The sequence below is a fragment of the Ooceraea biroi genome, chromosome 8 (genome assembly GCF_003672135.1).
Source record: "Ooceraea biroi isolate clonal line C1 chromosome 8, Obir_v5.4, whole genome shotgun sequence".
Lineage (NCBI taxonomy): Eukaryota > Metazoa > Arthropoda > Insecta > Hymenoptera > Formicidae > Ooceraea > Ooceraea biroi.
The window spans coordinates 8,186,390-8,312,733 of record NC_039513.1 but is presented as its reverse complement, the minus strand read 5'-3'; the positions used below and the strand labels follow the sequence as shown (position 1 = coordinate 8,312,733).

Here is a 126,344-nt window from a genome sequence, read left to right as displayed (position 1 = left end):
CAGGTTCATCACGCTTGCTCCACCATCTTTTTCGTTTGACGTTGTTGTAGACGATCGATTTTTCGTCGCCTGTTATCATACGTTTCAAAAATCGATCATTTTCCTCACGTTTCAAAAGAGAATCGCAGATGTCAATACGCTTAGTGAGATGAATTTCTTTCAGCTCATGTGGTACCGAAATATCGAGCTTACTAATGTATCCAAGTCGTTTTAAATGGTTTTCAACACTCGATTTCGATATGTTAAGATTCTCAGCAATCTCTCGTGTCGTTAAACGCCGATTCGAATCGATCAGTGCCTTTATTTTGTCATCATCAATTTCGATTGGCCTTCCTGAGCGTGGTGCATCTTTCACATAAAAATCTCCAGATCGAAATTTAGTAAACCAATTTTGACACTGCCGCAGTTTAAAGCATCTTCGCCATATACATCAGATAACTTTTTATGAGCTTGCACAGCGTTTTTCCCTTTTCGGAAGTAATAAAACAAAATATGACGAAAATGTTCTTTTTGATTTTCCATTTTGAAATCGACGGCAAACAAACAATTGTTAACGAAATCGTGTACTTTCTTTTTCTAAAACAAGCTTGAACTGTGAGTTGTTAACCTACATAATGAATTTGCGGTTTAGAATGAAGTTAGTTACGTCTCAAGACATGTATGTCCATCTATTGGAAAAAAACGCAATTACTTTTTGGCCAACTCAATAGTTTATTTGGGTGGGATATACTAGGGCTAGTGTCTTATTGTTTAGTTAATTCGAATCTAGTTTAATTCGAACGTTGGATTTTTCATCTCTTGGAAAAGACTCGGAAAAACCGGCACAATCAATTTATCGAGGGAATCGATCGGCAGCCGAATTATGAGCACGATGTTTGCCCATGCAATTAACGGTGGCGCGTTACGCATCCTCCGGGACCAATTACCGCTCCGGTAATTTAAGATTTCACGTCGAATTCGACCGTGACCAGTAACAGCGTGACCTTCGATACACCTTTGGCGACCTGCAAACTGGAATGCGCGGGATCGCAAGCCGCTGGATTTCTCACCGATCTATGTTCGCCGCGATGTATCCGACTCGATGTCGTCCCCTAATTACAAAGACGCGCGTAACAGTTAATACCGTGATTATTACAGGTATCGAGGTATGACTCGACGCCGGCTATAAATGACCTGACTGGCTGTATGTATGTTGTTCGCCATATGCGCCCGCCGCGCATATGGCGTGCCACTTTTCGCGGGCCTCTCGAAGATGGACCGCTACGCGGCGAATTGCGTAACAATGATCCGCCGTTACGAATGAAAAACGCGGGCCTGCTCATCGGTACCGCGCTTTTCGTAACTGTAATCCGAGCGGAAGTGTGTCGCGCACACTGACCTCTATTCGTCGCGATCATCGCGAGAGAAGACTCGCGGACGCCGGCCTGCTTCGCGCGAGTTCTGGTTGAAAAATATCGAGGATACTGGCGAGGGTCGAACTACTCGATATTCTCACAAATACGATATACATACAAAATCTCACCTTGTACGCAACAAAAAGTTTAAAATGCTTTTTATAAAAATCAAAACTAAATATGAAATCAATAGTTAACTAGCCAAGTACCTCGAAGCAATTCAGTTTGAGTATTTTATCCAAATGTTTTCCATGCATACTCTCTTATCACATGACGACATTGAAGTACTTGGTGTGCCCGTGTCTCTGTGTAATCTGATTGAAAACTTTTAAATTATTTCATATTGCATATCAATTGACATGACCACTGCGGTACTTGGCTAGTTAACTATTGATTTCATATTTAGTTTTGATTTTTATAAAAAGCATTTTAAACTTTTTGTTGCGTACAAAGTGAGATTTTGTATGTACTTGGCGTACTTTTTTTTACCTTTATAAGGTTTTCGTACTGATCTCATTGCTTTTTGTAATTATCTTTTAACAAAAATGTAGTAGTATTATTGATGTATTTTTATCTTATACTATCTTACCGGTTTGGATTAATGCTGCAATACTGTATCCGATACATAATGTACTAAGGCCCAATTTCTTCACCTCTCGATAACTTTATCCAAAAGATATCTCGTAGAATCAGTTTTCTTCACCTTTGTAACCCGACAGAATATGGTAATTTATAATAACATTCTAGACACTTTGTGTCAAAAGTGAGTAGTATGAAGAATAGCTATCCGTTAAATACGTAATCAGAGGTTTCAATGAAGAAATAAATTTTTAGTTATCTGGAAGATAGCTATTGAGAGGTATGAAGAAACCGGGCATAAGTGGAGAATGATAAAGGAAGAGAGATATCAGTCTGTTAGTTATCTCTGAAAGAGTTTTTTATTTTCTATGGATATTGCGGGTACAAGTGTTGTATACCGATACTTTTGTTTTGTTCGCTACCACGTCGCTTGAATGAACTTATTGGATTGGATATTGTCGTGCAACGTCGTCGTCGTCGACGTGGTGCAACGTCGTCCCCGTCGCCGTCCGGCGCCGTCCTCTGAAAAGCTGGCGCCTCTGAAACGCCGGCGCCTCTGCTGCGCCGCGCGTCTGAAACGCTGGCGCAGCTACGCTGGCGCCTCTGAAATGCTGGCGCCTCTGAAACACTGGCGCAGCTACGCTGGCGCCTCTGAAACGCTAGCGCCTCTGAAACGCTGGCGCAGCTACACTGGTGCCTCTGAACCACTGGCGCAGCTACACTGGCGCCTCTGAAACGCTGGCGCAGCTACACTGGCGCCTCTGAAACACTGGCGCAGCTACGCTGGCGCCTCCGAAACGCAGGCGCAGCTACACTGGCGCCTCTGAAACGCTGGCGCAGCTACGCTGGCGCCTCCGAAACGCAGGCGCAGCTACGCTGACGCCTCTGAAACGCTGGCGCAGCTACGCTGGCGCCTCTGAAACGCTAGCGCCTCTGAAACGCTGGCGCAGCTACACTGGCGCCTCTGAAACGCTGGCGCAGCTACGCTGGCGCCTCCGAAACGCAGGCGCAGCTACACTGGCGCCTCTGAAACGCAGGCGCAGCTACACTGACGCCTCTGAAACGCTGGCGCAGCTACGCTGGCGCCTCTGAAACGCTAGCGCCTCTGAAACGCTGGCGCAGCTACACTGGCGCCTCTGAAACGCTGGCGCAGCTACGCTGGCGCCTCCGAAACGCAGGCGCAGCTACACTGGCGCCTCCGAAACGCAGGCGCAGCTACACTGGCGCCTCTGAAACGCTGGCGCAGCTACGCTGGCGCCTCCGAAACGCAGGCGCAGCTACGCTGACGCCTCTGAAACGCTGGCGCAGCTACGCTGGCGCCTCTGAAACGCTAGCGCCTCTGAAACGCTGGCGCAGCTACACTGGCGCCTCTGAAACGCTGGCGCAGCTACGCTGGCGCCTCCGAAACGCAGGCGCAGCTACACTGGCGCCTCTGAAACGCTGGCGCAGCTACACTGGCGCCTCTGAAACACTGGCGCAGCTACACTGGCGCCTCTAAAACGCTAGCGCCTCCGAAACGCAGGCGCCTCTGCTGTGCCGGCGCCTCTGAAACGCTGGCGCCTCTGCTGCGCCGGCGTCTCTTACGCCGTCGCCGTCCGGCGACGTGAACCTATCGTACGTATGTGTACGCGCCTTTAGGGACAAACTCGCTTTGCTTGTGTGCGTGCGAGCGTACGTACGTGAGTCTGAACCTGAATCTGGAGAAGAATGAAACGTCACAAGTGTTGCATACGATTACGGTATCTGAGGATGGAGTGCACCAATTTTTTTCGAAGTGGTCGCAATCGAAAGCTTGCATCCACATTATGTTATAAAAGTATCGTTAGATTTTTCAGTACGTCTTTAGTTCCTGAAATATTGTAATCAAAAGTTTATTTGACATGAATTTAACGTAAAATTCCGGATAAGCTACTTGGTAGCGCGCGACGTCTATGCAGTGGCTCTCATTGCTCGGAACCTTGCTCTTTATGTACTTGGCGTCGCGACGCTACCGCGTCGCTTGATTTATTGTTTTGTAAACTTACAGCTTCGGTACAACGTATTGTACGGGTACAGGACTACTTCCGTAACTCGCGCATTCGGATCTCCTACCACTCGCGCGTCTTCCGTCCCGCCGAAATTACGCCATAACGCCCTCTGGCGCGACGGCTAGTTACCACACTTGTTTCATCTATACGCGCTCGAATCCTCGGCAAACTCGTCGTGAAAGATACGTCGCCGAGATAAGCGAGAAGTTCCGGTACGTGGCTGGTGCACTTCCTCGATTATGTGAGAGATATTTGGTCCCTCGCTTTGCCGAGACAAGATATCGTTGGGAACTCGAGCGATAAAGGTTTTCCAGTTCACTTTATCTTCATCTATCTTCTCCTTTTCTTGAAATATCTGTGTGTTTACTATATTTGGACATTTCTTTCAATTTATCGCAGCGATTACTTTGAGATTCAAAGTGTCAACCGGGATCAGGACAGTTCGTGCGAGTGCGAGTTCCTGGACGAGCCTTTTCGCTTCGTTAGTAAGTACTATATTATACTTTCGCATGCCCAGCCGGCGGCGCGTCCAGGCATCCGATAATTAGCCCGGAACGCGGGAATATTAATGTCTGTGTTTAGAGAGGAGAAACGCCGTGCGCGAGTGTCATTGTCTTCGTAATTGTCTTTCCGCCGCGGAATGATTATTGGCTCGAGAAACGCTGATTACAGCGACGAGGTACCGAGCACCTCATTGTCTTCCGCGCGCCATTAATATCTTTTCGCTCTGCGCCGTGCCCGGGTCAGAGGTCGGGAGGGAGTATCCGTCGTGGACTTCTCGTAGACCCATGGCTCTCGAATTTCATCGAGCGATATCGCGATCGCAGAACTCCGTCTTCCATATCTCCGGGGCGCGCCTTGCGGCCGCCGCGTGACGTCGCTCTCTCCCGGACGCGACGCTGCGCGAATGCACGATCGATCGCGATTTTTACACGCGAGTCTGCCGCGCTGTCGCCAACTTTCTGCGGCCCGGCGACGGCAAGAGGAAGCGATTTTACGCAGAGGATTGTCGTCGCGCACGTGACACGTGACGCGGAATGACAAGTCTTCCTCGTCTTTCTTAAGACGACGCTAATTATTCCCATCGGAATCGCGCTTGGTTCACGCGTCCGTCGCGCTTCGTTAAGTAACGACGATTTAATTCGCCGCGCGGGGTCGATATTCCTCGGCGGGTCGTCGCAGGGCCTCTCGCTACCACGGACACGGTACACGGAAGCATATCGTACATCGCTGCAGGACGGATGACCTTCGGAAGGTCAGCGCCTTTGCTCCCCACTGTCGGTGGATACCACGGTGTACGTGTACACGACCGCGCACATACCTATCCTACGCCTCCTCATAAGGCGCGCGCGACGGAGATGGAAGCTAATTGGAATCCTCAGCGACTAAATATAAGATGGCAGATCGGCGTAATGACATGGAAAAGCGGCGGTTAAACGATTCGAGCCTTTCTTCCGCGTGCGCGCGTCGTTATTAAATGACCGGCGTATGCCAATCGTTAGTCGTCGTCGTCGTCGTCGCGTGGACTGACTCTCACGCGATCGATTAACGACCGGACGAAACCGATCGACCAGTCGATCGTCTTCATCGTTATAACTGTTCGCGACGTCGAATTAATTCGCGAATTAACGGCACGTTGTTTCGCCCGCAGCGTGATAGCGCGCCGCTGTCCCACGGGATCTTTGCGTAAACGCTCGTGACTCGCCGATCGCGGGATCGAAACGACGACCGGCGAGAGATATCTAGTCGCTCTTTCGGCTCCGAGTGCCCGCTTAATTAAAATCAGTAGCGGTAATCATCGCACTGAATTGCCTTCACGTCGTCGTTTGTTATTCCCAGCTGACTATTACGCTCTCGCGAACTTGGATCGCACTCGGCTGCTCTACGTGCGGAAGAGATTGCACAACGAACTCGCTGCGTCTCCTCGCCGACAGATATGGCAGTAGGAATTGATGTCGCTTTTGTAATTGAGGGAATAGTGGAGAACTTGCGTAACGCGTAACTCGCGTTAATAGTGGAAGAAGGGATGTAAAGTCTCTTCCCCTTTGATTGCGCATGATATTTCTTCTTTATACGTTTCTTTCAACGATTCGTTCCGAGATGCTATGATTAAAGACGATAAAGAAGCGCCGTGCGTTGTGCGTCACGCAATCAATGTGACATCGCGCGACGCGTGCGATCATTAAAGTCTCTCCGATACACGTATCGGGCGTCTAATAATTAAATACAGTACGGTCGATGTTCGAGCTGTCCCGCTCTCTCCTCCTTTGCTCTTCTTTCTTCTGCACGGGAGAAGAATCGGCGTGCCTCAGGGACTCATTGATCATCCCATAAATAACCATGAAGATCCTAAAGGACGGCTCTTAATGAAAATGTCAGGGTGCGGGCAAAAACCGTATATATCTGCAAGCGGAATTATTCGATACTCTTGCACCCCGGTCCCCGTTGAGAGGGTGCATGATCTTTTCGGTAAATCTACCGATTAACGTCCTATGTTGGCAATGACATATGTTGTCAAGATCATAGGAGGTGGATATTTTACCATCTTTTCTTGCCGACTGTCGATTTTTCTTGTTTTTCCGTGATTTGCGTCAGAGATACTCGGTTCGCTTTAAGGGGGGAGCCTGCTTTAGAACGTTGAAAATAAGGTATAATTTTACGAATTTGTTTGCAGAAACTATACAGCGGATCATTATAAAACTTTGATGCATTTATTAGTACATGTTTAAAGATAAAAAAAATTATTTTTTGATTTGAATATATCGCCTGTAGAGGTCGTCCCGGAGGCATCTTAGTGCAGCCGGCATTGCAAATTTGTGAGCATTCTCCTGCCTCCAAATTTCGTCTAAACTGAAAAATTGAAATATTTTCTCGTTATTTATGAATTCCCATCGTCGATGAACCTTTAATATTCATAAAAACATTAAGTTAAACAATTATTTTTGCATGAAAAAGTTCAACAACTTTGCCTAAAAATCGTACTTTTGTGTTCTAAGCTCCACCATTTTGGCACTTTTCAACTTTTTTCTTCTCTCTTTGGTTCATCGACGATGGCAATTCATAAATAACGAGAAGATATTTCAATTTTTCAGTTTAGACGAAATTTGGAGGCAGGAGAATGCTCACCAATTTGCAATGCCGGCGACGCGGCTGCACTAAGATTTCTCCAGGACGACCTCTACAAGCGATATATTCAAATAAAAAAATAATTTTTTTTATCTTTAAACATGTACTAATAAATGCATCAAAGTTTTATAATGATCCGCTGTATAGTTTCTCCAAAAACAATTCGTAAAATATACCTTATTTTCAGTGTTCTAAAGCAGGCTCCCCCCTTAATCGCGCAAGAATGTAACAAGTGCATTTCTTTGCTTTCCACATAAATTTTCAGTGCGCGTTCTAAAACTTGTACCTCGCATTAAAGATTGACATTTCGATTTGGAGATTGAGATTTACCCAATTAAAACATTTGTAATCGGTCGAATCCCGATCTTCAGATGATTGTAGTCGCAATCTGCTGATCTTTAGCGAGCTGGCAAAAATTTCGTGCAACGAGGATCGCATCTCCCATCGTTATTCGTCGTTCGAAATTCTCTTGCATCTCTTCTGTCCCGCGTTCTTTCAACCTGGCAGTGTCTGCAAAAGCGTTACGAGTCGTCGGTCGACCGCGATGTTGATTCTTTCGCCGCGAAGATTGTGGCAATTTCGCCTTTCTGCCTGCACAAGTCGCGTTTTGTCGCGGCTACATAAAGAGCGTTCCCGGAATCGTCGTAACGAAAGGGACCGCCGTTGAAAATGCCAAGATTGCGCGAAAGGATTATACAAGCGCTGTGCCAACAGCGTAAACAGCGCATATTTCATCCTTCTACATAAAAAAAAGAAAAAAGAGAAAGAAAAAACAGAGAGCGAGAGAGAGAGAGAGAAATGGTCTTATCTCGAAACTGGGAAGACACGAATCTGCAGCCCGTGCACCGGAAAGCGAAGTGTTGCAGATTCTATAAAGCGCTTGATAGCTCGCGCATTCCGCATTATACGAGCGCGAGTAATTGAAACGCGTGCGCTGGAGCGATCACACTCGGTACACCGGCGTACATACACTGGCCTCTCCGGTATATATTCATGAGCCCATCGCAGGTAGATGTAATTGTCCGTCTGCCATTTAAGGGTCCCTTGTCACGGCGGGTCGTGGTAACCCACAGAAATTAACGCGTTCCGGGGAATAAACGTCGGGGGACAGATTTATGCCGGCCTTCGGTGTACTTTTACGGCGGCCGTGCCACCGCGCCGTAGGTAAAACACTCCAGCAAACACGTGAATCACGCGTGCACGCGTCTCGGCGTGATTACGCGAGAGGCAGCTCTTACTCCAGAGTTTCCTCTGACAAATGCGATACGTACAGTCAGTTCCACAAGAGCGTGTCGATCGTATCTTTTGAAAAAAAGAAAATTGTTCAAAATTAAACTTATGACCTTGAAATATAATCATTGCACTACAATGCATTTACTTAGTATGTTGTCCAGTCTCCATCATTGTCGAGTATGGCCTGGCACCGTTTGGGCATACTTGCGACGAGATTTTCCGCCATTGTCTCGGGTAGAGACCTCCATATTTGTCGGATGTGACGTGACAACTGTTTCAGATTGAAGACTCGCTTTTCCCTGAGCTTGACCTTCATAGCTCCCCACACGTTTTCGATGGGATTAGCGTCAGGCGATTAAAAAGGCCAATCCAGTGTCGTAATGCCATTTGCACGTTTCCACTCCGTGCACGCACGGCTTCGATGTTTTGGGTCGTTATCCTCTTGAAGCACCCACAAGCTGTTATCTGGACCAAACCATCTTTGAGCAGACTTCAATAAACCTTTTTCATATATTTTCTTCATTTTTTGTGCATTAAGATTGTCCGTAAACAGGTACAAAACTCCAAATCCTTGTTTACAGAAGCAACCCCAGACATGCACCTTTACCGGGTGCTTCACTGTGCGCTGAATAACGGGAACTGCACGAGTAGACCACACATGCCTTCTTATACCCCAGGCCCAAAAAGAGGATTCATCGGTGAAGATGACGTTGGAGAAATCACGGTCGAGATTAGCCCTCGCCCACAACAAACGTTTTTCAACATGTTTCTCGCTCACAAACGGATTTAATTGTGTGCACCGCCACCCATAATTGGCATCGCGTAATCGACGTCGAATAGTATTCAGGCTCACTTCTATACCCTTTTTCGATAAAAGTAACTTGGCTTTTCGTAGAGAACACCCAGGATTCTTCGCAAAGATTTTTAAAATCGCTTTGTCGTTCTTTTCTGACGTTGAGCGACGCGTGCCACGTTCCGGCAGGTCGTCAAAATTTTTCATGTCCTTATATCTTCTCACCCATTTCTTAACGAATGATACTGACTTGCCCATGTAGCGGCTGGCCGCTACGAACGACATTTTGGGTCCTTTTGGATGGCTACAGAGGAACACCGCTTCGAAGCGGCTAGCGTACGCTGCACCCATTGCCGTTAATGTCACTTTGCACAGAGACAACAAACCACGCTACTGTTTTAACCTCAAAGCATTGAAGCCAAGTGTTCAGGGAATCGGAGAAGCCGAATGTTAGACAGATGCACCATCTAGTGACAAAATTAGGAACGACACGCTCTTGTGGAACTGACTGTATATTATATTAATTTCTCCGCACAGATACGAGCGATCCGTGATAACGGGGATTACGCGACACGCCGAGCGCGTGCCGAGTGAGAGAAACGGCTGCAGTCAAACGGCTCGCTTTCGCGGCGCGTCAACGGTAGAGCTTCTCGTTTCCGGCGTTTCATTTCAAAGTTTCTGCTGCATCGAATAGACATCGGAAAGGAAATGCGAGGTCTTCGATCGGCCATCTCTCGTAGTTGCACTTTAACGGCACAGCCACGCAGAAAGAAGCGCTCGGCGGCGCGCGTTAATCGATCCAACACTCGCTAAGCAAGGATTCTTGTACTCTTGTGTTGTAACTTGCAGTTGCAATATGCATTATATATAACCGCCATCGTGTTGTTACGCACAATGCTACTCGACACGTATCTAAACTCAGCTGCGATCCGCTCCCGATGAGAAATTGGGATAGGAGTATTCTCTCGCGAAATTCAGCTCGACGCTTTAATTGTTTCCTGCTCGAAGCTGCGCGCGGCGCGATGGTGAGACAGATTGAGAGGGTGTAATGCCCGACTGATCCCTGACGCGAGATATCGTTCGCGCGATTAATTGCGAGGCACGCGTAAAGAGACTCGAGACTCGTCGCGCTTCAGACGCGCCGTCACTCGAATGTGCTATCACGTCCGGTTTTCTCGGCAAGACGCTATTACGTAAATCGGTGTCATCGTTTCGGGTGTACGTGTGTAAGTACTCGCGACGCTGTACATTTCGGTCCCGTGACGACACGCAAGGTATTCGCTTATTTTGTCCGCGGAGATTGTCGCCTCGGGTTTCGCAGCTCGAGAATACTGCCGCAACGATAATAATGTAAGGTCGCAAGGGTTAATCCGCGAGGCGGCCGCATTTCGCTGCACCATAAAAAAAACCCCTCGTAAAACTCCCCTCTCGAATGGGGGCCATTCCGGGAGGACAAGTGATTTCGCAACGTGTGGTACCAGCGACAAGCGCGGGAGCGATTTCCCTTTCGTTCACGCGTTCGGCGCGCGTGGGCGCACGTGCCACAACGCGTGCCTCTGTTTCGCTCACGTGTCAGCGATTCGACGAGCGAGGCGACACATGAAAACTGCACCTCGAGCTTATCGATCCATCACTATGTGTCTCGCTGTAAATCGCTTTAAACTCTCTATCACTGGAACTGGAGAACTTAAAACTATTACAAAAATTTGTTTCTTTTTCCGAGGAGTTCTGTGCTATGTATACTGTTATTTGGCATATTGCCTAGAGTTCTCGATGATTTTAAATTCGTTAAATCAATAAATGAAAAAGTTCTAGTCTAAAAATTTGTTTCTTTTTCCGAGGAGTTCTGTGCTACGTATATTGTTATTTGGCATATTGCCTAGAGTTCTCGATGATTTAAAATTCGTTAAATCAATAAATGAAAAAGTTCTAGTCCAAAAAGTTTTTTCTTTTTCCGAGGAGTTCTGTGCTATGTATATTGTTATTTGGCATATTGCCTAGAGTTCTCGATGATTTAAAATTCGTTAAATCAATAAATGAAAAAGTTCTAGCCAAAAATTTGTTTCTTTTTCCGAGGAGTTCTGTGCTATTTATATTGTTATTTGGCATATTGCCTAGAGTTCTCGATGATGTAAAATTCGTTAAATCAATAAATGAAAAAGTTGTCTAAAAATTTGTTTCTTTTTCCGAGGAGTTCTGTGCTATTTATATTGTTATTTGGCATATTGCCTAGAGTTCTCGATGATTTTAAATTCGTTAAATCAATAAATGAAAAAGTTATAGTCCAAAAATTTGTTTCTTTTTCCGAGGAGTTCTGTGCTACGTATATTGTTATTTGGCATATTGCCTAGAGTTCTCGATGATTTTAAATTCGTTAAATCAATAAATGAAAAAGTTATAGTCCAAAAATTTGTTTCTTTTTCCGAGGAGTTCTGTGCTACGTATATTGTTATTTGGCATATTGCCTAGAGTTCTCGATGATTTAAAATTCGTTAAATCAATAAATGAAAAAGTTATAGTCCAAAAATTTGTTTCTTTTTCCGAGGAGTTCTGTGCTATTTATATTGTTATTTGGCATATTGCCTAGAGTTCTCGATGATTTAAAATTCGTTAAATCAATAAATGAAAAAGTTATAGTCCAAAAATTTGTTTCTTTTTCCGAGGAGTTCTGTGCTATTTATATTGTTATTTGGCATATTGACTAGAGTTCTCGATGATGTAAAATTCGTTAAATCAATAAATGAAAAAGTTGTCTAAAAATTTGTTTCTTTTTCCGAGGAGTTCTGTGCTATTTATATTGTTATTTGGCATATTGCCTAGAGTTCTCGATGATGTAAAATTCGTTAAATCAATAAATGAAAAAGTTGTCTAAAAATTTGTTTCTTTTTCCGAGGAGTTCTGTGCTATTTATATTGTTATTTGGCATATTGACTAGAGTTCTCGATGATGTAAAATTCGTTAAATCAATAAATGAAAAAGTTGTCTAAAAATTTGTTTCTTTTTCCGAGGAGTTCTGTGCTATTTATATTGTTATTTGGCATATTGCCTAGAGTTCTCGATGATGTAAAATTCGTTAAATCAATAAATGAAAAAGTTGTCTAAAAATTTGTTTCTTTTTCCGAGGAGTTCTGTGCTATTTATATTGTTATTTGGCATATTGACTAGAGTTCTCGATGATGTAAAATTCGTTAAATCAATAAATGAAAAAGTTGTCTAAAAATTTGTTTCTTTTTCCGAGGAGTTCTGTGCTATTTATATTGTTATTTGGCATATTGCCTAGAGTTCTCGATGATGTAAAATTCGTTAAATCAATAAATGAAAAAGTTGTCTAAAAATTTGTTTCTTTTTCCGAGGAGTTCTGTGCTATTTATATTGTTATTTGGCATATTGCCTAGAGTTCTCGATGATTTTAAATTCGTTAAATCAATAAATGAAAAAGTTATAGTCCAAAAATTTGTTTCTTTTTCCGAGGAGTTCTGTGCTATTTATATTGTTATTTGGCATATTGACTAGAGTTCTCGATGATGTAAAATTCGTTAAATCAATAAATGAAAAAGTTGTCTAAAAATTTGTTTCTTTTTCCGAGGAGTTCTGTGCTATTTATATTGTTATTTGGCATATTGCCTAGAGTTCTCGATGATTTAAAATTCGTTAAATCAATAAATGAAAAAGTTCTAGCTAAAAATTTGTTTCTTTTTCCGAGGAATTCTGTGTTATTTATATTGTTATTTGACATATTGCCTAGAGTTCTCGATGATTTAAAATTCGTTAAAACAATAAATTATTCTGACAATTTAATCAAAATCCCCCCCCTACCTCCCGTAAAACGACAATTGTCTCAATCAATCTAAGAATAGTTAATATTAATGATTTATAATAGGCCACTGCTTATTGTTTCCACTGCGGTTTTCCGGATGGTTGTTTATAATGTGATAACGCAAATGTTTCTTGCGAGAATGCCACGCTTGGCCTGGCCATCTATCGGTCGCTTGGTAAATCGGAAAAAAGGAATATTCGACATGTCAAATAATGATTGGATCTGGCATGCCGAATCCGGTATACCGGTCAAAAATCGTATTCGGGCCTTATTTGGCATACGCTAGATCAGGCATGCCAGACCAAATTTCTACCCGGGTATGAAAGGTAATAATCTCGCGCCTCTTCAATCCCGATCCGGTTTTTAATCCTCTATCGCTCGCTCATTGTCAGTCGCACGCGTGAGTTCACGCTTCGCCAAAGACGCTTGCGGAAAGTCAGTTTCGCGATCCGCTGCGCGTCGGGCGCGGTACGGCAACGTCATCGCGCGCGAAAACAGAGCGTAACGCGAGCGAGCGGCGCGCGTACAGTTACTCGGCGCTTTTTTGACGTAATAGCCAGGCTGCCGTCCAGCTTCCTCCACTTTGGATGCTTTACGACAGGCGGGATACGGCCTGCTCCTCAGGACCTAAACTGGGTCACGCCGATCGTCAAGAGCAACGCCGCAGCGTTAATATTGTATAATTCGTGGCGCGTTTCCTGGACGATAAAAGTTACGCGCACGTGTGCGCGCAGCGCGCTTAACATTACTTCAGCATTGTTCCCGATTCTTTCGCGCGCAGATAATTCGAGACACGACGCCTTTTATGAGAATATGTGCATACATGTATCGCGGTACAAGCAAGGAATGCCTCTAAATACCGGTTGCGAGTGGGCTGCACATTGGGTCCATTGCCACTTTGCAGGACGCGGGACTTATTACGCAATCCGGTTAACCGCTCGCTCGTGTCGCAAGTCTGACTCACGCGGGGGTTGTTTATTTTTTGTCGATTTTTTTCGAGGTTGAAAAACAACCTCGTCGAATTATTCTCATTCTATGAGTGATCAAGACCGACTCCTTCACGTTGAGATTATCAAGTCGGAGCAATTTCGCGAGCGTGTAAGTTTTACGACGCTTTGGCACGATCTTACGTAATGCGGTATACCGTAAACGATACACGGTTACTTTACCTTTACGGTTCCACGAGTCTTTTACGAATGCAAGAATACATTAATGCCTACGCCGTTAACGCGTCACGTTGTTATTCCATCAGGAAACAGTATCCGATGTCCGTCGCGAAGTCAATCAAATCAAGCGTAATCAGCTTTCCATCGCGTAAAGAGGAAAGTGAAATCGCGGACGGGGGCGGCCGGGGGAACAAAGAGAGAAGGAGGCATGAAAGTCCGCTGCTAATCGCAGCGAGAAGTTAATATCGCGGTTGATAAGGATCGCGCAGGCTTCGAATCGCCGGCGTATTTGTCATTGTGCCGATCTGGCGATCGCAATGGCCATTGACGCCTTCACGATAGAGCGACCGGTCGGTGTTCCGCGTGCCCGGCGTGTCTGGTGACCAGGGTACCGTGCAATCGCATCTGATCGACGGAATATATCTGCGACCGGGTTGCATGGCATGCTCGATGCCGGTTTTACGTACTGCCGAGCGCACGCGCGTGTGCATTAAATTATGCGTATCCGTGTCAAACGCGTCGTTACGGAATTACTTATAAACCGTTAAAAACAGCGGGCATGCTCGCCGCCATTCGGCGATTCTCTTAATCCGCTCGGCGCGGCGTAAGAACCAGCGAGGATGGCGGATGAGGAGTATTGATGATTCAGCGGCACGATCTTCCCGTTTTTCTCTTTCTCTTCCCTTTTCCTCCTGCCATCTATTTCTGACCGGAAATCTTGCGAGAAAATTATGTTATATCTTTCTTGGAGAATTTAAGGGGGGAGCCTGCTTTAGAACGCTGAAAATAAGGTATATTTTACGAATTGTTTTCGGAGAAACTATACAGCGGATCATTATAAAACTTTGATGCATTTATTAGTACATGTTTAAAGATAAAAATAATTATTTTTTGATTTGAATATATCGCTTGTAGAGGTCGTCCTGGAGAAATCTTAGTGCAGCCGCGTCGCCGGCATTGCAAATTGGTGAGCATTCTCCTGCCTCCAAATTTCGTCTAAACTGAAAAATTGAAATATCTTCTCGTTATTTATGAATTGCCATCGTCGATGAACCAAAGAGAGAAGAAAAAAGTTGAAAAGTGTCAAAATGGTGGAGCTTAGAACACAAAAGCACGATTTTTAGGCAAAGGTTTTGAACTTTTTCATGCAAAAATAATTGTTTAGCTTAATGTTTTTATGAATATTAAAGGTTCATCGACGATGGGAATTCATAAATAACAAGAAAATATTTCAATTTTTCAGTTTGGATGAAATTTGGAGGCAGGAGAATGCTCGCCAATTTACAATGCCGGCTGCACTAAGATGCCTCCAGGACGACCTCTACAGGCGATATATTCAAATCAAAAAATAATTTTTTATATCTTTAAACATGTACTAATAAATGCATCAAAGTTTTATAATGATCCGCTGTATAGTTTCTGCAAACAAATTCGTAAAATTATACCTTATTTTCAACGTTCTAAAGCAGGCTCCCCCCTTAACGAGCGTGGTGCGACTCTTTGATGCTCGACACTTTGCTGAACACGAATCCCTGAAAAGAGTTGGCGTGATCTTACGAGAAATATTTTGCAAATCACCCTACGACACTTCTCATCGCCCGACAAATGACAGAAATAATCTCGGAGAAGGGCGAAGTACCAGGCCTGCTAAGACTCGCTTCCTGGTGCACCCGCGAGGAGGAGTAAGGAGGGCGAGGGGATACTTTGGGTCTCGACGGACTCATTAGCACCTCGTATCACGCACCGCGTCTACGCCGGCGAAACGATTTGCCAGATACGTTGCGTAATTGTTATAATAAACGGTCCTGATTATCATAGAGAAGCGCGCAACACAGACGGGGCGTGAAAGAAACGGTAATTACGCGCTGCCGCAATACTGCCGCGTTACTGCCGGGACCAGAGAGTGCACATCCGGATACGACTCGCACGCGCACGCGAGAGTCGCTTATTCGACCGATAATTTATTTCGCTCGCTTGCGATTAAATTCGTCTCTAATAAATGTTACATCACGTTGAGAAATTCCGTTGTTGCCCGTGAATTATTCAGCCGATCGTGTTGTAAGGGTCGGACCAGCAAGGCGCGTAATTTTCCTATCGGCCAAATGGAAATTTCATGATGTAATGTAATCATTCTTCATCGCCATGCCGCATTTCTTGATGAATCGTGTAATCGACGCGCAGGATAATATAAAAATTGCTAACCTCGCGAGCAATGCGTTGCAATACATGCAAAACGCACGAAACGTGTTTATGCAAGAGTACGCATTCGCGCTCGAGAAACGCGTACCGAGTCGGTCCGCATTATTGATTTGTTTCCGCTTTTAACGGTACGTATCGTTACGTGGACGGTACGAGGCGCGAGGAATAATATCGCAATTATGAAATTTTATAATTGCAAGCCTGCGGATTTCGTTCCCATTGCGCAAACCTGCAAACTCTCCCCTTTTCGAAAGCGAGAATATCGAATACGGTCTGCCCGAAGCTAGAAACGAGTCCGCAAATAAAATCGCTTGATGAATCCGAGGAAACTCGTTTCCATGTAAAGAAACGTGAAAATCTGTGACGCATTGTCCGTTTCACTTGCATTGTGCGAGTCGAGTCGTTGTTGAAGTACACGTTGCCCGATTGTCGGATGCGTTTCAGCCGTGTTAAACGCTCGTGCGACTCCTTGTGCATAACGATGCCGGGGGTTTACTAACTCAGAGTCGATAGCGGGTCCATTTCACGGCTACAGGCGAGGATGCCGAAGTCGGCAATTAGTAATAGGTTTACGTTGCCCGCCGACAAAGTGGCGGAGCCTCGATTTTAATTATCCGGCTTAAGCACACTCGTTAGCTCCGCTCAATTATAGGAAGGAGAAACGAGGAAGCGGAATAAAGTTAACGCCGATCGCTCGGATCCGCATTGCTGGGCATCCAGCTGCCGGCTGGCCATCGGATTTCATTTATTTATCGCCTCTGCGTAATGACAGGCCGATGTTCCGAGTCATAACACCACCGCTACTAATATCTGCTACTACCGCTCTGCAAAGTTTGCGCTCGAATTGCGTTGCGCGGCCCGGCAAACGAGAGCCGTTACGGAGTTGTAAATTACGTTTTTCACGGCGGATTGAGTTATATCGAGTAGTAGGTAATTGACTGGCACGACGACGGTAATTGATCGTCGCTCGCGCGGAGAGGATCGACGAATCGATCGGTTATCCGACGCGCCTCGCGTCTATCTATCTTCCCGGTGCGCGTCGCAGAAAATTACGGCTGTCGTGAAGCAGGTCCGCTTAGCACGACTCCCAAACGAAAAAGTCGAAAGCCGTCGAGAGGCTTCGGCGCGAAACTGAAAATTGCCGCGTGGGCGGCGCTGACATATAACGAGGACAATGTGCAACGGGCGAGTACACGTAACCGGCTTCGATGCGAGCGCGACGCTTTCGCTCGATCCGGGCTCGCCGGACTCCGCTCGCTCCGAGATGCTTCGCGAGTTCTGCCCGGGATGGAGACGCACGAAACGCGGCCGGTGTTCCGCGAGTTCTGTCACGCGAGGCTCCCATCCGTGATCCGGTTTAAGGCCGCGTTAAGGAATCCAGGTGACGCGAGAGAGTGCTCGCGTATGCGAGCCGCGGCCCGCGAGGCCGCGCGCCGTTTTCGCTCGTTTAACGGCAACAATCGCGCGTTCTCACTTTCGATAAACCGCTCGGACATAAATAACGACCGCCCGGTGCCCGGTACGTACGTACGGGGCCCCGTGAAAAAAGGCTCTCGTGCATGCGTCGCCGCGCGCAAGGACGTGGCTCGCCTTATGCCACGTGCACACGCCGCCTCGTACGCGTACGAGGGACTCCTGCTTGGACTTGGCTTACAACTCGCCGGTGAGCGGATACGTTTCGCACTCGTCGACATAAATCGCGAGATACACGATTGATAGAGAGCGCGCAGATATTATTGGCGTGGTTAAGAAACCAACGGAAAAAGAGATGTATGCTCGCTGCAGCCTTCGCAGCGTAAATGTACCGCGAGTATTACCGTGCGAAGCACGGCCGCTCATGATTGACACGATTCGCATTAGTAGCGCGACGCCCGAATACCGTGGAAGCGGAAATCACCGAATCGAGCGAGAAAACTCGTCTTCATCGGCGATTCATGCACTCGATGCACCTCGCTTCGAGCAGGTAATTTTTCTCCCTGCAAATCTGCTTCGACCGCAAACTTTTCGCGCGACCTCGTTCGCATCAGTGTCGCATGTTATAATAGCTCAACCGAAGCCGGGACTGCGGCTCTCGAGAGAGCCGCGAAAGCCACACGTCAAACGGTAATCACGGCGCATTCCCGGAGACCGAGTTTTCAAGGATACCTGTGTATCCCCGGTGCAACAAGTGCGGAAATTTGCATTTATGAGATACTTCTGCGTCGCACGACTGCTCGCGACAACGTCTCCATTATCGACGCGCGCGCGTCGCGTGATTCCGCAGGCAAGGGAGCAAGTCCGAGCGAGCGGAAAAATCGTTCCTCCGGCGCCGGTCAGGAAAAATGCGAAACGACCATCGGGGCCGGGAGACTCGCGCGATTTTTATCCTCGCTCTCGTCTCGCGAAAGATCCTGCGACTGCGTTGAGGATCTGTTTACTCTATTCGGTTGTAACACGCTCGTACTCGGCGACGGGGTGGAACGGTCCCCATTTGTCCCCGAGTGAGTTCATTACGACCGGCATCGGCCGGGAGTTGATCGAGCAAGCGACGGTATATGAGAAATCGATTATTCAGATTAGCGTCGCGAGATAGGTCCGTTATGCCGCCGTTAAATCTTAATTACATCCAACATGTATCTTTCCCTCTCTCTCTCTCTATCTTTTCTTCTCTTTCTCTCTCCGTGTTCCCATCCCGTGTTCGCCGGAACAACGCAGTTCGCTACCACTACGCTCGCCTGCGTCTCGATGCCGTGCCTAGAATGTCTCCATTATTATCGAGCTCAGCAACGCCTCGTCGCAGATGGCACGTCCACGCCGATGGCCTCTCGATCGCGAGTGAGACGCAGGAACAAGCTCCAGTCGCGAACGGACTGTCGTACGGATGAAAAAGAGAAAAAAGGAAAGAAAAATTCCGGTCTCGCAAACTTGGCAGAAAGCTCGTGCGAACTGGATCTCGATCCGCTATCGAATTGATCTGAAAAGAAGACGTCGTCGATCCCGGAGCTGCAGAATCCGAGTCGCAATCGCGTCGCGACTCATCTCATATTCGCTCGGCCGGAGGGACGTACGAAACGAAAGGCACGGCGAGAGATCGAGAAAGAGAGACAAACAGAGGGAGAAACAGATAGAGCAACTAGAAAGAGAGAGAGAGAAAGGCGGAAAAAGCAAACTGTCGAGAGGGAAGGGACAGGCCGAAGAGGCGCGAATGCAAATTGATCGCGCCGTGATTGGCTCTATTCATGCGGTCGACGTTTGCGGTCCTCTCTGATCCATTGATCGATGCATCGTGGGTTTGTCCGTCCAATATCTGACCGAGGTCGATCCGTCTTTCCTCCTGCGATGTGCGCGCGTCCTTGCCGGCACGCACGTACGCACCTCACGTACATACACGCACACACGCATGCCAATGTATAATACGTGCGGTTACTCTTGAGAAAGAGAGAGAGAGAAAGAGAGAATACAGCACTCTTTGGTCGATGCATCGCGAGGTATCGCGTATTGCAGGCCGTGTGCCGTACTGCCGTACTCGGGTGAGGCTCTTAAATCTGCTACAACGAGACCTAAATCAATCACCGTAATTAACGCGCGCTTTATACCGCTAGAGCGCGGATTAGAGTGTTCTTGTTGCATATAAGGCGGGATACAGCCGTTCGCACTTGCTTGCCCTGTCGGTCGGCGTCGTGCTTCACTATCGTTCGCTGATTTAGCCGTCAAAAATTCGAGAGACGAAGCCCCGTCAATTGGAATGCGCGGTTCGTTCGCGCGAGCGTCGCGAACGCTGCTCGTTTTCGCTTGATTCTCTTTCCGCGTGAAATGCATCTCGCGAAAAGTAACAGTCGCTTGCATCATTTGTTATTTTTCGCTTTTATCTTATACCGATGCCTGCCTATCGCATGATTACACAGGAAACGCGTAAAACTTGAAGCCACTTCAAGTGCCCAAGGCAACGCATAACTGCTACATAAATGACAAATCCCATTGCATGGCAAAAAACATTCACGACTTTTATTCGATGATAAGCTTAACACGCATCGAGATCGATAAGAAATCCGCGATCACGTTTTCTCGACCGCCACGAGTGTCTAAAATTTCCAGCATACCCGGCGCAGGCTGTCGATTAACCCGGCGATCTAAAATTGATACAGACGCGTCGAGTAATCGGTTGCGCTCCGATAATCCTGGGGCTCGGCGATAAACCGGCGGCTATCGCAAAAATCCCAATTTCGATCAGTTCGACCGATCAGCGAGGCAAGAGCAGGAGATAGCGCGGGAGGGAGGAAGCACTCGGCACTCGGCTCGCGGTTTAAATCACTTTTGATTTCGGAACGACCGGGCCGCTCATAAAGCCGGTTCTCTCGCGTACGATTCGGAGGGCAATTAACGGCACCGGTTTACGCCATACACAACCCTCCGACGAGGGGGGATTCAATCGCAATCGCGCCGCGATGCGCACCGCGCGACTGCGCTCTCGTGCGCTGTAACGTTTAAATCGCTTACGCCGGCGAACCATACGTGTAACTAATGGGGTACTGAGCACGCGCGCGGTCGGGAGAAGTAATCAAATTTTATGTTCGTAAAACGCCGAGGGTGAGGAACGGGGGTGAGGGAAGCGGAGGGATCGACGCCCGGCGATGCGTCGCGCGCCGCCGTAATTATCTCGAAAATTGGCGCGATGCGAACGCTAATGCCGAAAGACCGTAATGAGACCGTCATTCCGCCACACTTTCGCCTCCTCGAAGCGGATGATTATCCGCGCGCGCTACCCTCGCGCATCTGCGCCGCGCGGATAATCATCATTACGCGATCGGGGGAGGGTTTTATCCATCGCGCTCGTCCTTGCCGCGAATCCCCAAGTTCTTTGTGAATTCGCAATTAAATCGCGCTGCTTGCACGCTCGATCGTCATTATACGTGTTCAAGGTGGCGCGAGCCATTATTGCGCGCTTCGAGTTCCACATCCCTGCAGCGATTCAGTTGCCTCGCCCTCGCGCGGAACGGTATTCTCAAGCGGAGAGAAAACGCTAATACTCCGCTGATACTCTCGTTCTTCACACGCGCCGCGAGAGGGAAGGGGAAAGAGAAGGAAAAGAAAGAAAGATTGCGCTGATTTTTCGTGCGTTTACATGCGGCGGCGGTCTGTTGCCCTTCGGGATAACTGTAATCCCTATTCTATTCTCCGCGCGCATGAACCGTAACGACGGTTGACAAGCTTATCAAATTGCACGCCTATTTGAGATTCTCATTACACGCGTTACAATGGATGACGCGGTGATATCTATCATTATCCACACACGCGGGTCGGGTCGAGGAGAGGAGGGGAGAAGACAGGCCGGAGCTTTCACTGAGAGAAGTGCATGCGCGCGAAAAGTCGACGCGGGGATCATGAGATCGTCGATGATGCGACGAAGTCAATTTGACGGATCGACATGAATAGCCGTTTATGAAGCGACACTTGTACTCGCGGACGAATCGATCGACAAAAGATCCTCTCCGTGCGTTTCGTAATTTACGTTCCTCGTGTTAATGCGACTCCAAGTTGGAGAACGTCTCGTAGACTCGTGCGCGTGTCTCGTAGCTTTTGCGCTTTGCGCTAATAATGTAACTCTGATTCAGAATGCGACTTCGTAATTTGCTGGCTCCGTGCCAAAACGGTCAGCTGAAAAACACGGCATCCTCCGTCACCGAGCGAGCGTTTAACGCGCTCAGCGTCTCGCATCGTACGAGCGATTAACGCGGCTCCGCGCGCAGATCGCGCCGATATCGCGCGCGCTCTCGCACGGATATCTGCATTTTGATACGCTGATTCTATCAAACGCAGCAGCGCTGCGAGACTCGGAGTCTCATTAATTCCGCCGAGCCCCGGTCGTAGGCACTTAAATAGTCGGAAAGCAGCGACCACGGTCGGCAGCTTCGGTTGTTTATCCACCGACCGGCTATTTCTGCCGAGATATTCCCAAGCGTCCTGCCTGGCTGACTCCGCGAAAGGGTCGTACGGGAAAACTTATCATCGCGTGCCCCGACACGAGCTGCACCTCCTTCCGACTCGCATCACGGCATGCTGTATTCGCGCGAGATCATCAGGCACACTCCGGGACACGGTAGAGTATCGTTAAAAGAATTTGATTAAAACGTATCTATTTGCAAACTTTTTTTACTCAGGAACATGCACGCGTACGTGCTGTAGAATTTACTTCATTCGCTCGCGAAAGCGAGCGATTCCTGCTCCTCGTGTTCTTTCTTTCTCTCCCTCTTTTCTTTTTGGTTCCTTGACACTGGAGAATTTCTCACCCTCGTCGAGATCCGCGATCCGCAAATAGACTTCCCCAGTGCTCTCGCGCACTGCAGTGTTCACGTGCAGGGATACCGCGCGTGTGACAGGACCCGCTCGGTGCGTACGGCACCGCGTGATTTGTCCGCTCGCGCGGACTTAAACGGCGCACCGCTGCTCCCAGCACAACAAGTGGTCTAGCCAGTCGAGCAAATTGCCCACACTTATTCCCTGGCTACGTACGTAAGCGAGCAGCAGCCAGGACGTCTTCATCCCCGACATCTACTGCAGCGGACCGCGCAGCTCGCGCGAGCGCCGGACTGTCCCGTTGCACAGCCGGCCGTGATTTTTCCGGCCTCACGCACGATCGGTTCCATCGATAATTATCGAGATGCCGCTTCTATACTCGTAACGTATCCCCTTCGTCCCCGACGCGAATCGTCCCATCGCGTGAATCCGCGTGACCCCTCGCAGGACGCTGACCCGCGCGGGCTAAGCGGCGGGCGTTGCTACGAAGGACCATGACGGCCAACGATGAATCGTAAGTTGTATAAAACTCCCCAATTGTTTCGCTTATCGTTAAAAAAACTCATCGGAAAACAGTCGCGGTTGCAACGCGGCGCAGCTCGGCGTTGTTTCCGCGCGGTGAGAAATTAGCGTTCGCAGAGCGAGCCGGCTCCTCTTCGCCTGCGCGCGAATGCATCTGGGTCGTCTTCACGGATGACGCGTGCAGCTAGTCCCACGGGTCCCGGTCTTGGCGATTTATCTGCCCGTGATCCTGTTATCCCTGGAGCGGGAGGGACAAGAAGACTCCTTGGAAAATATCGCGATCGACGCGATAAAGTGGCACCTTCCGCGGTTACAATGCCGCTGTTTCGCTTGCCTTTCAGCGCGGAGCCGGCCGCGCGCGCGTGTAACGGTGTCGCGCGGATTTGCGTGCGAAATCGCGACGGGGATTAATGGATCGTTCCATCTTGCTGGAATTAGATAATAGCTGGAGGCCGAGAGCCAAAAAGACTGCACATCGATAAATTATCCAAGTCGTGCACAGATCACGGCCTACTATACGCGGATAATCGTTCCCGCTTCAGCGTCCTGCTGCACTGCACGCGCGCGCGTTTTTCTCCTCGCTCGTAATTAGTTAAATTTGTGTGACATTTTAATCTTGGATTTTACGGTAATATCAGGCGAGATACGAAATAACTATAGATATATTTACGCGTTAAGTACCGCGCGTCCGCCGCGCGGAATTGATGCTCTCCTCCTGGTCGCGAGCGCGGGCATTAATGGTGTCTTTGTGCCAGACCAGCGAAGTTTAAGACATTTCAGATGAGAGTTATCGTTATTAGACAGTCGTACAGGGGAGTCCGCCGAGCAATAGACACAAACAACGCGAAAGAAGTTATCCGGCCTGTCGAGCTTATTTTTCCCAGCTGCGCAAACAGTAGTTATTTCCGTCGATCCTCACGAAGCTCGTCGGAGTTCTTACGTGCTACTCTTACCGGCATTTACCGCGATGCGCACCAAGCTGAAATAGCCGCGTTATTTTTCACTTTGGCGTCGAACGGGTCTCAACGGCGCGGCGTTCGTTTTTGCGGCGTTCGCCGCACGTGAGAACGATTTCCCTCCCGTATCGCCTTCCCGGCTTTCGGTCGTGGCTTTCGTCGGGGAACGTGGTCGTCGCCAGGCCAGGGAATATCATCCGTGCCCCTAGAAACGAGTCCCCGACATTCCACGCAATCAGTCCGGTGTATACCTGTTTCTGATTCCGCTGTAACACGCGGATAAATCCCGCTTGTCCGTTGGGATTAGCCGGGCTTGGGCTGGACTCGCGAGCGCGGACGACCATGGATGTAAGAATTACCGGATGGAGTGTATGTCCGCGGGGGTGAAGCCAGAGGGGCAGAGAGGGTATGAACAACCAAGATGGCGATGACGGTTAATATCACGGTATGTTTGTATATTTGTACGCAATCCGGCATGTTGTAGGTTTACTTTTCACTACTACAATTTAGAATCCTCCACGCGATGTCTTAAATCACGATAGGACGTGAAAATAGATGTATTATGTGCTATATATATATAAGTAGACACACTTCAGGAGGATATTCCTTGGCTTATTTTAAGAAGAAAAGGTCATATAAACATATGTCCTAAACTGCTTTGTTTTCCAAAAAAGTACATCACTGTTTTCGTTCACTTTTCGGATAGCGTGCTTTTGCAGTACGAGTCAACAGCGGTGGGAATGGAGTGGGGATGGTGGCTAATTTCTCGAGAAACGCTATCGCAAATTTCCATAATAACCATCTTTGGTGTGATGAAAACCCACATGCAATATTAGAATCTCACTTTCAGGTTCAATTTGCATTTAATGTATGGGTGGGAATTATTGGTGATTTTTTGATTGGTCCTGTCTTTCTTCCCTTGAGACTTAACGGTGCTTCGTATCTACATTTTCTTGAAGATGAGCTACCTTTGGAAGATATTCCACTCATGCTCAGAAATAGAATGTGGTTTATGCATGATGGCGCTCCACCCCACTTTAGCTTAGCAGTTCGTCAATTTTTGAACAGGAAGTTTGCCAATCGATGGATCGGTCGAGGTACTCAAAGACCAAACCATTTATGGCCTGCAAGATCCCCAGACTTAAATCCAGTAGATTTTTTTCTATGGAGACAGCTTAAATCTTTAGTTTACGCTACACCTATTCAAAATGAAGAAGATCTCAGAAATCGCATAATAGATGGATGTGAAAGAATACGTAACACTCCAGGTATTTTTGAGCGTGTATGTCAATCAATGGAAAGGAGAGTTGAGGCGTGTATCATGGCTGCAGGTGGACATTTTCAGCAGTTACTGTGATGTTATTATTTTTCTTTTTAGTTACTATTTTCTTTTTCGTTATAATTTTTCTTTTTGGTTACTATTGTTTTTCATTTGTTTCATTTGCAATAACACAAACTGTTCTATAATAAACGAAAAGTGAACGAAAACAGTGATGTACTTTTTTTTGGAAAACAAAGCAGTTTAGGACATATGTTTATATAACCTTTTCTTCTTAAAATAAGCCAAGGAATATCCTCCTGAAGTGTGTCTACTTACTTAGGAAACACCCTGTATGTATATATATATATATATATATATATATATATATGTGAACAACCAAGATGGCCACAATAGCGATTTCCCCTCACTCTTCAGGATTCATTCCCCTCTTCTACAACAGTACTTTACACTCCATCCAGTAATTCTTACATCCATGCGGACGACTGTACGCCAGTGTTGCCAGCAATAGCACTCTTAACAGCACGCGGTATTACGTGGTGGGATGGAGTGGAGATGGTTTCGCGACGATCATCCTGTAAGAGTGCCATTTCTGGCAACCCTGCTGTACGCTCAAACTGTACGATTGATCCGACACTTCGATCGCGAACCCCTTGGCTGCCTTTCCGCCGTAAAATTGCGATCGCGATGGAGCGGGACCCCGTGGAAACGACGGAAACGACGAGCTTCGTCGTGGCGATGTCGCGCGACGTTCATAACTGTCAGCTTGATGGGGAGCCCCACCTGAACGGGAGTCTCAAATCGCGCGTACCTCAAGTGATCTAATCCTCATAGTTCCTGGAAGCGATTCGCCGTGCAACGGTATCGAGGGAAATTAATCGTGCGTCTTCTTTCCGCACCGGAGCGGATTACGCATCGCGAATAAATAACTGTCGCGTTCGCCGTGCGTAAAAACACCATAGGATTTCCGAGCGTCGATCATTATGTCTTCATCGTACAAAAGCGTATAGACGTCGGACCTTCGGATGATTATCCGCGTTGAAGAGAGACCGGAAGGAGGAGAGTATCATGAGATATCCGACGCGCTGCCTCGCTCTAGGTAAGATCGATTGAAAACAATGTTTATGGCCGCGATACGAAATGATTTTCAAACGCCTCGGCCACGATACCTCCTCGGCGTGCATGGTGGTGGCTCGATATCACCGGCGGTAATTCGCACGTGCAGCCAAGCATATCAATGCGCAATTCCCTTGGAGGCTGCGGCGGGTTCCGACGCGCGTGTCGCTCTTTTCCATGGCAGCGCAGATAGCGCGCTTTGATTGTTGTAATTGCCCACGACCAGTGAACAATTAATCTCGATTCGGACGGCGCGCATATGGCTGCACGTGCGACCAAGCCACGCAGAGATCGCGCGATTCTCTCATTCGATAGGCACGCCACGGGAAAAAGGTTCGGTCGAGGCGTTGCGAGTAATCGCGCCGGAACGTTTCTCGCGTCAGCCGCAGTGACAGCGAATTTATCTATCCTAATAGTCAGGAGTAGTTTAAAAATGTTAAATGCTACGCATTAGAACACGATAATGATCTGCAAAAAGACCTGTATGTAACAAGATCGCTCCCGATTTACGGAGAGAGTCGTTACGAAAATAGCAAATGAATAGACACACCCACAGAAAAGATTTCTGGACTTAATGCTATTACTCTTTAATCTATCATAAAATAAGATCGCTATAGCGACAATCATATTTATTATTGAAAAGAAGCATATTTTAATCTTGAATAGAAAATTCGAAAATCTAGATTCAAATAATCTTGGTGCTATCTCATTAATTTTCTCAGAAGGATTTAGATAAAAATTTCTAGCAAGTTCAAAATATTCTTGATTTCAGAATATTGTCAGATCTAAAAGACATCTTATTCTATTCTTCTAAGAGAATTTGTAGAATCTGCACAAAACGGCCAATATTTATGTGTTGCAATCGAAAATCGGGAAAGTGTTTCTGTGTTTCTGTTATTTACAATGAATAAGTGCAATACTCTACAAGAAATATTAGAAGATATGGAAATGTCTTATCTCGAATCTTATTTCTCAAGTAAGTATATTGTATATACTCACTTACATTTCCATATCTTTTAATATTTCTTGTAGAGTATTGCACTTATTCATTGTAAATAACAGAAACACTTTCCCGATTTTCGATTGCAACACATAAATATTGGCCGTTTTATCGGAATAAAGGACGCAGAAGCGCCGAGTCGACGAGCGACTGTGAGAAAATGATGCGTCGACATCGACAAAGCCTACTATAAAGTGGCGCTAATATCAAATTATTCTACATACAAGAATATATAAGCATAAATTTGTATATGTTACTCTTGTCTCAAGACAGTAAGACAATGTTATTTAATTCGAGAGAGAAGAATAGAAATTACTGATTTAAATTAAAAATTGTTTTATTTTCATATTTTTTATACTTGTAATACGATTAAATTAGTCAAGAATATTTTTTGTCTTGTTATCAGAAATCCTTTCTGAGGGTGCACATTCCGAGAAGAAAAGACGGACCTTATCTTCTAAACACAGTCGCCGTATTCTCCGGCGAGCATTTCGATTCCGCACGTGCACGAGGAAGGTGCATGATGCCGCCAGGGAAGTACACTCAATCCGCGATTAAGGCGGCCGATGAGTCGCAAATCCCGCCGTTAGTCGGCCGTCGTGCAACGTCTTTTGGCTTTCGCGAGGCGCGAGAGCTCTCGGCCGAGTGACCGTGAGCGATCTCGCGATCGCGCGAATGGAATTTCAATCTACGCGAAAATGGAACACTGTGGTTCCATGGCGTAAAGGTCACCAACCGGCGGAGTGCACGAGCGGTCGAGTGGCTTGATGATGCTCCGGGTCGTAGCAGTCGGAGCGGTCGTTACCCAGGCTAAGTGGCCTGTCGTTACCATGACCGGGGTAAGTGCTCCATATTCCGCGTGCAGCCTTCTCTCCGGACAACGAGATAATACAACGAGGATACGCAGAGTCTACGGCATGCCACTTACCTTGGAGTCTGCCCACATTCCGTCCTGTTGTCACATCCTGCTTTCGGCAATCGAGAGTTAGCTGTTAAGTCTCGCGCGACGAGAGCGAGAAATTTTCATTGTCGTGCTGGCTGAATGAAACTTCTTCAGCAGCCTGAAATTTAATTAAATCATCGAGACGCGATGCGCGTGTTGATCCGGTGAAACATGATGTGGAAGTATCACGAAATTGTTATTATTTATTGTTTAAGAAGAATCCAAGTCACTCGTGGAAATTGAAATGTCTAATTAATCCGACTGGCGAGAAATCCCGGCGAGAGTGGCAAAGTCATGCTGCGACTTTGCGTCTCGGTGAGAAACTCGAGTTTTCCTCTTCCTCTCGGCGTGGGGACTTCTCGTTAGGACGAGTTATCCGGAATTGCTCAGAGAAAACGTCGTGTCGCCGTGTCACGCTGTCGTCGTTCCGTCGCAGCGATGACGATGACGGATGCGAGACGGATACGTCTCGTCCGACGTCGTCGAGCGTTGCGTGAACCCGCGCGAGAGCGGCGCACGCGGAAGCGCGCGCCCGCAACAATGGACCGTTGAAAAAGAATAGTCGTTTCGTAAGAGTCGTTTGGCCCGTGTGCTTCGGCGTCAGCGGAAGGATTCAGTAAGTCACTCAGTCAGTAGTCGGCTATTCAGGCGTGGGATTGGATCCAACGAGAGGTGCGGCGAGAGAAAGAGACCGAGGGAGAGCTCTAATGAGAGTTCTCGTTACGCAAGCCGAGCGGCGCGGCTCGTCGGAAGAACAGCGGGCTTATCCTTACGGTTCCGAGGCGGCGGATCGCGTCCTCGTCAATAGCACGCTTCGACCTCGCCGCGAGTCCTTGCGGAGGCGTGACGACATTCGCTCGCGAGTGACACATCTTTCCTTTTTTGCGAGCACGACCATCCGAGGGAGGAGCCGGTGCTACCACGCATAATCGCTGCCCACTCTCTCGTTAATTTGAGAAAAAGCCGAACCCGTCCACGCCTCGAGGATTAGTCCGTGCCCGCCGAAAGGTACGTCGCAAGCGGCTTCGTCGCGCAGCCGTCACGCTCGTTACCGGTTCGTTATCGGCGTCGTCGTCAGACGATCCCGAATATTACGGTCGTCAGTCGCACGAAAGTGGCAACAGTTGTCGCGCGTTGACGAAAAATCCCGCGCGCCGATAAGAGAGAGAGACACAACTCGCTCGCAGCTGCTTGCAGTTCGGGCGGATTGAAGTCTCGCCTCGCGCATCAGCCGCGCGCGATATATAATTCTTCCTCTTGTAAAATTAGTCCCTACAATAAATTTATCTGGGCGAGTAATTTTTCCTTTTTGGCGAATCGTTCATCGGGGATATCTCCACCCCGGATCGCCGTGCTATAAATACTCTTCTGCGGTAACGAGCGCGGATAACTCGACATTGTGCGGGATAAAAATCATACCAGTCCACTTGCACGATAACTGACCGGCGTCGAGGAGATACGCAAGATACGCCGAGAAATTCTTTAACGACAAAGTTCTTCTTCGTTCCTTCGAGGAAGGGACGGGGGAGAGGGGGGGGGGCCGGGGAGAGACTGGTCGCCCCAGTCTCGCCCCGGCCTCTCCAATAATTAATCGACGCGAGTATTGGTCTTGCGGATATAATTAGTGCCCGGTCTTCACTAGGTCTCGGAACTGTCTCGGGCTCTTCATTTAAATTCTTTCGCGGAGTTTCGTATTTAATCGACCGAAAGGAAGCACGTCCGTGGCTCGTTTTTGGTGCCCGTATCGCGATATCTAAACTGTTTTCATCATCCGGCGCGCGAGCGCACACGATCTTAATTATCCGACTGTATCGCGGTAAATTCTGCCTCGCGTTTCAGCGAGGAGGCAACGAAGTTTTAAATAATAACCAATTAATTGAGTTCGCAGGGAGTTCTTTCAAGAGAGAGAGAGAGAGAGAGAGAGGAGACTGGTCTCGCGCGCGCGTATGTGCACATGTACGTACTTGGACAATGATCGAGATGATATCATCGCGGGTTTCTCATTTAATCAACTCCAAACCCGGCTTTCCATGTCATCTTGATACGCTTTGCCTTAAAGCAGCGGCGACCCTCTAGTTACCCGTATCGCGTAACGAGAATTTCGTCCCAATGCGAATATATGGCGAGGCCAGTGCGGCTCGCGGGTCAAGGGGCAGCACGTTTCTCTCATTATGTTCTCCACCTCCTCGAGAAGTCCTAACTGTACAGTGCACACACTCACCCCGCCCAAGGAGCCGCCATCACCACCACCACCATCACCGCCGCCACCGCCGTACATGGAACGCAGGAACGTGGTCGATTATTTCGCCGAGTCCTCGGCGAGGGAGCGTGCGAGAAGGTCGAACTGCGCGCGATGCGCGCTAAGGGTCTCTTCGCGAATCGGTCATCGTAATTTACGACGACGGAAGCGGCCGGCCGGAGTCACCTCGGCCACTAAATCCCAGCGGTTCTTTTTTTTCTAACATAAATTACGATTTTTGCGAGATGGATGAGAGGATCAAACGTTTAAACTGTACGCACACTTATCAGTGATGGGATTTTATTGGGAATCGATGCGCGTCTCTCTCTCTCTCTCTCTCTCTCTCTCTCAGCCTCTGACAATTTTCAATATTTGGACAATTTCCATAATTGTAGAAAATTTAATTTACATTTTAGTGGAAAGAAAAATCATGAATGTTGCAGTTTTACATGGAACTCACGCTGGACATTACTCTCTGTATCGGCACTCGCGTGATGGCTCGTTATCTCACCGCGCGTAGAAGCGGCGTGTCGGTTTCGACATTGCGTTTCCTCGCGGAGCAAATTCGCCGGAACGAAATGGAAATTTGCAATTGCCGGTCGTGTGATGGTGGTGAGGCGGGTCGATGTACATGGTCACTTCCGAAAGAAACTCGGAATCGCCTAGCCGCGAGTTCCGCGATCGGCCGCACTCTCACGTATGTGCGAAGGAGAGAAAGAGAGAGAGAGAGAGAGAGAGAGAGAGACGCGCACGAGAGACGTTAAAGACCGGAGGGTCGTCCTCTTCCTCTCCTCACCCTCCGGCGATGATCCACGAACGCGGGATGCATGTCAGATAAGTACGTAACCCCGAGGTGCTTTCTTAGAACGTAGGGCTTATTAATCGGCGATAATGCACGGCAAGGTTGCCATGCGATAGCGCCGGAGTCACGCCATCACGGAGAGAGAAACGCCGTTTGCCGCTCGCCGTTCGCCATCTAATATACGACGTCTACTTTTCTGATATACGGCCACGATGCTGCGATGATAGAAAGTATTTCGTTATTTTTTTCGCGGCGGGGGACGAGCTAAGTAACGAGTATGGGCGCGATCGTTGCGTGGGCCGCGCGAGTTCCCCTTCAATCGGCGGCTTGTGGTCTCCTGCTCCTCAGGAAAATCGGAGAACCGCTCATTTAAGGGGGGAGCCTGCTTTAGAACGTTGAAAATAAGGTGTAATTTTACGAATTTTTTTGGAGAAACTATACAGCGGATCATTATAAAACTTTGATGCATTTATTAGTACATGTTTAAAGATAAAAAATATTATTTTTTTATTTGAATATATCGCCTGTAGAGGTCGTCCTGGAGGCATCTTAGTGCAGCCGGCATTGTAAATTGGTGAGCATTCTCCTGCCTCCAAATTTCATCCAAACTGAAAAATTGAAATATTTTCTCGTTATTTATGAATTCCCATCGTCGATGAACCTTTAATATTCATAAAAACATTAAGTTAAACAATTATTTTTGCATGAAAAAGTTCAACAACTTTGCCTAAAAATCGTACTTTTGTGTTCTAAGCTCCACCATTTTGGCACTTTTCAACTTTTTTCTTCTCTCTTTGGTTCATCGACGATGGGAATTCATAAATAACGAGAAGATATTTCAATTTTTCAGTTTAGACGAAATTTGGAGGCAGGAGAATGCTCACCAATTTGCAACGCCGGCGACGCGGCTGCACTAAGATTTCTCCAGGACGACCTCTACAAGCGATATATTCAAATCAAAAAATAATTATTTTTATCTTTAAACATGTACTAATAAATGCATCAAAGTTTTATAATGATCCGCTGTATAGTTTCTCCAAAACTAATTCGTAAAATATACCTTATTTTCAGCGTTCTAAAGCAGGCTCCCCCCTTAACAGAGAAAGAGAGAGAGAGAGGGATGCGTCTTTTTTTAATAAAATCACACCGGTTAATCGCGTTCTGACGAGACTTTGATTTATTATCCTCCGAATTAAGTCATAAAACGGAGCACGGCGGACGATCGACAGGCTGACGCTTGCGTAACGCGATATTGCCGCGTAATCGTCCGGCCCGATCGTTTACGCTGATCTTATCGATATTTATAGATGGAAATTACGATACGCACATATACACATGCGCGTGTATACGGGGACGAGAAAAAGTGCGGTCTGCGGAAGCAGCGACGCTTTAATTGGCGCGTACCGGCGCTGCCCACATACTTGATCATGATAATGACATTCGCGCGAGACCGCGGTTTGCGGAACTGGTCCGGCCCGCGAGATCCCGTTTACGAAAACTAATCTCAATTAAGTCCGAGACCGATAATGAGATCCAGCAGCAAGGGAGGCGGCACGAGGTACACGACCAGCATCGCACAGCAAGCGACTTATCCACTTTCACATTCCGCTGAGCGCGAAACGATTTGCCTCCGGTGCTTTATTAACGGGCTTTAATTGCGGGTGCAACAACCCGCCGTATTCGGCGGCGATCAATTAATCTCGCGGCGACGGGCGTCGATGCTCGCGCTCGTGATTGATCTATAATTAACTCACCGAACGAGATCGAGATTTGAAACGGTTTGTCGCGGTTTCTTGCTCTCGTTCGTTCGTCTCTTCCGACGAGTGAGATCGCGAGATTAGCATCGCCTCGTTCTTTTAGAGAAGAAAAGCATTTCCACGCTGGCGAAATCTCTTCGGCGCGTATCGCGGATGTAGATACGAGCTGCAACTCGGAGTGTATCTAATTAAGGCGGTAGCGAGAAGTGGACGCAGCTTTCTCTTCCAAAATTCTTTTTCTAAACTTATTAGAGAGATGCAATCTGCACATGAACAGTTTACTCATGTTACGATAATTTCCACGGTTTGAGCAGGCGTTGGAAGAAGCATCGCGGACTTCTGCGTTCTCCAGCGAGATCGTCAGAGGTCCACCGACGAAGTTCGCCGCTGGTCCGGCGGTCAAGAACCTCTCGAGGAAAGAAAATATCGGCGAGTGCAAAAGGAAGAGATCTCCTCTTCCTCCTGCTGCTCCCCCTCGAGGGTCATGCGCACGGTGTCGTTCCCCGGCAAAGAGACGTTAAAGGCACACTCACACGAGCCAGGTCGCGGCGGACCTTGTCGGCGTGACCCGTCTCCCCTGTCTCCCTCTTTCTCTCTCGTTCTTGGAGATTTTATTTATTAAGCGGATTAATTACCGCGATCAATTATACGGCGGGACGCGCGTGCCCTTCCTCGTGCGCGCAAGGACGCGGAGATTCGCGGGATATTCGAGATTCCCGGGGCTCACGACGCCTCCGGAATAGCAGTTACTCACAGGTAGCGGGTCCGCGGGAAGATTAAAGGCTTATTACGACCGCGACGGACGATTAATGAGTCGGCTACTATGGCTTTACGCGGCGCGAGAGCGCGCGCGCAGCCTGCCGCGACTCCATGCAAATAAATTCGTCGGCTTCTGATTACAACAAAAACCGTGCGCCGCGGGCGTGTCCGCTATTTATCGCCGCTCGTTCAAATCCCCGGCCGAGGCGTTCTAATCGCGTCGTAAAGTCGAGGCAGTGTTCGATTTTCTAACGAGCACACCGCCCGACGTCGTTAATAAGGAGCGCGTTATTGTTACGATCGATATTATAATAAATCTGCGGCTAGACCGATTCGATCGTTTCCTCGTCGGGCCCTCGGGCTGATGGCATGAAATTGATTCGATCTCGCTCCGTATTAACAATGGCGAAATGGAAAAGCGTGTCTGGAGCGAACGTGGAGAGTTTCGAGATTGTGAAAGATATACTTTCAGATACGTTGAACGTCATGGATCTTTCGAATACCCTCAGATATATTTTAATTCAGCTGTCCGCTTCCGATGCGTTTCACCTTTTCACGGTTAAAACAAGATTAAAACGCTACTTGAGAGCTACCGGGGAGAGGTACTTTGTTTCCTCAGAGGATTCTCGAGTTCTCCATTTGCAAGTAACAAGCATGCGAAGTCGGGAAACGAATTCCTCGAACGGCGGCGCAATGACGCAAGCGGGAAGGCGCGAAATTTGCGTGCAGTTGCGCCATTAGATAATTTTACGTAATTTGCGCGATCCTCGGAGAATCCTCGCGGGCGCAGGAGGAAGAGAGGAGGACGCCATGTCTCGAGAGATTCACCCGGCCTTTTAAACGAAAGCGAGACTGGCGCGTCCGCGCGAAGCCGCCGCGCGGCGTGAATTCGCGCCTTATAATCGCCGCCTCACCCGCCGCGCTGTGACCTTGATGTAACCTTCCTTTGAATCGAATGACCCCGACAACCTTGCCGGGGTCCCGCGAGGGCGAGCGAGCGTCCTTTGACCGCGGTGGAAGCCACGCGATGGACGACGAGTCCGTAACGTCGTCGGATGAGCATTAAAGCCGCGGGTTTAATAAGCGGTTTTGGTCTTTCGGTTGATGCGCGATACGCGCGTTGATTGCCAGTTGTAATTAGCGTAATTGGCGTCAGCCGATCGGCGATCGACGACGGCACGTTTTACGGCGAAACGTCTTGAAAACCATCGGCTTCCACGGTCTTGATCGAGGTCGTTGGGCAATCGAGAAACATCAAACATCGTCAATTTTCTCTCCTCTCTCTCTCTTATTTCCTGTCTTTCATTTTCATCTACTTCGTTCCGTAATTTCAGTTATTAAATGTGTTGACGACTCCGACTGATTTTTCAAGCAGTATTTCTCCCTTTCCGATACTGGGGTAGAACTTAAGAAAAGAATCAACGCGGGAAATGCAGCCTTTTATTCGGTCCGTAAATTACTTGGGTCGCGGTTATTATCTAGGCGTTTAAAACTTAGAATATATCGAACCATTATTCTCCCGGTAGCTTTGTACGGAAGTGAATCGTGGGCACTTACTTTACAAGGTGAAAAGAAATTTAGGGTTTTCGAGAATAAGGTATTACGGAAAATTTTCGGGGCGAAACGCGATGAGGAAACGGGGGAATGGCGGAGACTACACAACGTCGAGCTGCATAAACTTTATGATAGTCTGGATATAATTAATGTAATTAAATCACGCAGATTAAGGTGGGCGGGTCATGTCGCGCGTATGGGAAAGGATAGAACCGCGTATAAAATTATGACGGGTAGACCAAATGGCAAGAGACCGTTAGGTGGACCAAGACGTAGATGGGTAGACAATATTCAGTCAGATCTCAATGATATAGGCGCCGAGAGTGGGGATTGGGAGGCAGTAGCTCAGGACAGGGATCGATGGCGAACTTTGGTAATTGCAGCTATGAACTTTCGAGTTTTGAATGCCAGCTAATAATAATAATAATTTTTCCCTTTCTTTCGAATAAATCACCAGCAAAAATTGCGTCAGATGAAACCTATAGCTGTAGAATTCTCTCGCTTCGCGCTGCCAGCACGAAGGCGTGCGCGCACGCATAACTAAATTGGATCACTTTCGCCATGCCTCGCGAGAGGATTTAACGCTCTTCAGGATCGCAGCTTTCCATTTTTCCGAGAAAATGGGGTTGTTTAGGTAAAAGGAGCCATCTCGCCGTGGAGCGCATTAGAATCACGCGAGGCTGGTACCGCCCGAGGCTGCGCCGAGCGCAGCGGAAGCGGCGATACCATTAGTCGCACCTGGGAATGAATTGCGCGCTGCACAGAAATGTGAAAACACTTGGTTCACGTGTGTGCCTGTGTGTGTAGATGCGACACGCACGTAGCCGCGTTAACGTGCGGCGCCACGCACTTTCAGCGCGAGAGACCGGCGGATGTTGAAACATCCTCGAAAGTACTCGTCGCTGTCAGCACTCCGGGCACTCCGTGCGGACTCGAAGGGGCTTGTGAGTGAGACTTACCCTGTGGTAAATTAAGAAATTACGCAAATTCGTGAACAATGTGACCGGGATGGCGATATGAGTTTCACACTACTCGGCTTCTCATTAATGTGGTGCGCAATATCGCGCTGTCGTATTGCGGCAACAGCGTTTATTATTCGCACATTCGTTAACGACGTAAACCCATGATTATATCCCGCGATAGCTTATCGATCCCGCTGCGTGGGCGTGACACGAAAGCGAGTCTCGTGATAAATTTTAATTAATAAATTAATTAATCGCGCATCATGCGTGCATCACTATTCCCCGTTTTTAACGAGGATCTCTCGCTACGGATCCGCGCGCAATCTCGCCGATCGTATATAAAACAAACTGTGAAAGCGAGATTGATAAGAAGCGTTAATTAGATGATTAACTACCACGACGCCAGTACGCTCGTCCACAAATTTACGGTGTATTATAGCTGAATAAAAATAAAACGTCACACAAAAGTCACGGATCATCAGCTGTACCAAGGTGGCCCTGCGTCTCTTCGTCGCAACCCGCACGAATTCAACTCTCCAAGTCCGACAGAAATCTCCGATTATTTCTCTAAATCTGCAATCCAGAAACAACGTGTGAGCGCCGATGACGTAAGATTGTTCTTAATGAGCGTGAGGAACATCGCGCAGCATTCTCCGCCAACCTGCCAAACCAATAACTTCAAAAATATCCCACGAACAGTCGCATTACATTTGTCACATCCGGCAAGGCTACATCCTTCGCGCTTATCATCCCGGTGGACGGCCACGCTCGCAGTTATCGTTCCATGGTGGGACTGTCCGAGGAACCTCCAAGCATCCTTCGAGAGGGACGATCTCGGCGAGAGATCCTGCATCAGGCTGGACCGGCCCCTCGTGAGAAAGGAATCATCGCTACAAAGACATCCGTTATGGTCGCGCACACCACGCCCGGTCGGAGCCGAGGCCGACGAGTGTGCCGCACGCTATTTCGCTGGGCTGGTACGCGCGCGTACCAGCCCGTGGAACACGCTTCTACATCTGGGAGGCGAGCGAGCGAGCGAGCATATGTCCTCTTTCACGCTAGCGGCTTTTGACGGTCGTAGAAAACACGCTGACCCCGGCGCACTCGCGGACCGCCTCTTCAGGGTTGAATTACGCGCAGCGCGGTCGTAACGAGCGGCGTGTGAACACCGCTCGGCGCGATCGCGTATGAATTTTAAAACGACGCCGCGCGACGTTTCCCGCGACAGGCAGTTTAATTATTGCGAAGCCGCGGACCGGCTGTCCTACTTGGACGGCGCCGCGAGGCCGTCGATGGAAAACGTGGTCGACCCAGCGACCGGCCATTCCCATTCTGTCAGACAATCCTCACGATGTAAACTCGAAATGCCTGCAGAAATGGTAAAGAAATGATGAAATAAAGTTGCATGATAAAGAATCGTGTGCATTACATTCTTTTATTTTGCAAAAAGCGATTCATTCCGCGGCTAGAAAACTCGACGGCTTAGTATCTCCCTCTCTCTCTCTCTCTCTCTTTGGAACTCTTGCAGGTTCCACAGTGTAGAACTGAGATTTTCAGGCGGTCATTTATTTGTGTTGCATCCAGTATTTGGAACAAACTGCCCTTCGCAATGCGTAAAGTCGATAAAGGCACAAATTTTAAACGGTGTATGTATGAAATTCTTAGTGGGGAGAATGTTTCTGTGGCGGCTCTCTAGGTATGCTAGGTATATGCTGTGTTTGCGTTTTATTCTTTTTCTGTAATTCTAATACTGCAGGTATATTAGTATATTATGTTTTAAATGATTTATGTAACTTATATATTATGTTTTAATTGATTGTATGTAACTTATGATGTAATAGTCAAACTTGTACGTGCATTTTGGTTGCGCTTTAGGGGACGTGTCCCAGAGCGCCAATGAACAACGCTTTCTCTCTCTCTCTCTTTCTCTTTGTCTTTCTTTCTCTGGGATTGCAATTTTCCTCAGACAGGCAGACAGACGTACTCAAGACAAAGCGGTCGCGCGCGGCGTGAGGAGAGCCTAACGCGTGCGGAATGCACGCAGGTGAGGCCGTGCACATACGCGTACACCTATATACGTGTATGCCTATGTGCGTACGTCCGAGCCGCACGTCTCATAGTGACCACAGCATTCTCCTGAAACCCGCGGGCCATTCGAACGCAAAGGCCTTCGTAAAGCCCGTGATGCATTGCCAACCGATAAACGTTACTCCGGAGGGCCCTCCGGAGGAAACGACTTTGTGACTCTCAGCGAAGACACGAGCCCCCGCGATATCCCTCGTCTCGGGTGCACGCGAATCGATCTGCGCGGTAGGGCGATCTTTTTGTCAAGCTCCGTTTCCCAGGACGCTTTCAGGATGATCGCCGGTGGACCTGATAGATCCGGTGCGGATCGAGAAATCGCGCGGGCTTCAATCTTGGTCCTTGATTGTCACGAGAAGGTAAAAAAAGGAGGGAAAAAATGCGCACGCCCTGCTGCATTCCAATATTAGCGATCGTCGTTAATAGCGTGCTGTCAAATCGCTCGCTCGAGCGACTTGTTTTTTTGACAGCATGTTTGAACGGCTGGACCAAAGTGTGTTTGGTCAGGCACTCTTTTCGCCGCGACGCGGAGTTTAAAAATATTCGCGGAAGAATTGTTGACCGAGGGAGCGGCGAGGCGAGACGTAACGATCTGGCCTTCCAGCGTGATTCAAGTCGCCCCGTTCGAGTCGGGCAACTTGTCTGGCCGTTTCGCAATCTGCTCAAATCCAAGATTCAAGCTTGCCATTGCGCTGATCGGAACGCATGAGCCGCATCTGCGCCACTCGCGGAACGATATCGCTTCCCAGATTCATATCGCGAGACGTGATTCGCAATATCGAACGATCCTCTTTCGCTCGTGCGCGACCTATGCGCTCCCGCGATATCTCTCGCGGAGAGAAAAAAATCGTTATCGGCAGGAAAATGCACGAAACGGCACGATCAAGTCGGATCGAATGAGGAACGAGGAAGAAAGCATCTCGGCGAAAGCGTTCGTTCAAAAAAAGATCATTGTCCGCGAGATTTCCCGAAGAGGCGGATGAATGCAAGGGACGGGCAATTAATTCGCATCGCGTTATTACGAGCGTTTCGCAATCGCGTTGGTGGGATCATGATCTTGTCGCCGGCACCGGCGCTTGTTCGACTTTCCATTTCGTGTGACATGTATGCATTATCGTAATGCATTATCGAGCCAGTCGCTCGTCGCGTTTAAAGGCGCCGCGATTATGCACGCGGCCGGATATTTATGATCGCGCCGAGCACACGGCTTTGCTTGGGAGTTTTCGGCCGGCGTTAATCACGCGGAAAGACCGATGCACGGCAAAAGAAAAGAGAGAAAGAAATGATTCGCAACGATTCGTCGGGCATCGGGATAATTAAAAAGGATTGGGGCTGAAGTATAAGTTGAATAATCGAGAGAGATTATATTTGGTAAAACATTTACAAGATAATAAGATTTTTTTCATTTAACGTGTTACATTTACAGGCAAGGCATCCTCAAGAACCGTACCAACTCTACAGTAATCGTAGTAATTGTATAATGTTACTTATAAGAAAGTATGTACCATCAAATTATCATTATCGTTACTATTAATATTAATATTTTTTTTTTGTTTACGGTATATTACTACTCTTATTATTTCTTCAGGAACAAATACATATTTTTTTTCATTTAATCAATATACATCGATACTCGCGGCTATATATGAACGGTAGATCTGCGCTCTCGCGTATAGGCAAATTAAGGTACACGACGGACACTCTTTTTTTTTTTATCGAACGTAGGAAAAGGAAGAAGAACAGAGTAAGTGTCTCGCGCGTTTCCTCGGTCACGGAAAACTTTGCACCTCGTCTCCTTCGTCTTTCCCTTTTCCTTTTACAGCGTGTTTCGGATGGGCCTGGATTTTCTGCGAAAGGAACAACGTTAATCGACGACACGATCGACGCAACTCGATCCTGACTCGATCGGGGATCACGGGGATCGGTATACAGTGAATTTCCTCAGCTCGGATGCAAAACCGATCTGTGATCCATGATCCACGGTCGTCGCAGGATCGTCTAGGCGTATGATTACAAACGTGTATCAATCGCGTCAGTAGAATGCGCAAGTGTGAAAAACTGTTACGTCTGAGTAACAGTCTCGGATTCGAGGGATAGGTGGACAGGTAAAGGAGAAACATGTAGTTCGGAGCTCGGTCCGTCCCCTTGCCCCCCGCGATGCGGGGGGTGTACATGGCTATAGAGATCTCTCAGGCTGGACTACTATAGATGTACAATGTACTAACGGTAAGAGATACGACAATCGCTTACAATCGCGAAGAAATGTGACGCCTGCTCGAAATCAATGAATGACAGGTTGAGGACTGAGGCGGAGGAGGAAGGGGAATAAGCGAGGGCTATTAACGTCGTGCGTGACAGAAGCGATGATCGTGACGACGACTGACAATACACGATAGAGCATAAACTGTATCGGCTATTAGACTATTGCACTGCGTTGATTAGAAAGGTGTATGTATGTGTGTATTGTGCGTTCGATTGCTACACGGGGTACAAAAAAGTGTCATCTCGGTGCGACATAGGCACCGTCGCAAGTACTCGAGCCTTGAAGTGACGTTGACGAGGTTGAACGGTCGGTTCCCAGTTGACGAAACGCTTTTTTATTCGGTATAGCCGCTCTTACGCGCTTAAGAGCGCCGCAAGATCGTCGCGGGGGAGACCGACGGGCTCGCAAGCGGAAAAGGAAAAAGGAAGTACGACTTTTTCGCGTTTTCCAATCAGTAAAAGTCGTGATTCCCGCAAAACTGTCAACGAACGTACATGTTCCACGGCCACATGCACACACGCATGCACGCATCTCTGTCGCTTCCCTTTTTCTGTCTCCATACTCCCCCTCTCGCTCTCTCTTTCTCTCTTTTTCCATACATACTCGCGTACTCGCTCGTTTTCTCTTTCTCTCACTTCCACATACACCACGTTCCTTTTTTAAATAAAATTTTCTCTCTGGATCTTCCTCATCAATGTGTGGTTTTCTGTTTGTTTTTTCTTCCATTGGAATGTTTCGCATTTGGAGTTCGACGATGACAGCAATCATTCGCATAAAGTTATTTTATATTTATATATATACATGTATATGTATATATAATTTTATATATTATATATACATATATGTATATATATATACATATCTATATATTTTATAATATACTCTTTTTTGTGTATCTAATAGTTAAGCAACTTAATAATCCGCAATCTTTATATGTATGTACTTCGACAATGTGCATAAACTATGTACAAAACAACGACAGAGTAGATTTCAGTAACGAGCGAAAATTTTCTATGTGAAATGATACATCAGCGGACGAGACGACTCGGGCGCGAACACCTCCGTTCGGCCTTCGCTCACTCTTCGATCCGCGACGGTATCATCAAAAACGATGATAATCGTGACAATAATGATGATAATAATAATAAAAAATATAATAATGATAATATATATATATATATCGATATTAATGATAATAAAAAAAATAATAAGTAAACTCGTAATCAGAGACGACATGTACAGTGATCACGTAAAATCCGCACGTATGGGTGCAAGTAATACCTATCCTCGTAGAATTAATTAACGAAAAAAATGATTTCTCGTGAAAGGAGAAAAATATCGCTTGAAAGGATAAAACGGAAGGAAGAAGAAGAAGAAGAAGAAATACGCAATCCCTTCATAGCGCTATACGTACATTACCGATAATAATTAGTGCTCTTTGGTAACACAGTGATGCGTCCGGAGACCACGGAATACGGTCGCAACGTATTGTCCGATCGTGACAAGATGGTCCCGAAATTATACTCTCGATCACTACGCTTTCCCGCCTCCAAGACGACTCTGACTACATTACGACCACGTTGTACAGTTATCGTTTAATTAATAATTCCCTCTGGCCGCTAACAGGTCGTCAATAAAAAAATCCATCTTGTCCTGCGACTTACGTGCTATATACACCTGTGGCGATGCGCGTACGCGTTTGTCTCTATGTACACGTTATGACTGACGCGGAATCTCGAATCGTTTGCTCGCTTCGACAGTGGCAAAAAGCGCTGAAGTTTGAAAAAGAATTCTTTGCGAAATTCATACGTGCCGTCAGTGCACAATATGCATATTTCGCATCCATATCCTATTTCGTGGTTTTTCAAAATTCCACGTACGCCACTCTCGAATTAGTCGCGCTGCCTCACCTTCTCGAGAAACATCTCGCGCGTGCTCGTACTTATACGAGTGAGAGAGTATCTATTTGCATCATATATATCATTTCTTACCTCGTATGTACATAACAACAGAGATAGATTAGCGAAATTAACATCTCGTAAGAAAGTCGTCATTGGAAACGGTGAATGTAAATAGGTTTCTGCGGAGCTCGCGTGAGCTGGTCTTTCGAAGCTTACGAATCTGAATAGGAAAGAATGCAAACGCGCCTTGAGGAAGAGAAGCTTCCGGTTTGACACGGTCTGCGTCCTCCGGAAGCTTTCTCGGCTCCTCCCTTCATTTCTCGCGCGCGTCCGAACTCGCGTCATTCTCGAAAATCACTTAGCAGTTAATTAAGTAAATATCTTGTAATTCCTTTTTATGTACACCCTGTTCGAGTAGTTTTCTTAAGCCTAGAATTAACGCCGGCGGCGTCGCCATACGTAATGAAGTATGCAGTTATATGGAACTATGTTATTGGCGTCTTTCGGCCAAATTGTAAGCGACAACGTCGACGGATCCGCATAAGAGTCGCTTGCTTCTTCAATATAATCTCTCTACGAATGAATCTTCCATCGTAAATTCAGCCTTCCGGTTCCTTCGACTCCACCACCGAATCATCTCCTTGCTCCTATCATGAAGCAACTCTGACAGATCTTACAAATCATCCGTGAGCTCGATTAGTCACGTACAATCTCGCGCCTTTGTTATCCCTCGCGCATCGTCTGATCGATCTGCGTTTAATTCGGTACATCGCTCCGCAACGGAGGATAAGTCCATGAGGAAAGTCACATTGCCGACAGAGCGCAAGGGACCTTGAAGAGAACCATCTACACTGATGACTCCGTCGCCGCTCTCGTCGATGATGCAGCAGGTGTGCCGATGCTCGTGATCCTCGCTGATTCTCGTGACTACAAGCCGAGTGGCTGAGCGCCGGCCGCGTAGATGTAGCTCTATGGTTGCTGGTGCAACAGTTGCTCCAGCTCGTCGGCGGACCTGAGTAAAAAGGCGGCCGACTCTCGATATCCATTTATCAGCTGCCTCACCGCCGTCATTTCCGTCGCGTTCAGCTTGTGACTCAGCAGCGGTTTCGTGTTCTTCATGCTCAGATCTGTCGGTCCTGCAAGAGTACCAAGGCGGCTTTAAAAGTCGATCGATTAAAATCGAGCGTGCGAAAACTCAATAGCTTTCATCGCGCAACTCAATTGCGCAAGCCACGTCGCAAGACGGTACAAGAATCGGAACGTTCTTGCGCGGAAGCGAAACGTGCAAGCAAACAATTCGCAAGATGAATTTACGTAACTGCTCGTCAATCAAACACCGTTGCTGCTAATGAGCCACTGATAAGCTCGGCACAACGGGCATAAAAAATACCTATATTAATAGATTCGAGCGGAACGTGGAGAGTTCGCGCTTGGGAAAGAGATGCAAATCGAGATAAAAATGCGTGCGAAAGCGAACTTAAATGAAGACACCAATGACCAGTATTACTTTGTATACCGTTGCTTAATAGGCCCGTGGTGAAACTTTGAGTCGGATACAGTCCGGCCGAGAGAGTCGGCGGTACCGTTGTCGGTCCGGCCCGCTGAAAAGCTTGGCTGAAGTTGGGTCTGTACATCGCCGTTGGTGCCCCACCGCTGGCGACGCCGTTCACCGTCGATGAGCTAACTATCGTCGCCTGGCTGGAAAACGAGAATGAGATGCGTATTAGTGATAAATGCTCAACGCTGATTAGCGCCCCACGTCCCGTTAAGGACGTGCGCCCGTTCGGCGGGGCGCCCGGTGAATTTTTGTGCCGTGGCCTTTGACCGCGAAGGCGAGGCCTTATCTGGAACTCGGCCGACTCGACGGATCTCCGCGCCACTGACGCGATAATCGGTTACGGTAATTCACTGCGGCGGACGTAAATTAATCGCGCTTGCAACCGAGAGGACATCCGACGTAACGACGGCTTCCTCGTAAGAGAGAGAGAAAAGGAAACAAACGCGGAGAAAAGCGCCAGTTAATAATGGACTGACGCGGGTTGATTTTTTGATCTGAAAAAGCAGCTCGGCGCTATCGAATCGGGTCGGCCTTGATTACGCGCTGGTGGACAGCTAATTAAGAAAGCGGATAAGAGAACGGCGTCATGTATATCGCCGGCTCTATTACGTTGCCAGTAAGAAAACACGGGTTCCATTCGTCGCAACTAGTTCATCGTACTGACCTTATGAGACTCTTGTTGTCCGCCGGCGTGAGCAGCTTCGACGCGGATGCGAGCGACAGCGGCGTGGAGGAGAGGGTGCTGCTCGGTAAGTTCGCCAAATTGTTTAGTGGTACCAGAGTCGTTATCGATGCCGGAGGAGTGTCCTCCCTCTTGCCCGGAAGTGACTTAACCGGCGTGCTCGAGAAGTGCTCCAAACTCGACCGAACGTCCGTTTGCTGCAATGAACGAGCACCAACTTTTTATTCCACGCGACCCATTATATCGATCATGCATTACAGTTTCCCAATATTTACATATGTTATTTACGAAGTAAATTACGTCTCAAACACGTCATTGAAATACTTAAGTCCTGCTTTTCAGACGCGTTCGAAACGCAATCGTCGATCGCCATTGATGTTTAGTCTACTCGCATTTTCCTTTCCGCGTGAAATAATCACCCTTGGCTCTACCAGTTCGAGTGCAACTTTTGCCGCCTGGTTTTCGACCGACGATCGAAATTAAATTTAGCGTGTGTAACAGCGATAGTTTTTTCTTTTCGAGAGGTGGGGGAGTTTTTGTGACGGACTGGCAACGATATACCTTGAGAAGGATCGGCGGATTCTTCTTCCTCATTGTAGGGAGAAACACGAACAAACAATCAATCGATAATTTGCAAGCACGAGGACAGCACCAACACTATCACCTTACGAACTATCGATCATCCTCGACACCCGGGCTGATCGTCCGTTGTATCATCCATCCGCGATCTCGTTATCAGCGCGATCCTGATCATTGGGCACGATCGTATTCACTGCTACGAGCAACCGTGCGGAACAAAACGCGCGCACCGGGAGTTTCTTCACTTCAACTTCCTCTTGTGTTTCTTCTCTCTGTCTTCTCTTCCTTTCGCGCGCTCCACCCCCACCTACCGCCATCCACGACGACGCATCGATACGATAACAATAGCATTAACATTTACTCCAGCGCGGTTCAAAAGAGCAAAGTCGTTCTCGGTCAGCGACTAGGAAGGAGCGGAGGAAGAGGCGCGAGAGAGAAAGAGAAAGGGAGGAAAGCAAACGCGGGGGTGAAAAAAAAGCGGATTGACACGGGGGAGGCACGCCAGGAACGCAAAGAGAAGGAAAGAGAGGAAGGGAAGGATAGAACGTCCGGATGCAACGAAGCGACGTTGAGGCGTGAGTAAGCTCGGGAGGAAATTAATTCGTGGAAACGAAGGTGGAGAACGGGAGGAATGAGGGGAAGTTGGACCACTGGAAGGCGAGAGGTGGCCGATGTGCGTTTCCACCGCAGAAACGGATGACTTGCTCGGCGAAGGAGGAGATCGGGCGCGAGACTCGCGCGCGCGGGGGTTGGCGGGGAGCAGGAGAGTCAGGCGGATCATGATGAGAGGAGAGCAAGGGAGGAGAGCGACGTGGAGTCTCGGGGAGGTCGCGGGCGGGGAGAGAGGGCCCCGGCCAGCACGGAGGAATGAAATCTTCGAGCGGCGTAGAACGGATGTAGGGAGGTGTTTTTATGAAAGGCCAGCACAGTGTGCGTTGACGTCAATTATATAGGTGGCCACGAGGAGCAGATAGCCGTCCGACACTCGCGGACCCCGGCATACGTATGCACGAGAGGGAAAAAGAGAGAGAGAGAGAGAGACAGAGGTCTTCTCCTTAATGGGTTAGGCTTAGGTCGCCGGAAAGGTTATCGGGTCTCTCTCTGTTTCTTCGTCTCTTTCTCGGACAGGGATTTTCAAAGTAGATAAGTCAGGGGACCGGCGAGAGAGAGAGATAGAGAAAGAGGGGGTACAGCGTGCGTTTCAGCTCCTCGTTTGCGTGTGGGACGTGGCGCGAGACAAGGAGGAAGACGAGGCGGCGAGACGGGAGCGAGGGAAGACGACGTCGTGTGCTCGTCTTCGCCAACTCCGCGGAATCCGCAGAGTGGAACCAGCAACGGGAACGAGGGCAAGAGATCACGCGGCGATGTCGCGAGAAGAAGATTAGGTGCGCCTGCAAGAGACAGCACGAGTCGTAAAATCGAAGGGCTCTCGCGTCACCCCGTTACCCTTCACGTCTTGCACCTCCCTTGCGGTCATCCCCCTTTTTCCCGCGCTATGTCGTCGGGGTGAACGGACCCGGCGATGCGCGCGTTGGACGTGACAACGAATCGCCCGTACCCGCGAAATTAATCGGCGCTTCCCGAGAGGAGGGTGGTCACTCGCTCGAGAGGGGAATAGAATCTCACAATCCGATTTTCGTCAGCTCGCTCCTCCATCAGTGCTCCTTCCCACCTCTTCGGGCTCCAAACCGACTTCGCGCAGCTGACGTAACCCAGCGCAAATTTACAAAATGCTAATCGCGAGGCTGATCACATGCCTTTCTTCGTCTGGAGCGTGAAAGCGCGTGTCGCCGGCGACGCGCAAAATTCGTCGTGGCCTTTTCCCGCGTTCTTCGCCACGCAGTTTTTACGCATCGCGCGTTTCTTCCGCGAGTATTTTCAGCATTTCTTCCGCTCGCGCGTGTAGTCGAGGTCGATTGCTGCTGCTGCGGCTGCTGCGACCGTCGGCCTTCCGTAAAACGGCGCAGTGTAGAGCGCGGTTCGTATCAGAGTGGGAGAGGTGCGTGACCCGCGGGTTATCACTGGTCTCTCTCTCTTGCGGTACCTATATCAATCCTAACTCGCCGTCCACGTACATCTCGCTCGCCTGGCTCGTTCCGCAGGAGTTGGTCGAATTTCCACGCGCGACGAAGCGATAAAGCAGCGCGAGAGTGAAGCTATACACACTCGCCAATCTCGTTTCGTCCCAATTTTTCCTCTTCTCCCGCGTTCGTTCCTCCTCATTGCTCGTAATGATCATCGCCGCTCCGGATCGTATTAATTTTCCATTTGTTCCACGTTGCTAATCGTGTTACTTCTCGAGGATCATGCTCGTTGCGGAATCCAAGAAATGACTCGGAAAAGGCAGAGCGTCCTATTTTTATGATTCTCTCCAAATTTTTTATTTCCCCGCTTCGTTGCTCCGTCCTTAGTTCGTCCTAGATCCCTCGTCTTCGTGCTCCCATCAAAGATGCTCGTGTCGGATCGTTTCGAACACCGTGATGCATCATCGGGTTTCGGTACCGCAGTAACGCACGTCGCGATCTATTTCCTCGCAATTACTCAGACGCGCGCGCAAGTCCGTCGCGGTAAATTATTGCCCCCCATATTTCAGTTCATGATTCACTAAGTGCGCAAACATCCGCGAGTCGTCATCTAAAAATCGTTGATTAATGAATCTCCCCGTTTCTCGCGCGCGTGTCGGCAAAAACGCTCGGAGGTTGCGCGCGCGTAGCGTCTAACGCGCTCGCGCGCTAGAAGATCACGTCCGTGAGAAGCACGCGCGATCCTCGTGAGGGCAGGGTGATAAAGAGCCTTAAATTAATCGGCGATGCATCTCGCGGTAGCCGCGCAGGGATGTCATATACGGACACATACACACGCACATGCGCGCGCGCGCCGTTCTGGAAGCGCGAACGAGTTGCGACAACCGCAATTACCGTCGAGAGCTAAAGATGTTGAAACGTCTGTCGAGCGACATTGTAGCCGTGCGCGCGTCGTCGCCCCCTACCCCCTTTACGTGTGATCATTACTCACCGTAGCGGCCGGAAGAGTTGGCATAGGCTGCGACACCGGCTCCAAACCGACTCTCATGCGTTTCGCGTTCTCGCTTTCGTTTTCGCAAGCGGTTGCCAGAATCTGCTCGGCCTGCACGGAGGTCAAGTGTGCCGGCGTGGGTCTGGCCTAAAAAGAAATGCGTACATGCGTCACATGCGCGCGGCGATGATGATGATGATGGCGATGGTCGCTGGCGGCGCGCGTGCCGCGCGAGCTTGACTCACGCCGCGAGAATGCTTTCGAGCTTTCGACGCGGATATTTCGGGCTTTCCTCGCGACTTTAATCAATCCCCGAGGCAGACAATTTCGGGAAGGAAGTTCAGGACTTGAACGGAAAATTGCGCATCTAGAATTTGAAAACTCGAAAGCGATATGTATCGGAACGCGAGACGATCTCGAGAGAGATGCTCGCGATCCGTCATTTCGCGATCGAGTATGATGGAGACTTACCGCGTCCCAGGGCGCACCCTCCCTGCCCCGTTTATTCCTCCGACAGCTCTTCAGGTACGTCCGGATCCTCTTCCTGGCCCTCTCGGCAAACTCGGGAAACTGTCTCGTGCAACTGTCGATGATCGCTTGTATTTTCTCCTTGGGCTGCTTCGAGATCGGCACAATACGGTCCAGATTCTCGTCGACGAACAGCCTCACGAACATCTGCGCAGCGATCCACGTTAGCGGAGTGAATTAAGCGCGGAGTCGGGATACGCGCGCGTCTCGCTAACCGCTCAAGGAATTAAGAATTTAACGGCGGTGGGGCGCGCAACACCGGGGCTCTATTAAACTAATTGTAATTAATTAAGAAGCTGGCCGGCGCAGCCATGGCCAGCGCCACGGAGCTGTGGCCGCTTGGCTTTCATGGGGAAAACGCCCGAAAAAAGAGAGAGGCAAGAATTATATACGAGGGACGAGGGGGAAAGACCACGGAGGGAAAACGGCCACGGATGAGAGAAACGGCGTATGGTGTTCGCCGCGAGTCCGGCGTACCGTACGCCCATAAAACTTTACGATAATTAGAGTTTTTCGGAAAAGCCCGCCGTGCAGGCCGGTCTTAACTTTTGCGGCCGCACCATTACCGTTCTCTTCCACCTGCGCGGCTCCTTCCGTTCTCCCTTCCCACCGGTCGTGCGAGGCGCGAACGAGGCTTTTCTTGCAACGACAGTTGCACAAAGCGACCGGTTAGACACGTACGTGCGACCGCGCGGCCAGTAATTCGGTTACTGTTATACGTCTTGGCTCGCTGGGCGCGCAACGTGTATTTACGGTAATGAGGACGCGGTAACGAGAGGCACTACTGTTCGATCGAACTACGAATCGCAAAATATCTCAGAAATCCCTTAATTCCGTGATTTTTCAGGATGACCAGTCTCTTGGGCTCGGTCATCGCGATCGCGGAGAAACATGATCGTGTTCCGTTCCGGGTTCTGTTCGCGAAGTCCGGAAAATGGGCCGCGTCTTTACGGTCACGATCACGATCTGTCGCGGATCGTGCGTGTACTTACATTGAACGCCTTGAGACGCTCGGGATCGTGGTGCCGCGGGTCCAGGCCCTCATCCGCGTCCATGTCGTCGTCGTCCTCGTCTTCCTTATTGCCACTACTGCTAGTTTCATCGTGGGCGCTTCCTGTCCCCTCGCCCCCGGGAGGACTGGATTCACGATCGCGATCGGACCGCGAGGGCGTTGCCGACGACGCCGGCGGCGGTGTCTTCTTGAAACCCATGGCGTAAGACGCCCATAAGGAAGCCATGTCCTCGCCGCCAACCCCCGCTACGGTACCCAGACTCGGCACTGTCCCCGCTGGCATGTCCCCCAATTCTGAAGAACCGTTTCGGGAGTCTGCAAACGGCAATGATTTCGTGAATGTTTTTGCGCGTTTCACCCTAGCGCGGTCTTCTTTCTTGAGCTTCCTGCGCGAGGCACCTGCGTATATTGATACAGATGTATTATACAATGGTTTCTTCAATAGCAGTAACAATTATGATGATAATGACTATTATTTAACTGTCATTTGCGATGGACTCGTTATTGGTACCATTTGTATCGATAATGAATGCAACGGTGAACGATGATATTTTTAATAATTACTGCTAATTAATAACGCAAATTTGGGCGATGGCAACAACACTTTGCGCACGCGATCGGTAATTATCCGTTGTGGAACGCGGTGCCTACCAGCGCGCCGGGGACATAATGACGTTCCCGCTGAATACCCGCGATGATTAGATCGCCGCCTCTCTCGCGCTGTTTCGATTTATGAATAGAGAACGTTGCGGTCGAAACAAAAGAAGGGAACACTTTTTTCCTTCCCACGCCGTGGTCAGACGAGGAGAGCTGGTCATGTGCGACCGGCCAGATACGACCAGAGGAAGGGAAAGAAAGAGAGAGAGAAAGGAGAGAAGAGCGCGTGGGTGGTGTTTATCCCGCGGATATAATAACGACGTACGAATATAAACGCAATGTGCGTTTGGCTCGCGTGAGGGTACTGATTAGGGATGATCGGCCAACGGAGGTAGCGTCTCGCGAACGACTCTTTAAAGGCCCCATGCCTTCGTGTGCGAGTTACCGATATCGACTGTTGGATTTCGGCGAGCGAACTCGATCAGTCGCCCAACAAGTTGCTGGGCTTTATACGGGTATGATAGGTAGAACGTCCGATGAATAAATAAGCCCGTTACGTCACGGGAACTCGAGTGAATACAGAGTCTCGATGGACGGCCAAGATCATGCAGTATCAATAGTAACAATTAAATGCGCGTCGTTCGTGTTGGGCGACTCTGCTGCGCGTCCTCTTCGGAAACGTGATCTCGGTTGCAGCAACAAACTAATTTGGAACGACTGATTCCATCACCTCTCTCTATTCCCCTTCGCATAGAAAATATATTTTGTAGAACATCGGTGCAATCTTAATTTCATTTCACGCGCGCGATTATGATTTCCGCGGCAGGCAAGTCCGGATCCTCTCTCTCCGGAGGGTAGAATGAAACGTGGCATGTCAATCGCGCGACGATGACAGAAAGATTGGACCGTCATTCGGTCGACGTCGACCGTTGCGCGGACCAGCCGTGTTCTTCTCTACGATAATAATGGCGACGACCCGTTCTCAAAACCCGTAATAAGCCTCCCCCCTTCTTCCCGGATAGCGTGTGCGAGGTGTTAAAATGCGGTGCGGTCTTCTACCGTCACGATCACGGGAGAGAACGTACGGTAAAGGTGCTTTCACGAGGAGGATGTCGATGGGGACACGGGTACACAAGTCGTAGCCGAGAGAAGGCTTCACGTACGAGAAGGTGTGCGGATTGCGGCAAGGAGTGCCGCAGGGGGATCGTAAAGAGGCTACGAGCCTCGCAGGCCTCTTCCACCCGGGGCTCTCCTCGGTTCCGATTAAAAAGGGACAGCCTTGCGGCCGGCGTTCCGTACGGTCGCGCGGTCGATAAAGAACGTCAACCGCGTCCGCTCGTATACGGGGACGTCTGTCCGTACAAAGCGGACAAGCCGCCTTAATTTTCCACACGCTACTCGAATTACCGTCCCCGCGCGCGGCCGATTTCCACCCGTGGATGTATCAATAAAATATATATGCGAGAAAATGCCCAGCTGTCGGGAAACCTGAAGTAATTTACGACGAAGCGACCCATCTTTCTACACGCCTTCATTTACCACGACTCAAATTGTTGTTCCCGGTTTATTCCCGCTCGAGTCGTAGCGTATAAATTGAGAGCCGAACGCGACGATGCCACACGATGCGCACAACGTCGGACAGAAGAGTCTCCCCAGACGAGCAGATACGATCTCGCGAGGTGCGTCCGCTGATGATGCAGCTCGATCTTAACGCGAGGTCGCGCGCGCGAGTAATCTGCATCCTGGAATCGAATTCTTCCGAGCGTAGTTTCCGAGACGCCACTTCGCCGGCGAGGCGGGCGCGTTGCAAGGCAACGTCTCGGAAACATTTGCATCGTCGCGGGGCAAGTTTCCGCCGGGCGCTTCAACTTCTCCCGCACCGAGTAGCGGACACCGGGTACATATCTGGGCGCAGCTATCTCGAGCGAGCGAGCGAGCGAGCGGACGATCCTGATCCCTCGAGTCGTTCAGCGATCGCGACGCATCTTTCTAGGAGGATTCCGGTAGAACCAGTAACCGAACGCGCGCGCGAGCGGACGACCCAGGAAACTGGACCCTCGTCCAGGAGGCGTGCTGGCGATGCTGCATCGTGTGTTTCTTTCTTCCCCCCCCCCCCCAGCCTCTCCCTAGTCGTCTCGTAGCTCTCTTTCTGGTCCCCCTGGAACTTCTCACTCGCTCTCGCGGTACTATCCTCCGCGGAGGTTGCTGCACTTGGATTCTCACACGCACACGCGTGCGGTACGCGCGCGGAAAAAAACGCCCATACGTGTACGCGCGCGTGCGTGTATGCTCTCTAGGAGGGTACGGCGGCATCGCGCGCACCGAGAGAGGGTCTCGGCCTGCGGCCGACGAGTACGTGCGTATGTACGTACGTACGTACTTCTATACTCCGGGTCTATCCACCGGCGAGCAAGCATGGAGAAGGTAGGGAGTCGCGCGCGCAGGCATGCACACACAAGCGAACCCGGAGCGGAGCGCGCGCTGATCGGCTAGGCTGCCCAGCTAGAAAGCCGGTTACCAATCCCAATCCCGCAGCGCCTAAGCACCGTTCCTGAACTCGCCTGTTGGCCGCTGGCTTGAACCTGAAATCAGTCGACGACGACGACGACGACGACGACAACGACGGCGGTGGCGGCGACGGCGCCCCACCCGGCAGTCCGTCCTCCTCGCGTTCTCCGCAAAGGGAAACTAATACCCCGGCCCCTACGAGCGTGCCAGGCACTTCCTCTTTTTCTAGGCAGGCCTGCCTGCTGCGCGCTACAAAATTCGCAGACGAGCCACGAAGTACGCCCACGGTGCTTCAGAGCTATGGGTGTAAGACTGTCTGCCGCTCGGATGCCAGCCACGCCAGGATGGTAACGTGCAATCGCGAGGATGAACGAAGACGTATTGTCTTGTCGCTCATAAATGTCACTGACCATGGTGGTCACACGGCACGTGACGGTATGTGCGTGCGTGCGCGTCGGAAGAGATTTTGGAAGTCGGTCGCGGAGGAGAGAAAATGATTTCTCGTTTTCCACGCTTCTTCTTTATTTTTTATTTATTTATAACTGCTTTGCCATTGTAGAGTGAACTTTTAATTGATATCCAAGATGCTCATTTATTTATTTGTTTGTTTTTTCCTCGCGCGACGGTGATATAATCGATGACGTATGTGTACAGATTTTTCTGGGCCATCGTTGATACCTAACACATATTTACGAAATGGAAACGGCTCGTTATTATTAAGGCAGCGATCTTTACGAGCAAAGGCTTGCCAGAAGTATTATGCGGTTGTGCTGACCCGGAAGCGGTCGCACTTAAGACATTGTGATTTCGTGACATATTGCGAGCGTAATCGCGCGCGCGCGCGCGCGGGGAAAGTTGCGTCTGTTGTAAATTATAAACATTACCCCGGCAAGCCCGCGGAGTGCATTAAGAGATGAGAAACCAAGATGTCCTCGCGGCCATCGCCGTGTCTTTTTTATCAAGATCCACCAGTAGGCGAGGTGGGGTTTAATCGATCTGCGGCACGAATCGGGGGGCCTCACCGAGTGGACGTCGTCATTTTGTACTGCTGTCACGAATTATTGTCCGCGGTGTGTTCTCATTATTATTTTTCCATTATTATCAAAACAAGAGCAACTGCAATCAAGTGCATTACGGCTGCGAGTATATCGATGTGCGCGAGGAAGTTCGCTCAATTATGGAAAATATACCGAAGCGTATTAACCGGTCGGGATGCGCGCGCGGAAAATTACGAGAGTGAACGGCCGCACGCGCGGATCCTTAGTTGAAAATGCAAATCCCGCGATGCACTCGACGACGAGCCCGAGCGAGCGGTACACCGGGGAGATCGCGGCGCGAGATATCCGCGGGAACTCGCGCGACCAGCGCCGACGATCCCTTGTCGCTTTTCCCGCCCGAGATCACTGGCAGAAGAAGAAGTGGCTCTATCGAGAAATCGATTTGCGAAACGCGCGGGATCCTCGAAGCGGACCCCACGAAGCGGAGGCTGCGTCGAGGCGGAAAGAGACAGAGGGACAGTGAGAAAGAGAAAGAGAGAGAGAGAAGTTGGCGCGAGACGCGGAATCTGCGCCGGTCATCACGTGGGAGGGAAAGAGGGGCTCTATTCGCTCTGTGCAGCGTGTGTATGTATGTATGTGTATATATATATAAAATATATATATATACACATATCCACTCGTCTCTCTCTTCGGCCGATGGCTGGTTCATTACGCAATGACTACGTCCGAGATATAGAGGCCCGCTTCGAAACCAGTTTCAAATAGCTGCCAGGGAGGATAGGTGGAAGAGGCGTACCGAGACGGGGTAAAGAGGGAGGAAGGCACAGGGGGGCACGGTGAATTATCCTTCCGCAACCTGGCCTAACTGAACAACGGGCGAGACCCGAGAGCGCGCGGAAACGCTCGGTATCTTGGAGAACGCTGCGCGATCATCATCCACCGTCATTCCACGTGCGGCAATTGGCGTACCTCTTCGCCGCCAAAGGCTCAGCCCGTCTTTCAAGGATGACAGAGATGAATTGAGGAAAAAAAGCCGACGGGTTTGTGGAAGAATTCGGCAATTCTTATGCCGCTTGCAATTTGTGAAACATGCCGATTTTAATATCGCGAGCAAAAGTATAACAAGATTTTGCTTTTCTTTCAGATATCACTGAATCTGTTCAGATATTAGTAGATTCATATAATCGTCAATCGGAGAATGAAATTTTACGAGGATAATTTAGATTTGATAAAATTTGGTGCGACTGTTAATTGTCTGGAACACGCGAATGATTATTTGTCCACCACATTTTCATAGATAATTTTTTAACTAGAGAAAGCCGAACGTTTTGCTTTTCTCTGTGCGTAGAAAAAAATAGATGGCTCGAGCGAGGATTAACAACGTGACGTACAGACCATAATCCAAAATCATTTTAAGAGGCCCACTTACGGCATCGTAATAGTGGCGACTAATGGACTTCCCGCGCGGCGCACTCCGCGATTTTCAATATTCAACTTTCAGCCTCCATCGGCCGGCACGATTACCGCGTTACATCCATCGCCCCTTTTCACATGATTCGGACTCTTTACCCAAGCAGGCCGCTCGAGATATCAGAAACATTTTAATATCTCAAAGGCATCAATATCTCGAAATTTTCAAAAGGAAATTAAATACGGTTTCCAAGCAATAAGTCGAGCGATTCGGACGGAGATCGAGCTAATGAAGTCAAATTCGTGCGCCGCTTGAGCGGGAATTAGTCTCGCACGCGAGCGACGATTACGTAAGGATTAATGAACGAGGATGAGATACGCGCGCGCGTCACGGATATTGAGAGATATCGATAGGTACCCGCAGGTATCGGTTGCATTCCTCATCTTGTGAGCGTAGCTTCCCGCCCTCGCTGATTCATCGCCGGCGGGATCCGGCGTAGGGGGATGATGAAGGGAAGGGAAGAAGGGAAGGGCATGGATCACTTCATCCCCCGCGATTCCACCCCGACGCGGATTTCGCGGGAATGCGTAGGTGGTGCAGCGCCGCGGAGGCGCTCGCGTGCACTCACGCGCGGACAAATGAGACGCGCATCGAATTTCTCTTTCTACGCCACGGGGTACGTCCTAGGCCGGCGATCCATTAGTCACTCTCGCGAGCGAGCTCGCGACGACAAAACTTTACGAGCTAAATGGCCGGTACACCTTGGCCCCGCGAAACCTGCAATTCACTCTTTGCCGCCGCGCCGAGCCGAGCGTCTCTCGCTCGTTCGCTCGTGCGAGAAGGACGCACAGGCTGAGCGTTAAAGCGCGCGCGGCCGCAGGCGTGCTTACGCCAGGCGGAGCAAGGTTCTTTTCATAAGTAGGATTTCGTCAGTCTAGGCGACATCAATGGGACGTCGGCGTACGTAACTTTGCCGAGTCCTTTCGCGACGAAGAGGCAAGAAAGAAAGAAAGAAAGACGTCTAGACGCGTTCCGTCCCGTAATGGATTCCGTTAAACATCTCGCCTGTCGATTTCGCGAAGCGAATTTTGTTTCTCCTCTCTCTCTTTCTCCTTTTTTTTTATAGACTAATACATTCGTAGCTGCATGCACAAACTCGCGATCGACACGTCGCGCTTTAATGCCATCGGCGAGTTCCCGCGTACAGTAGCTGAGAACAATTAACGGCATTGAGCTCCACAATGCACGAGCTCGCGATAAAATTTTTACGAAATTAAAGGAGAGGCTACGTCGCGCGAGATTTGAGTCAGATAAAATAATTCAAGAGTGACCTGAAAACGCGACATGAAGGAAGAAAATATTTAATTCATGATACTATAAATATTGTAAGAAATCGTAAATAAATGCAGATAATCCTCGCGCGCGCGTTCAAGCATTTCGAGAAATCAACCAACTCTGATCTTGTCACCACGATCAGTCGCAAAAATAATCCGCGAGAAACTCGAGGTGCTCGCGCGCAACCTGCGAGCAGATTCGCGCACTCGCGCGGGACCGATCGCGATCGTTACAAGCTGCCCGGTAAAATAAGGTGTTACCTGTGAGTGTTGAGTTGTTAATGGTGTTGTTAACTGTAGAAATGGCTGATTGGCTGGTGACGGGTGTGCCGGTGGTGGCCGTGGTAGTCGACGAGTTATTTGGCGAGAGGGCGGCGTTCGCAGCCTGGGCCTGTGCCTGCGCCTGTTGTACTTGCTGGAGATTGTAATTCCACGCGAGCAGCATCAGCTTCAGCTTATCCGGGTCTTTCATGAGCGCGTCTGCCGAAATCAAAAGCGCCAAATTGGCATTTCAAACAGCATTGGAAAATCACTCGCAAGACTGGGCGGGTCGAGCGTGCACGGAGCACTCGGAACTCGCGCACTCTGATCGAGCGCTCCGGTTTCTCGTCGACGGGGAGTCCCCGCTCATACAAGAGCACTCGTTCGTCAGCACGACCGGATATGCATACGCGATCCCGTATCGCGAGCGAACTCGCGACATTCGTCATTCAGCTCCGGTCCCGCGGGCTATTATCACTTATCAGCTACCTGGAGCCGCGCGCGCGCGCGAGTTGGCGGCTCGAGGCGAGCCGCGCCGAATAAATTAAAGCCGACGGACAACAGCAACGGACTAGCCGATTTAATCGGCGGTTAATAACGCAACAGGTTTAATTACCCGAAACTGATAAATCGGCCGGCCGCGCATAGCTCGGCCGACGTCGTCGTCGTCGTCGTCGTCCGAGCAGCTGGTGGAGCTTACCGCTTACGATTATTAATCGATCGGGTAATTTACACCCCCTGACAAAAACCGACTCGCGGCGGATGGAGCGAGCCCCCGCGATTAACTCCGCCGAGCGCAAGGTACGCGCTCGTGATTTATCCTCGGGCGATCGCGATCGCGGAGGGACGTCGTTGTCGTTATTGATCAGCACCGTGGTAGAATTCGACGGGGCGATTAACGACGTCCTGTCGACGGCTCGTTCCGCCACGGTATACCGCCGAGAAACCACCGGCGGGATCTGCGAGCCGGTTTTCAGCCGGAGTCGTGCGCCGCGCGCGGCTTCGCTCAGCGAGTCCCGAGCATCGACCAGGTCGATATGATTGAGATCGGATAGATCCTGAAGCGAGCGATTAGCGCGAAAGGGAAAAAAGATGCCGACGCGGCGGAGCTTCCGAAACCGTCATCGATACGACGAAGGTCGCCGCGTGTTGGCGAACGATCAGCGATGACTAATGCACAATGAAAATGCGTTTCCCGGTAGTATCGCGCGCTGATTTATTATCGTAAATGCGATAATTCAGCTTTTTCACGAGCTCGATTCCGATAAATCTGCAACTGACGAATCTTCCGGAGAAAACGAATCACCGACTCAGCCTGTAAGTCCAGCGAACGCGACTTGATCGATTTTTTTACGTGCGCTTGCAGCTGCCTGTGAACGAGCTCTGCTGCCGAGGAAAGATCAGAGGTCGACGAGTAACCGCTTTGCTTGCGGCTTATAACTTCGCTTATCACTCCGCGCACGGACTTGCGAGCGGCTCTCGAGCACATTATTCGAGGAGGGTCGAGTGAACGGTGGCAATTAAAGCACACTGACGAATTACCGAAACGACTAGCAGATCTAGCGAAAGAATCAGCGCGCCGCGTGCTGAAAATGGAGCGTGACGCCCGCTCCATTAACGTGCGAGAGAAAAACGCGGCCGAAAGGAGATTACGATCCGTAATCCGCGGTATCGATTCGAGGTGAACTAACGAAATCTCTTCTTCCCATCCGTCGTTACGTTACGTCGCGACAAATCGCGACAAGTCACAAGCTTCTCGATGCAAGCGCGTCGTGAGTTCTCCCGCGATCTCGCGTCGCCTCGTATGAGCGAAGAGGATCTCTCTCGACCTCCGACCTCGTACTCGTGGACCGTAGTGCGCTTTAATAATCAACCAGTTTCGGAACCGCTCTGAGAAAGAGAGAAAAAGAGACTCGTCAGCCAGCAAAAAAACTCGGACGCGGGCAAGCTCGCTGAACGTTCGGATCGGTGTTCCGCACGTATGTATGTATTGCATGTCATGTGTATGTCGTGTGCGTGCCGCGTACTTCTGTGCGTTCCTCCCGCGAAATTATTGATCCGCCCCCCTTTCTTTCTTTCCTTCTATCTGACCGCAAGTCCTCGTGTGTGACGCGGCCGGTGCCACACACGTCCGTCCCCTCTCCGAACGTCGGAGTCGAGCTGCGTCGCGTTCCCATGCTGAGCCGTGGAACCGCGATCGAATGCATCGAGAGCACGTCGAGTAACGCGTCCAACGATATACCGACTCGTTGTATCGATCCGTGCCACGTGAGCCGCCGCGAACGTGCACGCGGTCCATTGGAGCCGAGTCACCGATATTAACCCTTAGATTACCGCTTTGATTTATTGCGCGCCGTACCTGGTACCTCGCGAGGATTTATCAGGGAACGTACGGAAAGCATCGGGATGTCCGATTTCGTACACCACACCATTTTTCACTCGCGACGTGGCGATGCAATTTAATAAACCGCATTGAATAATTTGTCCTGCAGTCTGCAGGTAATTTAAATTGCGCGATATTCGGCGACAGGTGCTTTAATTCTAATTGAATCGTATTCAGGAACGATTAGTAAGACAAGCATGTCCCGATTGCCCTCGTGAATTATTGAAACGCTTGCTCGCGGTCTACCAAGACTTTTATCGGCTGGTTCATCGGCTCGATTTGTCAATCGCCACTTTAGATTATCATAATATCGCGTAACAGCAGCAGTGGCAGCGGCAGTAGCAGCAATGTTGGCCGAAGCGCACGAACGGGTTCGCTATTAATACACGCAAATTCCGCGGGGACGATTGAAACAACGTGTCCGCGTAGATTCCAGTAGCGCGCGACCGCGTGTAATCAGACCAGGCCAGTTCAAAGGGACAATCCGCAGATTTTCCAGCGCGGCCGCGTTTATTCGTCCGAGCAGCGAAATTAGCGGTGACGAGGGAGGGACGCAGATTTATCGGTCGGCGAGCAAATCCCGCGGAGAGCATCGCTCGCGCAGCGCGGTTGTGCCTGAATCATTCAAAACGCGATTCGACAGCGTGGAAACGCGCGGAAGCTACCGGTGATAATCCAGATCAGATTCCCGAAACGGATGCGAGCTGATCTGGAGAACGAGAAAGGCCGGCGCCTCGTCGAGGAAACGTGTCCGAGCCGAGGCGATACGAGTCGCGCGTGTGGAGAACGCGCCGCCGGACAGGCAAGACTCCGCGCGCGAGGAAGCGAGCGTGGAGCGCGCGCGCGCACGCTACATACAGGTACACGCCTTTGCGCCTCGTTTCGTAAGGACTACGATCTCGTAATCCTTAGCCGGGTAAAGGTTCGACCACCTTCGACACCGGCTAGGAAAGGCACGGCAAGGTCTACGCCATCAGGAGAAAAAAGAGAAAGAGAAAGAAAAAGAGAGATATAGATAATGAAAGGTTCTATGCTCACTCGGGTAGTGATCGTCCTCGGATATGTCGGCGGGCTCCGGGGTCGAGATGTTCTCCTGCAACAGACAGAAAGCCACCGTTAGATCCTGAAGCGTTCCCCCGACTCCGTACGTACGAGCAGTTTCGCCTTGAGCCGGCGGTGAGCAGGACGAAACTCCCGGCGCGTTTAAAAGTCCGCGAAGCTCATTTTCCGCAGCTGCCGGTTGTGATAATACCGCGCGAACCACGTCGTTACGCGGGGCTTTCGCGGCATATCACACTGAGGAATACACGTGTACGTATCTTGCCGCGCAGCGCCTGTGCCGTTTCTGCAAAAGCGCGCATCGGAAAATTTAGCGAATGCTTCAATCGCATTCCGTGCTTTGATAAAGAGAGAACTGTTAACGGGTGCGAACGATCATTTTAATCCATGCTTCTTCCCGCATCGATCATACACAGCGCCAATCTCCAAGCGCACGCAAGTGCTCTGCGTTGCTCGTTTCCATAATCATTACCTCAGCGAAATCGATTATTAAGGGGGGAGCCTGCTTTAGAACGCTGAAAATAAGGTATATTTTACGAATTGTTTTTGGAGAAACTATACAGCGGATCATTATAAAACTTTGATGCATTTATTAGTACATGTTTAAAGATAAAAAAATTATTTTTTGATTTGAATATATCGCTTGTAGAGGTCGTCCTGGAGAAATCTTAGTGCAGCCGCGTCGCCGGCATTGCAAATTGGTGAGCATTCTCCTGCCTCCAAATTTCGTCTAAACTGAAAAATTGAAATATCTTCTCGTTATTTATGAATTGCCATCGTCGATGAACCAAAGAGAGAAGAAAAAAGTTGAAAAGTGCCAAAATGGTGGAGCTTACAACACAAAAGTACGATTTTTAGGCAAAGTTTTTGAACTTTTTCATGCAAAAATAATTGTTTAACTTAATGTTTTTATGAATATTAAAGGTTCATCGACGATGGGAATTCATAAATAACGAGAAAATATTTCAATTTTTCAGTTTGGATGAAATTTGGAGGCAGGAGAATGCTCGCCAATTTACAATGCCGGCTGCACTAAGATGCCTCCAGGACGACCTCTACAGGCGATATATTCAAATCAAAAAATAATTTTTTTATCTTTAAACATGTACTAATAAATGCATCAAAGTTTTATAATGATCCGCTGTATAGTTTCTCCAAAAAAAATTCGTAAAATTATACCTTATTTTCAACGTTCTAAAGCAGGCTCCCCCCTTAATGTGACACGACTCATTCAAGACTTCCGCTTCGCCTTTCAATATTAATAACGTTCTCGCTGGTATCCATAATTGTTACTCGCTCACGCGAGCCCTTCGCGCGCAGCTTAGAAATAAACCGCAGCGGCATTCGTGGATTCTCACGCTGCGTAGCGCGCGTAAGAAGCGCACGCTCGGCGAAGAGGCTGTCGAAGGCTCTTCGCGTTACCATACGCCCACAGGAAGACCGTGGACTTTATTGTGCCAGATCCGAGTCGGCGGCGAGTCGCGATTCGTCGAAACGCAAATTGCTTACGCCTCGGCGCTGCTACACCGCGAAGGTGACGCGCTCAAGAGGCTCTCCGATCGGTAGCGCGAGCCGAGCACCGCCGCCTCTGAACTCTTTCACGATTGTCGCGGGCGATCCGCATTCAAGCATCGCTCAAGCGCGCATTCACAAAGATCATCTCTCGAAACACAATCTAACGAAATAAAATTCGTTCGAGCGAACGAGAGATTACGCAGAAACGCGAATCTCTCCTCGTTCATAAAGAAATTATCGATTGCCATGACTGTGGCAATCGAGTTCCATAGCGACTCCACCTTGTAACCCGATGATTTTTGCGAGAAGGAAGCGGTCGGCCGCTCAGAAAATCATCCTCCTTTTACGCCGGTGGCCGCGAGATCGAGTGGTCAGGGTCGTTTTGGGGGAAACAAGGCCGAGGCTCGTGTCGACCGGAGGATCGCCTCTATAAGGCACGGTCGTTTTTCATCAAGAGGACCAAGAGGAGCGGAGAGCGCTCTCCGCTCCTCTTGGCCGCGCGGCTATTCGCGACGTGGCGTCGAGACGATCCTCCAGTACTCTTCCAGCGCGCTCCAGCGCCGTGATTCCGTCCCGCTGATTTGATCCCGACGAAATTAACGGGTTTTTCCCCGTTGAAGCGAGCGGCCGGCGGTTTCGCAAGGCGCGAGCTACGTGGCCGAGCGATGCCTGGTTCGCGCCGGTGTGTGCGTTACTGCAGCGGCGGCGGCGGCAGCCTCTCCTATCTGTGTCAGGTCTCGTGTTGCAACTCCAGAAGGTCGACCGGTATACGACGCGGAGAGCACGGCCAATTGATACCGGCCGCAACTTTGTCCAGCGGGCTTGTAGGACACAGGCGGCTTGCGAGCGCGCGTGTGTGCGAACGCACCGCAAAAACTCCTGATGATGTAACCGAGAAATTCCGACGAGCCGGCGCGCGGACGAACGTGGAAATCGCGAGAGCCGAGAGATCCAATCGCGCGACGAAATGTCGCGTCGCGCTTTTTTAACAGCGAGCGGTCGCCTCCTCTATGCGCCTCTCCGCGGGGCGAGGGGATTGTCCGCGAGCCGCGAGAGGAGTCTCCATCTCTCTCTTGATGTGGAAATGTATTTTACAACGCGATTTTACAGTTACGTTAGAACGTGATTGGACATGGGAACGAACGAAACGCTCGCCTCGAAATGTTGTGGGAACGCACGAAATTGACGCCTGGAAACACCGCGGATTTTATCCGCGTCGAGCTATCCGCGTTCCGCGAATTGTTACACGAAATTTTTGTCCCTGCTGCATAACATCGCGCGAAATCAGCCGGATTATTATTTAGCCGGTCGAAACGGATCGAAACGGGGGACGATGCCTTCTCATCGGTACTGCGTCAAGTCCGAGCGCAGAATCTGTTTAATAATCGGTGGAATTTATTGGCCGGGCGCGTCTCGACCTTTCCCGCCGCCCCTCTCCTTCGCTGACCCTGCAGCTAGCTACATCGTTAACTCCCACAGCATCCGCGGATTATTTTAAGAATCTTTCATTAAGAATTTACTAAGTATATAATTCCACTTTTCGCGGGACCGTTCGCGGGAGGTATCTGGCGATTATAACGAGCCTCCTTGTGTGTAATCTACGCACACGAGATGAATCGACTGCCGATGCGTCGATGCGTCACGGGAGGAAGGTGAAGAGATCAAGATAGTCCGGAATAAAAACCCACACAAGAGAGACAAAAGATAGAAAAAGAACAATCGAGTGAAACCTCGGGCGCGAGAACCCTCTAATAAATTCTGACAATCTCTAAGCCTCTCCCTCCCTCCCCTCCCGCCTACCCCTCCGCGTGCGATTTCTGAAGTCTTACGATCAGTCGGGCCGCTCATTCTGATCGCGCGGCGGTCGATCTCGCTCTGCCGGGACGCACCATCAAGGTGTCCGCCATTAAAGATAATCGCGGCGGGTTACCTTCTGAGAAGGAGTCGATCGGCGGACCGCAGCGGTATCCTTGTAATTGATATCATCGGGTTATCCTGCGCGCGCCGGGATATCTGCGGATTGTTGCGCTTAATTTACGACGAGAACGAGGACGGCGCGGGAGGAAAGGTCGCGCGGAACTCGCCGAGGAGGGCGAGCGCTTCGAGCGACACCGGAATCGGATTTCCCTCCTCTTAACGTTGCGTCCGATCGTTGTTTTCCCGTAACGACGAATTCTTTGGTCTCTCCTCTAAAATCATCGCTGCGTGCCATCGCGAGATCCCGGCGAGATAAAACGTGGATCGAGGAAGGCGTACTTCCGAGAAGAACGATCAACATCAAAGCGATCGCTGATGGCAACAGCGACACGCTATCACGCTAAAGATAGAGATCGCTTCCGTGTGCGCTTGGTAGAGACGAAATCCGGCGCGCGTCTCCATCCTATCACGGCGATTTCATCCACTGCGCGCTCCGGACCACCCTCCGCTCGATGTTCGTCGCAGGTATTAATAAACAAAGACCCCTCCGGGTCTCCCCCGCGCTGCCTCTCCCCGGCGGGTTACGCGCGCGCCTTCCCTTTCTCCCTCCCCGTCTCTTTCTCCGTCTCACCTACGCGCGGGGGCCGCCCCACTTCCGGCGGATGTACTCTGATAAATGGGAATCTCAGTGCGCGCACGGCCGGCCGGCCGCGTACACCTACGACGGCTGGCGGCGAGTGAGGAACGATCCGGGCGTCTTTCAGGCATGAAGCGCAGCGGGGACGGCCGGGGGACGGCAGCAGCGGGGACGGAAAAGAAAGGGGAGCGGACTGGAGCCGGAGCTAAGAGTAACCGCGCCGTGTTTGAGACTCCCCATCCCCCCATGGAAGCGTCGAGTGCTAACGATTACCGCTCCGACTGCGTCGTTGAGATCCCGAGATCGGACGATCTCGGAGATGAGAGTTCTGTTATCGTCCCGCCGTCGTTGTTCTTGGGGTCACGTCCACGTTAACGCAACGAGTGCAGCGTGTGCAACGCGCCGCCTCAATCCGCGCTCGCTCGCGTGCACGCATTCGCACGTGGGAACATACGATAAGAAGAGGAACAAAGAACTCCGGAACGGCCATCTCTCTCTCTCTCTTTCTCTTTTGGTCTCTTCCTTTTCTCTCTTCTCTCTTCTCTGCCTCTTGAGGAGAGGAAGAGACTTTATGGGACCAGAACGGCACGGCGAGGGGACTCGGCGCGGAAACTCGGTGGAAAGCCGAGGCGGAGAAGAGGGTCGCGCGCTCGCGAGCCATTCTCGGCTCGGGCAGATACGCTCTCTCGGAACATTTGTTTAGTTGGCTGCAATTAAGCCACTTGGCGGCAATTGTTTGTCGCTCAGCACAGAATTCCGCTCCCACCGTGCGGCCGCGGCACCAGCAGAGACGCGCGCGTACAACAGCGCGGTACACGGTTACGCTCGCGCGCTCGCGCACGAGAGGAGGCGCAGGGAGAGGTCCGCATCAGCAGCAGCAGCAGTGCTGTACCAATTCGCCACCAACACAGCAATTCCAGACGATAAAGGCGAGCGAGTTGTCGGGGTTAGGGGTCAACCGGGTCCAGTAGCCGGTGTCCGACCAATCAGCAGCAACGGCGACCGCGGCTGGACACCGCCGCGAGATCGTCCGAGACGATTGCCTTTTGTCTTTCTAGACGAGCAAAGACACTGGATGGCACGTCGAAGCCACGCGGCTCTCTAACGAGGAAGAAGCCTCGGGACCAGTCGCGGAAGCGAGTCTCTGCGATCATCACTCTCCAGGATGTTGTCTGTTCTTCATGACGACGTCACCTGGAGTAATCCGATTTTCACGCCGCGTGACAAGGGATCATAAATACTCCGTGATCACTAACGCATGGCGTTTTTCGAGAGAAGAGCGTTTTCATCGCGTCAGGATCACGAAGTCGACTAATAAGACGATTAATAATAGAGCGATTTTATTAGGCGGTGGCTGAAGAGCGATATTCCGCGAGCGCACCGAGTTCGGAGTAACTGCGCTTGAGAAACGAACGCAGTAATTTTGTTTCCGATAAGACAAGTACCGTTAATAACAATCTCGCGAGAAGAGGGAATGTAATTATTAACCGACTCGCGATAATCCCACTAAGAATCATCGGACAAACGGTTCGCGCGCGAGTCCTCGGGTTCACGATGTAATACATTACGAAATTAATATCTTGCGCAAGACGCGGCCAGAGGACTGCGGCTCGCGATTAATTTCACGCGCGGCAGATCGAGGAATATTTAATGCAATCAAGCGACGCAATAAGGAATAAAGAAAAGGTCAGACTCGGGGACCCGGAACCCGCCGACCGGCCGCCGCCGTCGCGTAAAAGGAGGACCGAATTGGGCCCGTTAGAATGATTGCTCGCGGAGAACGCTCGCTCGAGTGGTCGATTTAGTTGCCTGTTCTGGGTAGCTCTTCGGATAATGGGGAAATGATTGTGGCCTACCGGTGATTTCTCCGCTATGTGTTTTAACCGGGGCAAAACACCTACCGGCCGTCGCGATTCGACCGCCTGTCGCCGATCCTTCTTCCTTCCTTTCCCTCTCTCGCCCGCCCTGCCCACCTCTTTCTCCTCCCTCTCGTTCGCTCGATGGATTCGGTGTAACGGCGGGCGACTCTCAATTTCGGCTCATTTGCCTACCAAATTCGGCGTCGCATAAATACACGTAGGCTCCTACGGTGAACGGGTCTCAAGGTCGCCGGCAATTACTGACGCTACGCCCTCCCCCAACCTCATTCAGGGCGAGAGAGGAGGCGCTTTTATTTTCCTCCCCGCGTGATCTGTTCGTCTCTTTCCCAGGATCCTCGCCCCATTTGGAGAACGATCTCGTTGTCGCGTCAATCGATCGGTGATGGCATCGATCAGCTGATAATCATTGATTTCTCTCGGGGACGGTAAGATTGAGCCGTTACGGTTGACGCGAGATTCATCGCCGTGGAACGATTGTTTCTAGATCTCGAAAAAGTCGCGAAACGGACCGCGGCTTTGGAAGATCACGTCCGAGATGCCTGGATCGAGGAGAGAAAGAGCGAGCGAGAGAGAAAGAGACTGACGACGCCGTCTTTCGCACGCTCGCCCTCCAAGGATACTCGTGGATCACGCGGTATTCGCGAGAGTAGATCCGACGAATCGTTCGCCGATATATAGGTCGAGCGAGGGGCGAAGAGAGAAGCGGAGGGAGACGAGAGGCGAGTGGAGCGCGTGACGTCATCGGCGTATGCTTCCAAAGCGGCGCGTCCAGGTTGCGTCAGGGGGAGATCGGCGGAGATCGTTGGAGCTCTTCTGATCTGGGAAGCAACTGCGGAGTAGGAGGAGGAGGAGGAGGTGGAGGCGACGGTAGGAGGACGACGGGGTCACCGTCAGCGGGATAACCTCACACGTGTGCGCCCCAAAAAAAGAAGAAGAAATAAAAAGACGACGGCGGCGGCGGCGGCGGCGGTCGCGGACGAACCCAGTGGCGTCGACAGGAAAGACGCGCACTTTGCCAAGCCTTCGTTGCGGTTCGCTGTCCAAAGACTTTGGACGACTCGAGCACGGACGTGAATCGACGACGGAGAAGGATGTTAAACGTGTTCTCTGCGATCTCGCAAACAATCTGTGATATTTATTTAAAAAAATACGAATCAGAATCGATTGCGTAAAGTCAGCGGAACCATTTCGGGGACTCCGGTTAAGATTCCGTTCCTCCCGCCCATCTGGGATCACCCAAGATTCAGTAGACGCGCGACAGCGAATAAGAATGATTTCGGCCTGTAAATTCGGCCGAGGCTGGGCGCGAGAGCGCTGTAACACGAGCGCAACTTGGAAACCAGCTCGTCAAGTTGAGATTAGAATGCAGTACGACCGGGAGTAGCGTCGTCGGAGCCACGAGCAGCCGCGGTATCCGGCGTGGCCGGTTGGCTACCTTACTTGACCCCTGCGCAACGAGGGACAATTGGGTGTAACAGTCTCCCATTCGTCTGTCCGTCCGCCCCGTCTCTCCCCTCCCGTACGTGTCGCCCCGTACGTGTCCGTGTTTCTCTGAATCCTCGGCCGTGTAACACATCCATTACTCCCGAGGCGTACAACACGCACGCACACGTGCGCCAGTGCCTTCCACCGAGGGGAAAAGTCCACGACGACGATGATGATGACGATGACGACGATGAGATCCCCGCCGCGTGCGTTAACGAAGAACGCCAGAGTCTCCTGAAGTCTCGAGCGCGGAGCGTGAAAACTGCAGCTCGTTTGCAAGCGAGTTCTCAGGCGTCCTCCTCCTGCTAACAGGTTTCCATCGGTGATCGATTACTCACTCAGAAATGATCGCGATCTTTCCGCGGAGGAAAAGGAGTCTCGGGGAAATTACCTGGGTTATTAATAAAGTGATTAACAAGGTCGATGAGAATGCAAAATGGCGTTACGAAATTTATCGAAATTACTAGGGAGAGCCGTTGATCCCACGAAGTTGGGCACGTCGTCTCGTACAATTTTGTTCGCTGGCAGGATGCTTTCGACATCCACGAGAGATCCTCGCAGGAGCTCATCCCGCACAAGGCCGACGGTGGAACGGTTAAAAATACCGCACTCGCGGCGCTTCTCGCGCTGCGCTAGCCGCGCCGTTCCCTGGCGGAATGAGAAGCACGATGGATCTCGTGAGAATGATCACGAGTCCGTCTCTCTCGTCCATTATCAAGGACAACGGTCCAGCACGGCTGGACGCGCCGGAGGAAGACAGAGGCACTCGTGGCGAGCGCGTTAAAGCATCGTGAAATTCATAACGGATCAAGCGTGTCCCGTTGACGCACCATTCAATATCACCTGACGCGTCTGAAGCTGAAGAGGATCGGCCGTATCGGCCGCGAACGCGCCGCACTGAGCATCCCCCTCGTCGCGGGGCACGGGGTTGGATGCTGCGCGCGAGGAGCAGCAAGCAGGAAAAGAAGAGGATAGAGCGGCGGCCGGTTTGGAGCACGCGCCCTGCTCTATTTGGCTCTCCCACGTAGCGCGCGCGGCTTCGATTCGTTCCCTCTAGTCGCGTCTTGCCCCGCGAGCGGGGAGCGCGCACCGTTCTCTCTTCCGTTCATCGTTGTCGTCGTCCTCGTTCTCATCGTCGTCGGTTTTCTCTTTTCGGACGGCACGTCGTGCCGCGCACGTTCCATCGACACATCGCTGGGAAAACCGCGCGCGGGAAAATCCACGCGAGGCGTTCCGTCTCGGTACCGCTAATTCGAGAATTAGCGATCGAGGCTTTCCGCGAGTCGGCAGACTCGGCATGATTCATACAGCGAGCGTAGCGAATCGCGATTTCCGCCAGTTCTCGCCTCTTGAGAGATGATCAGCGGGAGCGGAACAATTCCTGCCCGATGCTTCACGAATGCCGCGCGAATGCAATCATTTGCAGGTCCGCCGGTATAAAAATGAGAAGGCTGCTTAACGAAAGCGGAGCGTGGATTTCAGCAATGTCACGAACGCGGGCGACGCCTGCAGACGTTGCAGCCGGGGGCAGAGGCGGATGTACGTTGTTCTCCCGGACCGCAAAGCTTTGACCTCAGCGGTGCAATTTGTTCCCTCATCCCTTCTCCTTCTTTCTCCCCTTTCTTCTCCTCTTACCGCGCGAGCCATCTCTCACCGTGACACTTTATTTCCACCGACAAAGAGCCGATAATTAATCCGCGGGCAATATCTCCTCTCCCACTGTCCTCCTCCCCTCCCCGCAACCCTTCCCGCCCCCTACTCATGCCAATAGCGCACCGCAAACTTAATCCGGATCGTCTCGTCTCGATATCGCGCCTGTCTGTTAATACGCGACGATCATTAGCCGCGGACCGCGGCTTCCGGGGGAGGAAATGCGACTTTGCGAATGTGGCGGAAGACTTTGAGAGCCGCTCGCTCGCTCGCCGCGTCGTGCGATCGCCCACAATTATCGACGACGGTCCGCTGCAAAACGCACACGTCCCACGTGCTCTCTAAGCAACCAGCCAGTGTTTCAATAACGCCCCGGCCCTCGACTCCATCCTCTCCCCCCCTATCTCCGTCCCCCTGTGCTGCCTGCCTCGTACACCTCCGCCGCGCGCTGAAACGCACGCTCTAACCGGAGGTCGAGCGTGCGTGCGTGCTTACGTGCGTAAATGTGTGCGCATGTGTACGCGCGTTTGCTGCGTGGACACGCGGGGGCCCGGCCCCTCCAGGTCTCAGGCTGAACTCACATGTGAGATCCGACGATCCAGCGAGCCAGGCCTGCCGGCCTGCCAAGGGAATATTATACTTGGCGATGACGCGTACACGCCACGAGGAGGCTATCTCGCCTCGACGAGGCGGCTCGAGGGAGGCGGAAGGGGAAGGGAAGGGAAAGAAGGGAGACAGCAGGGGGGAGGTTAGGGTGCGCTACAAGGATGAGAGGCAGAAGGTAGAGGATATACGGGACGGGGAGCGAGCGAGCGAGCGAACGAGCGAGTGAACGAGCGAGGGGGAACACAGGCGCCGAAGGTTTAATCAGAAGGGGCTATCGGCATCAATCTTTCCTCTCGCGCGGTTTCCAGCCAAGTTCCAGCCCGAGTCGGGGTCGGTTGGAAATTGGTGGAGACGCTGCCGCAGATATGCGATCTCTATCCTTTGCCTCCGGATGGGGCAGCATTCCGCGAGGATGAGAATTGGTGTCGCGGTAGAGTCCGCTAAAAAGGAACGAGAAAGAGCTAAACGCCGATTGGGCCGAGGACGGTCACACGTGTGATGCGACCTGGCGAACTGTTCGCGATGACGAAATAAGAGCTCTCGATTACCGTCGACCGGGGAGAGATAGATCGGACGGCGCTCCCGAGATAGTCCACGACGATCTAAGTATAGGCAGAGTGAGGCACGTCACGTGCGGGATTAATCTCGTGCATACGAAGACCGACAATTTCCCAATTTCCAGAAAAACGTTGACACCGTCACCGGGAATATTCCGTTCATTTGGAGACAATTGCCATCCGAAATAGAAACCGCGGGATAAAGTCCAATTTCTGCTATTCGAGGCGTATGATCGATGCCGGGATACCGGGTTTTAATTAGAGCGCGAGAAATTTATTAAAATATCCATGGCTTTCGTCTCCACCGTCTCGCTTCCTTCCCCCTTCGCTTTTTTCGGGTATATCGTATCGATCATAAATTCTTCAGCTCGCTAAAACTTTTTGATCGCCGATAACAGAAATACGATGTTGATTTGATAATAGATCTTCTAGAAGTATGGTGATACGTTAAATCGAGATCAAACTTAGCGTGATTATATTCCTATATATTTATTCCTGCAAACCTTGTTTCGATCTGCAAATTATCGATTCAAATATAATTCAAGTGCTAATCGACACCTTCCGAGTAGCGTAGCGTTTATAAAATTGTCAGATTTATTTTTCAAACGTCGACGCTTGTAGCCTCGACATTCAAGTCAAGCCTTCGCCTCTCCGCGAATTTCCAAAGTAATGAATGCCAGTACGAATCGGGCAACATCGTCGGCCGCGTGGCAAAGGACAAATGCATTTTCCAACCGTGACACACGCGCTCCAGTAACATTTCTCGACGGAAGGTGACTGTCCTTGAGCTGGTTGTCCGAATGACAGGACAGGGCGAGGCGAGGAGGAGACGGTGGTGAAAGACATCTTGAAAAGAGACCTCGGGAGGCAAGGAGGCCCCTCGAATCGAGCGCAAGTCTCGTCTCTCCGCTGGTATCGTTCCGGCCTTGTTAAAAAAAAAGAAAGATGTTGCATTCTTACGCGAACCGCGCCTCATTCTGTCTCTGTCTTGCTCTCTCTCGGCATGGCGTAACAAGCGTGATATCGAATCTAAACATCCGCGAGTACTCCGTTACTTCTCCTCCTCTTTCCCTCCTCCCAGCCGCCCCCCTACAACGCGATTCATGTCGACATGACTTCTAATCACCTGTCGGACTCTCGCGCGTAGAACCACCGCCGCCCCGCTTATCGCTCCGCGCTGCGCTAATTAACTGAATAGCGCTCGGCATTAGCGCGACGCTCGTGTTATTGACCGATATTAATTCGCGAGATTGAGCTATCCATGACACTTTTCACTCGGTCGAACGCGGAGTGGAATCTAGATAGCTAGACGGGCGGTCAGGGAGGGAGGGGAAAGAGGGGGAGGGACGGAGGAAGGGAGACTCAATCGCCTCTCACCGTCCAATCCATAAACCGAGAGAGCTACCTCCGTTTTGTACTTCGCTAATTGCCCTTGAGGGGGATCGGTTTCCCAGAGACCAATAAAGAGAGCCCGTCTTTTTTCTCTGTTCCCCCCGCCTCCCCCCTGTTCGCCCTCCTAACCGTCACGATCGCGCTCTCTCGCTCTTTCTTTCTTTCTGGTCGCCAGACCAAACGGGGCAACCAGCAGGAGCACGAGAAATGGGGAGAAAGAGAGAGAAGGAGGGGCGGGCGGCTAGAGTGCCGTTTTATTTTGGCATGCTGCGGGGAGAGGAGGATCCTTTTTATTTCTCCCTGCAGCACTGGCGGCCACGCTCTTGCCTCGCTGTAAGGTATTCTATGATGGTTCGTCGGTTCCAACGGCGCCCCTGCTAAATGGAATACGACCGGAGGCTGCTCGAAAGGAGAAAGGGAGAGAGGTTGCCCGGGGCGAAGGGTGAAGAAGGGAGATGGCAGACGAGCGGAGATAGGGACAAAGAGAAGAAGAAGTCGAAGACGCAGAAGGAGACCAAGAGGCAAGGCGACGACGGTGGGAGAGACCCCGCGTATATAACTCTCCCCCTGTGAGTCTCCCCCTTTTGGCCCCTCGCCGTTCCCCCCCGGTAGCCCCCCCCTCGAGCCCGATTCTACACTTCCTCCTCCCTCCAGGACCTCTCTTGCCCCCATTTCCCCTGGCATTGGGGATTTTTTCGAGGGCTCGCCCGAGAGAGCATCGAGCTCGAGAGAGGCGGCTCGCAGTCACCAGGCTGCCAAGCGTGAGCGGACCGACCACTCTCAGGCCAAACCCACACCTACGGCTCCTCGAGGTCGATACACGCTTCCCCGCTTCGCTTTACTTATTCGCTCCGTAAGGGAGGACACGGTATCCGAACGAGCGACCGTGGCAAGGCTCGCGCGAACGCGAGCAAATCCGGCCGGAAACACAGAACCGGCTCCAACCGGGTGGTAAGCAAATGAATCAACCAGCCGCGGTGATTCAGGCGATCAACGAACCGATTAAGAAGCAGCTCCACGTCTTACTTCTGCACGTGTCACGTAATGCCATTAAAAGCCTTCTTCAGGTTTCTTTTCTGGAGAAGCGATGATTCACGTTCACGCCCAAGAAAACGCAGGCAGACAGGGGAGTTGATATAACATCCCTTCGCTCGCATTTCCCTGTTGGTTCGACAAGGAAAACACGAAGTTTCCGCGGAGCTGCATTCCGTTTTGCAAAGTCGGCGGCTGCGATTCTCTCTCTCTCTCTCTCTCTTTAATCAATTCGGGAAATTTCGTTTCGAGTGAGGCCTCGGGTTCAGATACCCGAAAGGAATTCGCATGTACTGTCCCCCACGCATAGTTTCTCTTGCTCCGGCTCTCCGTGCGCTCGAGTCCAACGCTAGGCACATCTGTACGAGCATACAGCCCACGTCGGCTTTTGTATAAGAGCAAAACAGGAGAGAAGAGCACGAGGAGCGAGAGAAGCCAAGAAAGTGGCGTCGGATGGGTGGGGTGGCGGTCGTTGAGCGGGTGGGTCGCGGATGCGGGGCGAGGTGCACGGTCCGGAGGGAGGAGGAGGAGGAGGAGAAGGAGGGAGGGGAAGGGTGTACATTGGAAGAAGCAGTAGGAGTCGGAGTGTCGGCGGTGGGAGAGAACCCGAGAGTCTCGAATTGAGAAAGGAAGAAGATACCCCGGAGAGGAAGAGTCCCGTGGAACGGACGGCAAGGGGAATAGGGCTAGCGGCTGGGTAGAGGGAGGGAGGTAGGACAGAGTCAGAGAGACGGCAGAAGTGGGAGTCAAGAACCCTACAAGGAATTAAGAGCTTATTCGTAACAGGCACCGTGATGAAGATCCTATGCTTCTTGCGGGGGCGAGAGGGAGAAAGAGAGAAAGAGGAAGAGAGAGAGGACGGCGGAAGAGGCGGGAGGAACGAAGAGGAAGGACGAAACTACCTCGGATCTCTCCCACACCGAGGATCTTTGGAATACCAATCAAGCGGCTAATGCGTTTGGCCATGCGGGCGTCCAATTGCCCTCAACGAGCCGGCCCGCGTCGAACTTTCGATCTTACACCGATGGTACCGTACAAACTTCCTCCCGTGTGTCCTGTGTGCCGCGGCTGTACGTCAGAAATCAGATATCGAAATCGCGTAATGCTACTGGTACTAGTAGTAATAGTAGTAGTAGTAGTACGGTCAAATATCTTGTAGGAAATAGCACGGATCAGCGGCCACTCGCGTCTCACGAAGATCAACACTTCGACATTCCCGAAATTAGCACACAGAACGTAAGTAATATTACTAATTGAGGCGTTCACTCAAGGATCTCTCACTCTCTCGCGACAAATTTCAGCAAATTAGTAAATTTTCAAACGAACACAACAAACGAAACATAATCAGTTAAGCAAGAGTCGCGTTCTCCATTTAATTACTTTAGCTTTGGAACGAGACACTCTGATTTTGCATTTCGCAGTGGATATCGCGTGTCAGTCCCTCGATGGTATTTCGGTCACAGCGAGTTATCGGATCGGCGATATCCCCCGAACGCGTTAAAGAGAGAAATTGGCGAGGCGCTATGTCAGCGCTCGTTACAGCGCCTCTATGAAGGGGCTCTTCTCGCTGCTGCGCCGAGAGCTAATGTCGCATAAACATGGACGGGGATGGTTTGCAGAGGGATGATCAGCGTCGCGAAAGCATAACGGGTTTCTGAGTTACGACGCAGGCTTAAACTTTTACTGGTTCAGAAGCGTCAGCGTCTGGAGAACGTTTTTGCTGTGTGCATTCTCGCTCTCCCCCGCTCGCCTCACTCGCTTTTCCGCGACATCATCCATCACTATGCCTTCGACCACTATTCTCCCGAATCGAAATCCATGCTCGCATTCCTCCTTTTTTACCACGTCTTTTCCCCGCGTCCCGAATCCTGTCTCCTTTTTTGCCGCTCCGAGACGACGCGGCGAGAATTGAGCAAAACGGAATGGGACGAAGCTCCATTCTGCACCACCCCCGTCTGGAGAGGGGTTCGGATAGGGCTGGATAATATTGGCTGGTAACGCAGTCTGCACGGATCGCCATGGTGGATGGGGGAGGGACGGGAAAGCGGCCTTAAACCGGCGCGGTAGTGAGATTTTATAGGAGTTTATCTTCCGGTGATGGGAATGGAGCCGTTCGAAACTGCTGGCGGTTATCGCGGCCAAGGAGACGAAGGTGGGATGGCATGCACGTGCTGGCTCGACGAGAAAAGAGGAAAAAGGAGAGGCATGAAAGGGGTGGAGATGGAAACGCGGCGAAAAGTATTCGTCGCGATCGAAGCTGCACGTGCGAGTCAACTTCGGTGAACTTAACTCCGCGCAAGTATGCAAAGAATGTGATTTCTTGCAAGACGGATGGCGTTAACAGTTCGCGCGAACTATCTTCGCAGAGAAAAAAAAGGAAGGCGAGGAATAAGCGAGAAGATAAAAGTACAAGCTGGAACCGGTTTAACGAGAAAATATCGAACCGTATTGAATTATTTCGGTCATTTCTTTTTTTTATCTCCGACGCGGCGGAAGTGGAAAGTGTTACGTTCGATCGATCTTGAATTAAAAATTTCTCGAAATTGAAAATAAATGCGAACTCTCGCGGGAAGCAGGGAGAGAAAGAGAGGCGGCCACTGAGGAGAACGCCCTCACATTTTTCGTGGCGTCAAAGATCTCGCGCGAGGGCGCGAGTTCGATGACTGCTACGCAGCATCCGTTGCGTCGCGTCTCACGCACCTACTCAGATCGCAGGAACACCTGTATGGAATTAGCACGGGGCAGAGTTATTAACGGGGTTGAATACTCGATAAGAAAACGCGGGAGGAAAGTTCCATTCGTTCCCGAGTTCGCCGAGCGCGCTCCGTCTCCGCTCTTCGGCTTTAAGTCATTGACGAGATTCGAGCGGTTCGTAATGAAAGCGGAACTCCGTAACGAAGTCCTACACATTCCTGGTTTAACGAACCATCTCGGAGCGTACACGCGCGCGCACGCGCGGCGGTATTCAAGGTCGTCGTTACCGGGTGTTCGGTTTCCTGCGGACCCAGAAACTTTTAGCGCCGCCGACGTCGCTACTTCGCTCGATCGCAGAGACAAAGAGAGGGAATAACTCTCGAATTGTTGTGGTGGTCTTACGCGACAGAAACCACACGTTGCGACGTGAGACGACATAAATCGACATTGAACAAAACTCGTGAAAGCGATAAAACTATAGAAACGACAACGCGCGCAGCGTCCACCCACGCGAGCGCAATACGCTCCCAGCCGGATACATATGATCTAGCTGCAAGTAATACGAGTTATACTGAAATTACCAACGCAGCCACGCCGCATGGCAAAATAAATCTGGTGGGCAGCCTCTTTTGGGATTTACGAGAGGGAGATGCTTAACCCCTAAGCAACTCGCTTTAAATAGCACAAACACGTACAAAGAGGTGAAAAAGTCACGGGGTTGTATCGAAAGATCGCGTCGCGACGCGCGTTTAGCGAGATACAAATTCCAATCCGCCTGTATAGATTGGAGTAAATTGGAAATACGATATCTCACGATCGGCTTCGCGATCATGATCGCGACGCGAATCTCAGCGACTCGCCGACGCCAAATACGACGCCGAAGTCATCGTGGGAAACGCGATCGCGCGACCACACGAGGATCCCGCGATCATCGCGCGCTCTCATTGCTCCATTAATTCGTCCGTGCGATGGCCGTGGTCCGGAGAGACCGCCTCGGCGGAGAAACCCATCGGTGCGTGTCTCGCATCCGGTGCGGCCGAGGTGCGCCGGAAAGGAATCGCGACGAAGGGCGGCGCGGACGAGGACGTCGGCGGTTTATATTTAAACCACCGCGGACTCGTCGGAGTCGCCGCGTCGACTGACGCGCCACGTAAGACGCGCACACGCTCTCGCACGGAGCGGCCAGATAACCCACATGACCTTTTCCTCCCTCCGCGTCTCGCCACCATCGCCGCCGCCGCCGCCGTCGACGTCGTCGATGCGTCGGCGTGCAGCATGCGGCGACTCCGCTCGCGTCGCGCCGCTCCGCGTCGTCGTCGGCGAGAGTATCGCGCCACGGACAAAAGGTAGGGGTGAAAGAGACGATTGACACAGCCACATGGGGCTGGCGGGAGGGTGAGACGCAGAGGGTAGCGATCCACGCCGGGTCAGACGCGGAGGAAGACGCGGCGGCCGCGGGGGTGGCGCGATACCGCGTCAGTGACGGCTCTCGAACGTACGCGTCAGGATGGAACCTGAGCAAGTCGCGTAAATCCGCGCACGAGAGCGTCAACTTTTGCTATCACAGTCGTGAAGGAAGCGGAGAGCCAAGAAAGTGCCGAGTCATGTAGGGTGTGTTTCTGAGATGTTCCATCCGGGTTAATTAACGCGCACGTGTCGAGAAAGCGTCTTGCCACTTGGGTAGTGGCGGCGGAAATGGTCGCAAGGTGGTCTCTGATAAAAGTCTTTCTTAAATCGGAGTCTTCCTTTCCGCGCGCGACTCGGATGTTCTTTTCGTTTTTCTCGCTCTAGAGAAATGCTAATGATCGGTGAGACGCAAATCGTTCAAAGACGCGAGTACGCGCGGCGTATCGACGCCATCGCTGGCAGCGACACTAGTACGATAAATCTACGGAGCGCGTGTTCGGAAGAGGGGGTGGGAGATGGTGCACGCGGGGGTGAGGACCGAGCGAGGGGAATCGACGTACGTGGCGGCCGAAACTCAATGAACTGCTATCGATTAGCTGCTCATTTCGCGTCGCGTTCGTGCGATGGACTCGTTAAACGATTCGGCCTCTCCTCCACCAACCCTTCCCGCCAGCTCTCTCCTCCTCTTCTTCCACCTCCTCCTCTTCCTGCTGCACCAACACCAACGCGCGCACGCCGACGCCATCTCATCCCACCGCGCTGTTCCTTTTTTTTCCATTGCGCACCACCGCGCCGTCCCGCGGGGGTAGTAAAGCGAGTCACCGGGGTAGTAGGTCACTCGGGATTTTCGAAACGAAAGACGAATCACGAGGAGATGCGTGCTCGTTCGAGTTTCACGGGGTGGACGAAGCGGGAGAAGGGAAAGGAGAACGAGAGGGCGAAGGAGGTGAAAGCGGGTCGGGCGCGGAAGGTTTTATAAAGTTCCGCTCGCCGTTTCTTCCTCCTCGGCCGACCGGTCTTGAAGATGCGCTCGAAAAAAGTTTAATGAGGCTTCCGATTGATTACCACAGATTACTAAATGCTGACGCGAGCTGAGTTCTAATTAATACGAGAAAAGAACGATTAAGACCTTTTCATCTTGATTCATCGCAGCAGTTCGATCGAAAACCATATTTCTCAATTTTGTGTAATCTATGATATCGAATTTTCTTACATTTTCATTTCGGACGACCGAGAACTGTAAAACCCGTTCCTTTGAACTCGGAATACGCGGATCCAGATAAACGGGCGACTTGAGAATCCGATAAAATAATGTAACAATCAAAAAACCGCAAGCACGATAATCTCTTCCTACAAATGCTAGTATCATACTTTTGAAAGCGACACATTTATCTGCGCGCAGATAATCCCGAAGTTGAGAGGACACGTGTACGCCAACTCAGAAGCATCATCCTCCGCTCTATGCGACGTACGTGTATATATATGTAGCAAAAAGAGGACCTTGATCCGGGTGCCCCGTCTACGATAATACTCGCGAGCGGCGACAAGTTCGAGATCATCGCGGGCACACGTCTACGAAGAGGGGAGAGGGAGAGGGTGTTCGGCGGAAACAGGAAATTTACGTGAATCGCGCGGCTCGATTTAACGAGCGATCGTGTTCGATTTGGCGCGGGTCCAATCGTCGTCGGCGCTTAGCGAGCCCGAAGGAGGCAGCGTACGAAGAACAGAAGGAGGAGAAGGAGGAGGTGGAGGAGCACAGCGGGTGCGTGTCGAAAGGTGCGTTGTACTCGAACAAAGTGAGATATAATTAGACGCGCACCGCGCTCGCTCCCGCGGCAAAGTCCACGTGTGAAAGTCGCGCCCGTACGCACCTCGGTCATCGCTAAAAAGATCTCGCGTCCCGACTCGTGTGTGTGGCAAAATAATTGACTTTTTAGGGGAGACTGCCTTCTCCTCGCCCCCTCGCTCTCTCACGTGCTCCGCCCGAAATCGGCCCCGAAATAGAACGTTGCGGTCGTCCGACCCAGCCGCGACCCCTCGTTGTCGTCCTCCCTCGATTTCCTCGTCGGCGATTTTTGTTGCTCGAAGGGCGGCGGCACGCCAAGCTTGCGTTACGCTCTTTGTATCCGTAGCGAGAAGCGCGGCATTGTCTGGGTACACCAGGCGACTCTGCGGTGGCCTTTGTCGAAGAATTTGACGGTTTTATCAAGGGATTTCCATGAAGCTTGGATCACGTTCGATTATCGTTTGCTGTGCTTATGTAGAGAAAATTACAACGCTCGAGAATAATTGATGCTGAAAGAGATTGCCTTAATCTCTCTGTCTCTCTCTCTTCTTCCTTCGCGGTGAATTTATTAAATCTGTATCGTCCAAAGCATCAATTTCACGAGTCCACAATGTGCGCGCATACCCCCGGGTTTAATGATGAGGGTTTCGATTTTACCAGCGGCGTGTTTCGCCCGATAATTGGAACAAATCACGCTTGCTTTTTATATGCGCAAATAAATACGCCGATATCTCGTTACATCGAACGATTCGAACGGTTTCTGGCATAACGGCACAAGTCCGGTCTTCCTTGAAACGGCTGAACGCAAAAAGGGAGAAGAAAAAAAAACAAGAAAAAAAGGCTAGCGTAATCCGGCGAACGCAGAAAGACACCCCGAACACAGAGACACCCCGTTCCAGACGCGGCGCCTAGGCTGCACTCTGCAACCCCCGTAAATAATGGAGGCGATTAAGCGTAATATAGGGTATATCGGCTGTGCGCCGTAATACGGTCCGAAAGGGTACGATGTTTCTGGTGTAGCCCCAACCCCTGTCATGAAAATAGCCCTCGGCGTTGAGAAGCGGCGCGTGTGCCAGCGCGTACGGCGCGCAATATCACAAGAAGTCACAGTCAAGCTAAGAGCTGGATAAAACTACTCCACGAGTGGCTCTTTTGTGCTACGGTCGCATATTCGCTGATTAATTGAGCTCCGGGCATTTCTGGAATTTTCGTTAGACACGTACGTGCGCGAAGCACTACCGCAAATGATTTTTACATCTGCGAGCGAGCGAGCACGGTAAGCTTGAGGACTGAAACTGACGTTTTCACAATGCGCGCCGCGTTTAATTAAATTAAATGAATTTGTAAAATCGCATCCGCGCGCATTAAAGCTCGCTGTTAAACCAGGATTTTACATAGATCTCGATGTTCCGGGTAACTCGCAGCGGGAAAGTTCGCCGGACGCGAAATCCTACAAGCCCGAGCAACGCGTTGCGAGCGCGTTGCGAGGAAGCGCTTCGGTTTTTGTTCGCGCTCCGGCGAGGCGGCCGGCGCTCGTCCGACCTCGTTTCCAGACCGCGCGCTCTCTCTCTCGGTTCCCCAGCTTCCGCTGCCGGATCATCGGTTTTGCCAGGATCCGCTTTGTTGCCGCGCGACGCCCGGATGAGAGCCGCTGTCACGTCGGGGCTCATTGTCAGAGGTCTTGGCAACTTCTGGGACGTGGGCGTTGCTGGCGGCGGTGCGGTGTGTGTCTGGTGCGTCCGTCGGTAGCTCGTACTTTTCGGTATACGTACAGTCATCGTCCGCGTGTGTGCGCGTGCGAGTGTGATACTCGCGCACTGGCGCAGCTCACGGGACTGCGCGCACCCGCGCCTTACGCGCGCGAACGGACGCGTCTACCTACGTGCATCCGTTCCGGCGTCGCATACGTCGTTGCATACGTTGTGCTCCAACGCGTGGACCGTTACGGAGATACCTTAACGCCGTATCGCACTTCCCAAGCTCCACTCGATTCCGTGCGCGCGCGCGATAACGTGGTTTCCGCGTTTAAAGTAATATCGGTAATACAACGCGTGCAATACGCGATTGATTGTCCGTTACAGACCGCGTACGTGTGCACGTGGACGGACACGGATGCGTATACGTGCGTGTGTACCCCACATGCCGATGCACACACTCGCACGCGTGCAAGGCTAGTCGCGAGTGTTTTATACACCGCGCCACGTACGGTTTGGCTTCGGGCCTCGCGCTACCTATCGATCTCGCGCGTGGAGCGACACTGAGACCAATCAAGCGCGAAAGCCGCTCGGAAAAAAAAGAAAAGAGAGAAGTATCCGATTTCGAAAAATCGGGGCACTCATCAGATTACCGCCGAGCGAGGCGCGCATCTCGATGGGCGATTTATACGGCTCCGACGTGCCGTTTTGTGAACGTTTTTTTCGCAAACTGGAGGCTGGAGCCGGAGCGACACCGAGAGATTCAAGTGCACGGCGAGCACTATTTTCGCCCTTTAATCGAACTCTTACGTAAGGATACTCTCGTGTGAAGGAGCTGATCAATAGACCAATTTTTGCGGTAGCGTGATTTCGCGCGGCGCGCCGCAGCGAGAGATCATGCTTAAACCAGATGCGGCGTAAGCGTGCCTTTGCCTGGCTGTGATAGATTTTAATGCGTTCATTTTTCTCACATAATCGCAATTAAAGCACTTAATCGTCGGCTGAATGCAAGATTACATTTTCAGCGTTCGCGGTGATCCGCAACTCTCTCCATCCTCCTCTCCCCTTTCTTTCTCTTTCTCGTTCGCCGCGTTTCTCGGATTTTTCCCTCGGATGTTCCACGCAGAACACGGAGCGCGTCGTGAAACTTCTCGCACCTGTCATTTCTAATATTAAATTACCACGGATAAAAATACCGGCGTTAGCAAAAATACTTTCACTTTCCTCGTTCGAGTCACCCGCTCGTAAATCACGCTCGGCCTGTGTTTCATCCGCCAGGTTCGCGCAGCCGGTGTTCGAAAAATGCTCGACGGACCGCGCATGATGCTAAGTTAGTACGTGCTTGAAAAGCCCAATCATCCGGCGCAGGCGGGATCCGGCCGAGACATAAACGCTGAATGATGACGCTCCACCATGCTGGATGCACCTACACCTTCCCAGCGCGTACATACAGACGTACATGTGTGTGCGCGGCGTTATTGGCTAACCGAGGTGCTTGGCTCCTGAGAAATTTTTCTGCGGCATTTTACGGAACAACTGTGCGGTAATCGCAATCGATTCCCGAGCTACTCGAAGCCCGATCGATCGTAATTGTGCGATATCTTTCGGAAAAGACTGCGGACTCGTTTGAACTATCACACAGCTAAAACCAATGAAACCGGCCAATAATTAATACCGCTGCCACCGCAGATCTCAAGGGCCTACGAGAGACTAACGAGTAGCGGAACGCGGAGCGGAAATCCTACGGGAATCGAAGTGACTAGCAGCGGATACTCGAAATTGTGGATCAAGTGGCGCCTTCATAAATCACCATCACAGATACCGTCGGACAAAACGCGCATAATCAGGGATTGCCGATCACGCGACGGAGCCACGAAGTTCCCTCGAGTTCCCATCGAGTCCGCGGAGCTGAAGACGATCCTCGCATCAATTATCCTCGTAACTGTAACATCCTCGTTGTAACCATACAATCTCGCACACCTCAATCAATTCGACTAAACTCACTCGTCATTCTAATTTATTGGAGATCTACTATGACTACTGAATACTACGAATTCTGAATTGCACACGATCGGATTTTTCGAGGGAAGCAGCACCGCCCTGGCGATCGCTAAAGGATCAACGTGTCGACCACGGGTATATACGTCGTTCCGCACCTATCTCCCGGCGGTGACGCGGATCAAAATCGTAAATATCAATTAACGGCAACCACTCGTGGCCGGCAGGTACCGGTCTCTCGTTCGCAACAGTGCAGCGGTGCATCTCGAATGTACGAGTAACAGTATGCATCAACGTCCGACGTCCGCCGTGGGGTTTATGGCCGACGCGGGCCCCGAATTGCCCGCGGCCGCCACGGCGGCATAATCGAAATGCAAAACGGCATGGATGCGTCCCTAGATCGATGCTATTAGGGCACGATAAGTTATCTCGGAGCCCGGGCCGGCAATAACGGGGCACCGCGCGGGAAACCCGCGGTGATTGATGCACTCCGCGCTAGTAAGACACTGCGCGATCGCGGTTCGCAGGACGCACAATTAATCGCCGCAGTCGGATTACACCCGCGGCTGTACGGGTCGGTAGATGTCGGCTTGATTTTGCCGAGGCGCGCAACTCGGCGAAGCGGTTAAAGAACCCCAGGCGAATCGGTGTCTGCGATTGCGATCGAAATGGCGAAAATCGCGATTTGCGCGAACGATATTAAATTCGGTGATAATATAATACACCCCCGCGATTACGGGGTGCGAGATACAGCGAGCGGATACGAATGGGTTTTATCGAGCGATCGCGGATGTGATAATGATCGTGGCGATCGATCATCGAATGCCGGGGGTGGCGGGAGAGCGGGCAAGCCACGGAGGGGCGCTACGCAACTCCCTCCCGGATAATTGAGTACCTGCTCGATACCGCGTGCGAGACTTACGTGGATGGGTGGTAAAATTCAGCATAAAAATCCCCTTCAAATCACGCCCTATGACCGACCGCGCGCCGATATTACGGGGCATTACCGTAACTACCGCTGCATTACGGCAATTTTCAATTTTGCCGCGCTCTCGATCGACCCTCCTAAATGACTTCACTGCTGGCCTATTCGTGGGAGGAGGAAAAAATCCGACGGATCAAAACACGATGGAGATTCAACGAGGAAGAGGAGGCGGAAGAGGAGGAGGAAGAGGAGGTCATCGGGAAATCCACGATGCGGTATGTCGATAGCGCGACTGTGAGAGAAAAGAAGAGAGAGAGAGAGAGAGAGCAGAGTCGATTAAACGTGACGTATCGCGTGATACGTCGAGATACGTTCAATTAAATGATTTGCCCCTCTTGCAAAATAGCTAAGTTGTATTATAATTAATCGTTACCTTCGCTGCATCATTTCGCAAGGGATCAAAGTTGCATGTTTACGTCTTCATGGACTTACCTGAAAAACAAGAAAAGTACATATGCATTAGATGAAACTGGCCAGTGACAATCGTGTGAGCCGTGCAATTATATGCGACCCTTCGCGAGTGAGACGTAAAGGGGAGAAGCTCACGTGTGAGCCGACGTTTGTACGATCGATTCAATCGATTGGAGGGAGAGTGACACGCTGTGGCGATTCGACACGGCGGTTTTATCGTGAGATTGAGCTCGTTCGGTTGCGCCTGCTTAAGTATTTCCGGTAACGATGCGAAAGATCGACGGGATTCCGTCACGAAAGTAACGTGGGAGAAGGGCGGTACGAGAGCTCTCGTTGTGGGTGTTTCGCGAAAATAAAATTGTTACGAGGGTACCATCTTTCTCCTGCCTTTCACCTACGCCCGAATTTACGCGGAATTTCGCGCGCGCGAAACATTTCCGCGGAATTTACAACGACAAATTTGTTGAAAAAATAACACAGAGCCCCCCGATGGGGAATATTTTAAATTCTTCTCTTTAATTCAAACGCACACCTACGCGCGCGCACACACACACACGCACACTCGCGTCCATATACGATATGCGCGGACGCGCGTTTTTGCGCTCCATTTTATTTTCATCTTTCAAAAACAAAAAAAGCACCGTTGTTTAAAATCTAAAACTCGATATTAACACCCGATTGCGATTTCTGGTTTTGATACGTACGCGCATTACCACCCTTTATGTATCGCCATTACCCTTCCCTGCTGTTTTAATTAACGGTGCGCACCGCGCACACGATCAAACCAGCGGCGAAAGCACCTCGCGCCCTTATTTTTCTCCCTCTCGCCCGTCTCGCCGCTTACTTCCTCGTTTTCTCAGAGGACCAACTACTATTCACTGCTTCCACCTCGACCTTATTTCCATGGTCGCCGTCGCGTCGCATCGTCTCGCGAACTTCCTGCACGAGAGGGAGCGACTTGCAGAAACGTTACCTCTGACATTCGCGGAACGAAATGTACGATGCGACGTCGAGGTAGAGAGAGAGAGAGAGAGAGAGAGAGAGAGAGAGAGCCACTGGCACGGGCACCGTGTCATAAACGGACTCTCTCGATGAGATTGCATCGTTGCGCTGCGCTATGTTGCGAAGCGGGAATTCAAGGAGCGAAAAATTCGCGCGAAAGAGCCATCAGAGAGTGGTCGCACCGATCAGCGCACGTGTGGCGCTTCCCGTCGCGTTACGTTGCGTCGCGACGCACCGGCCTCGAAAATCATTTGCAAAACGGCATTTCCATGCATCCGCATGGGTGCGGGCTTTTGTTACCTCGGTGCAACGACCCGCGAACAATATTAATTCTCCCCGCGCAAAGAGGGAGCGCGTAATATTTTACATTCTCTATTGACAAGCTCGCGCTGGATTTCGATGATTTAACCCCCGTCTCCCCCAGCCACCGAGCGTGGCTCTATACGCGTCGCCCGTGTAAAGTAATACTTTTCGCGAAAAAGAGCATCCGACAAAATGAATTATGGATTTTAATACCGAATTTCTAAGAGAGGCAGCCGACGAAATATTGAAAAATTCGACTGAATGCACTGAACGCACTGGTTAATTGGGTTAAATAATTTATCAAAGAATTTGAAATTTTATATATCTTAAGTTTCACATATCGTGACGATAAGTCGCAACAATTGCAAAAGCGCATCCGGCAAAATGACTTATACGCTTTAATATCGAATCGCCAAGAACGCCATTATTCTTACCCCCGCCTTGGTCGTTGTGGACAATAGGTGGCATACGAGCATTATATTATAGTTGTACAAAAGGTACACGGGTTGGCCATTTTCCTTTGATTTAAGTCTCATTCGCTTGACAATTTTCGAAAAACCTCACGCGGAGAACTGCGAAATCGAGATTTGCGGAATTCCGGGCCGCGCGCTGTTATAAGCCGAATTTCACGGATCATATAATTACGAGAAAACGAATCTGAATTGTCAATTCCAAATCTGTCACGAATTTCATTTGTTCAGGATTACCGGCGGGCAATTCGTTGACCCAGTGGCTTCAGTTTTCAATCATTAGAAGCGAGCGATAAACTCGATAATGCGCGCAACCCCCTCACTCACAATCAGTCATCACAATGCGCGTGTACATGTACGTACGTACGTGCGCGGGGATACGCGCGCTACAAATTACGGACACACGAGCGTACACCCTCTCTCTCTCTCTCTCCCCTCCGGTCGCGAATTACTCGCGATGAATAACCATTACTTAAGTGCGAACAATGCTGGCGACCCAACCCAGCGCGCACGCAACCGAACGTGCGGTTTACACGCGCGCATGCAGATACAGATGAAGCACAACGAGGGAAAACGAATTCGCTCGAGGAGGCACGCCCGGCGAAACGCCCTCGCGTTCCGACAGGGCGCACGCAATCATTTCTCGATGCAATCCAGATTCGCATTTAAATAACGCAGCGCGTGGTACCACACCGGCACCTCGTTCAATTTCACGACACAATGCCTCGATTCTGTCTTCCACGTATATTTCTCTCTCTCTCTCTCTCTCTCTCTCTCTCTCGTTCGGGTACAAATTATAAATTTCCAGAAAAAGTAGATGATATGAGGGACAGTAACCGACCGAGGGAAGAACGCGCGACATGCGACATCCGGCGGCATGCACCCCTTAATAACCAGAAAATTCTCGCCATACGCCCCCCCCCCCCCCCGGCGCGTATCTAGACGGCGGATTGTTCGGGCATTACTAAGAATTCAATTAACGGTAATTATACGGTGACCCACCCCTCGTCACTTTTCCCAGCGCTCTTTTCCCGCGATCCCCTACTCTCTCCCCGGCCACCGCCAACCCGGTCGCAGCTGCAGGTGCATCCGCATGTGCAAAAGAGGCGAAGCGAGCGAGTCCCGGCCAGAAAGTTTGCTCCAAGTCCCATTTGGGCTGCTCGAGATTGCCCGCCTTTCCGCGCATCCCCCGCTTCAACCACCTCGGTCCTTCTCCCGGGTTTCTTTCAAGCCACATCGAAAAAGGGTGCTCGCATTTAATGCCCGGTGGAAGATCCTTAAGAATTGGCGGCGTCCGTGAGCGAACGTACGCCGACCGGCTAATTGTGTGCTCGGGGGTTGCGAAGCGGGGTTAAATCGGCGCTTTTATGCCCGCGTCTGGATAAGGGTTGCCGGCGATGGCGGGTCCTGCCAAATCCCCGCGTTCCACCACCCCTACTCCCCGCCTCTATGGTCCACGAGTGTTTCGAGATCCTCTCTCCGTGCCGGCGCGAAATGCGCATGTAAGAGTCGCAACGCGAGAACTTTGGCCGCGCATTTGTATCCCCCCGCGACCTGGCACGTTTTCAAGATGACGCTGTCTTTAAGAACCCGCGCCGTGCGAAACGATTCCGACTGCGAACGTGCATTTTGAAAATTGCGCCTGATTCTTCCCCGGAAAGCTCTTTCGTCGCGCTCGAATTGAACTACTATGCCAAAAGCCAACTAAAATTTAACGATGGACAAGGGATGTATATGCTAATTTATGTCAAGTTTTAAGACGATAAAATTTAAAGATGACTCAGGGATAACTGCTCCGATCAATTTCTGTTCCAAAATTTTGTGCCACCATTTGCTCGAGCGTTTTAAAGATTGGTGGTAGAAATATCCCGAGGCACGATTGCGTCAGAAATTAAATAAATTAGAGGACGGAATTTAAGGGGGGAGCCTGCTTTAGAACGCTGAAAATAAGGTATATTTTACGAATTGTTTTTGGAGAAACTATACAGCGGATCATTATAAAACTTTGATGCATTTATTAGTACATGTTTAAAGATAAAAAAAATTATTTTTTGATTTGAATATATCGCTTGTAGAGGTCGTCCTGGAGAAATCTTAGTGCAGCCGCGTCGCCGGCATTGCAAATTGGTGAGCATTCTCCTGCCTCCAAATTTCGTCTAAACTGAAAAATTGAAATATCTTCTCGTTATTTATGAATTCCCATCGTCGATGAACCAAAGAGAGAAGAAAAAAGTTGAAAAGTGCCAAAATGGTGGAGCTTAGAACACAAAAGTACGATTTTTAGGCAAAGTTTTTGAACTTTTTCATGCAAAAATAATTGTTTAACTTAATGTTTTTATGAATATTAAAGGTTCATCGACGATGGGAATTCATAAATAACGAGAAAATATTTCAATTTTTCAGTTTGGATGAAATTTGGAGGCAGGAGAATGCTCGCCAATTTACAATGCCGGCTGCACTAAGATGCCTCCAGGACGACCTCTACAGGCGATATATTCAAATCAAAAAATAATTTTTTTATCTTTAAACATGTACTAATAAATGCATCAAAGTTTTATAATGATCCGCTGTATAGTTTCTCCAAAAAAATTCGTAAAATTATACCTTACTTTCAACGTTCTAAAGCAGGCTCCCCCCTTAATAGAAAATCAAATCGGTCCCGGCAGGATCGATTTTATCCCTCAAGTTTTTGCACGACGCACATCATGATAAATATTATATTACCGAATCAGTAGTATATATACCTGCGGAATATAATGTACATTGACGTCCCCAAAGATAGCAAAACTTGATTCATTGACGTTTTCAACATTACCAGGTAATAGCTACGTGGTTTTTCTCCGTAATGAAGCGAACTTGCATGTAATCATGGATGCAAATGCGATGACCAGATGACCTTCGCGACGCATTTTTAAGGCGCTTAGGTCAGACGCCTTTTTGTCGTCGATATATTTTTTTCATCCCGTTTTAGTTACGCAATTCCAGCGGGTGCCCGTCGGTACGCAGTCGGACGTACACATGTTGGATGAACGGGCAGTTATCGCCGGTAAATTTCAACGCGCGCGATATGTAATATCAATTAAAGCGTGCAGCCATAACTATGCAGCGAGAAGGGGAAGCCCGTGTCGAAATACCACAGCGAATATTTTCCAATTCTGCGTGCAGTTAGGAAAAAAAAATCACGAGAGAGGCGAAAAAGCGAGGACGGGCGGGAGACTGTTCACAGGAGGGCGGGGGATGGGGGATTGCGGGAGAGAGGGAGAAAGAGCGCGCCAGAGTTTTTATTGAGTTTGCAAAAAACATATTCGCTTCCCGTATACTTCCGCCAACACCTTCCGCTATTTTTTCCCTCCCGCATCCACCCTTTCTTTTTAGTCTCTCCCTCCCTCCCTCCCTCCCTCTCTCTCTCTCTCGCTCTTCTCTATTTCCTTTTTCTAGAGGCGACACTCTGCATCGTCGCGCAATTTACGGAACGAGAAAGAGCAAGGCAAGGAGAGAAAAAGAGAGAGAAGAAGCGCCTACCTCTCCGTTAGGGGAGGATAAAACAATTTGATAAATCGCTCGCGGCGCGAGGGGTTGCGTCGCCCCTTACTCTCCCCGTGTCATTGTGTACCGTGGGCTATATACACACGCTATACTCGTTCGGAAACTCATCGTGGGTTAACCGTTAAAGCCGCGCGGCAGCGTACCGTACCGTAGATAAGTGTTAGGTATCAACTTGTTGCATTAATTACAGCGGGAAGGCTATTAGCCATCGATTCGCGCGAAACCTCGCCTCTCCATGTAGTTAGCTCTCTTCTACGCTTCTCCACGCGCGCGCGGAAGCGTACCGGCCGCACGGACCTCGGAGCTGCACGAGTGAATCTCGTGGTCAGTTTATAACTATGGATTCGCATCAATTAATAACCTCGCTTGCATTTAATAATTAAGAATCTATCGCCATCGGTGGGCCAATGCGAGTGAAAGATTCGCGTTTGGACGCGAGAGAAAAAGTCGTGCTCGGCTCCGCGATCTCGCACAGCGCTACGAGCACCTTCCTTCTGCGCACCGAGCAGAAGGAAGGTGCTCGCAGCAGCGGATACGCGAACCGGAAGTGGTCGGTAGCACCGCGCCTGGCTGCCGGCAATTACCGCGGACCCACACGGCCATCCCTATCAACTCGGCACCGCTCGCTCGCTCGCCGCGAAAACCTTTCGCGCGTGTATTTAGGTCCCCGGCCTGGAATCGCGCGCGCACGTATGCGTGCACACACATGTGCGCCGACGGAGCGCTCCTCGCAGTACGTGTCCTTACGACGCCTGTGCAAACGTTCGCGTACGTGTGCGTGCGAACGCACCAGCCGGATGAAAAGAGAAAAAAGCGCGCCGCTTTCCTCTCCCCCTCCACCGTCCCGCCGACTGCTGGCGGTCGGCTCACCTTGATAATGCGAGATATCACGCGAGCACACGAGTGAACGCGTCCCGTGCGTGTACGTACGTGCGCTCGCGCACCAGGGCGCGGGGGGGGAAAGAGAGGGGCCAGCGGGTATCCGTAACTGGACACTCGCCGTCTGCTTCCACAAGCACGATCGCCGTTGGTGGAATTAATTATCGCCGCGCGTCGCGTTGTCTTTAAAAGCGCACGCAACCCGTCGCAACGCATCTCTCTCTCTCTCTCTCTCGCACTCTCGAGCAGAACGAGCGCGCTCGATCGACGACGAAACGTCCATGGAATTTCGAGGCAGCGTCGTCACGCGTCTTTAATGAAGACACTTTAATGAAGGGAAGCACGCGTGGAAAGTCGCGGCGACGCTCGCTCCGGCGAGGCACATCCGCGCGGATACGCGTTTTCCTCCCCAAGCGCGAATCGACCCTCTTCATTTCCCGCGTGCCAGCAGTGGAGCCAGCGTTGACATTCGACTTGCACACGAGAAAGGGAGAACGTCGCGACGTCCGCGACGTCATTAGCGCGATCGGAGTCGGCTTCCGGGAGCGTAAGCGCGTCAACGCGCGCGCGTATACGTACGTGTGCAAACACGGACACGCGCATATACGGTATCGAGTTACGCGGATAAATTCGAAAAGGTCGATATTTTGAAATGCCATCGCCAGGGGTTGACCGGGGGCTATTTTGAGTGTGCCGTACGTAGCCGCGTAGAGCGACGAGAGGGACAGACAAGAACGAGAGAGAGACAGAGAGAAAGAGGGAGTGGGAGGGGGAGCCTCAACACACCACCCGTCAATAATCCGCTGAATAAACTATCGTCCACCCGCCCACACGAGCCACCCACCCGTCCACCACACAGCTCCACTCAAACGCCACGTACAGCCGAGGCATATATCACACACATACACACATACAGAGAGGGGCAAAGTGGAGGAGATAGGGGGACCTGCGCGTGCCTGTGTACGATCGTAGGCGCACCGTGCACGCATATACGGTACGGTACGTGCTAATATATGTACCGCAGAGGCCCGTCTGAACGGACATACGTGAGCGCACGTGTGCGGTGGCGGGAAACGGGGTGGTAAAGTCGGGGACGGAGCAAGGGGGAGGGAGGAGACCACCGTAAACTCGACCAGCGCGAGGTAGCCACGAGGAGGAGACGCGGCGACGCGGCGATGGCTACGAACGATGGAAGTCGTCGAACTCGATAACGAGACGAGACGGGAAAGCCGATAGCACGGGGGGGGGGGGACTTGGCACAACGAAAATGGACCGACAGGGGTTGATTCGGGAGTCAGGTGCCGAAGAAAGCGTCGCGAAATTACAATCGCGACCGATAACGCTTGGTTCGTCGCTTACGTTGCTCGCTCCTGAGAAATTCATAAAGATCCAGTGATTTCTGATGTAATTTCAATGATATTGGAGAAATTTGCATAGATTCGAGGATTTCTCAACGTACTCACGTACGTCATAAGGGTAGTTTGCACGGCTGATAGCATTTTCTTGGGAAACGACGTTCACTCGATTAGCTCCATCTTGTTCGAGCTCGCGAGTCTCTCGAGGCAACGCTGGCGAGTCACCTATATACGAGGAGCGCGATGTATTATTGACACCGCAACCCCCAATGTAGCCTGCCACCGCCAACCCCCTATGTGCGGCTCCCTTGTTCGGAATCGGACAGGTATATGCGCCTATATGCCCGCGCGAATACGTACGCGTGCATATACACACATACATACGTACATATAACGCATACCTATATATATGCATACACAAATACATACATAAATACATACGCGCGTTGTGTGTCTGTTAGTTATGCGCGTCTGTTAGTACCGGGTGGCAAGTTGCGAACTGACCGTGCTCGCCACGCCATAGCGAGCGCTTTTGCGCCGCGCGCGCGCGCGCGAACCATGGTGACCAAATGGACAATGTCGCGTTAAAGTGCGGTCATTATGCGTCGCGGCGTTTAACGCCCGGCGCGCATCGATTTTCTTATCGTGCGACGTCGCCTCGTCTCCGCCGCGAAAAAGAAAACTCTGTCGACCACGCGCGCTTAAAAGTCACACGAAAAAGAACCGGCACCCTGCAGCACACTCACTCTTTAGTTCATAAATTAGTCATGCGCGCCGTGTTATCGCGTGACCACGACGATCGCAAGCTCGATCTCTCCTCTTCGGAACCTCGGCGACATCGATTGCGATAAAAATGTTTTAACGCCGGCTCGAGCCACCAGTACTTACGGGGATGTTAAATTGTGAATACGCAACGATATCGTCTTCCCTGTCAATTACGAAGCTTGAGGTAGGTCCGATATTCGGTAGCTTCGAATCCTCCCCTTGTCTTCGCATGATCTCGCGGCTAATTTGCCCGGATCGTCTCCGATTACTCCGACTCGCACCCCGTTGCACCCTCGAAGGCTTACCCGCGGCATGCTCGCGCGTATGAATAATGAAAATCCACGGGGCTGTGGGTATAATTACCAGCGTCAAATCCGGTCTCGATCTTCAATTTTCGGTGCGAATCCGGTCTACCGGGCTCCTGGATATTTTCAGAAGCAGATTTAATTATGCCGGGGGAACGGTAGGTAGAGGGGGTGCAGGAGGCGGGATAGGACCGGCGCGGAGAGAACGTCGAAGAGGGATCGAGGAGGGTCAGGGAGGCGGGGAAGGTAAGGAGATGCCAGAGATCCCCGACTTCGTGACTATCTTTGGATCGGCTCCTCCACCCTTAGCGACGAAGTACGTACCTACGTCGATTAGGCGGAATTAACTTCCAACATTGGCGAGAGAGCGAGCGCGCGCGCACCGCGCTCGCACAGTCAAGAGCCCTTCGCTTGGCCCAGGTCCGGGACCGCAGATTACCCGCCGATAAACGAATTCGCCCGCTGTTAATTGACTTCGGGGCGGGTAATCACGAGTGAAACTTCCACGTCGCGCGCGATCCGCGGGCGCGCTTGATTGGCAGCGCGGCGGAAGAGAAGACGCGATGGCGGGGGAGAGGCTTGGAACGCCATGAAATTTATAGGACCCCGTCTGTGCCCTCAGGATGCGCCGCGATTAATGTCGGACGCGCGACGCTTCTCGCGCGACGAGCGGCGGAATGCCTGAACGCTCGCGAGAATAATTCGCGTCTGATCCGAGCGCTTGACGGTTAGTCGAAATTATCCGCACCGGGAGAAGCAACCATGGTTTTCCCACGGGATTTGCGATCCCCGAGTGGAAGCTTGATGCGAATCCGGTTTCCCGCGTAAGACGTTCCGCTAACCCGAAGAGGTCTCGTCGGCGTATGCGACCGAGTCCGAATCTCGTCACATCGTTACGTCATTTGAAAGGTCATCCCTCCACCTGAGAATTTCAGAAAGGGGTAATATAATTCTTGCGTAATTGCTTGATCATTGATTGTCCGTGGATCTGACGAAACGAGTGACCGCAGATAATGGTACCTCATTTAATCCCATATAACGCAAAGAGAGAAAGAGGGAGAGAGAGAGAAATCGAGTTCGTCGCATCATCTCGGGGCACGTAATCGAAAGTCATCGTCGGTGATTCAGACGTCGCGCGCCTTTGTCTCGAAAGTGCGGACAGCTTGGCTGAACGTCCAGGTACTGTTCCTCGAGTTGGGTCCAGCGACACATGCACGCATCAATCCCTTTCTGATCTCAGATAATGGACTGATTGTTTCGCTAGACAATTAGAAAGTTTTTAGTTTTGAGAATTCCGAATATTATGATGGTACTACTTGTAAAGGAATTTCCAACCACACTTCTCAATCAAATGTTAACAAAGAAAAATCGTCAGAAAAAGAAACACACCCTTTGCAATATTGAAAAAGTCCCTAAAGAAGTAAAGATAAGAATTAAAGATGCTGAGTCGCAGACATTACAAGCACAAACGTTATATGATTCAGAATGTGTTTAAAATTCGAATTTGCCTTCACAGAATCTCGCCAGTACCTCAAATTTCTCGTACCGCGGCGGGGATCACCAATAATAACGCGCAGAGGCGTCGCCAGCGGATCGCGGCAGACGGATCGATCGGCAGAAGCCGAAAGCAGACCGGATAGAGATCGTAAAGCGGCCGCATTATTTAAGCGACACCGGATTCAAATCGCCCCGACCCGCAGCACAAGTCGTTTGCGGGTTAAGCGAAATCGCGAAAGTACGTAATCGCACGCATAACGGAGGTAGCATCCGTCCCCCCAGACGTGTCCGCGCTCCCGCACGCACCGACGCGCGCACACTCGCATCGCCGGGAGAGCACCGCAGCGATAAAAAGCCGAGCGCATCCGCGGCTCCTTCTCCTTTTTTATCGTTACCTCTCCCTCCGGCTATCGTCCGCCTCCTTCCCGTCTCTCTCTCTCTCTCTCTCTCTCTCTGCTCTTTCTTTCTCTCGTCTCTCGTCGATCGTACATGAAGAGCGACGCGTACATGCGTACACGCGCGTACGAGTGCGCTCTCGCGCTCCTCCTCGCGCAGTATGGTCCGCGTGCACGTGACGTATGCAAAAAGAGTGGAGAATACGTTGCATGTGCGGACGGACGACGGCGGTGTACCTTGACACGGATGGCTCCCTGAATCACCCGGCGGCTAGCAACAAACATCACCTCCTCGCGCTATCAACGCACGCCTACCGCCTAACACAGCGTGCGTGCGTGCGTGCGTTCGTACGTGCTTGCGCGCGCACACGCTCGTGCAAAGCGGTTGACGAACGGCCAGAGGCCGGCGACGTCGATAAGCCCATCATCAGACTGGCCGGACTGCCAGTCCGACGACTTGGTAGGAAATTCCATTTCCTCCGATTCGTGTCGCGGTACGTGATTCCCGGTTGGCTGGCCGCTCAGCGAGCGGCGGGAGCGGACGATGCGAGAGAGAACAATCCGAGGACTTGGTCGTCGCGCTGATTGCGCGGCTCTTCCTCTCCCCGCGCGATTTCATGACGCGGTACCAGGTGCCTGGTACCTAGTCATCAGTAGCTAACCCGTACGTATGAATATCATTTCCACGGCGAATTCCGCGGCGGATCCTGAGCGGATGCCCACCTCGAGCGATTCCCGTGAATTAGTGCTTCGTACCTTCACTTTGTCTGGTTAACTAATATTCTTGTAATTCATTTTGGCAGACTGTGAGCATATTTGGAAACTTGAATTTTCGATGGAAAATTCATGCTGGCATGGGATGAGACGAGAACTTACAAGAGGAAGTAAATATCATCGTCGCCCGAGATAAGAAGACTAATCAAGTTCGAAAATGACGGACAAATTGGATACCGCGGATGGCCTATTAATGGATTAATAGACGAGCAACCAGGGAGTGTGCCAGAATCTCAAAAAAGGACTCTAATGAGTTTTATTCATGATTCCGCGAAACATTGACATCAAGGAATATCAGGTAGATGTACGTTCTACTTTAATTGGAAATCGTCGGTAATTACGATACGGTGCGGTGTGGAAGTCTCTTACGTTTCAGGTCCATAATCCTCGACACAACGAGCTTCCTCCGGAGCGGCCCTCTCTGCAGATAACTCTGCAGGGAGTAATAAAACCCGCCGGTTTAAAGGGAACGAAAGTTCGGCAAAGGCCAACCATCGGGCGTGTAAATTCGCCGTAATTTTATCGACCGCGTGCACATAAATATTTTCCGTTGCACCGTACCTCTCTCCGTCTTCCACCCTCCCTCGCCCCCGTTTCGCTCTCCGGCTGTGCCACACCGTTTCGGAGTCGGTAATATCGGACTGTGTGTTCTCCGCGAAGGAAAAGATAAAAATAACCGTACAAAGAAAGCACAGCTCGCGCAGCGGTTGCAAGGGTGGGTATATGGCGATCTCGGGACGTGAGCAAAGAAAAACCTCTGGAGGAAGAGGAGGGTGAGCAGGAGGTGGAGAAAGAACATGGGGGCGTGGTTCTGAGCCGAGTGCATTACCGCGGAATGCACTTTTGGATCGCGCACCGTTTTCGGGGTAACGCCTCGCACTCGAGAAAGGACATCGGCGAGGGGTACAGCGCAAGCGATGGCTTTCGTTGGGAGAAAAACGGCTGAGTGGAGAGACATTAAGAGGGCGAGCATGTGCCCTCTCGCGATATTTTACGCGATATTTAATATGGAAGACGCGACGGCTGTGCGCGCGAACAAAATTGTTCCGCAAGAATTTACGGCGATCGAACAACCGGAAACCTACCGAGAAGAGCGAACATAAGCAGAACCTGAATTTTCCAGATGTCCCCTACGCTCCGGTGGATTAAGTTTCCTCGGTTTTCCACATAGTTCCGACCCTGCGCGCGCGCACACACACACGAATCCTCCCGCGTACGTGTAACGGGGGCAGGGTGGGACACGTTTCGGAAAAACGTGCACGAAATGTGCCGTGGCCGATTCGGCAGGGACTCCGCGGCCAGCTATATTTGGAACATGCTCTACACGGACGGCAGGCATACGGTCTTAAAAACAGGGCGAGACCGACCTACAGTGGGGTAGCTGGAAACGGGGTAAGAGAAGAGCCAGTTCTCTTCCTTCCCTTCTTTTTTCTCTACCTCTCCTTTCTCCATCTCGTTCTATTTCCTCTCTCTCTCTCTCTTTCTTTCTTTCTCTCCATTTCACTACCCCATGCTCATAACACACGCATGCTCTTTCCCCTTCCCTCTCTTTCTCTTTCCTTTCCAGCTTAGCATAGCGAACGAGCGCACCGGCGCACCCTTATTGTCGGTTCCAGGCACCAGCATACCTGATCTTATGGGAAATCCATACTGGCCCTTCACTTCGGTGGGAATACGAGGGTACGCCTCGCACCCTTCGACGAACCCGTCGTCCCCTTTCCCCCTGCCCTCCTCGTCCTGTTACTACCCAACGACGACCCTACGGTACGAACCTACCATTCCCTCTTTCTTTTTCTCTCTTTTTCTCTTTTTCTTCTCACCACCCGCTTCTTTCCAATTCCAATCGAGGTGTCCGCAGTAAGACTGCACGATCATGCTGGGACAACCATAACGAGAACGTGCCCCCGTTGCAAAAAGCGCGGCGCCGTCCTGCCTTCCGCGTTGCGCCGGCGAACGCGCAGTAACGACGTCGTCGCGATTAAAGCAGCCGGCGACACGGATTTCTATATTTTCCGTTCTTTCCACGCGAGAGCGCGACCACTTCCGGAACGGAGATAAACGAGACATTACTCATCTTCAGATATGCGACGAGTCGGAAGATTAAAGGGATGGAACGTGCGTGAAAGAATTTTTAAAGTGAACAACTTTAAAAATGTTGTTTCTCTCTTCTATGTTTTAATTACGATACGGAGGAGGAAAGAGCTCGGTTAAGCCAGATTGACGTTCAGTGCAATCGCCAGTTGGACTTATGCCGCATTGCCGAACGAAATGTATGTCTCTGCGAGACGGACGAATCTGCGATGAACACGTCGCTACTGTAATTTACCTGACCGTCAACATACACACATACGCACATCTAAATTAATTGCAAAAAGACTGAGCATATCAGGTATACATGGCCGCAGAATGCAAAACGCTGAACCACCTTCGTAATTGGTAATTACCTCCGTCGATTTTGATGACGATTTATTATAAAGTTACGTAATTGCGATATAATTGCGCGTAATATGAAAACACAATTTGTATTCTGTGGTGTCGTTATTCGCCGGTGACGGCGCACAATGCCGACATTAATTTCATCGTCATGCCCGATATCCCGTCTCGTCAAAAACATTGGGACACTATAAAACACCTGACCTGTTTTCTCATGATCCTTAAAAAAAATAAAAGGGTCCGCAGACGCGCGGTAATTACTCTTGACACTCCGCTCACTGCAATCACTGGCTAATTGTCGAGGAAAGAACGATCCGAGAAGATCGTAATCTTCACCGGAAAGGAATCAATCGCAAATAATTTATCACACGAAATTATCAAGATGTGAAAACCGACGTGTGTTTTCACCGAACGCTCGATGTATTGGAACCGATCGCAAACATCGATCTTCCGTCGGCATTATTCGATCGATGAGATTACCGTTACGCACGAAAGCGCCTTGCATTCGTCGTCGGACCCGCGGGCCCTCGCTGGCCTCGCCGCGTCCCGTAATTTAGTCCCTTAACGAGAGAATCGCACGCCTCATTAGCGTTGGCTGCCGGTATTCCACGTGCCTTCCGTTGCGAAAGAGCGGATTCAGGAGCATACGTGATTGCCGGTCTCGCGGTGTGTACACTTATATAGTACGTAATATCGTAAATCACACTTGTCCGCTTCTGCGGAGGCGCGACTCCGCGAAAGGTAAATAAATTAAAGAGAATTAATAGGCGCCCATTTCTGCGGACGGCTAATCTCGCGTATCGCTGATCGATCCTGTAATTGCGCGAGGCTCTCTTCAGGTGTTTTCGTTCTTACATAAGCGACCGAGAGAAAAAGAGAAAAATAATTTTATTCGTGTTTATGTATGAGTATATATTATAGGGATGTATAAATATATTATCGATTGTGTTTCGACGGCCAATATTTTTCACCTGTTCCGCCCAAAAAAAAAATGCGGATTCAGCCACGTTCGTGCGTGTGACAAGCGCTGCGCCGGGATAACGTGCGAACGATAACGATCGAACGGGCGATCTCTCTGGCGCGTTCGGTAATATACTGCGCCGCTGGTCCAAGAAACGTTTAATTTGATAGCCGTTATTCGACGCGAATTATAACGCGATTATTGCGGTGGCTCGTGGCTCGGTGTTTCATGCAGTGGCGGCCGCGAGCGTGGAAATGGTCGAGTTAGATTAGCGCGCGCCCGCGCGCGCAAGCACAAGGGACGAGGGATGCACTTATACTGATTAAAAAAAGAAAAAAAGAGCGAAAATGTACTTGTCGCCGGAATGCTTTTAACGAATTAATGCCCCTACCAGGCGGCACTTTTGCGATACAATATTTACTTTTGCTCCGTAAGTCGTGTTTGCTCGCATGTGTGCGGGCGGCCCTACGCCGCTTAAATCATTTGTCGCAATTTAATAGAATGAAAAATAAATACAAACAACCCGCGAGCTTTAATTACGGCGTTAATTATCCTCGCTGGCCCAGGCTCCTGCGCGGAATGAGGGAGTAAACCGAAGGGGCGAGGGGCATCGGGGTTGTTTCGAATTCCCCCGAAAATTATACTCGAAAAGTGCAACTCTTAATCAGCATCGCTCGCCGTGCCGCACGGGGATGTATTTTGAAAATGCAAAAGTTTACGATCCAGAAATGGAAAGTTGGAGCTCCGTTTAGTCAAAAAAAATGTTTTCTCTCTTCCCTCTTATGCAAGGCATAACTTTCAACTACACCGTGTACTCGACGTGTTATCTCGTCTTAATGTTTAAGCAATTTGCACTGACGAGCATTACGAAATCACGGGACTTTCCGAGCTGGCGATTGGCTCGAAAAACGCCAGAGTACTGTCGGCAGAGGGCAAAGAGAGGGACAGGTCAAATTGGCCGATAGACGAGCCTGGGAGAGAAAAAGGTTTTTTGCCATCACGCGGACGTGGCGATGGGACGTCGACGTCGTCGTCGACGACGTCGGTGGCGAAACGGAAACATGTGCCGCGACAGAAAGAGGACGACTGCGGTACCGACCCGAGGAGAATAGAGACCGAAAGGCAGAGAGGAAAAAGAGAGAGACGGCGGAGGGGTGGAGAAAGCGGAGGAAGAGATGCCACTGTGGAAAAATATAACCTGTTGGACCGCGAAAGAGCGAGAGAGCGGCGTAGGCACGATGGAGAGAGAACGGAAGGTGCCGAGAGAGAAGGTTGGGGAGAACGAGAGAACGCGATGCCGTGGGTCGGAGATAGAGGAGCGAGCGAGACAGCCGCCATGAAAGGAGAAGGGGATAGGACGGAGAGAGGAACAAGGAAAGAGAGAGAGAGAGAAAGAGAAGCAGGACGAACGGACGGAACGAGGAAAGAGAGAGAGAGAGGAAGGGAAAGAGAGAGAAGAGGAAGGACGCACGCAGGCGTCCCGAACCTGCCTCAACTCTGACTCGACTTTCGCGTTTCGATTCCGATCCGATCGATCTAGCTGCTCGGAGCCGGCGCGACCGTTATTATTTGCACTTTGCCTTCGCTCCTCGTCGACCGTTAGTGTGTGCTGTTTTTTTGCATACACACCCCCGCGCCTTCCACACCCTCCTACTGCCGCTACCCCTTCCTCCCGTTATCTATCCGTTGCGGTTTAATGAGACGACCGAACTCGCGGCGCGCGAGCGAGCGGGACGGCCTCTGTTTTTCAATCCCTCTGAAGGGCGCGATTCATCATGTTTTCTGATGCCGCGAGTCTGATCGGCTATACATCGATGACGCGTTACAGCAATGCGTACCGTTTCAGACTCTCAACGCGCGATCTTAAGATCCCCTCCCCGCTCCCCGCGGAATGCTCGTCCGCACGAACGTTGTTAATGCGACGCGAAGATGTCTGACACTTTGAGAAAATTCCACGTGGAATGTATTCCCGTTGACTGAGTGATTCGATAAATAAACTATGGATATAAGGAAAGATCTTATGTACGACATCTGCTTGTAATAAAGAGAGAGAGCCTGATTAATAAAAGATCTTTATTACGCGAGGGATTATTAATGCATGACGAGAATGAAAGGCAGATAGGTGTGCACGCCGAGGAAGGAGTGTGTAATTCGGACGGTGTCACCGAGAGCAATTTACACCGCGGCGAGCACGTCGATCGATAAATTAACGAGACGTGTTCGATACGCGCTCGCATTTCTGCCGGACCCGCACGTCGCGGATCGCGTTTCGACGGCTATATTATAGACGTGCATTCGAAAAATTGTTAAGAGGCATGCTGCCGTTTTAATTCGTTTCAACGGCGAACGCTTTCGCCCCGTTCCGCGCCGATTTTACCTTTATCAGCCGATAAACCGCGCTGGTTTTAATCGCGCTCGCGATATGAACGAAGATTAACGGCGAGGAAAGATGACGCGGATGTTCCGCGGACTTTTTAACGCCTCAATGACTCTTTGTATCGCCCATCGCGCTGCGCTTTTGTCAAGTGCCATTTAATTGGAACCCTCTTGTGTGTGCGTCCTATTTAGTTTAACACCACGATAAACTCTACACGTATTTGCGAATAATAAGCAGCATGTATCGCGATAGATCGATAGTAAAAATCCTTTTCTTTGTCCCCGAGTCTCACCAGTCTTCTCACGTATTACGTTTTACATGACGCATTTTGAGTTCCAAATTACAGCATCGGCATTAAATAATGTTCCCGCTGCTGTTGTCGGCTCGCTTATCGAATTACGCCGCGTCGAGCCACAAGTGATTCCGCGTAAAAAATCGCGCGGCACCGCGTAATCCACGGGATTTTCGAGTAAAGTGCAGATCGCAGCGAATAACGCTTCCGACAGTTAATTGAAGGCAGTGACGCGGGCGGCGAGCACGTGCGCGAACATGGAACACCCCTTCCCTCCGCGGATGCCCACCGTCCGGGGATTATCTTTCGCGGATAGATACGCCGCTCTAATCTGGCGCGGTTGCTGTGACCGAGGAGAAAAAAAATCACGAGATAAGTGCGATCCGAGCGAGTTCGTCATTGACGAGCGAGCGAATTGCGCGATTCGCGCCGGACGTGTGTCATCGTGGTTCACGCGATGATCGTTCGCCGATAGATCGCTCCTCGGCGATGTCGGACAAATGGAAATTATTCGCTTACGATACGCCGACGCCGAGCTTTAAAGAGGCGATCGCTGACCTCTTCATACGTGCGTGTCAAGCGCGCGCATTAATGCGCGACGACGCTGCCGGTGTGCGCGCGTAACCTGCTTCGTTTCGTGGTAAGAGAGGCGCCCACAAATTTGCAAATTGAAAGACAAATTTATCGCGCCAGTCTTTATCTGCGGCAAACAACTGACATCGTCCCGAAATATCGAACTCTAATCACGCCTTCTCCCGACGAACTTTCAAGAAATGACTCAGAACGTTCGTTCTCGCAATATTCGCAGCTGCAATCGGCTGATTGCGGGATACAAATAAAAGTGACGGATCGACGGCGAAACAACGCGCGCCGAGAGAATCAAGAGCGCTGCCGGACGGCTGCTCCATGTCACGGGAAATCATCCACGTATCGCGCGCAAATATAATTAGGCGAGCGGTCGGCTGATACGAAAGTTGACGCACGGACGAAGGGAGGGGCGGAGGGACGGTAGTAACGACGCGACGCGCTGCGAGCACGATTCGGCGTGCGTAATCCGCTGCGCGGGCTTGAACTCGCGCGGAGAACAATTTTTCGAACTCCGGCGCACTTCGCCGCACCTCATCATGTCGTCGCCGCGCCGCGCGGGATTTACACAACTCTTTCAATTAAAACTTTTCTGCAGTTTATCTTTCCACGCGCCCCGAAAAAAGGGAGAAAAAGAAAAAAGAAAAAAAAGAAGAGAGAAATTAGGTTTCGCGCGCGCAGTAACGAGTTCCGTAACGCGGCGCAGCAGCGGCGCTCCGAGTTGTTCCCCGAGCTTTTCGAGCTCGAGAAAGAGAGAGAGAGAGGGAGAGTTCGGGGAAAAAAATTCATCCTAGCGTCCCTTCGTCGTTCCCCTCTCCCCTCCATTTCACCCCTTCCCTGTCCCGCCCACTGGCGAGCCTTCTACCCGCCGCGCGGGGTTCGTCCGTGACAAAAAAAAAACAACAGCATTGTTCAAGGTTAACGCGAAAATAAGGGTATCGGCTACCTGAGCGATACCCGTCTTCGTTCCAATCGTGTGGAATTCCTGTAACGTAAAGTTCTTCGACCTTCAATCATTTTCCTCTCTCCCAGCTCCCCGACTTTTCTCGAACTGTTCCATTGATGACCGGAATGTTCAATTAATGACCCGAAATTTTCCGCTCTCAGAAATTTCCATGAGCAGCCGAAAGAATTCGATGACACCTCTTCGAGAATCGAATTTCGAGAGACGGTGCTCGGGAAAGTGGAAAAAGATACAACAGATGCATCACGTGGCGGACACGGACGTGTGTATGCGTTTGTGTAGATGCGCGTGTTCTGTGTTGCTGCGTGCGTACGTGTGCATGTGTATGCGCATGTACTCGTGCATATACGTATATCGCGGTACTCACCTTGTGGTGCTGCATGATGGCAGTGGCCTTTCGCTTGGCGGACATATTCAGTTTGCCGGAGTGCCTTCTCTGCCCCCCCTGCGCGCGGTGCGGGAAATATCTGCCTCGGCGGTCTCTATCCGCCCGTCCGTCCCTGCCTCCTCTCCTGTCTCCTCTCCTGTCCCTCTGTCGTCGCCGCTCTCCCGTCTCCGTTTTCCTCTCTTACTGGCGAGCCATAGGCGTCTACCCGAGGGCACGAAGACGATCGACGGGGCACGCAAGAATGCGAGAATGACCGGCGATGCACGAGTATTCTCCTCTTCTTCCTTTCTTCTCCTTCCGTCTCTTCTTTGGCCACTTCCGCCTGACGGTCCCTGCTAACGCGCCTAGGTCAATCCTGGCTCCCAGGTGTATACAGCGCGAAGTGTTCTTCGGTGCAACGGGCACAAATAATTGTCGCAACTAAATGATCTCAAGTCTCTCTCCCGCGTCCTATCTCTCTCCTTTCCTTTTTTGTTCGTGTTTCGCCTTCCTTGTTTAGACCGCACACGCGCGATCGCACTCCGTCCTACCTCGCGATCTCGCGAACTCTGAGCTCTCACCCCCCGCGCGCACCACACGGCACACGGCGGCGCCACAAAAGTTCCGCGATAAAATCCTCCCCCGCGCAGCTAGCCCGCTGTGCTGTAGCAGGTGTCGGCGCCGCGCGAAATTAGAACGCGGCCGCGCGCTGCCGGGACAACGGCGTGGCAGGCGAATGCCTCCGGATGTCTCCGCAGCGAGAAAAGTCAGTCCGTCCTTGCTTTCACAGTCTTTGTCCCTTTTTCCCCGCGGCCTCGCGTCACGGCCGTCGACACGCGCGCGCCTCCTCAGCTGTCTTTACCACTGTCTCGCTCCCTCTCGCGCCCTTACGTCACGAGGCGATAAGCGCGCACAATGTAGCCCCGCGGAGCTCGTCAAGCCAGCGAAACGGTATCGCGATCAGCTGATTCGTCCGATCCTTGGATCATTCCGCTCGAGCGCTCGTCGGTCGACCTTCCGACTCCGATCGACAGGTGAGCCCCGTCGAACCGAGTTGTTCCACGTTGGACGAGGAAAACGCGAAAATAATTTCTCTCTTTTTCTCCCTCTTACTCCCTCCGTCTCTCGTAAGTGGATAATCCTCGTGCGTATCGCGTCCTCGTGCTCGCAACGAGATTGGCACTCGCACGTCGATGATCCTTACGACGCTCGATCGAAGAGACCGATGGATCTCCCCCCGCTGCTCCTACACCCACAGCCTCGCGGAATCGTCAACTCGGGAAATCGGCTGTTGCGCGCTCCTCGTAGCCTGCGCGTGCACGCTCGTAACCCTGCGGTGCCGTAGTGTCACAGCGAGAGATCAAAGGGAACCACGCTCGTCGATGAGATCACAGAACGTCCTCACATCACGAGCGCTCACGGCAAACTGGCGACTGGCGACGCGACGACGACCTCCTCTCCTCTTCGCGCCGCCGCGCCGCCACACCGCCTCCACGCCTCACCGAGTCCCCCTTCCCGTTGCGCCGTCTCGCGCTCCGTCTCTTTCCGCTTTCAGGCTCCCTCTCGCCCCTTCTCTCTCGCCGGTGTCCTCACTGCCTCACCCCAGCCCCACGGTAGAGAGCCTCACACTACTACCACACTTCACCCATACCCCACTCCCTCTCGCTCGCCGTCAACCCAATCCCCTCTTCCCCTCGGCGTCCCCTCCCTACCTTCCGCCGGTCTCTCCCGCTGTCCCGCTGTGCCCCCTCGCCCACGTACTCGGACGACCCGCACCGCTCTCTCACTCCCCGGCGGCCCTCTTCGAGCGCGTCAACCCCCCTCGGTCCCCCTCGCCCCTACCCGCGCCATGGCCGTCTCTTTTCCCATCTCTCGTCCCCCTTTCGCCCTCTCGCTCCATCTGTATCTCTGTCTCGTTCCTGCTTCACTCCTCCCGGCGCCCTCGTCGACTCCCCCTCGACCCTCGACCCTCCCCACCGAGGTTCGATGCGGTGGCGGCGGCGGCGGCGGTGGCGGCGGCGGTAAGGTAGGGTCTGTCACCGTCAGAACATCGAGGGGGCCGCTGGACGAGTAACTCCAGGGGAAAGCGGCGGGGGCGGAGGGGTAGATTCAAAGGGGCGTAAGGGGCCGCTGTCGGGCATCCGGCGGCACGCGGGGAGCGGGAGGGGCTTTGAGGGAACGGGCGGCAGGGACCTTTCCGGACGGCGAGAGGGCAGGGCGGCGGGGGGTGAGGAGGATGTCGAGAGGGGGTCGAGGGGGGAAAGACGGGGGTTAGCACAGCGTATAGTACGAGGGGCCAAGGGGCGCCAGCGCTCATCGGCCGAAGGGGCTTCCACGGGTGTGTTAGGCTTGTGCTTAGAAGGGTATGTGCCCACCGCTTTGCTCCTCCGTACATGTGCGCACTGCTACGTGGACGTACGGTATCTACGGAACTCTAACTCTCTCTCTTTCTCTCTGTCTCTCTTACACTCTCATTCCCTCTTCGGTCGGCCTTCGTCTATTCGAGTGTGTTGCGTTCTACCTATATCTCTCGCTCTCTGTGCATTTCTCTCTATCATTCTTCTCTCTCTCTCTCTTTCTCGCTACGTCCATCCCCCTCCGTCCCCTTGCCTCTGGTCGTCTCCTCGTCGGTGTTGGACTCCGTCCTCTGCACCATACTGTCACGCCAGTGTGCCACTACTGGCGATACGTAACGTCGCTGCGGCTTTGCCGCGGTACTTGCGAGACGCAAGTTACGCGCGGTACCTCCGACGACGAGAGCGAGTGGGTCCCTCCTTCTGCTTCTGCCTGCTCGCCTAGCTCGCTCGCTAGCTTGCTTGCTTGCGTGCGACCTGGTCGAAAGAGCATGCTGGACGGGTTTGCTCTTGCTCGATGTATGCATTTTTAGGGAGGGAGCTTCTCTTCGTTTAAGCCTTCCGTATTATTAGCTCGCCGTCGCCGTCCTCGTAGTCGTCGTTGCCATCGTCGTCGTCTTTTTCGTCGTCAAGCCAGCGGTCTGGGTTAATACCGGTGTCGACGATCTGCGCGTAAATAACAGCATGATCGCGTCGAGTCGGTTATTTATTATTGTTCGATTCAGGTTGTAGAACGGCGAGATCTGCAGCACCCGGACGTCGACTGCAGCTGGACAGTGACCGATATTTGCGCGGCGCGTTCGGCCAAGATGGATACTCACCGTGCGACTTCATGATAACGCCGATCAGATCGATTTGCGGATACCCGCTCCTTCGCACTTTTACTTTTATCTTTTTCTCCTACTGGTATCTACCCGCTCGGGAGTGCGCCGTGCTATTAACTGGTCGTCGTGCTACCTGGATGCAAGCTGGATTAACACTCCGTTTATGGCCGGGGCGGGCGCGCGAACTCCAATAATTATAATATCGCGGCGGAGCGAGTGCCAGACGTGCGCTCTCGCCGTCATCTTTGCGTAATTACAGTTTCGGGGCTGGTCGATCCGATCCGCGCGATGGATGTATCATTAAAACTCTGCACCGCGCGAACCAGCAAGGCAGCGATATCTGCGAGGGGTCGGCTCTTCCACTCACACGGTCAAAAAGCGAATTATGTACTATCCCCGTACGTGCGTGTCTCGGGGTAACATTCGTGACCGAACTGAATGATCCGCGCGACGTCGTCACGGCGTGAAGGGATCCGCGCGAACTTGGGAGACCTCGGTAATTCGCCCGACGATCTTGCCTCGCCATAAATCTGTGAGATGTGCGACCGTGCAATCAGTCAATCGCATGCACCGGTTCTCTCAGGTACGTGCAAATCTGCGGAAAGGCCATGTTTCCTGGGAAATCCCCGTAGTGCAAAGTCGCCGTTACCTGGGACAACCTTGACAATCTACCACAAACGTTCGGCCGCTGTAAAGTTCTCTCGTGAGTGCGTTCGGTCTGGAAACAAAGAAAACACACGCGGACCGTGATGTAATAAAATCAGCGTGAAATTAATTGAAACAACATTGTAGCACAGTATAAATTTACAGATTAATCTATCTAAGAACGCTTTGAAATAGGAGTGGAATGTTCAAGATTTGGAGTTTATGAAGATAATTGAAAGCTCGTTATTTGAAAGAAGATCCTTCGCTGAGATTAACAGACATGTGTGGTCAAATCGACAAACGGCAAACCGTGTTGCAAGAGTGACCTCGTAAAAGACACTGCAGGATAGTCTTAAGGGAAGTGGCCGAGTTATCGGGCCAGCATCGTAAAATACTTTTTCTCCCGACTTTACGACGGTTATACTCTGCGCACAGACGTCCTCGGAGCTCCACCTGTCCGCTCGACTTCCTTCAAAAAGGCGATCTTTTTATTGGCCGGCCCGTATTTTATTTACGATGTCTTCTGCGCGACCGTTTCACCTCCCCCCCTCCTCTTTCTCTCTCTCTCGCTTTTTTTTTCTTCCGGAAAATGAGGAAAGCTCCAGTCGGGATGAAGCGTGAACTCGTTGGGATTAATAACGTTTTCAACAATACCGTACGGAATGCACACGGCAAATAAATGAATGGATTGAATGCACGCGCGCAGACACGCCCACGCTTTTGCACTGGCGTCATCAACAAAGGAAGTCACCAGCTTGTCAATTGAAAAGTCGAAAGCGTAGGAAGAAAAAGCGCGAGCTTCCCTACCATCCCCCCCTCAGACCCCTAAGGGGATTATTTCTAATTCCTTCATGTCGATGGGGCGAACATTTACCCCCTTATCGCGTGGCGGTGCGCGATAACGATCTAAGCAACAGTTTGCTTCGACGGGAGTAGAAAACTTCGTGGGACACCGGGAGCGTAAAAAAGCTTAAAACTTTCCGACGAAAGCGCGACCGTTCCGATTCAATCCGATGCGAGCCGATCTGTGTCTTACGGCAGAGATATTCGTAATCGCTTCGTTATCGTTATTCTTCTCGTTATCACTCCCTTGATCGTCCTCATCGGCTCTCATCGGTCTTCATCGGTCTATCGAAGGGATATCGCGTAGTCGACGATGTATTATCGATTTGATTAGCGGTTTATCCCATTAGCTATATATCGCGAAGTCTCGTTATCTTTAATCCCTTCATTTGCGATAGATTAATTGTCTGGCCTAGCACCAGGGTGACACAGCCATGATGTTTAAAAGTATGCAGCGTGACGACCACCAAGGCCGCGGTAAAAAAAAAAAACAGACAGAGAAAGAAAGAATTTCTCTCTACCTGCGTACATACACATGTCCACCGGGTGCGTCATCTCCGCCAACAAAGTCCGCTTCGGCATTAGACACCCTTGGTTTCTGAAGCCTCGAGCGATAGTAGTCTCCTATCCCCCTATCTTCTACTCTTTGCCGGGAAACCCCTATGGATCTCTCTAGCTGAGCCACCCTCTCTCTCCCTCGTGGCAAGACCCTTTCTACCCCTCCCCCTCAGCTACCCCCCGCGCACTCCTCGGCCTCCCACAACGCCTTCGCTACCTTCACCCTAACCCTCCGTCTCTATCTCTCTCTCTTTCCCTCTCTCTCTATCTCTCTCTTCTTCAGTTCGTTCCCTCCTTCGTCTGTGTTTCTCCGTTCCCTAGAGCAGCCCCTGCTTGCCTGCCGGTTTTTCTCCTCCCCCCCTCCGATCCTGCCTCGGCGTTGCCGTCGTTCCTCACCGTCGGCAGTCGCCCTCGCCTCGTCCGTACCCTACCGATCCGCCCGCTCCCGCTCCCCCGTCTTCTCCCGCTCCCCACGTCCGTTCCCGCGTACCCGCACACCCTCCACAAAAAACCCAAGTCCAGTGTGGGCGCGACGGGGGGTTTCTCCCTCACCTTCTTTTACCCTCTTCCCATCATTCCTCCTTTACCTCTCCCTTAACCTTTTCTCGTCCCTTTTCCACTGCACCTCCCCGCTCACCACCGCCACTCACATCTCCCTTCTTCGTTTCCCGTCTCTCTCTTCTGCTATCGGAGCTGCCCGCTTCCGTCCCTCTTGCGTGCCCCGTCTCATAGTGCTATACCTTCGCCTCGGCTGTTCGTTCCCGAGTCCATCGCTCCGTCTCGCTTCATCGTGTAGCTGAAAGCTACCTCTCTCTCACGCTCCTGGCAGAGAGCTAGTGACTCTCAACCGTTGTCGAACGGCGGATGACTCTGCCATGGTTCTGCCTCCTGTTTTTCGTAGAATCGGAAAAGTCTCCCGCCGTTTACGGCGCCTCGATTTTCCTTTAATTTCCTCTCATGCCTCGCGAGTCGTCAGTGATCGCTTTAATCAGGCCGACGCGTTACCCCCTTTCCGCGCCACTGTATCCATCATTTCTATACGTCGTTCGCGTTCCCCACGTGCTTCGCATTCCTCGCATTTCTCGCTCACGCGTTCTTTATTCCGTTTGCGCGTCGCGCAATAACGCGATTGATTCGAATACCAAGGACCACGGCGAGAGGTGACATTGCCCGTGCAAACCTGTATAATCGTGTTTACATGGGCGCAGGTTGACCCGCGAGCAACTCCACGTGGTCCATCGTAGTTATCCATCGCACTCGGCGCTGGATAATCCGGCCATGACGCCGCGCCGCGACGCAACGCAGTCCCGAAACTGCATCGCGTACTCGCGGTAGACCCGCTGCCTCACTTTGCATCGATCCCCGTCGCGCACGTCGATAATGTTCGTAACGGGATATACCGGTGTACGTTATAGCGCCGGCTAAACATATCGCGCGCCATGCTGTACCGTTAAGACGCGCGCAGGATATAATCAGACGTAATCCCATTACGACCACGTGGCCGGAAAAGTGAGCGCTGGAAAAGACTTCGCGAGCTCGGCGAGAGACCGGAAAACGGGGCGCACGACGATGAGAAGACGGTTGCGGGAGGAAAAAGAATGATCGCCAACGTCGCTGCAACGAGCTGCAGCGGTCGCTTTCGAGTTCGGTGACTCGCGAGCGTGCACCGTTCGTTCGTTGCTCGTGTTCCTCGTCGGGAATCCTGAAACGAGGTATCCGCGAATCGGTTTATTCCATTCCCGCCAGCCAATTTTCGGCGACCTTTTTTTCGGCACGACGAGCGAATATCCTTCGGCACCGGCAAAAATGCACTGGTCCACGCGGGATATAATCTCCGCGTGATCGACGGTGATTGGCGTGACGCGTGGATTTCCCGGTGTACCTACATGGCATACCGAAAATTGAACTGACCGAATTTACGAGCGATGCACGAGCCCTCCCCAGGCGTGAGGAGGACGCGCACGGCGAGATCAAGCCGCTCGAGTTGCGCGCGAGAAAAAAGCATCGGCAATGAGATATTCCTCTTGCTCAGCCGACGCGCATAATGAAGTGGTGGGAGGTACGGAGGAAGAAGCAGGAGGAGGAACGAAGAATCGCTGTTATCAAGTATTTTCGCAGGCGTCCGTATCTCGCCTCACGCGCGCCCTTACGATCGCTTAATGGCGTTTCTCTGTAGGAGCAGCTCTTCCAATCGCGTTCACGCGAGCGCCAGCGTGCGTCACGCGACGATTAATCGATGGTATCGGCGAGCTGGGACCCCGCCGATGCGTTGTTCCCGGAGTGTCCCACCGGAACTGGCCAACGGGGCCACCGAACACCGCCTGCTCGCTGGGCCGACTCGTGCAAAATGGAATATCCGGCCGCGCGCGATCCAAGTTTCTCGGTCGTCGCGCCGAGAAACGGACCACCGGAAATGCTGTCCCGCTCGCTCCGTCCTCGACCGTGCCTCTCGGCCATGCCACGTGTAATCCGCGAATAGAACGACGAACGGGTGTTCGTCAAATTCCGTCGCGCGAGCAGATCTAGTTGGACCCTTCACGTTAATCCGCGCACGGACGAATAAACTCGTCGGAAGAACGAGAGTCAAAATTCTCGTCGAATTCGCGGTCGATGCGTATCAAGCATCGGGCGGTAAACCGAAGGTACGTGCGCGTTTCTGCGGGTCTTTGCACCGAGGAGTAAGCATTACTGCTTTCGCGTCCAATTACGAACTCCGGAAGAAGCGCGGCTTCTCTTTTACGTTCCTCTCACCGCCCCCCCCGCCCAGTGATGATCCGACGACGCGAAGGGAACGCAGAGAACTCCACCGCGCCGCGCCGCGTGGATGCTGTGCGATCGTGCGCGTCGGTGCCCCGAGGACGACGCTACGGCGCTGCGGGGAGAGGCCATCGTCTCGCAGTTTCCCAGGTGCGAGATTTCCAGAGGGAAGAGAGGACGACGCGGTCGCCTCTCTCGTCGGCACGCACGTTCCCCGGGCCCTTACGTACCACGACGTACATCGACCGCGAGAGCGCGGTGGCACGCGGGGGAGAGAGAGAGGAGAAGAAAGGTGGGCTCGAGGGGCAGAGGGGAGCGGGTATATGGACGTGTGCGCTATACCGGCGCGAGAACCAAGAAAGAAACTTCAGCTCTCTCCACCGCTATCGCACATGGTGGCCACGTTGCCGTCTCCTCGGCACGATGCGGCTATCTCTGTTTCTGTCTCTTTCTCGCTCATGCTCTCTCTTTCTCTGTCTCTCTTCCTTCAATCCTCCTCTAATGCATTCCCCGGCGCTAATACGCGAAGAGGGCACACATCGCGGCCGCTGTCTCCGTCGCGCGCAAAGACGTGGCCCGTACTTCGCCACCATCGTCGCCCTCCTCCTCGTCGTCGTCGTCGTCGCCTTCGTCTTATCTCCGTGGTTGTACCTCTCCCCGGGGTGGGAGACTTCTTTTAATAGTACCGGGTAGAGACTGGCGGCGGTGCACATCGCGAGATATGATCTCCAGGTGATATCACACTCGTCCGAGGTGCGCTTCCCGCGGTCGGCGGTCCTTGTACGGCGCAACGCGCCGAAAGCGCGGTGCGTCTCCGCTAAATTGAGAAACGGGTCTCGCAAGTTAACGCAGTCCGCGTTGTTTCCGTAGGGAGCTCCGCAGGCGCGAAATGTCGCGTTTACGGGGATGGAATTGACTGCGTATCACCGCTCCTCTCTCTTTTACCTGTTTTTTTAATTCGATTTCAATTCACGCGCACCGAGTACGTGCGGAACACCGAGCGCGTTCACCGAAGCCCTTTTTGACTGTATTCAAATATGCATGGGGCAAGGAGAAAGGGGGGAGGGCAAAACGATTTTTCGAAACGCTGCTCTCAATAGTGCATTCGTGCAACGGCTGTTGCAGCAGCGGCGTTGCATTAATATGCGAAAGCGTACGCGACGCAAATGACGGCTAATAATGCATGGCGCTGTTATGCGAGAGAGTTAATTAATGACCGGCGAGTACAAAAGATTCGCGAGTACAAAAGATAAATACGGAGATTTCGTGATCGCACGCGCGACTTGCCTGTTCGCGCGTTAACGCTGCAAGAGCGTCCAACTGGCGGGTATTATGTCACTCCGCGAGTCCTTATGGGGTTCGCGAGCAACCATCTCTCCTTTTCCCCTTCCCCGAAAGGATTCGGAGTCGGATCGATTTCGTAAGGTCGTGTCCGCGTGGGCGATATTGAAAATCGCGCGCGACCGACTTGGAAGGATCCCGAACCGGTCGCCGACTCCTTGAACGGTCGGCCTCTCGCCTAATTAATATCCGGCGTACGATTGGCCGAGATACGTAGGTAACGAGCGGACGAGAGATGCGCAAGTTACCGAGTCCCCCCGGTAAACGGCGAAACTCGACGCGAAAGCATCCCCGAGGAGGTGCGAACTTTCGCCGGAGTTGGCGAACGGGTATCCGATCTAACGGGGGGGCTCGACGCAAGGAGCAATTTGATGCATCGCCGGATCCACTAGTCGTCGTCCGGGGAGACGGACGCGGCTGTGCCCCGTAAACTTCGGATTCTTTTCACCATATTCGGCATAAGTGTGCTGGGATCACGCGCACGAAATTGGAAGTATACGCTGACGAATTCGCGGAGATCACTTTCGTCGTGACTTTCGAAACTTTTATTGCATCGCATAATTCACGTATTTATTTATCGCACCACGATTACGGAAACAAAGATAGAATTGAGTATTGTCAGATAGATGTAGAGGAGAATCCCCTATTATGAGATATGCTCCTAATATGAGATAATGGGGTTTCTGTTAAACTAGTGAGCACCATCTGTTAGTTCCACCATGAACTTATTACTCTTGGTGTAAAATGTATTTAGTGAAAAATTCATTGTTCGTTATTGCGTTTAACCTTTACAAGAAACGGTTTGTGAAATTGTGAACATGTCAAAGGAACTTGAGGTAAGTCTTTAAACCTTGTTTATTATATAATAAAGAAATGGTTGGCAATAAATTCAGTATGCAATGATAGAGTAGAATCGTAGTAACAGGAAAATACGCAATTTGTTGAATTGCTTAATTGTAGAGGTTAGATTTCATGATCGCGAGACCGCTAGGCACGTGGCTCGTATAATGAGATATTCAGGGTACTCTTAATATGAGATAATTATTGCTCGAATATGAAGATTATGTAGTGTAATAAAAAGAAAGAAAATACTACTTAAGGTTAAAGAAAAGTTAATACGAATTTATGTTACGAATTTTTGTGTATTTAATTTTTATAGAATCTGACTATGGAGGTTAGAGAAACGAGGAAGCGTCGACAGTGGAATCGTGAAGATTTGGCGAAGGCTGTGGCAGCAATATTTTTATAAAACTATCTAATAAAGTTTTTTAATTGCAATACTGATGTATTTTGCACTTTTAACACCGATTTCTCGAGGTATCTTATATTAGGAGCACACTTTCTCGATCCTGAGTAAAGCTCTTTTTTCAAATTTTTTTAATTTTCAGAAAAAATAACATTTAAATTAGATTTTTCATTCCACCAACCTAAAGCTTATTAAATTCTCTTCAAGATAACGTATTACATTTTTAAATTCTGCCTATAGATTTCCTTACATTCGGCAAAATCGATATGGTATCTCATAATCGGGGACTTTCCTCTAATATATATAATTACAAAATATTTACAATATTTTCCTTTTTTTAAAGTGTATATATATATATATATGTGTGTGTGTGTGTGTGTTTAATTAGATATATGAACCAGTACATTTTTCATCGTGATGGAATATTTTACGTTCGCAATTCTCGATTCACCGGCGAGGTTGGGGAGTCGAGAAGCACTCCTCCTTGATTCCAAAAGAACCGTGGCGGTTTCGCGCACCGGCTACGCCGCGCGTGCAGTGTACGGTATAACAGCACGCTCGTTGTTCCCGTTGTTCCCAATTAGGCGAATCAGCGCGCGGCCGCTATTCATGAGAGCCGGATAGATCTGGATCCGCCGCGATCATCGCGACGCCTGTTTGTATTACGCGATGCCGGTCGCGATGACGGGGAAGGGTTGTGGAAGAGACCCGCGATCGGCGGGGTCAGGGGGAGAGGCACGGGTGATCGGTTTCGCGTACAGTTCGATCGCGCCGACATGAATTATTTACGCGGGTTTTGCGATATCACGCTCGCTCCCGCGTTGCGTGACGTCCGCGCCGCGTTGTCTGTCGCGTTAGCTCTATAATTAATATCTCGTAATTTGGATAGTCAAAGCACGACGGCAGAATGTGTTACGCACGACGCGACTACTACGCACCGCTAAAAGCGCGATCCGCCTCGTTAATGACTAATACGGTACGTGCCGGTAATTATTCGGTAGTTTTTTCTCTCCCTTTCATGGCGCCTTGCGTGCTCAGTTTCTTTCGTTTCTTTCATATTACACTCTTCCTATATATTCTTCGTTATTTTATGAAAACTTTTAATCGAGAATCTAATCGAGGTACCTCGCAGGATGTCGATGGTTAAGGGGGGAGCCTGCTTTAGAACGCTGAAAATGAGGTATATTTTACGAATTGTTTTTGGAGAAACTATACAGCGGATCATTATAAAACTTTGATGCATTTATTAGTACATGTTTAAAGATAAAAAAAATTATTTTTTGATTTGAATATATCGCTTGTAGAGGTCGTCCTGGAGAAATCTTAGTGCAGCCGCGTCGCCGGCATTGCAAATTGGTGAGCATTCTCCTGCCTTCAAATTTCGTCTAAACTGAAAAATTGAAATATCTTCTCGTTATTTATGAATTCCCATCGTCGATGAACCAAAGAGAGAAGAAAAAAGTTGAAAAGTGCCAAAATGGTGGAGCTTAGAACACAAAAGCACGATTTTTAGGCAAAGGTTTTGAACTTTTTCATGCAAAAATAATTGTTTAACTTAATGTTTTTATGAATATTAAAGGTTCATCGACGATGGGAATTCATAAATAACGAGAAAATATTTCAATTTTTCAGTTTGGATGAAATTTGGAGGCAGGAGAATGCTCGCCAATTTACAATGCCGGCTGCACTAAGATGCCTCCAGGACGACCTCTACAGACGATATATTCAAATAAAAAAATAATTTTTTTATCTTTAAACATGTACTAATAAATGCATCAAAGTTTTATAATGATCCGCTGTATAGTTTCTCCAAAAAAAATTCGTAAAATTATACCTTATTTTCAACGTTCTAAAGCAGGCTCCCCCCTTAAACAGACTATCCGCAAATGATAGTTCCGTTGTCCCGCGCGCTCGCGATGAATTTTTCGGAACAATTGCGCGTGAAAACTCAAGAGCTCGCAAGATTCGCTTATTTCTTACGCTCGAGATGCGTAAGCTGACAGCGCGATACATTGATTAATTAATCAGCCAGCGCTTGGCAGCTTCGCGCTCGAGGCATGACAATTGCGGTTTCCGCAAATAATTAAAGGTTCTTTCTAAAAGCGGCCAGAATTATTCGTCGTTTTTCCACGGACTCCGTAATTTGCAGCAATATCGAAATAGCAGCGCGCTGCGAAACCCCCGCAGCGGGTAGCGCGCGAATAGATCGACCCTTTTCGCGAGCGGACCAACCTGGAACATCGAACTTACGTCACTCTAGCCGTCCCCTAGAAAATCCATAGGAATCTTCTATAATTCAAGCCGCCGCGGTGCTACAACCGACGAGGAAGTGGCTAATGCCACTTCAGAGTCACAGGCACCAAATAATTTCGGAACTGCTGCGGACTGCAGCGAAACTCGGACCTGATTCCAGCGCGAAAGAAATCCTCTTATTTGCATCGAAAAAAGCGCCGCTTCTCAGTCGCAGTTACGCTATAAAGCAACGAAGAACTAACGCTTTCGGCACGACACAATCATGATCGATGAGTGTATCTCGATATTCTCATCGCGAACTTGTCAAGCACAATTCTTCCAGCAATTCATGATGCATTCAGTCGCTTCAAATTAAGTATCCCGGATCTTAACGACTGATCAGTGGCCCCGCGCTTCGATCGCGTCACAGCGAAGATTTTCTCTCAATCCCTCAATCAGGTCTTCTTCCTGCCCCTCTTCCGGAGAGAGATCGTGTATAATTACGCGCGCGTGTTCGCTCTACGCGTATACACACATACGTATATGCACGGCTCTCACGCACACGCGTGAGCCGCTATTACCACGCCAGAGCGTGGTGGGTGCCACCCACTTCAGGATCTACCTACTCGACCGAGGTTCGGTCGCCCTCTGCGTTAAGGGGCGGCGAGGCGGGGAGGAGCGGCGGTGAGAGGGCGCGGGGAGGGAGGACGAGTGCACCGACCACACGATCACGTGCGTTCACGTATGATCCCTCGTGTATACGCGAGCGCGTATACACGTATGTATACGTACATGCACGACGGGTATGATCCTGTACATGGAACCCGTGTACGCGGTGCATCCCGGGTTACCGGGAATGCGCCTCCCCGAGCCGTCGTAAACGCGCGTATACAGGGTGTTTCGGCGCGAGCGCCCGCAAAGTCCCTTTAACGTTCCATCCATTAATCCTCCGAAGGTGTATAACACCTGCGCTGGTTTGGTCGGCTTTAAGGCCGCCGGGAATGCGACGATGACCGACGTTACGACGGCTCTTCCGCGGAAAATAGCGGAAACACTAAAATAGTGTCCGGAACTTTATCCGGAACGGGAGTCATCGATCACCATTTTGCTGCGCGTGTTACTCGGAAGATCTTTTATTGGGGTTTTACATCGAGTCTCTGTCTCCTCAAACTGCGGGGGAGGGATGGTCGCCGTGTCGCCAATTAGGGATCAATTAGCGTGAGTGCTCTCTTCGTATTTATTAGATCAATGTTTGTAGATGAGGGAGGATGGGCAAACGCGAGTCTGCCCGGCGATGTAAACGTCTCACGCGGTGCATCATCTTGCACGTTGAAGATGCATCCGGACCGGTGACTACAATCTGCCGGGATTTCCTAATTCAAACTGTGCCGGCTCAGCGGGAGTCCATTTTGAGAATCTGAGAAAACAAATCATGCAGCTGCGGACCTACGATTTTAATATCAACACCTTAGATTATTTATTGGGTCGTCCGGAAAGTTCGTGCCGATTTTGAAGGAAAATTCAAAGGCAACATTTTTTTATGTCGATAAATATTTATTGACTTATGTATGCACCGTTTTGTTTCACAACCTTTGTCCATCTTTCACGCAACTGGAAGATTCCATTCTCCCAGAACTTCTTAGGTTTCTCGGCGAAAAACTCCTCAAGGTGGTTTTTTATGTCGATCAAAGAGTTGAAGTTCTTGCCGCTAAGAGAATTTTGCACAGACCTAAATAAGTGAAAGTCTGAAGGTGCAATGTCTGGTGAATACGGTGGGTGAGGTAGCACATCCCAGCCAAACTCCAATAATTTTTGTCGGGTAGTCAAAGAAACATGAGGTCTGGCATTGTCCTGATGGAACACGACGCCCTTCCTATTAGCTAATTCTGGACGTTTTTCCTGAATCGCTGTCTTTAATTCGTCCAGTTGCGAGCAGTACTTATCTGCATTTATCGTTTGGTTGTGTGGTAGGAGCTCATAATATAGGATTCCTTTCCAATCCCACCAGACACAGAGCATGACTTTTTTTGGATGAAGGCCGGCTTTCGGAGCGGTTAATGCTGGTTCATTTCGCTTACCCCAGGATCTTTTTCGTTCTACATTGTTGTAAATGATCCATTTTTCGTCACCCGTCACTAATTGCTTCAAAAATGGTACGTTTTCGTTGCGCTTGTACAGCGAGTCGCAGATGGAAATGCGATCCATTAAATTTTTTCGGCCAAATTATGCGGAACCCATACATCATAGCGACTTACGTAACCAAGCTTCACTACATGATCGTGGACAGTGGTTTTCGATATTTTCAGTATCTCTGCTAATTCACGTGTCGTGTAGCGCGGGTTATTCTCGATCAGTGTCTTGATTTGGTCATCATCAGTAGTAGAGGGTCTGCCCGAGCGTTCTTGGTTTTTAAGGTTAAAATCACTAGCTCTAAACTTAGCGAACCACTTACGTACGGTTCTTTCAGCTAAAGCGCCTTCTCCGTAAACAGAACATATCGAATTTGTTGCTTGTGAGGCATTTTTGCCTTTCCGGTAATAGAAAAGCATCAAGTGTCTAAAATGTTCTTTGTTTTCTTCCATTTTCAAAAGAGTACAAAACTGACACGAATCAATTTATCTCAAACAACTGTTTTCCTAAAGATGCGTTGAAATGTCACCTTTAAGCATATGTATATAAATCGTATGTTTTCAATAACATTGATATATTCAGACATGTTCCAACGCCATCTATTAAAAATCGGCACGAACTTTCCGGACGACCCAATATATCAGGTTCTTGGAAGAGACGAATTGGAGGCAGACGAGAAAGATCGTGGTGCATGGAGGATTTCCGTCTGAAACTCAGTAGCGCGTTCCCGCCACGAGAAAGCCATTGACATCTCGCGGTGGGATGAATACGTTCCAATTCCGTTTCGGGGTTCGGAAGGACTGTCAGCTAATATCTGGCAAATTCGTATACACGTTCACGCACGCGTGCAATCGGACGCCGCAGAGAAGGACGAAAAAGAGAGGAAGAGAGAGAGAAAGGAGAAGAGAGGAGAGTCGCGTGTGCAGGAGCAGCTCGGACACCGTTGCCAACGCGATAAAACCAATCACCGAAATAACCGCAGACCACCTCAGCCGGCGTCCCGTCACGGACACGTGGCCTCGCGAGCACGCACACACGCGAGCGCGACATCACGACCTATCGTGCCGACCAAAGAGAGAGAGAGAGAGAGAGAGAGGCCGAGGTCCGATAACTATATTCATCCATCTCGATCCCCTCCCATCTCGTCATCGGCCGTGCTGCCTCTCCTTGTACATCCGTCTCTCCCGATTATCGATTACAGATCCTCCGCACGGCGGAGGAACGGTGTTTATGCATTTGCGGATTAAAACGAAATCAATGCAAAGTTCTATGATGACAAATTGGACGCGATGATAAAAGGACTCGAAACATGTCTATATCAAGAAGTAAAGCTGTATAATAAAAAATATTTGAAATATAAACAAATAGCTCGAAAGTAGCAAAGGGACAATGAAACGAAAGGCACCGAGATGATAAAATTTCGTTTCTCCAAATTATATCGATTTGTTCCAAATGCAGAGAAGCAGCGCACGAGTGTCATTTCTAATTAAAAACACATGCTGCAAGATCATTGAAGATTATACATAAACTGCGTTTCCGTCCTCCTCGTCATCCCTCATTCTCCCCCATGGTTTGGACGTCCGTTGATCCTTCTCCGTTTCCTCCTCTCTACCTACATGCATACCGTATACATATATATAATATATATATATATATATATATCTACGTATAGGAGTTGGAGGCGTAGCTTCGAGCGCTGCGGCTGGCCGATGGTACCGCTAAAGGTTTAATTAGCGAATCGGTTAATCGGATACGTGACTATTAGCGTGAAATCCGTGGCACGAGGGCGACCGCGGAAAAAGGCCGGTCTCCGTGCGAGCGCGAAATCGTGACTCGTTCGTGCTTAGGCGCGAGAAGAGTCCTCGATGATATCGGTTTATCACGCGATCACTCGGATGCGTTAGCTCACGGTTGCGCGTCCGACGTATTGCGATAACAGCAATCGCACGTCGGCTCGCCTAGAATTACGTGCGAATTACGAAGTATATTACGTCGCAGCGGGGCGGGGGAAGTCGATTGTCGAGCCTTTAATCTTTCATTGCCAGGGGGAGTAGCGATAACGATGGGACCATATAAAGTTACCATTAATATCGAGGAGTAAGTAACGCACACGATAAGTAATAGAATCGTGCATGTGTGTCCTTCCTCTGTCTCCCTCTCCCTCTCTCTCTCTCTCTCTCTCTCTTCTTCTGTTTGACGGGAATGCGCCGACTCGGAATCATTTGCATTGGTTTGCGATTTTTTTCTCTTCTTTATCAAATTGTGATCGGAGCGGGATTTTTTGTTCACGGGCAGGGCTAACACCCGGTGGTCTCGTTGACCGACATTTCCCCCGTGTATCCGTTGGTAAACCGGAGTTTAAGAGAGCGTGGCACGCGCGTAACAGCGACAATTTATGCGCCCGCTCAAGTTTATACGTACGCGGAGGCCGGGGACTCGGAGGAGGAGGAGGAGGAGGAGGAAGAGAGAACGAGTAGGTGGCCGTGGAGCAAGAGGGGGAGGAGGAGGAGGATGGAATGAAATAAAAAGAGAAAACGAGAAAAAACGAGAGACGAACGAGAATAAAGGGGATGACCGTTGGTTGGATGCGTTTCGCGCCGCGCTCGCCTCTAACTGCCGCATAAACTCGCCCCGAAATCTTAAAATAGTCGCAACAATTTATGCTTCCTGCTGTTGCACCTTCGCCACGCGGCTCTCTTCGTTATTTTTCCCCTCGTCCTTCTCTCTGATTAAAGAAACGCTCGAAATTATTCTCGCCGATGTACGTTTGACTACAGTAGTAGTAGTATGCGTCCCGGCAATCAGTTTCTTTCAGCGAAAACAATTTCCCTTGAAATTAATTTCAATTTCTGTGGAATCGCCACCAGAAGATTCGTACCTTTTTGAGTTCTTTAATCATCAGATACACTCGGAATTACGAAAAATCGATCGTTTGCTTACGGTCAACGAGCGTATCCGCGAAAGCGACGCAGCTGCGATATCAGTGTGGCAGCATTTCAACGTTTTCACGATTATCAAGCATTTACTGAGAACGGTGGTGTTACACGAGTTACAACGGGATCGCGCGGCGAAAGCAAAGGGTTCTCGCCGGCGCTGTTTTATAATGCATCGCGTTCCCGCGGCGAAAAGTTTCCGCTAGCAAACCCACTACCACCGTCGCCGCCGCCACCGACGTCGACTCAGCGAGCGTCGCGACGCAACTTCGCGAAAACGTCCGTCCATGCGGTAGAATTTACGCCAGGTCTCGTTACGAGATGTTGCTGAAACGCGCGCGGTTCCCGTAATTGTGCGTTCGGCGGCGAAAATGCCGGGGCGGAAGTTTCGCCGCGGATGGAGACGCGCGGAAATTTTCGCGGCGCTGATATTTCCGCGCCACGCTAATTGTTAATTATCTTCCTATCCCGGTGTTTCTAAGAGATACCCCGCGATAATTTATTTCCATCGGTTTTCCGTCGCAGCTTTCGCGCGCACTCCTCGATCTTTTAATAACAGCGACGCGCAAAACCCGACGATTGACGTGGAAACGTTTGAAGCTTTAAACACTGCTTCCGCCCAAGTACAATATACTGTTGTCGAATGTAATAATGCTGATATCATATTTTCCTTTTCTACGCCTCCTATATGTGCCTTTCTCTAAACTCCTACGATGTATTCCGGTAGCTATCTCGATTTCCGGTAATGACACTGTGCGTTTGCAAGATGACCGGCTCGATCACTGTATGTTGTCACAGATAAGCGCACTCACCTCCACGTGATTCGATACCTCGCGGGTGCCACATTCGACACAAAGCGCGTGTTACAGAGTAGCAAAGATAGCGAGACAGGTATCTCCGACGCCCACTTCCGGCCCGAAAAAGCGTTATCCGCCACGAGGCAGATAAAGGTAGGCGGACGTGGAAGCGGAGCTTCATTTTTCATGATTTGCCCTTATTAGGACAGTAGAGATATAAACCGCATATTGGACTGCGAGCTACGCGGAAATGTTTATTTCTATATCTCATGAAGCATCTAAAGTCCGCATGATTAATATCTTCGATGTGCGCCACACGTGGTGGCGAGCGGCTGTTTCTTAGCGGACGACATTAAATCTGGGAAAAATGATAGAACGCGTATAATGCGCTTCGGAAATTGATAGATCGTTGTCACGTTGTCCGCGGATGCTTCAAGAGGACGGGCAAGTTCTCCCCCGCGCTCCGAAGTATGGAAATTAACGCGGGATCTCTCTTAGAGGTACCGTATTATATCGCGACGTGCATCACTATCAGATTTAATTTTATACGCGCTAGTATGTTACGGAGAGGCCGGCGCTAAGAGAAAAACCTCGCTCTGCCGCGTTCTCGACGCTTCAATTATCGTTAGCGCGAGCGACGTCCGGTAATGCAAGTTACGTTATCATACCTTATTACACGAATGTAGCATAATGCATTACCGTCCGTTAACGTTCCGCACTCTCTCTCGATCTCTCTCCCTCTCCCTCTTTTTTGGTCTTTCTGTCTCTCTCTATTTCTCATCTTCCCGTCGCATTCCCCTCATCTTCTTCGCACGTGGATGGAATGAAGTGCGTAAAACAGAAACGAAAGGGAGTTATCGTTTACGCAGGTAAGACGATATTCACTGTACGCGGTGGAAAGCTTCGTTATGCATGTTTTCATAAATGAGCGCGATAATCGTGAAAGAGAGCTAATTAAGAGGGGAAAAATGCCAAATAAATTCTTTTTACAAACCTTCCGCGAATTACTTAATTGCGTCGGGAAGTGACGGCCGCGGTTAAATGCACATGCGTCACGTTTAAAACCAACAATTCTCACGCAAAGGTAAAATTTGAAAATTTCTTTACGCGTTCTTCCCCTTCACACGAATCTCCCGTTTCAGCGTAACGCGTGCACTCGCATTACGGTGGAACAGCTTTGTTTATTACAGATACCGCTTCCGTAAATAACCGAAGCTTGCGAGCCTGCAAGTGGCCGTTTCTTCCTCGGATCCGAATGTAGTCGGCGAGATAAGGGCTTGTAACAATAAACCCTATGCAGCTCCTCCGTAGGACAACTATTCCAAGCTGAAATTTGTCTCGCTCGTTTCGCTCCCCCCCTCGCCACCAATCTCATCCCTGTCGACGACGTCAACCCCGATAATCCAGTCACGGAGCCACAGGGTATTTTTTTTATTACGCGTCGACCAGGCAGCTCCGCGCTGCCGTCGAAGTGTCCTCGTAAAATGATTTCCAAGTGGGGGACCGCGATCTCTCAGGGAGATTTAGGGTTCCCACCCGGTCGAAGACACGGTGAGACGAGAACCTGTATCTCTGCCTTTTTTTCTCGTACTTTCGGTACCGTGATGCATCTCCGTCGGCGATCCTGACACGCGCGCGCGAGCACCGTTTCGTATCGAAATTATTTATCGTTCTCGCGATCTCCCTCTTTCCAGATTCGTTACGTCCGAGTGGATTTCTGCCAACCGATGATATTTCATCCCCCTCGGCGAGCGCCGAGCGAGGGAGAAGAAAACGGCACTGCGTTATTTTCCGCGAGGAAAAGTCACGTAAGAGCCGGGAGGATCCTTTCGACTTTCAGCAAAAAAGGGTGGAGGACGGACGGACGGATGGACGGGTGAGGAGAGTAACGGGAAACGGGGGGGCTCTCGTTCTAGCCGGGGGCCGAGTATCTCTCTCTCCTGCGGAGCACTCACGAGCAGGCAGGGCTACTCCAGTTTCGAGGTTATCCCTAGATAGGGAAAAAATGTCTCGGCCACCGGCAGCTGGGTAAAATCGTATCTCCTCCGCCGTCCTGCGTCCGCCCAGCCCCCTTTTCCATCCCGGACGAGAAGGGGTCGTCCTCGTTGTCGGAGAGTATTGGCCGCCACGAGCAAAAACCTTGGGAGCCGTATATACGTGTGTGAGGCCACGTGTGTGCATGTGTATACGTGGTGCACACGGCACTCCGTGTCTATACGTGTATACGTGTCGGGGAGAACGAGAAAGAGAGTTCGAGAGGGGTTGCGAGAGAGGAGAGAAAGCAGGAGAAAGGTGGAACCGCGCGCGGATGGAAGAGAGGAGACCTGGAGCGAAAGAGGGACTCGTAAGGGAGTCGGGAACCGACGAGGCCGGAGCGGGGGAGTGAGCGGGGGGAGGGAGGGACGAGAGAGCGTGAGGAAAGCGGACGGACGGGCGGGCGGGCGGGGGAGAGGCAACAGAGGAGAGAATCGGAGGGAGACGGGAAGCGCTGTGAGACTCGTTCCAGCGCGCACACAAGCCATCCTATATTACGGAGTCTCACCCTCCATCCCGCCGCGCCGTACCCCCCGTCTACCCACCCTTCCCCCTTCACCCGCGCGCCACCGTCCCCCGAGCCCTCGAGATGAAACCCAACTTCTCTCTGCTACCTCGACTCACACTCCTCGAGCCACCCTTCAGTTCTCTCCCTGCCCCCTGCCCCCGTCCCGTTTCCCGCACGCCCGTACCCGTGCCCTTCCGCGGCCGCCTCTCCTCGCCATACCCTATGTCGGAGAGTAAGGGAGTCCTTTGGGGTTGAATCGAGGGAGCGGCGAGGGGGCATGTGCGGTGCGGAGGAGGTAGAAGGACACGGCCGAGAGAGGAACGTATCCGCGGCGGCGTTGTATGTATCGTCGTCGCTGTATACGTGCATGTGGCCGCCGCTCTCTCGGTATATGTAACGCGGTACATGCCGGTGTGTGCACGTGTCGTCGCGCGCAACGCGCTCATACGTACTACGTCCGCTCGCTACGTGTGTGTACGGGGGTGTGTGCATGCACGTGTATAGCTGTGTGCGGAGAGGTGAGCGCCGCCGCTGGGCGATATTAATTTCTCTGCGAGGGCTTTCGTCCACCTCTACTTTTCCCGCACTGTGCGGAACATTCGTCCCCTCCCCCCGTCTCCCTACGCCACCCGGCCGCCCGCGCCCACCCCCCGCGGGAGAACGCTCGGAGTTGTGACTTTCGGCGGTCATTTCAAACCACCCACCGCCCTCGTCTCCGACCGCCCTTCGCCCTCCACCCACCGCTCCTTTCACATCTGTCCCCGAGGCTCATTCGCCCTGGGCGCATCTTGCGTCCTTCGCAGAGCCTATCGCATGCACGTACGTTGTCTGGCGCATTCAGCACCCGTAAATGATAACGAGGAGATAAGCGGGATCGATATTGCGAGCGATTAATGCAACGATATCGATATTGCATTAAATCTCGGAGGCGATGTTAATGTTCCTGCCTGCGTGTAGACGGAGACGTAACGGTAAATATGAAATTCCCGTCCATCAAAGGTAGGTAGTCCTGACCCTGTCAGTCCCTCTGTTCCAGACATTCCTGCCAGTTGCTCTGCGCAGGTAGAACGTGCGAGTTTTCACGGAAAACTATCGGGCAAGCGAACAGGTATGCTTCCGCGCTCCTCCCGCGCGCAGGACCGAGAACGATTTTGTGGCGACAACCGGAGGGGGGTAAGGTTCGTTCGGGCGCGTCAGGGTCCGTCTCCGAACAATGGAGCCGTTATACTCGAGGTGAGATCGAAAGTCGACGGGGAGCTCTTTTCTGGATGCACCCATCGGCAAAGGAGACGCATCTTGTCGTCGTGACGTTAGAAAAGTCCACGACGCCAGAGGGTGTCTCTCGGCGACCGGATGGCGACTGTGAATCCGCAGAAATGTCAGGATATCCGGCACAGGTTCGTATTTCTGCGCTTCGAAGCGCGCACGGATCCTAAACGCATCTCCGTGTATTATCTGCCCGCTATCGGATGGCCGCGCGAAAGAACGCAAAGTTGGCGATTGTTGGCACAACGGTACCGGCTGTCTTTTTATTCCGCAGATCGCCGGCTACGGCCCCG

General features: G+C 50.9%; 1 protein-coding gene across 3 annotated transcripts; it reads right to left on the bottom strand.

Annotated features, from left to right (window-relative positions):
- Window positions 1-39,920: 39,920 nt before the first annotated feature.
- Window positions 39,921-105,071, bottom strand: LOC105275697 (nucleolar protein 4-like). 3 transcript variants are annotated; one of them, XM_011332728.3, is made up of 9 exons: window positions 103,584-105,071; window positions 60,647-60,701; window positions 57,226-57,444; window positions 50,097-50,515; window positions 49,048-49,251; window positions 48,577-48,723; window positions 44,965-45,179; window positions 44,250-44,440; window positions 39,921-43,878 (listed from the first exon to the last, which is right to left on the bottom strand). In XM_011332728.3, exons 1-9 carry the CDS (start codon window positions 103,626-103,628, stop codon window positions 43,712-43,714), a joined length of 1,662 nt encoding a protein of 553 aa, XP_011331030.1. In that variant the 5' UTR covers window positions 103,629-105,071; the 3' UTR covers window positions 39,921-43,711. The 3 variants fall into 3 exon arrangements, with proteins under 3 accessions (XP_011331030.1, XP_011331031.1, XP_011331032.1); XM_011332729.3 differs by having other exon boundaries at window positions 44,259-44,440; window positions 103,584-105,069; XM_011332730.3 differs by having other exon boundaries at window positions 50,097-50,431; window positions 103,584-105,069.
- Window positions 105,072-126,344: the final 21,273 nt, after the last annotated feature.

Excerpts from the sequence above, each read along its gene's own strand:
- LOC105275697 (XM_011332728.3), bottom strand. The coding sequence starts at position 103,628 with ATGTCCGCCAAGCGAAAGGCCACTGCCATCATGCAGCACCACAAG. Across the intron at positions 49,252-50,096 it reads AGCGTCTCAAGGCGTTCAAT|ATGTTCGTGAGGCTGTTCGT; the intron begins GTAAGTACACGC and ends ATCGCTGCGCAG. Across the intron at positions 43,879-44,249 it reads ATTAAGCAACGGTATACAAA|GACCGACAGATCTGAGCATG; the intron begins GTAATACTGGTC and ends GTACTCTTGCAG.